Genomic DNA, 121,896 nt, shown 5'->3' with positions numbered 1-121,896 from the left:
GAGTCATACGAGACCCTGAAACAGCGCCACGGGAGCTGCAGACGGAACTGATTGATCCCCAATGTGACGCTGTCTTAGAACAGAAGTTCAACTCTCGCTCTCAAGTTTTACGCTTCATTAAGCGCAGACTAATTTCCAAAAATCTAGAAGATGGCACAGAGGCTGCTGCTGGTGTTTGGCACTGCTCTGAGAATTGCCACACCAAAACTGACACCAGTGATCAAGCAAACAACACTGGTCCCAGTAAAAGTAAATCTAAGTATGAACACGACAATGCCTTTTTTAATTTTTTATTTTTTTTTAATATTATATGTAAGCAACTGGTCCTGGCTTGGCCTGGCTGTCAAGTTTGCCCACGCCTGATCTAGAGGTTATACGTTTTGATGTTTTTCCATGCCTTCAACTTCCAATTGTGCTTGGCTTGCCAAGCCAAACATTGCTAAAATAAGGGACTAATACGGCTTTTGTCAATAAATTGTACCGTTTCTTGATCATCCCGGTAATTAAATGTATTTCTTCCGGTGACTGAGGCAGACATGCACTGCATATTTGATACCAAGGAAGAACAACGGAGCAGGATTGACAGGGAGTAGTTATATATTAAAAAACAACAACAACACAGGTTTTCCCCAAAACAGGCCGATTTCAGCGACGCTCTAAAAAGAGGGTGAAAAGTGTCTTCAACAGATTTCTTAATTACTGGAGTAGTTTGATGAAAGCGTATCAACTCTTAGTGATCCTTCAGGTGCAAGGTTTTTTTTCCATTTCCTATTTATTATTATAGGTTGTTTTTGGAGATTGAGTTTGTAAACGGCAAGATTCGTACATCACAGAGGAAACACCATGCTCCCGATTTGCTAAGATCACAAAGAGCAGGTGCTAAAGAGTGTTCGCTCGCCGATGAGCTGATGCAGTCTTCTGAAAGACCTTAGATCAAAAGATCACATTTTGAATATCACATCGTGTTTGCAGTAATATAACACAGTGATGTGCAATAATCTCACATTTGATTGCATTTAAACAAGCTGATATTTATAACATCGGATAATCTGATTGCGTAAAAACTCAGGTTTGGTGGGATCAACTGTTTTAGCCCCGAGTTTACGATGCCTACTTCCACTCTTATGAGGCAACATAATCTTGGTCAGGCAGCTCTATTCTGGGCAATTTGGAATTCATTCGGTTAACTTCTTAATGCAGACGATGATAGACGGTCACAGACCGACCGCGACTGGTGCTCCAACGCCTGCCCTTTTGAGAAAAGCACCCTTTGTGCTGGAGCCCTTTTTTCATTCATTTGTCAATATTTGGAAAAAAAATAAAAAATGACCCTCTGTCAACAATTGTGTTTTGATAGAGGCATCTGCTTACATGTTATAGTTTTAATACGGTTTGTGACCCTCCAGCACAAAACCGATCAGAAGTGGCACGGCCGTGTTTTGAGCTGGCATTACAAATGCTTCGCAATGATGTACAGATCATAACATTTGTTGCAGTCCCTTTAAATCGTCAGCGTTTCAGCTTTAGCCTAGCAACAAGGTTTCGCTTACCCCCACCCCCAAATGCGCAAATGCGAGCGTCACTCCATTCCTACGAAGCGTGTAGGTCACATTATCGCTCCCGGTTGTAAACCAACATCTCTGGTCATTAGGACGTCACCTTAAATAGTTTTATTCAGCATGTCACAAATGTTAAGTCACATCAGCATGGTTTTGAACACTTAATTTCAACATCTCCATTAAGAGTACCTTATAGACTCCAACAACAGATTTCCAAGAGATCCAAGAGTTGTGAAGCGGTAAATGATAGATGGACATTGATTATGATCCATGATGCATTCATCAAAAACATGAGGGCAGGGCAACAAAATTTAAAAAAATTACAAATAAAAAAAGACCAGTAAAGGTGCAGGCAACCCACGATGCATTTGTGGCTGAATTAGGCCTCAGGTCTCAGGTCCTCCTCCGGATCTCGTCGACAAGATCGGCTCTTGAAATATCAACCTGTGAGAAACGAGCAAAAAGAGCTCAGGGGCTTTAGACGGTAAAAAGCTTTGGTACAATCAAAATTCAAAAGGCATGGCTGCGGACCACATTTAATCACATCAAGAATCGTCCAAATCTTGATGATACTGTAATGTAGAATATACATTCCACCCGCACAAACTCATGTTCCAAAATAGTTTGCTGTGGTGTACAACTGTATTGCATCATGCTGAGATCTTTCTTAAATGTTGACGCTCTGGCGGGAATACGTTCACCAAAATATTAGAAACTTTTGTTTTACATAAATCCCTTCAAACCTTTTTCCACCACTGGACCTATAACCGGTATAACTCAGAAGAAAAATAAACAATCTTATAACTGGGGATGTGGCTGGGTTCAGTAATTTACCGATCACATTCAAACTCATATCAATTGAGAGTTTAGCACACATCCGCCACCATTTAAATGGCCCCATTATTTACAGTCTATTTTTACTACCCCTCTCTAAAAGATTTTATTTTTTCCCCATTTCGTTGTACAGGTTAAAGGTCACATCAATTGTGAAAAACTGTTTTGAAATATCTGAATACTTTCAGGTCGCACCGCACAGTTAGTTACCTCCTCTCTCGTGGCCACAACACGGAGCTTGACCACACCATCTCGTAGCTCCTGTTCACCAAGTATGGCCACAAGGGGGATCCCTGAATCCTCGCAGTGCTGCAGCTGACTGAGTAATTTGGGGTTCTTCTTGTACATCACTTCTGCCTTCAGACGTGAACAGAAATAACAACATAGGCCCTATTAGTACTCTAGCATATTGAATTGAGTAAAGTACTGATTATTAGGGGTGTAACAGTGCATGTATTCATATTAAAGTGTTTCGGTATGGAACATTCGATACTATGAGAGGCATACCAAATGTTCTGGACGTGTAACTGCCTCACCATCTACCCACATGCACAAGTTGCACATGCCATGAGTAGCAACAAGCTTTTGGGCAGTACAGTAGGACCGGGCTGGAACACTAATAGCGAAAATCTGCAAATAACTGACGCCCATTATAATTGCATTGAAAAATTAGAACTTTTAACCCCCCCAAAGAATTCTTGAATAAGTGGGGTTATACAGTGCCGTGTAAAAGTATTGGGCCCCCCCCCCCCCTCTTCGCAAATTCTTGCAGTTTCCCCATTTTGTTGAACAAATGTAAACAGACAAATATAACCCAAGTGAAGTTTGTTTACATGGTGATTTAATGCATTAAGGACAAAAACTATCCAAAGTTACCTGGTTCTGTGTGAAAAGGTAATTCCCCCCTTGTTAAATCATGAATTATTTGTGGCTAATCACAATTTTTGACGGATCACAACCAAGCCTGATTACCTCCAGACAATTCAATGTTCAATCAAGAAATCACACAAACAGAATCTGTCCCGACAAAATCATGTGGGACAAAAGATCGGACAAAAGCTGAAAATGACACGATCCAAAGCAATTCCAGAACAGTTGAGAAATAAAGTAATTGACATCTATCAATCTGGAAAGGGTTGCAAAAGCCATTTAAAGCAGCGAACCATGGGGAGAACCATAATCCTCACATGGTGAAAACATGGAACAGTGGTGAACCTTCCCAGGAGTGGCCAGCCTACCAAGATTACCCCAAGAGAACAGCAATGACACAACCAGGAGGCCACAAAGGAATCAAGACAACTTCAAAAAACTGCAGGCCTCCCTTGCCTCAGTTAATGTCAGTGTTTATGGCACAACAATAACGACGTGACTGGGCAAAAATGGCCAGTCTGGCATATATTACAATCGCTAACCAATTGCAAGAGACGATCCCCCCCAAGCTGAGAACAATAGTAGACTAGCCGACGACTTGAACACCTTCTACTGCAGACTTGAAAAGGACACTTTCACACCCCACACCACCGAACACCATCACACCTCTGACTTCTGCGTTGAACAGGACATCCACGAACAGGATGTGAGACCCATTTTCAAGCAACAAATGATTAACAAAGCGGCAGGCCCAGACCTTGTGTCCCCTTCCTGCCTCAAAGTCTGCACGGACCAGCTCGCATTAGATCTCTGGAAGTGTGCGAAGCACCATCCTGTGTCAAGCACTCCATCATCATCATCCCAGTCCCTACTGGGATGATGAATTACTACAGGCCTGTCGCCTTGACATCTGTGTTCATGAAGTCGTTTGAAAGCCTCGTGCTGGACCCCGTGCCGTTTGCCTACTGAGTAAACAGGTCTGCGGATGAAGCAGTCAACTGCACTTCATCCTAGAACACCTCGACAGCGCAGGGACCTATGCAAGGATCCTGTTCGTGGACTTCAGCTCTGCGTTCAACACCATCATCCGTCTCGCCTGCCATCTGCCAGTGGATTTCTTCCTGACGGGCAGGACACAGCAGCTGAGGCTGGGGGAGGCCACCTCATCCACACGCAGCATCAGCACGTTGTGTCCTCTTCTACACAAACGACTGCACCTCAACGCACCCGGCTGTCAAACTCCTGAAGTTTGCACATGACACCACAGTCATCGGCCTCATCAAAGACGGTGACGAGTCTGCATATCGACAGGAAGCGGAGCGGCTGGAGCTGCGGTGCGGTCGACACAAACTGGAGCTGAACACGCTCAAGACTGTTGAGATGATCGTGGACTTCAGGAGGCATCCTTCCCCACAGCTTCCCCTCACGCTGTCCAGCTGCCTTGTGTCAAATGTTGAGACCTTCAAGTTCCTGGGAATTACAGTCTCTCAGGACCTGAAGTGGGCAATCAACTCCATCCTCAAAAAGGCTCAGCAAAGGATCTACTTCCTGCGGCTTCTGAGGAAGCACGGCCTGCCACACGAGCTGTTGAGGCAGTTCTACACAGAGGTCATCGAATCAGTCCTGTGTTCATCCGTCACAGTCTGGTTTGCTGCTGCTACAAAAAAGCACAAACTCCGACTGCAACGGACAATCAAAACTGCTGAAAAGATCGTTGGTAAACCCTTACCCACCCTTGAGGACTTGCACGCTGCCAGAACTAAGACAAGAGTGTGCAAAATCTTCTTGGACCCTCCACATCCCGGTCACCAGCCCTTCCAGCTCCTTCCCTCAGGGAGACGCTAACGAACAATGCAACCAAAAACTAGGAGACATTCCAACAGCTTCTTCCCTCTTGCCATCAACTTCTTAAACAGCTAACTTACAATTCCATTGCAACATGCTGCCAATTTTTTGTCGAGTTTGTCGTCATATTTCTGTCGGACCAATTATACATTACCTGTGCATTCACTGTAGTTGTGTCGCCACGCTGCACTATTTCCATATCTGTTGTCGACCAATACTGGCCACTCACGCCAGAGTAGCAACTGCACCACTTGCACACTGTTTGAGGAGTATCTGCAACATTTGCACAATCGACATGATCCCAGATTATCGCACTACTAGTCACTTTAAACTGCATACATTCCTTGAAGTCTCGGCACCCTTTGCACTATGGTCACTGCACCGGACTATTGCTATGTTAGTCATTCGAACTGCTCTAATTGTTAGAGGACTCTGCATCTTTTTGCACAATTGTCCAAAACAATTAAATAAAATAAAATTATCCCAGCAGATTACCAGATTACTCGCAACATTTTATTGCTCAGTGACTGTTTTTCTCAATGTTTTTGTGTCACAAAAGTATTCTCTGTCAATTGACTCTTTGTTGTCCTCCTAGAGTGGCTCCATATACCGGAGACAAATTGTTTTTGGACATACTTGGCAAAAATAAAGATGATTCTGATTTTCTGGACTGATGAGACCAAGATGGAATTTTTTGGCCTTAATTCTAAACTGTATGCGTGGAGAAAACCAGGCCCTGCTCATCACCTGTCCAATACAGTCCCAACAGTGAAGCATGGTGGTGGCAGCATCATGCTGTGGGGGTGTTTTTCAGCCGCAGGTACAGGACAATTGGTTGCAATCAAAGGAAAGATGAATGCAGCCAAGTACAGGAATATCCTGGACAAAAACCTTCACCCGAGTGCTCAGGACGTCAGACTGGGCCGAAGGTTCACCTTCCAACAAGACTATGACCCTAAGCACACAGCTAAAATAAACGAAGGAGTAGTTTCAGAACAACTCTGACTGTGCTTGAATGGCCCAGCCAGAGCCCTGACTTAAACCCAATTGAGCATCTCTGGAGAGACCCAAAAATGGCTGTCCACCAACGTTCACCTTGCAACCTGACGGAACTGGAGGCGGATCTGCAAGGAGGAATGGCAGAGGATCCCCAAATCCAGGTGTAAAAACTTGTTGCATCATTCCCAAAAAGACTCATGGCTGTATTATCTCAAAAGGGTGCTTATACTAACTACTCAGCAAAGGGTCTGAATACTTATGGCTGTTATATTTCAGTTTTTCTTTTTTAATAAATCTGCAAACATTTAAACAATTCAGTTTTTTTCTGTCAATATGGGGTGCTGTGTGTACATTAATGAACAAAATGAACTTAAATAATTTTAGCAAATGGCTGCAATATAACAGCGAAAAATTTAAGGGGGTCTGAATACTTTTCGTACCCACCGTATGTTTCAGTGACACGGCACAAGCTTTTACGCAGTATGCAGTATTCCTACATATTGTGTGCCCCTCGCTCGAGTAGCGTTATAACACGCCGCACAGAAAGTCTTTGCCGTGTCTGTTGGCTTGTCATATAGGCAAAAGTACAGACGACAGTACTGTACTGTACTGTACAGTACCCGTCGAGAACCCACTATGAGCAGACAGGCTTCTTTAATGGTCGAAGTTCCACAAATGTCAGACCTCTGTTAAATGTAATAAGCATGTCACAGCGTAATAATCTAAATGCAATCATCATGTTACTTGACGCAGACAAAGCTTCCGATAAAGTTAACTGGGGTTTCCTGTTTGCAGGACTTCACAAATTTGGCTTTGGAGACTCATTTATACATTGGATCCCATTATACAACTCGCCGAAAGCGACAGTCGCCACAAATCGGATTACATCACAACGTTTTTTCTTCACAAAGAGGAACCAGACAAGGATATCCACGCTCACCAATGCTATTTGCAATATCCATCGAACCGCTTGCTACCGCTATACGTCAGAATGCTAATGTAAAAAAAAAGGCTCCAAAGAGTACAATAAGGCTAAAAAAAATTTGAAATCTTCACGCAGATGTAGCGTATATGGCTTAAATAAAAACTTAACTAATTTTGGGGGATAAGAATAAGCCGGAAGCGACGCCTTGCGTTACTTCCTGTTCCGCGTAATTTTTGCATTTTCCCATCTGTACGGATGTCAACTGAACCATGACTTCAAAACAATGGTAGATATCGAAGCGTGATTTTTGGCATAACGTCACGCCCCAACTGATTATCGATCGTATCAGTTCCCGTATAGTCTGTTATTTGAGTCTCTCGACTCAGGTAGTGACAAGGCTCCGGGTAGTTACATGTGTCTGTTTCGCTGTAGATATACTGTATAAAACTATAGGTGACAGTTTAAAGATGTATCAACAGCTCAAGTCAACAATTCTCGCAGATGAAATGGAGTAGAAAAGGCCAGAAAATCCTAACCTTGATTCCAGCATTCCAAAGTTCAGTGACAAGTTTGAGCCTCTCCTCCATCAAGTTCTTCTGCGCAGATGCCACCATCACCTGCACCTCAGTTGTGCGTATCTTCAACGCTAAAGCCTAAAGAAAACCACTCCTATGAAACTGACGGTATACCTAACTTAGACTTGAAGCCAACAAAAATAAATTACATGACAATGCATTTCGAAAAAAAAAAAAAAAAAAAAAAAAAAAGATAGCTCTGAAACTGACCTCATACATACCTCAGCTTTTTGCTCCATGAAAGAGAAGATTCTCTCAATGCCGATGCTGACGCCCACACATGGCACTTTCTTACCATTGGGGTCAAACATGCCAACCAATCCATCATAGCGTCCCCCTCCAGCAACACTGCCCACACTAACACATTCATCAGTAGGGGCGCTATTTTGAACTTGAGTGGAGGAGGACTCTGCACCTGCCTGACACAGCACTGCTTCATATATGACTCCTGTGTAATAGTCCAGACCCCGTGCAAGACTGAGGTCAAACACCACCTGGAAATGACAAGATGTCAACATTAGAGCAGCAACAAAGATAAATAAAAAGAAGAAGATGCACAACTGTGCGTACATAAACCAGAGTGACTGGTATTTTGTACCTTGTCTGTAACCTGAAAAAGTTGCAAGTAGCTGAAGAGCAGTTTTATGTCTGATAGACCTGCACAAGCTTGCTTACTCTGAGACATTTTCTGGTCCTGAAGGAGGCGCTCTGCCAAGTCCATCCCACCTATAAAAATAAGCAAAAACAGCTACCTCATAAAGGTGAAAGAACTTAAATTGTAACATGTACATTTTGTTCTTTGTATTTCAAACATCCCACCGAAACAGTGGGCAGCAACTACGTAGCGCGCAGGGATCAAATGCTGAATTTGTGTCAGCACCTTGGCCGAGAGAGTTTGCATGGTCTCCCAGTGCTTGCGCTGGCTTTTCGCCGGAGAGCCCAGCAAAAACGCAAGTTAGGTTAATTCGTTTAGCATTTGCAAGCGTGTCAACACATCCTCCACAAACACCAGGGGCCTGCTCGCCCATTGGGCGAGAGAAGCAAATGCTAACGGCGTCATGGCCTGTGAAAATGAATTATTACTGTTAACTAGCCACAATCTCCCCGAACATTACAAATTATTACTCTTAACTCTTAATTTCAGGTCAAAATGTTTCAACTTTAAGGAAAGGCGAATGAAATGAAGATAAACAATTCATGAAATAAATGAGAGGATCCATGAGAAATATTTGTAGCACTCCTGCCCGCAGCATTCAAGCGACAAATCCAGCTCCGGATGATTACAACTCAGATGGAAACAAACGCGCAAAGAGGCTTTGTAAAGTTTGCAAGGTTGTTGAAATGAAATACAGTCTATTTTGCAGGACTGAATCATCCTCAGTTCCACGCGATGCTCAGCAGTCAGGCTTCGTTTTGAGATCAAGAGATTTGTTTATTGTATTTGCTTGCTGTGCACATCTGCCTCACAGTTCTGGGGACCGGGGTTCAAATCCGGCCTTGCCTGTATGGAGTTTTGCATATTCCCCCCGTGCCTGCATGGGTTTCCCCCGGGCACTCCGGTTTCCTCCCACATCCCCAAAACATGCATGGTATGTTAATTGCAGACTCTAAATTGCCTTAAGGCGCGAATGTGAGTGCGAATGGTTGTTTGTTTATATGTGCCCTGCGATTGGCTGGCGACCAGTTCAAGATGTACCCCGCCTCTCGCTCAAAGACTGCCAGGATAGGCTCCAGCACGCCAACGCGACCCTCGTGAGGAGAAGCAGTACGGAAAATGGATGAAATGACACCACTAAGTCTTACCCTGCATACTGACGTATTTCCCAATCTGGTCAGCAGCCTCCTCTGACAAGCCTTTCTCATTCACCATCTCTCTCTTCACATCCTCCCATGGCATCTGATGGAGTAAACAAGCAAAGGAAGGGGGGAGTAAGAGTTTTCAAGGTTTTATTGTAAGGTTTAAGGTTTAAAGATTTGTAAAAATATTTCAGTTGGTGCTGTGCCAAGAAATAGTTTGTGGACGTTTTGGAATGTCATGGTTTTCTGAATACATTTCTAAGTCAAGGGTTACTGACAAAGAACGGTCCAAAATACTAACGCTGCATTTAAAAGAAAATGGACAAACACCCCAAAAAACATCAATAAGCTAGTGGAAAAAGTATGTGAAGTTTGATCACATAGTCTTAGTTTCACAGGCTCATTAAGACACATTTGGAGGCGTTGACGACAGCTACTTGGACTGATTAAAAAAAACAAAAACAAAAAAACTCAAATTTATGGAGTTTGCGGTGCACAAGAAGAACAGGCTTATGTGAGCCATGCCTTGCAAAAAATAAAATACAAATTAAAATAAAAAAGAGGTTTCAGAGGACCTACAATCAAGAATTGTTGGTTTACATAAAGCTGGTAAGTTACACAAATAGTCAACACTTTGGGACTGGTGCAACTCTCCCAAAAAGTGGGCACCCAGTCAAAACGACAGCGAGAGCACAACGAAGACACATCAGTCAAGGACCACACCACAAAGGAAGCCACCTCTTGCTTAAAAGAACATGGCTGCATGCCTGACGTTTGCAAAACATCGTCCTTACACTTCACAGCAGTTTTGGTTAAATGTTTTGTGGACTGATTGCTCAATGACTCGCCGTAGTGTACTTTGATGTATTTACGTCTCAAAAGTAGCTCTCGTCAAAAGGGCTGTCGATTGTCGTACAGGAGCGGCTCCAACTACCAGAGACAAATTCCTTGGCAAATAAAGATGATTCTGATGCTTCACATACTTTTTCCACAAGCACTATGAGTTTTTTGTGCTTGTTCTCAATAGAGGAAGATCTAATTTGTCAATACCCCTGACTTAGGTGGCGATCAGATCTCGTTTTATGGCAAATTTGTTAATTACACATCCTCATTCATCCAGGTCATTTTATTCTCAGGACACTGACTGAATCGCAACTGGACTGTTCTGGTCGTCTTAGCAGGCGTTTGGTCTCTCATCCGAGCAGGCGTCCCATGAAGTTGATGCAACAAGGCTTAGTTAGGACTCACTAGCCTGGATTTGGTGTGGGAGAACTCAACCGTGTATGCCCAAAGTTAGAGGCACATCCCCAAACCATGTATGGTGTCCTTCTTTTGGAATGCAAAAAAAGGAGTCGTTTGGTTGCCTGGTCTACAGGCCATGTCTGTTCACAAGGGGCATTAATATTCCAGTTGGAAAGTTTTAGTGAGGCTGCCTAAAAGTCAAGGTGGCCGAGCTATTTGTTGAAGGCAGAACTAGTTTCTATGGAATGGACGAAAGGATGGCATTGCAAAAAAATAAAAGGATTTTCAAAAAGATACAGGCTTGATCCATTTGCAGATGGAACTCAGGCAGTGGCATGGTAAACGTATAATGCTCCTTTGCCAAGTCAACGGGTGGTGTATAAAAAGCAAAAACAAATCTGCCTACCTTGTCCAGTTTGTCGACTGTTGAACAGATGGTGCGGAACATGTCATCTGGAACGCCGCACACGGCAAACATCCCATCAAGGATGCGCCTGTCGTTGACCTTGAACACAAAACAAGGATGACAGTTTCGTTCAATCGCTTTGCTCATTTTCAGATGGTAATTAAACGGTCCTCTTCGGTGATGCTACCTTGACGCGGAAGTCCCCAAGGTCCAGCTCACTGAGGATTTCGTGGACAATCCTCAAGCACTCAGCATCTGGAACCATGCTATCATACTGCCCGGCAATGTCAAAATCCTACAATGCAGAGAATTATTCATGAAATGCAGCAGTTATGATGTGACAACCACCCCAGAAATTCCAAGACCACTCAAGCAACTACAACAGTATAAATAGGGCTGCATGGTCCGCCAGCAAATACTAACTAAAGAACTATAGAAATTCAATACACAGCATGGCTGATGATGATGTCTCCAGCCGTTTCTAGAGCTAACTGTATCATGTTGTAAGCACTTATAAGCAAGTAACTTATTACCAGCCTGTTTATTTTGTATCCATTTTTCTAATTTTACCACACTCCAACATTCTTGGGCTTTTATGCTTTGTCACAACTGTTTTCGAACCATTGCGCTTCTGCACCCCCCAAAAAAAGTAAGAAATCAAGAAATAATTTTGAAAAATAAATTAAAAAGAATTTCAATGTTAAACATTTGCCTCATCTGTCAAGTGCTAGGAAACGTCCAATTGAGCAAAACAGTACAAGGTTAAGACCAGAAAGTCAAAATTCACACTTGAACAGGACCAACTGAAAAGGACTCACACATTGGTAAAACTCTCGATAGCGTCCACGGGTCATAGCAGGGTTATCTCGGCGGTAGACCTTAGCAATGTGATATCGCTTGATGTTGGTGATCTTGTTCATCGCCAGGTAGCGAGCAAATGGCACCTGAAAGTGACGCAATCAAGGCCAACACGTAGTTTTGTTGTGAAGAAAGATGTATGGCGAGTAGGGCTGCGCGCTATAGCAAAAGAATATCATCACAATAATGGCAGGTGCAATATGCCTACCGCAAAGACGTGTTACATATTGTATGAACACATTTAGAGAGTACTGCCTGCCGCAGTCTGAGGTCCTAAGCACTCTTGAGCAGGTTTTCATCCAGGATGGCGCTGCACATTGCTGCATTTATCTTTCCTCAATCCTGATTAGTGTCCCAGTTCCTGCCGCTGAAAAACCTCCTCCCAGCATGATCCTGCCACCACCATGCTTTACTATAGGGACGGTATTGGTCACGTGACAATACGCCTGGTACATACATTTGCGCCAAAGAGTGCAATCTTTGTCTCATCAGACCAGAGAATTTCCCTCCTCACGGTCTGAGAGTCCTTCAGGTCCCTTCTGGAAAACTCCAGGCAGGCCGCCATGTGCCTTTCACAGAGGAAGCGCTTCGGTCTGGCCGCTCTTCAATACAGGCCTGATTGGCGGAGTGCTGCAGAGATGGTAGTTAAGCTACTTTCGTGGTAATAGTAATAAAGTAACGCTCCTCCAGGAGTTGTAAACATTGAACGCAACGTCCAATTACGTAGCTTATCTCAAGTCCGCCGTCGACACCTGGGCCGGCCACGAAACGTGAGCCGCCGATTGGAAACATGCAGACAATATGGCAAAGGTAGGTACATCTCGGCAATTTCAATTTCGAATGCTTCTTCTCAAGTCCTCGCGGTCCACTTATAGGTTCGCGAGCGTACTGTGGGACCCTAAAAAAGAAGCTACCGAGAGGACACACGGCCAGGTATGCCCACGAAGCTGACACAACAATCACCGATTGACCTAAGCTGGTTAGCACGACTTCAAAGTTCAAAAAGTCAATCAGCAGTCAGCAAAAAAAAATAAGTGCATGTGTGCCATTAAGAAACAACGCTCAGGGTTAAGGGCTTTTGATGTACATGTTTGAAAATCAGGTTAGACAAATGACATTTTATAGAATTAGGTTAAGTCAAGGTTCTTTATCACATTTTGTCCGCAATGAATCGAATAAAGAATCGTATCCCTCCCATACTGAATCAAATCGTATCGAATCGTTCCGCTCGTAAAGAGATCGTTTATGAATCGAATCGCTCCGCGTCAATCTAGATATGTATCGAATTGGCCTCATGCAAGAAATTCCTAACCCCTACCAGCAGAAATTGTTTCTGTACCTATGTGGCAAACGCTGATGTATGGCATTTCTTAGTTTTTTTATTTTGAATACACTTGCAAACATTTCCAAAAAGACTTTTTTTTTTTTACATTGGACATGGGGTGTCGTGTGCAAAAAAAAAAAAAAACTTTTAGGGAAAAAAATGAATGTATTCCATTTTGGAACGAGGCTGTAACATCATAAATTGTGAAAAAAGCGAAGCGCTGTGAATACTTTCCGCATAGACTATAGCCTGACAAAAAACTATGTACCGTATCACTGAATAGTTGTGTATATTAAGGATACGGTGAGGTCATATCTGAGGGACAGCAGCTCTCCTCCTTGGTCTTTAAGGTCATAAATGAGCTTGGAGTCTTCTCCATACTTCCCTGTCAGGGTCTCCTGCATACGACCAAGGATAAAGTGTTAACATCTCAAACACAAATACATTTATTGACATTTGTGTAAGAGGGAATTTTTACTTTGAGTTCAAAAACTGGTGTGTCGATTGTTTCCGCTCCATGACGTTTGAAGCAACTGATGATGGTGTGAAAAACACTCTCTCTGATTGCCATCTGCTTTGGGCTGTAGTCTCTCGTCCCCTGAAACAAGGACAAGGATTTGCCAAGTTTAATCAATTCCATCAATTTTCATGTGGATAAGAAGAAGAATTGTTTCAAACTGCGGGATACACAGTGGAGTGGACCAAAACAGGACCATATATCTATATCTATATCTATATAGGTTCATGCAATAAGTTGACTGAAGCCATACTTTATTGATGATTACGATTACAGAGGAATCATTCTGCTGTGGAACTGAACAGTATGTACTATTTTTATCCCGTAACATCATTTACTGCAATAACTGTCCCCAAAAATGTTTCTGACATAATTTTTAAAATATGGAAATTGAGACAAACTGCTCTGGAAGTGAATTCATCGGTCGTCAGCTCGACTTTACTAATATTTGGCATGGTCATTTCTTTCGGTGTTTCGGCTTTCGACCGCCCCCGTTTTCGGGTTTTGGTCAAGAATTTAGATTTCGGTGCAACACAAGTTACTGCTGCCAAAATTATGAAGTAGAACATCATATATTTTTTTTAAACTTCATTAATTTGCTTAAAAGAATAAAACTTAACATGTTCACCCCCCCCCCCCCCCCCCCCAGATTTCCATGAAATCCTGGAGAGGTTTTAATGACTCATAAAAGATCAAGTCCGTTGCAGCACTGTGCACTTACCTTAGCTGTTTTGAGAACAAACTGATGTTTTCCATCATCTTCTCCCAATTGTGCCTTCAGCTTTAGAAGTTTGGCAATTTCTTTATCGACCTGTGAAGGACAAGCCAGTAATAGAATTTTGAACACATGGCATTGTCACAACCGTGCTTCACTTTACATAAGATGTGATGGCATTGCATCACAATAACAAGCGCACACATGTGCACTAAATGCATACAATTACGTACCTGTGCCACAGTGTTTCCCATAAACGAACATCGAGATTGGAGACGGTTTGCAAGTTGGAGGCCAACCATAGCAGAGCGAGTCCGGACAAATACGGCAAGCATGTTCATCCAGTAGCAGAGAGGACACAAACCGTATCAAAAATAACAACCGAAGTTTAATGAGAGCGCATCACCCAGTGGTATCGTGGTCGCCGGCCCAAAAGCCATTCGAAGCGATGAATGTCGAGGGAGCCGGCGGGTACAACGTAGTCCGTGGATGGTCACGTGTTTGGTGACGTCGCCAACAGGATACCAAAGGTCAGGCCGGAAGAACAGGAGAAAAGTGGTAAGCAACCCTATCACTTGGGGTGGCGGTGCATGACGACGCATCATCATCATCATCATCATCACCCCAGTTGAGGAGAACAGAACATAAGATGGACCAAGTCAATCAAAGCATCCGTCCACATACAGACAGTCCTGAGCTAAATGTAATCCAACGTCTGTACCATCGCACAGCAGCATTGGCGAGTACATTCGAGTACATTAGCACTTTGTCAACAGTCCCCAAGCTTCAGTCTCAACAGCAGTCAAACTAAGTCGCAAAAGGACTATTGGAGGCTGGTTAGTTTAACCACTTTAGGTTATGGGTGTATTTTATGATGATGATGATGATCTCCGTATTTGAATATGTGTATGCTGTATATAATGCCGCGTGACTCGGCTATTGCGTCAGCCTCGATTGAAGGCAACATTTGCATGCCCTCCTATTTTGGAGAAGACGACTCGCTACTGCGAGCACGTCTGACCTTTCCGCGCCAAGTGAGCCAAAAAAAAAGCCTCAACGAACGAACGCCGTTTTGTTTGGACTTCAGTCATGTACGTCGAAAAAAGCGACGAGCTTCCAGTTCCATTCCCTCCCACGTTGTCGTGGACTTTCCCACGAAAGGCCACTTAGACGTCGCATAACATCGCTTACCTGCTCTTTGCTTGCCTTCTCAGACTTCATCTTCCGAACCACGTTGCCTTGCAGTTTAATCGCTTCTTGGATCTGAGTTTTGCCTTCCATTGTTACTCAAATGTCTGAACGATACCACCGACACCGTGATGATGGACCACGGCAGACACAACTCTTCTTCTTCTACTACTACTACTACTACTACTACAACTCTTCTTCTTCTTCTTCTTCTTCTTCTTCTACTACTAATATATCGGTGGATTACATCTCTTTCGTGCATACCGCCACCTATCGTATGGAAGCGTGCAAACGGATTTAGGACCCCGGCCCTGAGAACTGTGAGGCAGATGTGCTAACCAGTCGTCCCCCGTGCCGCTCTAAAAAGCTAAAAGACATTTCGAAAATGTGTGATTCTTTATCCTTTAAATTGTTTTCATGAAGAAAAATAATTAACATATTCAAATCAATTCCTTCTTCCTTAAGGATTTTCTCAATTTCATTTTTTGCCTCCCTTTCACTCCTTGGTTGTCTGTGTTCTGTGGCTTTATTGCAATAAAATTGCACATGGTCTGCATTCTCGAAAACTTGCCAAACATAACCCATTGAGCTTCCCCATTATCTTAGTGCGCTCTTAAGACGTACGTGCGAGCAAACCTTAGTGTACTTACAACCACTTCTCTTCTACTTTGACCTCACCTGATTTAAGCCGCTTTCCCCAAATAATTTCGTAGCCGGGGATCGGATCGCCAAGGTCCCTGCTTCGGCCACCGCCCAGCTCGCACTGCACCCGACCCCTATGGCCCTTCCCACAGGTGGGGAGCCCATGGGAAGGGTGGCCCACGTTACCCTTTCGGGCTGTGCCCGGCCGGGCCCCATGGGTGCAGGCCCGGCCACCGGGCGCTCGCCTTCGAGCCCCACCTTCAGGGCCCCGGTGACCTGCGTCCAGGCAAGGGATACTGATCTCCATTTGTGTTATTCATCATAGGGTTTTTTTGGGAGCCATGCTTTGTCTGCCCTCATCCACGACCTGTTTACCATGGGTGATCGTACTAGGGGCCTGAAGCCCCAGACAACTTAGCTCCTAGGATCATTGGGACACACAAACCCCTCCAGGAAGTACATCCTCTGCTGGGGCTTTTTGAGGATGAAGTTGACGTTGATCTCCCACTTCAGGTCCTGAGAGAGTGGAATTCCCAGGAAGTTGAAGGTCTCGACGGTAGACAAAGGGCAGTTGGACAGTGTGAGGGGCAGCTGTGGCAAAGGATGCCTCCTGAAGCCCACGATCATCTCTACAGTCTGGAGCGTGTTCAGCACCAGGTCGTGTCGGCCGCACCACTTCCTGTCGATATGCAGACTCGTCACAGTCTTTGATGAGGCCGATGACTGCGGTGTCGTCTGCAAACTTCAGGTGTTTGACAGCCGGGTGCGTCGAGGTGCAGTCGTTCGTGTAGAGAGAGAAGAGCAGCGGAGAGAGAACATAACCTTGGGGTGCCCCAGTGCTGATGCTGCGTGTGGATGAGGTGGCCTCCCCCAGCCACACCTGCTGTGTCCTGCCCGTCAGGAAGCTGTAAATCCACTGGCAGATGGCAGGTGAGACGCTGAGCTGGAGAAGCTTGGATGAAAGGAGTTCAGGGATGATGGTGTTGAACGCTGAGCTGAAGTCCGCGAACAGGATCCTCGCCATCGAGGTTAAGTGCACTCCCATGTTGACTTCGTCATCCGCAGACCTGTTTGCTCGATAGGCAAACTGTAGGCTGTCGAGCAGCGGACCGGTGACGCTCTTGAAATGGTCCAGCACGAGGTGTTCAAACGACTTCATGACCACAGATGTCAGGGCGACAGGCCTGTAGTCATTCAGACCTGAGATTGCAGTTTTCTTGGGGACTGGGATGATGGTGGAGTGTTTGAAACAGGGTGGTACTTCACACAGTTCCAGCGATATATTGAAGATCTGTGTGAAGACTGGAGCGAGATGGTCCGTGCAGACTTTGAGGCAGGATGGGAACAAAAGGTCTGGGCCTGCCACTTTGTTGATGTTTTGTCATCTGCAGATGCGTCTCACCTCCTGTTCGTGGATGGTCAACGCATGAGGGGGAGTCAGAGGTATGATGGTGGTCGGTGGTGCAGCTGGGTGAGTGTGGGGTGTGAAAGTGTCCTTTTCAAATCCGCAGTAGGTGTTCAAGTCGTCGGCTCGTCCTTAATTCTTCTCAGCTCGGGGGGATGGTCGCTTGCAATTGGTTAGCGATTGTAATGCATGCCAGACTGATTTAGAGTCGTTAGCACTAAACTGTTTTTCTAACTTTACTGTATAATTTCTGTTTGCAATGTTAATTTCTTTAGTCAGCTGGTTTCTAGCGCAATTATACCGGGCTCTATCCCCACTTCGATTTGCGTCCTCTTCAGTTTGGCAGTGAGCCACGACTTGTTGTTGTTGAACATGACTTTGTTGGTCCACGCACCTCTTGACAGAAACTGATATAGGATGTGACAGTGTCCGTATATTCATCCAGGGTGCCAGTTGAATTTTCAAAGACACTCCAGTCTGTGCAGTCTAAACAACTTTGAAGTTCCATCTTTGCTTCGTTGGTCCACTTTTTCACTGTTTTCACTGTAGGCTTCGCGCATTTAAGTTTTTCCTGAATGTTGGTATTAAGTGAATTTAGCAGCGATCAGGCGAGCCCAGAGCTGTACAAGGTATAGCGCGGTATGCGTTATTTTGCGTAGTATAGCAGTGGTCTTTTTGTTTTTGTTTTTTAAACCAAGTTATGACGTTGCAAAATGACTGCCTCGGTATTTCTCGTGTTTTAATGGGGTCCTTCGCTCAATACATGCATTGGAGTGTGAGAAGTTTGTCGAGATATTTCAAGGTGCATCAGAGAAGGCAGACTCTCAACATTCCTGCCTGGTCAGGAGAAGAAACGCGAAGTGCCAGTGCGTTGTCAGCACAGCACAGCACAGCGCCGTCGCAAATGGGGGATGAATTTGACTCTGTGGATTCGTACTTCATCTTCATTTCCATCCAATTTGTCACTTGATTTGTACGCATGCATTTTTGACGCCATACTCGCTAGATAAGATGCATCGTTATGCTTCAAAATGGGGTTGTGAGGAGATTTAGGCAGTGAGAGAGTGAATTTGTTGGGAATATGTATAGGTAATATGATCAACCAATGAAACATTTCTTTCATCTGAGGGAAATCGTACCTACAATGTGGCCTGTGACAAAAGTGAGTTTAATACCCCTGCGTGTAAGTAAATAAAACGGTGGCAAAATCGGAGACTTTATTTTGAATCCAGTCAGATCCAAGGTTATTATACTGAACGGAAATTAAGTCTTTACCCTCAAGTAGTAATAATGATAATAATACATTTATTTATAAAGTGCTTTTGAAGGCTTTGCAAATAAAACAAAATAGTAGGATAAATAGAATTGGGAGAAATTTTTTTTTTTTTTTAAAAATGGCAGATTTACACATTGAAAGCAGTTCGGAAGAGGCGGGTTTTTAGTCCTACACATCATTTTAACACATATAATATTTAGGCATTTAATAAATATATATTAAATTCCTAAATATTATTCATTCATTCCTCGTACCGCTTCTCCTCACTGGGGTCGCGGGCGTACCGGAGCCTAACCCGGCTGACTCCGGCCGAGAGGCGGGGGGGGGTACACCCTGAACTGGTCACATAGAAACACATTCACACCTACGGGCAATTTTTGAGTCTTCAATTAACATACCATGCATGTTTTGGGGATGTGGGAGGAAACCCACGCAGGCACGGGGAGAACACGCAAACTTTATATTGAACAAATATAGATCAACTATTACTTCTATTAGTTTGAGACATCTTCACCTTCACATTTGTGCGCGTAAACACTTGTTCCCAGTTCTGTTCGACAACCTTCACGCGCTTTATTGTTATACTGTTATGTTGTGACTACTCGCTCTGTGTGCGGAATACTTGTTGCAGCTGGACATAGATAACCGTTTTGTTTTCTTTCTCCGTTTGATATAACAAAGGGGATTTTAGTTTGGGCTTCAGTAAGGGGTAGCAACTCGGAAGATTTGTACCTTTTCCTCTTTTTGCAAAGACTTAAAGAATAAAAACCCATAAAGACAAGCTTGCTTCCTCACTTCTTCTGCCAGAAAATGATTTGCCAAAACACCATACATAAATTATCCAATTCAATCTATTGGCAACGTTTGTTTGTTTGCAAGATAGAGTGCTGAGTTTGAATTTTGATGTTGGAGATGTGATTAATCTGTACTTTGAGTCAGGCTGCAACTGCGTCTCCACTCTGTCTGGGTGCAGTAGCGCCCGGCAGCCTTCACAGGCCACTCCAGATTCTAACCACACAGGGGTAACTAACTCCAACACGGGGCAGCGCCAATGACTGCCTGTCGGGGACGTGACAGTCACAGTAACGGGGTGGTGGGTATCCACAATGCTCATGGTGGGGCCCCTCTGGATGGCAGCTTGGAGTTGGGGCTCCCCTCTTGTGCTTCGTGGCTGCCCTCCAGAGTGCCCCCCGTTATCGTACCCCTGTTGGGCGCCCCTATCCAGCCTAATGTACACCCAGCATGGCTCACCAGCTCACCCTCTGGCTGGGACTGGGCTAACTACAGTGGAAAACCCTACGAGTTGGGAGGAGGGCGTCTCACTCTCCTGTGGGTGGGGGGCAGCGGTGGCGGGGTGCGCGGGGCAGCGGGCGGGGACAGTGGGTCCCTGCATTGTTCCTACGGGTGGCTGATTGGGATTGTTTGGTGGGGCCGGTGGAACGCCCTGGGTCCCTTGTGTGGGTGGTGTCCTGTTTGCTGGGCCTTTATCCCCTTTTCAGCTGGGTTGGGTGGTGTCTTCGGCTCCTGCTGTGCTGGCACAGCAATTACAGGACATGTCTCGCATGCCTGTATCTCGGAGAATAAAATCACAACTCATGTTTATTTTGCACGATATTTATTAATTGCAGAATTCAGTGTGACAAAAAAACAGGTGCATCCTGAAGTCCAAGGTGACCACCTGCAATGGGAAAACAAACTACGTTTTATTTTCTCATCCATTAATTACACACAAGTATGTGAACACTGGAATTACATGAATTTTTGAATACCCTAAATTGGTCAAAAAATGTCAATTCCAATGAAGTTGGGAAGTTGTGTTAAACATAAATAAAAACAGAATACAATGATTTGCAAATCATGTTCGACCTATATTTAATTGAATACACGACAAAGACAAGATATTTCATGTTCAAACTGATAAACTTAATTGTTTTTAGCAAATAATCATTCACTTGGAATTTTATTGCTGCAACATGTTGCAAAAAAGACTGAGAAAGTTGAGGAATGCTCATCAAACAGCTGATTGGAACATCCCACAGCTGAACAGGCTCATTGGGAACCGGTGGGGGCCATGATTGGGTAGAAAATTGCTCAGTCATTCACAAGCAAAGATGGGGCGAGGTTCACCTCTTTGTGAACAAGTGTGTGAGAAAATAGTCAAACAGTTTAAGGACAATGTTCCTCAACGTACAATTGCAAGGAATTTAGGGATTTCATCATTTACGGTCCAGAATATCATCAAAAGGTTCAGAGAATCTGGAGAAATCACTACATGTAAGCGGCAAGGCCGAAAACCAACATTGAATGCCCGTGACCTTCGATCCCTCAGACGGGACTGCATCAAAAACCGACATCAATGTGTAAAGGATATCACCACGTGGGCTCAGGAACACTTCAGAAAACCAATGTCAATAATACAGTTCGGCGCTACATCCGCAATTGCAACTTGAAACTCTACTATCCAAAGCAAAAGCCATTTATCAACAACACCCAGAAACGTCGCCGGCTTCTCTGGGCCCTAGCTCATCTAAGATGGACGGATGCAAAATGGAAAACTGTTCTGTGGTCCGACGAGTCCACATTTCAAATTGTTTTTGGAAATTGTGGACGTCGTGTCCTCCAGGTCAAAGAGGACAAGAACTATCCGGACTGTTATGGATGCAAAGTTCAAAAGCCAGCATCTATGAAGGTATGGCGCTGTGTTTAGTGTCGATGGCATGGGTCATTCCCAGATCTGTGACGGCACCATTAACGGTAGGAAAGGTAAATGCAGGTTTTGGAGAAACATATGCTGCCATCCAAGCAACGTCTTTTTCATGGACGCCCCTGCTTATTTCAGCAAGACAATGCCAAACCACATTCTGCACCTGTTACAACAGTGTGGCTTCGTATTAAAAGAGTGCGGGTACTAGACTGGCTTGCCTGCAGTCCAGACCTGTCTCCCACTGAAAATGTGTGGCGCATTAGGAAGCGTAAAATACGACAACGGAGACCCCGGACTGTTAAACAGCTGAAGCTGTACATCAAGCAAGAATGGGAAAGAATTCCACCTACAAAGCTTCAGCAATTAAGTGTCCTCAGTTCCCAAACATTTATTGATAATAAAGTTTATCAGTTTGAACATTAAATATCTTGTCTTTGTAGTGTATTCAATTAAATATAGGTTGAACATGATTTTCAAATCATTGTATTCTGTTTTTATTTATGTTTAACACAACGCCCCAACTTCATTGGAATTGGGGTTGTAAAATATAAACAGACAAGCATAGTCTACTATTAATAACAATTGTTTGGTTTTTATTGGACACACCTATTGCAGTATATACACAGTATATATTCACAGTGGATGGTGGACTCCTAGTATGTGAACTCCTAGGTTAATAACATCTCCAACAGCTACACTAATCAGTCAGTGAGCCTCGAGTCCCATCAATGTGATGAGAATGGAGGTGTTGATGGTGTTAAAACTGCCCTCTCCTTCCAGTTTTGAGTTTTCTAACATTGCCCAATGTGAAACATGCCTCGCACAAAACAAACTCTCAAAATACCAAAATTAAGAATTGTTGACTTGCATGTAACTGGAAAGAGTCAGTCTTACCATGGAGTCATTAACATCAAGTCTTTTAGAAACACTTGTGTGACCGTCATAAATGGAGAAAGTTCGGCACTGTTATTTCTCTCTCTCGGAGTGGCTATCCTGTAAAGATGACTGTTAAGAACTCTGCGCAACATTTTGCTGAAGAATTTAAGACCGTGTCTGCCAACACTTCCTTGGAATCGGGGTTGTAAATAATTTTTTGCTTTGCTTTTAATCTGAAACCCAAATGTCTTCAGAAGACAACAAAGACAAAGGAATTGACCTTGCCGTTCCAATACTTTTGGAGGGGACTGTACATACTGTACATATACATACATACACAAACACACGTAGTCTGAATAATTAGGTATACTTTACACCGATTTTATCGGGGTGATCGTATCGGCCGATATTTAGCATTTTATGCTGATCGGCTTTAAGTCATTATTCGCAAGCTCCGCAAAAGACATTTAGTCCGCGTCGCCGCGTGCACAGTATATTTGAATCCAAAAGCTAGTTTATTTTTAGCCTTGTCACATGTCTTTTGACGTGGTATTGGAAATATCTGACGGCCAGTAAAGTTATTTAAAAAAACATGTCGGCGGTGTGGAACAGAAAACACGTCTGAGACAGATCAAACTACGAGGCAAATTTGCTCTTTCACGATTGCGCTGTCAGACTACTGCAATAAAATTGTGTATTCCGATACCACCGCATCCCGTTTTTTCCCCCAATCATTGGGCTTTATCTTGTCAACTCAAATGCGACCGGATACGCTCGTTACCGTGGCGACGACGACAACAAGAGTGGAGCGCGCTCACTTTGTATTGTAAGGACAAAATGGGGCAAAACGCGTGTTGGTGGTCACCGGTGCTCAGGACAGGAGAGGATGTTCGTTTTAGCCTCGCTTGAGGCATTTTCCCGTACTTTTAATACAATACGGCTCACAAGCAGGCGATAAAACGTTATGTAGCCCAGCAAGCTACTGCGAGCACTGACGGTTGTACGTAAACATGCCGTCGTTCTGTCGAATCATGCTCTTAAGTTTCGGTGTGGGTGAAGTCAATAACTTAAAAATAAAGTAGTTTAACTTCAGTAAGTTAGCACCCATTATTTCTGTCATGTTGTAATGTTGGTTTGACCTGACTGATTAGAATACACGATCTGACGAGAGCAGTGATTTCCAACCTTTCTGGAGCCAAGGAACATCTTTTACAATTGAAAAACTGTATTTACTTTGAGCCATCTAATAGAAGACCAGTCATTTGTGTCTGTCACTATGCCTCACTGGCATAAATAGAGGAACAAAGACATACATTATTTATTGTAAATATCATTTTTTGAGCAATTAAGTACACAAGTATAGACAGTAAATGAACAGGTCATTTAAATAGACACATTCCTCCATCTCGTGATCGGTTATTGGTTCTTTTTTAAACTCGCTGATCGGCCCCAAAAATCCTGATCGTGTAAGGCCTAGTATACAGTGTTCGCAGTTCGGTATCCACGGATACACCTATTCTCAGATTTTTTAAAAATATATACGGAGCTTATTGGCAGCATTTTCCCGCTTATTCAGACTTTTTTCTGGAGAAAAAATAATAATTATGGCAATGATGATGACTGTCAATTATTCGCATATTTTTGCTTTTTGAGGTCTCTATCCCCCGCAAATAGCGGGGTCCACTGTATAACACATACACATGAATTTGAGCTACATACTGTACATCACATTTAGCATCTACTGTCTAACAAACTAAATAAAAATAAATACATAATTACCATAGTGCTGGGTTATTCTATGTCATTCCTTCGTTTGTTCTCAAGAACATCTGTGCTGTGCTGCTTGAAGAGCTGCATGAGGTGGATAGACAAGTGTATGAATTAGACCAGTGATTCTCGACCAGGGTGTCGTGGCACACTAAGCATGCCATGAGAAATCACACCAGGGGTACAGCAAGAAATTATCCTATCACTTCATAACTTTAATAACATAAGGTGGCTTGATTTTTCGGTGGAAGAGAAGACGGTAAAACACAAGAAGACGGTAAAATTTGGATACAAATCCTGCAACATTATCTGAATTCTACAAAACTATTCAGATTGGAGAGGTGTTGAGCGATGCCTAATAGATCACCTTTGGAAATATAGATTTAGTGAGAAAAATGGTGACGTTAAATATTTCAGCCGCTGTGTGTGTGTGTGTGTGTACAGTGGGGCAAAAAGGTACTAAAGTCAGCCACCAATTGTGCAAGTTCTCCCACTTAAAAAGATGAGAGGCCTGTAATTTCCATCATAGGTATACCTCACCTATGAGAGAAAAAAAATGCAGAAAATCACTCTCTCTTTTCGAAAGAATTTATGGTGGAAAATAAGTATTTGGTCACCTCCAAACCAGCAAGATTTCTGGCTCTCACAGACCCTGTAACTTCTTATTTAAGAGGCTCCTCTGTCCTTCACTCGTTACCTGTATTAATGGGACCCGTTTGAACTCGTTATCAGTATAAAAGACACACTCCAAAAGTCACACTCCAAACTCCACAATGGCCAAGACCAAAGAGCTGTCAAAGGACACCAAAAACAAAATGTGCCGACCTGCACCAGGCTGGGAAGACTGAATCTGCAAGGGGGAAGCAGCTTGGTGTGAAGAAATCAACTGTGGGAGCAATTAGTGGAAAATGGACGACATACAAGTCCACTGATAATCACGATCTGGGGCTCCACGCAAGATCTCGCCCCGTGGGGTCAAAATGATCACAAGGGGAGACCGAGTGAATGACCTGCAGAGAGCTGGGACCAAAGTAACAAAGGCTACCATCAGTAACACACTACGCCGCCAGGGACTCAAATCCCGCAGTGCCAGGCGTGTCCCCCTACTTAAACCAGTACATGTCCAGGCCCATCTGAAGTTTGCTAGAGAGCATTTTGATGATCCAGAACAGGATTGGGAGAATATCATATGGTCAGATAGAACTTTTTGCTAAAAACTGAACTTGTTGTGTTTGGAGGAGAACGAATGCTCAGTTGCATCCAAATCACGCTTTGGGGCTGTTTTTCTACAAAAGGGACCAGGACGACTGATCCGTGTGAAGGAAAGAATGAATGGGGCCATGTATCGTGAGATTTTGAGTAAAATCATCAGCAAGGGCATTGAAGATGAAACGTGGCTGGGTCTATCAGCATGACAATCATCCCAAACGTACGCATTCCATTGCACTGTACGATGTTTTGATTGTATTTTTATTTTTCATTCATTCATTTTCCGTTCCGCTTATGCTCACTAGGGTCGCGGGCGTGCTGGAGCCTATCCCAGCTATCTCCGGGGAGAGGCGGGGCACACCCTGAACGGGTCGCCAGCCCATCGCAGGGCACACATAAACAAACAACCATTCGCACTCACATTCATACCTACAGGCAATTTAGAGTCTTCAAATAACCTACCCTGCGTGTTTTTGGGTTGCGGGAGGAAACCCACGCAGGGACGGGTAGAACAGGCAAACTCCAACAAGCGGGCCGGGATTTGAACCCCGGTCCTCAGAACTGTGAGGCAGATGTGCTAACCAGTCAGTCACCGTGCCACCTCTTTTTATTTTTCTCTGTTTTTAATCTTGATAAGCAGTTATTTTTAATTAGTTGTAAAAGGCTGTTAATCATGTAAAGCACATTGAGTTACCTTGTGTATGAAATGGGATACATACATTTGCTTTGCTTGAAACCAATAAAGGTATGTACATCAATCACAGGAATCAAAAAGATTCACAAAGCTCTAACAAGACAAATTGCAATTGCAGGTTAATTATTCGTTGAATTTTCATGGAAACAGGCAACATCATCATTTACAATGCTCAGTAAATCATCATTTACCAGACTCCACAGGAAAATAGTTGAACCAAAGGCGAGACCCACTCGTAACCAGTTGGGCAAATTAGTGTCACGCTTGGCGCTCGTAAACACGGACCTGGACCCAACTGCAAACATATGAGTACAGGTTCAACCATTAATACATTAAGGACATTTCCACAGTGACACGGATAATTTCAAAATTGCAAAGTGTTCGATGGCACTTTGCCTTTTATCCACGCACAAACGTTTGTGTTCTTCGATAAATTAGCCATCGCAAAAGTGAGAATATAATGCTGTCACTGTGACATGAAGGAACAGAAACAATCGGTATGTTGTAAAACAATGGACCATATGTATAGCAAAACTAAGAATTTCTGGTGGAAAGGTCAAATGGCATAACAGTTTCCATTGTCAATAAGTTATGAGCTAGTGGGACGCCTACCGACTGAAAAATACCCTCTGTTGGTAAATGTGTGAAAACCGACAGTATGTGCAATAGAACGTTGCTAGGGCTGCACAATATATCATTTGAGCATTGTCATCGGAATGTACGTGCGCGCAATCGTCAGATCGCAGCGTCCTGCGCAATGTTGGTGTGTTGCTATGCGGTCCATCAACTGTAATATGAATAAGTGACCGACAGAGGGACCTGGTTGGACATGCTCAGAAGATGAGCACCGACTGATGTTCAAGTCAATAACCCATGAAACAACACACAAAGAGCAGCCCAGAGTATTATCCAGCCAACCATTTTCCATTTTCCCCCAGCTAACTGCGGGCAGGAGGCAGGGTACAGCCTGAACGGCTTGCCAGCCAATCGCAGGGCACATATAAACAACCATTCGCACCCACATTCACACCTACGGGCAATCAACCTACCACACATGTTTTTGGGATGTGGGAGGAAACCGGAGTACCTGGAGAAAACCCACGCAGGCACGGGGAGAACCTGCAAACTCCACACAGGCGAGGCCGGGATTTGAACCCCTGTCCTCAGAACTGTGAGGCAGATGTGCTAACCAGTCGCCCACCGTGCCGCCCTATTATATACTTAATTTTTGATATAACTATTGAGGACATAGGGAAAAACACTACACGCCTGCATTTACTGTCTCTCACTTTAGAACGAATGCATGTCGTAATAGATTACATTTGGAGGGTGGGGGGGGGGGGGGGGGGGGGGGCTTTATTGAAGGCACAAACTTCAGTCGTACACAACAACATGCTTTGCTTAAACTAAAGCACTCAAATATAAAAATACGAATGTATATGTTAAAACGTACACGAACAAATTGGAAAAACAAGTCAAATTCTGACAGTAAGACTGTTTTCCATTAAAACGGTATTATGCACTAAAAACGATACATTATGGGATACATTTGTGGGTAGCTTACCGTATTCATTATATACAGTAATATACCATAAATAGCAACCTGGGATGATATGAAAATCAACAACGGAGACATTGCGTAAATACCGTATTCGGGCTGCACAATTAATCACATTTTAATAATGAGCTTGATTTTGGCTGCCACAATTAAATGACCCTGAAACTCTACGATTTTTTTTATTTAAAATGTGGGCACTGCTGCATATGAAAAATACTTGATTTGTAGCAGTGCCCGCAACAAAGTCAGCCGGCCACCAGGGGGCCGGCACCGCGCTCCGTGGCTAACTTCAAAATAAAAGCCTAAATTGCATTGATGTCCAATGTAGTAATATATGATGCTTTTATTTTGAAGTTGGCCCTCTCAGCACGTTGGCGGAGAGGCGGCGTGTCACGGTCAGACACTATTAACAATCGCTGTCTGCGATTCTCTGGCGACCAGTTCAGGGTGTAACGCGCCTCTCGCCCAAAAATAGCTGGGATAGGCTCCAGCACACCCGCGACCCTAGTGAGCATAAGCGGTACAGAACATGGATGGATGGATGTAGCAGGTGCCTTGACTTCAACTTTTCAGCTGGCCTGACCACAGTAAAAAATCGATCGCGATTGTCAACTCAAACGCGACCGGATACACTTGTTACCACGGCAACAACAATCCATTGCGTCGTGTGTATTATAAGACCTAAATGGGGGGGGGGGGGGGGGGACGTGAGTTGGTGGCCACCGGTGCTCAGGAGAGGACTTTCATTTAATTAAGACTTGCTTGAGGTATGTTCACGTACTTTTACGATACGATTACGGCTTGCGAGCAGGCAACAAAACGTTATGGAGCCTAGCGAGCTCGTGCTAGCACTAACGGTCGTAAGTGAACATGCAAGCGTTCCGTCGAATCATGCTTGAAGGTTTTGGTGCGTGTGAAGTCATTTAATTACAATAAAGTAATAACATTGCAGTAAGTTAGCACTCATTATTTCTGTCATGTTGTAATGTTGGTTTGACCTGACTGATTAGGATACACAATCTGACATTGATGTGACGCTATTTAAAGATGAGCCAACTTATTATTATTTTTTTTTATATATTTGAACATGATTTTTTGCAAATTTTCACGGCATTTCTTTGACCACTAAAGAAACTGACCAGGCTCATTCATGAGTGTCATATATTGCCTCACTAGTCACTGTCAACCAACAAACATGTTTGCTTGACTTAAAGACATCTTGGAATGGCTCCAAACGTCCAATTAAGCCTGATAATGCTCAATAAGCATCTTTAAATGTGTGAATGCGTCAATTTGACATTTTAAAAAGCTTGTAATTGACGCAGACCGACGTTTACTACAAGAATGCTAAGCTAAGGTCAAACCTAAAAATGAGCACCAAATCCAGTACGACATAAAGTTCCCCGCATATAACTTGCTTACCTCTGTGGACAGGATAGGATCGAACAAATAGACTGCTCACAGTCATTTTGTGTTCAGAAAAGCTTTCTTTCCGAACAGAGCTGCAAACCACAACACTCTTCTGGCTCCTCGTCTTGTTTGGATTGAATTGAATGGTGGTTGCAAGCACCGTGCGGATGCATTACCGCCACCTGTCGAGTGGAGGGGAAATTTCACTTCTTGTTGTGTTTTGACTTTAACAGTGAAGCCGCTGTAATTGAGAATTCGTGTTTCATCAATGTAGCAGCCTTCTAGATAAGAAAGATTAATCGAGGGTTTTCGTCCCTTTTCCTCAATATTACACGTATAAAAAGAGAGGCGGTGCCCCTTTTCGAGACGAAAGTAGTTTGATGATAACGTTAAACGTAAAATTGATCCAAAACCAATACACGCTGCGCCTTGTGAAAAGACCTCGCATCAGAAGATCACAAAGCATCATTGTCAAAATTGCAGTTTGTATCACAAAGGGTGAAGTTTTTGGGACGCATCCTCACTCCTCATGGAAAAACCCTTCCTCTAGCCCAAGTGCAGACGAAAGAAAAAGGTATTATCCTTTTTTTTTTTTTTGGTAATGTGCTCTGAGTGTCGACATTTCATCCCGAATGATTCTGATTATGACTCTGCTTTGCGCTCTCTCACCCTGGACAGTTCACTCACTTCCTCATCACAGGTCAAATGCACATCTGAGGCTACCACTGCCTTTGAACACCTGAAGTGTGCTTTGTGTGTACCCCCCCCCCCCCCCCCCCCCCCCCCCCCCCCCACTCTTGGGTATTCCAGATTCATCAAAGCCCTTTGTCCAGTTTGCGGCCGAACGCCACGATAACATGACTTCCATGTACTTCGGCGTCATGGCGTCCGTCTCCGCCCAGTGGGATACTTCTCTCGTCAACTTGATCCAATAACGTGGGGTCTGCCTTTGCATGTTTCTCACAGTATAACTTCTATCTTGCAGGAGCAATGCTCTTCACACTTGTCTGCTTCACACTGGCTCCGATACAACACGGTGTCGTTGGGACGTTTGAGCGTTGCAAAACCCGTAACCCTGCCACTCTCATGCCCCTTCCTGATGAGGGGGAGCCACGTTTTTGCGTTTCTGGTCTGCAAATGTACGGCATACGCCAACATGTCTGACCCTGTCTCTCAAGGGAATGCAAGAGCAGATGCCGTAGCCAAGGCTGCATCGCGCCTACCTCCTCTTCCCTCTCCGCTACTCACTCACCCCCCGTCCTTTACTCACTGTCTACTCCCGCTGAGCACCCTTTGGGGCGATCATTGATGAGGGCGTGTGGATGGGCCCTGATGGTAAGTCTCGTCTCCCTGGGTGTCTGTTGTTTTGTTATGCTAAAATGACACACGGGTTAGACCATGTTTCCAAAGGGGGGATGGTTTCTGCAGTGCAAAATCAATGGTTTACGAAGGGGTTTTCCACTTCCAACTTCTGCAAATCCTGCTCCACGTCCACTCACCCAGCGGGCAGCACACCCACCACCTACACGACCATTCCAACATGTAATGAGGGATTTGATAGAATTAACACCCTGTGAGGGCAGGAAATACTGTCTAATTATGGTAGACATGTTGTCAAAATGTATTTCCATCAAAACATGCATCTGCATCTACAGTGGCAAAAGCACTATTGACTGAAATTACTCCCAGATACCACTCTCCGCCCCTGCATTGACTTCCGTGAACTCAACGACATCACCGTGAAAAATAATCCCCGCTGCCCCTCATTGTCCCTTCATTCGAATCCCTCTGTGATGCCCAGATATTCACCAAGTTGGACCTACGCAACACATACCATCTCATCCTCATTAGAGAGGGGGACGAATGGAAAACTGCTTTAATACCCCCCTTGGACACTTTGAATATCTTGTCATTCCCTTTGGTTTACCCAACGCCCCCGCAGTCATTCAAACCTTCATTACTGACGTCCTCCGTGATATGCTCCACCCCCCTGTTTGTTTTTGTCCGTTTAGATGATATCCTCATCTTCTCCCACTCTCCCGAGGAAAATCAACAACATGTCCGCCAGGTCCTCCAACGCCTACTTGAGAACCGCCTCTTTGTGAAACCGGAAAAGTGTGAATTCAATCTCTCCTCCCAACACATCCTGGGATACATCATTGCCAGAGAACAGTTACAACCAGACCCGGTAAAAATCCAAGCAGTCGTCATCTGGCCCATTCCCTCCACCCGCAAAGAGCTGCAACGTTTCATAGGCTTTGCAAACTTCTACCGTCGATTCATCCGTGATGACAGCAAAGTGGCCGACCTTCTCACCAGTCTCACCTCCACCAGTTCTCCATTCCATTGGACCCCTGTTGCATCCCAAGCATTTGAATGCCTTCAGGAGCTATTCACTAGTTCCCCAATCCTGAGACAGCCCGACCCCTCCCTCCAGTTTGTTGTGGATGTTGACGCCTCTGACACTGGAGATGGGGCCGACCTATCCCAGCAGGACCCCGAATCCCCAAAATGACATCCCTGTGCCTTCTTTTCCCGTCACCTTTCCCCATCCGAACAAAATTTCGATGTGGGAAATTGTGAGCTGCTGGCCATCGTCTGGGTCCTGGAAGAATGGAGGCATTGGCTGGAGGGGACCGTTTCTCCTTTTATTATATGGAGCGACCACAAGAATCTCGCCTATCTCCGTTCCGCCAAGCGTTTGAACCCCCGGCAAGCTCGTTGGGGCCCATTTCTCAGTCGTTTCAACTTCAGTCTCTCCTTCCGCCCTGGTTCCCATAACGGCAAGCCTGACGCTTGAATGGCGCTTATGTCAACCAGAAGCAAAGAAATACTTCAAGACACATGCGTTTGGGAGAAATTAGGTTGATCGGAAAGCCTTCGTGTCATAATATACGCTTAAAGACCACCCTTAGACTTGATTGGTTGAATGGGTTTGAATAGCCGGGCTCCGCCTCTTATCTCCAGTTGGTGTCACTTCCTTCTGCTGGCCACAAGGCTATAAATTAATGGCATCCTTGCGAGTTCCTCTGGTGTCGCAATGTCTGGAGTTGAGCCACCAAGGAAATTACAATGGCACACGCTTTTATGGCCCACCTCCTATCCTAGTTTAACCAGAGGACGTATTGTCCTGAAAACAGCGGGGGCCTGCTGGATCAGCAAACGGTCCCAAGAAAGCAATTCACCCTCTTTGATGTACATAGTTCAAAGAGATTATAAGTTTAAAACTGTCACTCGCTCACACGCACCATACTGAAATGTGAAAATGTCTAAATAAGATACGATTAAAAATACGCTACAGTAGCATAATCCAAGTGCCATCATATTCAAGTAATGTAATGTAATGTACCTTCAATAACCTTTGCATTACTCCAATACCAAATATGCTCATAAAGACAAACTATATGAAATCTAAAAACAAGTTCATATATTTATGTACATTTGTCTGGCCCTATTAATATTTAATCTGCACATTTTTGGAGAAAGCAGGACCACCCAGAATGCTGCAGATAGATGTCTAGCTATCTATCTAACCCCTAACCCTAACCCAGACAGACAGACAGACAGATACCTGCGTATTGCTCGAGTTTTGTGGTTTCCTATTGTCTGAACGGGTCTGGGGGGTGCGTGAGAGGCAAAAGACAGAATAATGGCTACCGCGCGAGTTCATGTTGTTTTAAAAGCGTGATTACGAGCAACATTAATCATTTTGTTTGCATTCTATCAACAAACTCTTTGTTGATAGCTCATCGCTTTAGCTGATTCACTCCACGTCACACACACATGCGCACAGACACACACAACTTCTCCCACCATCGTAATTTTGATACGTTGACAACAGGAAGCAATTGATTTATTTCTTTTTTTGTTCCCAGGGACAAGTTAGCAGCTGTTTAGCTGCACGCTTACACAACACTGCAAACACATTTTTTTTTTGGTGTGCCACATTCCATTACAGATACACACCAACCCAGGTCTTCTCACGAACATATAGTTGCCTCACGGAGTATGTGCACATGTACATACAGTATATTATGTTTAGTCACGCATAAACAACGCTCGCACAATATAGCAACACACACGCCGAGGCGAAGCTCGGATTGGGCCACGACTGCATGGCGTCACGATATGAAGCAGACACGCCACTATAAAAGAGTTCGGGCGCGGACTTTGGGGGTGTTTTTCACCCCGGAGCTGTTCGAGGTGGGCGCGGAAGACTTGCTGCAACGCGTTCCATTGCTCGTTTCTGGCATCACTAATTCCCATCACATAAATTCCAATCGCTGACTAATTACAAGCGACGATCCCCCCAAGCTGAGAACAATAGCACACTAGCCAACGACTTGAATACCTTCTATTGCAGATTTGAAAAGGACAGTTTCACTCCACACACCCACCCGGCCGCACCCGCGACCACAACCACACCTCTGACTTCTGCGTTAACCATCCATGAACAGGATGTGAGACGCATCTTCAAACAACAGAAGATTAACAAAGCAACAGGACCGGACCATGTGTCCCCATCCTGCCTCAAAGTCTGCGCGGACCAGCTCGCTCCAGTCTTCACTCAGATCTTTAACAGATCTTTGGAAATGTGCGAAGTTCCATCCTGCTTCAAACGCTCCACCATCATTCCAGTCCCCAAGAAACCTGCAATCTCTAGTCTGAATGACTACAGGCCTGTCGCTTTGACATCTGTGGTCATGAAGTCCTTTGAACGTCTCGTGCTGGACCACCTCAAGAGTGTCACAGGTCCCCTGCTGGACCCCCTGCAGTTTGCCTACCAAGCGAACAGGTCTGCGGATGATGCAGTCAACATGGGACTGCACTTCATCCTAGAACACCTCGACAGTGCAGGGACCTACGCGAGGATCCTGTTCGTGGACTTCAGCTCAGCGTTCAACACCATCATCCCTGAACTCCTTTCAACCAAGCTTCTCCAGCTCAGCGTCTCACCTGCCATCTGCCAGTGGATTTACAGCTTTCTGAGGGGCAGGACACAGCAGGTCAGGCTGGGGGAGGCCACCTCATCCACACGCAGCATCAGCACTGGGGCGCCCCAGGGTTGTGTCCTCTCTCCGCTGCTCTTCTCTCTCTACACGAACGACTGCACCTCAGCGAACCCGACTGTCAAGCTCCTGAAGTTTGCAGATGACACCACTGTCATCGGCCTCATCAAGGACGGTGACGAGTCTGCATATCGACAGGAAGCGGAGCGGCTGGAGCTGTGGTGCGGGCGACACAACCTGGAGCTGAACACGCTCAAGACGGTAGAGATGATCGTGGACTTCAGGAGGCATCCTTCGCCACAGCTGCCCCTCACGTTGTCCAGCTGCCTTGTGTCAACCGTCGAGACCTTCAAGTTCCTGGGAATTACAATCTCTCAGGACCTGAAGTGGGCGAACAACATCAACTCCGTCCTCAAAAAGGCCCAGCAGAGGATGTACTTCCTGCGGCTTCTGAGAAAGCACGGCCTGCCACCGGAGCTGATGAGACAGTTCTACACAGCGGTCATCGAATCGGTCCTGTGTTCTTCCATCACAGTCTGGTTTGGTGCTGCTACAAAAAAGGACAAACTCCGACTGCAACGGACAATCAAAACTGCTGAAAGGATTGTCGGTACCCCCCTACCCCCCATTGAGGACTTGCACGCTGCCAGAACTAAGACAAGGGCGTGCAAAATCCTCTCGGACCGTCTGCACCCCGGTCACCGGCTCTTCCAGCTCCTTCCCTCAGGTAGGCGCTACCGATCAACGCAAACTAGAACTAGTTGACATTCCAACAGCTTCTTCCCTCTTGCGATCAACTTCTTAAACACCTAACCTATAATTCCATTACAACAAGCTGGCAATTTTTTGACTTGAGTTCGTTGTCACATTTCTGTGGGGCCAATTATGTATTACTTGTGCACTCACTGTAGTTGTCTCGCCATGCTGCACTATTTGCATATACTGGCCACTCATGCCAGAGTAGCATCTGCTCCATTTGCACACTGATTGAGGAGTATCTGTAACATTTGCACAACCATCATTGTCCCAGATGATCGCACTACTCGTCACTTTAAACCGCATACACTCCTTGAAGTCTCAGCGCCCTTTGCACAATGGTCATTGCACCGGACTATTGCAATATTAGTCGTTTGAACTGCTCTAAGTGCTAGAGGACTCTGCATCTTTTTGCACAATTGTTTTTTGTCAATGTCTTTATGTCCCCAAAGTGTTCTGTAAATTGACTGTTTGCTGTACTAGAGCGGCTCCAACTACCGGAGACAAATTCCTTGTGTGTTTTGGACATACTTGGCAAATAAAGATGATTCTGATTCTGATTCTGATTCTGAAAACAACACAAACACATACCACAATCCACTCTTTCAATTCATTTATTAAATCCAGGGGTTACTACTTGTGCTGTCGGTGCACAAGCAATAGCATCCACGTTGGTTGATAGAGCGATTGATGTACGAATATTGGGTAAGAATGTACTCCAGTAGTTTTTGTGTTCTGCCCTTTATGCACACTTTTGTGTTCCCAATGCACAACGTTCCCATGGGATAATTAGTATTCTTATACAGGTAGAGTAGAAATGGGCAGTACAAAGCTAAGAGGCAGCTTTAATTCATTAAATTACGTGTTTACGAAGTTGAAGTTTTATTCTGTGACTAATTACCCTCTTTACTTGTAAGTCCACTTTATTGCCAAGATACAGCTTGGTTTGGGGTTAGTATAAAGGCAAAAATAAAAGAGGCAGGCATGACAACAGAACGGAATGAGATGAACACACAAGGAATACATTTACATTTGGATTGAGCCGAATAGGTAAAGAGCAGGCATCACAGGCCACCAAGGGAAATAATAGCAAGTTGGCATGAATAACAATACACTACCAGAAAAAGGAGTGGAAAGAGAAAGAGAGAGATCTGGAGGGAAGAACCACCCCCACCCTCACTGGAATTTATATGCACTTTTGGAACTGCATGCTCTCAAAGGCAGAGTGGCTGCGGCCTGAACTGGTTCCAGTGATTATTCCTGAAATACAGTCTGTTCCTCATACGGAGTGTGTATCTTTGGAGCTGAAAAGATGAATCGAAAGTCATCCACCGAAGACAGCGGAGCAGATGCAAATGAGCATCCAATGCTTTCCAATGAACCCATGGGTGAGAAAGAAAAAAAAGTGGAACTGGGGAAGAAAGTCACACTTCTATCTGGGATTTCGGTCATTGTTGGGACCATAATTGGAGCTGGGATCTTCATCTCTCCAAAAGGAATCCTTAAACACTCAGGCAGTGTTGGAATGTCTCTGATAGTGTGGATCGCTTGCGGTGTGCTTTCACTGTTCGGTGAGTTTGTTAAGGTCCTTAATCTTTTCCTTATTTCATGCTATCAACAATCCTTGCGATGAGTGTAACGGTTACCAAATGTGCTCCTCCACAAGTAGACATTGAAAACAAAAAAAGCTTCAGATCAAAACTACTGACAAGAAATTAGCATCTTAAGCCTGATCATTTTTCCTTTTTGTGTGTGTGCGCGTGTGTGTCCCACTCAAGCAAATCAAATGCTTCGTTTTTCATGCTTAAGCCGCTATATGTGGAACATCACATGACCAAACCCGGAAAGCAGGATAGCTGATGTTCTGTGTATGCTATGCTACGAGCATGACTGGTTTGATGCCATGATTATGTGAAGGAGAACTTGCTAAAATGTTGTTTTCATTATGGCTGGTGTCTTCGGACAAAAGTTAAATATACAGTAGGTACAGTATATCATTTAGTTATACAAATATGGTATATGTATACACGAAGAAAGTCTAAACATAGAATGTTTTCATCATCGGTGGCTCTGTTGTGACATTGTGTTAAAAAACGACATTGTAGACGTTTAAAGTTTCCACCCGAGCGATGCGAAAGTGATTTTACCCGTTTTGCCGAATGCGTAAGTAGGTTGCGCATGTACAGATACATTTGTTCTTCTCATTTCGGCAGAAAATCTGGATCAAAGTTGCAATTTTCTCATCACATGTACTATACTCATCATAACAAACTCAAATTCACTTGATCATCGCATGTTTTCGTCGTTATGAATAGCGAGTGAGGAAAAATACCCAGTGTCCAAGTACTAGTACAGGGAGCGGTGGTCGTCCCATTGTCCATGACAGTGACGCACTTATTTTTGAGACAAAATGCACCCATATTACTGTACGGTACAAAATTATTGTTTTGTATTTTTTTTAATGGACGAAAACACCCAGTTCAGTACAAAGTTATTATCAATAAAATATTTAAAAAATGCTTGAAAATGTTTGGAAGTTTCAATTTTTATCCAAATTTACCATGCCTGTTCTTGGTCATTGTGACATTGTTCATGTACTATACTCATCACAGACAGGTCGCTTTCATGAGCCGCGAGGATTTAGTGTGTTTCCTTGTTCCAAATGTGTTGCCAAAGGTGAACGGCTTGACAAAAAAAAAAACCAACTCCTGTTTTGTATACCTCAGAGCCATTCCGCTCGCTCTCTGTGGAGCGCTCTATGTACAATAGACAATAGATAGAACCATCGTCACATGGCCACCACGTCAGTGCCCCACATTCAACATGGCCGCCACGTAGACACGGCAGGAACGTCATTTAGAATTGGATCTCGTTCTACTGTATATCTGTGACCCCGAAATACGTCAGTCCCATTCTCTGGCTGCATTGCGCCACAGCGCCAGTAAACAACAGCAGCCAAATCTGGAACTAACAGACTTAGTCAACAGCATTTTAAGTGACAAATAGAAACTATTTTCGGAAACATTGTTCAGTCCCGACGGGCCGTTTTATCCCCTATCTGTTGTATCGAGGTCCGTTTTATTGAGGTTCCGCCGTGTTTGTGAGTGTCAATGATTGTTTGACTTCATCTGCCCTGCCATTGGCTGGCGACCAGTCCAGGTGTTTCCCACCTCTCTCACGAGCTGGGATAGGCTCCAGGGCCCTCGTTTATCCAAGAGTGCGTCGAATAGGTTCGATATTCGTTTGTACGACTGAAATTTAGAATGTGTGTATGTACAAAAAAAACAATCTGTTTAACAAACGTGCGTGCACCTGTTGCACACACACCACCTCACAGAAGTAAGTAATGTAGTGTAGAAAATGAATATCTCTACAAGACAGACAGGAACTTGTCTGAGAATTGGGACCCGGATTCAATCTGTGTGGAGTTTGCATGTTCTCCCGGTGCCTGCGTGGGTTTTCTCCGGGCACTCCGGTTTCCTCCCACATCCCCCAAAAAAACATGCATTAATTGGAGACTCTAAATTGCCCGTAGGCATTACTGTGAGTGCGAATCGTTGTTTGTTTCCAAGTGCCCTGCGATTGGCTGGCAACCAGTTCAGGGTGTACCCCGCCTCCTGCCCGATGACAGCTGGGATGGGCTCCAGCACGCCCGCGACCCTAGTGAGGAGAAGCGGCTCAGAAAATGGATGGATGGATATATATATATATATATATATATATATATATATATATATATATATTAAAACAAACTGTTTGGAACAATGAATGCAGGTGTAACCAACAAAGGGAGAATTTCACCGCTGCTGTTAATTCTATCGATCAGTGAAAAGAAAGAAATAAAAATCAATGGTTTAACATCAAACTCACTAGCAACAAAAGTGTCGCTGCCCACAGACAAGAATGAGGAGGACAGTGGCGGAGGACAAGCAATTATGCAATTATGGGTACCCATAATCAATTATGCAATTAAGCAATTATGGGTACCCATATTGCAAGCATTATTTGGGAGACGTCATTCTATACGCAGCCAGCCATCCTCAGGCACGGCTCCCATGGAGGGGCGCGTGCATGCACGCAGCTATTCAGTACAATGAATGAATGAATGAATCATACATTTCTTCAAGCGACGTACATGGCAGTGCATTTCTGCATTGATTGAATTAAATCCTTTCCTGTTCACGTGGTTGAATTTGTTGTGTGATTGTGCTTCAATTGAAATATGGATGCAATCTATGGCTCCAATTATATGTCTGGGAGACCTTTGTTTAATTTTGGCTTGTTGGTGATGGCTGTATGGCACTGGATGTAAATTGCAGCGAGGGAAATAATTGCACAACGGCATGATCCGGCTTAGTGTTGATTGCAAAATGCCACATATGTCTCCAATCTCCTGCTAAAATGTTCTGGTGCTGGATGTGCACTTGGATGGCTTTGGTGGTCATTGCACCGAAGTATTGTGGTATTTGTCATTTGAACTGCTCTAAGTGCTAGAGGACTCTGCATCTTTTGCACAATTGTCCAAAAATAAAAATAAAATAAATGTACCGGCATTACCAGATAACTAGCAACCCTTTATTGCTCAGTGACTGTTTTTTTGTCAATGTCTTTATGTCTCCAAAGTGTTCTCTGTCAATTGACCGTCTGTTGTCGTACTAGATCGGCTCCAACTACCGGAGACAAATTCCTTGTGTGTTTTTTGGACATACTCGGCAAATAAAGGTGATTCTGATTCTGATTCTGGTGTTCTATGTGTAGTTTCACTGCTCTACCACAAGGTTTTGTGTGTATGCATGGTCAGAGCGGTGTGTAAAGGTGTCCATGTCCCCATGAGTCCATGTTGATAAATCCCACACTTTGCATTGAAATATTTGAAGGCATGGTTTACGCACACTTCCGGGTGTAAGCATGCTTGATAAATGAGGCCCCAGGTCTCATAAATCCTGTTACCAAATTTCCCTTTTATACAGATTACACCATTTAATATTGTTCGGCTCCAGCATTCACCAGTGTCATAGAACATCTGCAATCTGCCTTTATTGATATTCAGGAAAATCTTCATCAGTTGCGCCTTGTCCGCAAGTCTGACAAGACTAAAATTATGTGTTTTCCAAAGTCAAGGATCACAGTTTGTCAGACTGCTATACTGAACAACAAAGTAATTCACAAACACATTTCTGTCTAAAAATACCAGGGACTTTATTTGGAGGAAAATTTATCTTTCAAACAGCATATTGAGTACCTTACAAAGAAACTGGGATTATTTTATAAAATATAAAAAAGGTTGTTTTTTTCTTTAGTGCGAGGAAAAGACTTCATCTTATACATGCATGCAAATCTCTCCTAACCCTGAAAATGGTGGATTCAGTCTATCATGCAGCATTAAGTGAGCATTTACTGATTCAGGTTTTCTTACTGTCGGTTGGCCTTCTCTGCAAAATCGTGTGAGATGGCATCCAAAAATCACGGGGGATGGGATCCAAATGGGATTGTGTGGACATCAAAATCCTCCCACCCCCGTTGACAAATGATTTTTTTTTTTTTTTTTTGGGGGGGGGCTTGGGATGGGATGAGAATCAGCACCTCGAAATCTGAGGCCAAGATCCTCAGTCAGAAAAGGGTGGATTGTCATCTTCAGGTCAGGAATGAGTGCAGGAGTTGAAGTATCTTGGGGTCTTGTTCATGAGTGAGGGAAGAATGGAGCGTGAGAAGACAGTTGGATCGGTGCAGCGTCTGCAGTGATGGGGACTCTATATTGGTCTGTCGTGATAAAGAAGGACCTGAGCCGAAAGACAAAGCTCTCGATTTACTGGTTGATCTACGTTCCACCCCTTACCTGCGGTCAAGAGCTGTGGGTCCTGACTGAAAGAACAAGATCATGGAAACAAACGGCCGAAATGAGTTTCCCCCGCAGAGACATGGTAAGAACCTCGGTCATCCAGGAGGGTCTCAGAGTCGAGCCGCTGCTCCTCCACATAGAGAGGCGCCAGATGAGGTGGCTAATTAGGATGCCACCTGGACACCTCCCTGGTAAGCTGTTCTGGGCACATTCCACTGGAAGGAGGCCCCATCGATGACCCAGGACACGCTGGAGAGACTATATCTATAGACTATATCTGGTCTGGGTCAGAAGACCCAGACCAGAAGATCTGGATGAAGGGACTGGAGAGAAGGAAGTCTGGGCTTTCCTGCTTAAGGTGCTGCCACCACGACTCGACACGGGATAAGCGGAAGAAAATGGATGGATGGTTGGCTCTTCTTAATGTACTGTAGATGTCATGTTTATGTGCTTGTCTGGTTTCTCCCTAAATACTTATAGGTCATTAAATCATGGGAGTGTCATGGAAAAAGTCATGTTTCAACTCTCAGCAGCTTCTGACATTCTCAAGAGTTTCTTATTCTTTTGCTCATACATTGTCCATTGTCATATATTATTCTCTTGAGCTGTGAAGGAGTTGTTAACTTTTTAACTATTTACATGAACTGTGGGCTAATTAGAGACAATCTAACATATGGGGGTGAAAGCGAAAACTCATAACAGGATTCATGGCTTGGGATAACATCTTTCAATAATTATCTTCTGCTTCAAAGCAATATTTTTCAGACACACACATCTGTGGCTTATTTTATTATTGTTTTCTTTATTTCAGTTTTTGTTCTTTGTTGGACAGCTTAAAATCGTTCTCTTGACTTTTTTGTGTATGTACCATCGTAGGAGTTGCTAGACCCCCCCCCCCCCCCCCAAAAAAAATTAATCCCAGCATCCCGAAAGTTTGAGATTTAAACTGTAGAGGATGTCATTTTTAAACTACTTGGAAAATTGCCATACAATACTTCGTTGTAACATAATATTCTAACAACAGAAATACAGCACCCCTCATCATAATTGCACAATTAATAGAATTTTAATCGTGATCGCGATTATGGAGACCACGATTAAATCAGCCTGATCGTCAGCGATTTTTTACATTTAAAATGTGGGCACTGCCGCATATGAAAAGTGCTTCATTTGTAGCACTGCCCACAACTTAGACAGCCAGCCCCCAGGGGGCGAACATATGGTTAAGGCTTCATTTAGGGCTGGTACTGCGCCCTGTGGCCAACTTCAAAATAAAAGCTTAAAATTGATGTCCAATGTAGTCATATATGAAGCTTTTTCTTTGAAGTTGGCTCTCTCCTCTCAGCATATTGGCAGAGAGGTACTATGTCACAGTAACACTATTATGGTTGGCCGAAGCGCTGTGCCCCTGCGAAAGCTTCCTCCGGGGCGCCCAAGAGGAAGAAGAAGATGATGACCATCAGCGAAAAAGTGAAACCTTTAGATTTGATCAAAGAGGGCAGACGTTATGCATCTGTGGTACGCCATTATGGCGTGAATGAATCTACAGTGCAGTGCATCAAGAAAGAGGTAGCAAACATCCGCAAAACTGCTTCAATAAGGAAGCAAAACGTGTGGTAACTCCGCGTAATAAGAGACGGGGTTATGGGAAATTTTGAAGCAAAAGAAAAAACAAAGACAACAACTACCCATCAGCATGTTTTTCTCCAAGGTAAAACCCCAGCTACACCATCAGCGCCTCCAGCAGAAGTCTCCGAGTGAACCGAAAGCCTCTACGAGTCAAGAGAGAGCCTCTCCTCCGCCACCGACGCAAGCCTCTTCGCCTCTCTCAGAAGGCAATGTTGATGAACGTTAATTACTGTATAAAGGTTTAGAATTAAAGATTTAAGTAAATACGTGTACTGTTGTAATCTTTGTCTCAAATATGTAAAGTATAAATACTGTTTACATATTTTAAACATTCTGGTACCGACATACACATCCACCAAAATTCCGAGTGGGGTTTTTATTCATCTGAATCCCAAATTAATTCTATTCAACTACTGAGGTGCTACTGTTTTGTCGTGTTTCACAATGGAAAACTGACCATCCCGAGCTGTGGTGAGGAGACCAAAGTACATGTGGCAAGCAAAATAGTATAGGTGCAGTGCAGTGGCATTTCTGACAAATCCAACTCACGCTCAAGGTGTCCTTGATGAGGCACAAAACAACTGTTGTATTCCTGCGTATGGCGATCTGCAGAGAGACACTTTCAAAATAAAAGCACCACTTTCAAAAGTGAGTGACTGCAGACAGTCTGGATGAGCTGTATCATGCCCAGGTCTGGTCTACTCTGTAAAAGATGAAAGTGAGGCATTAAACCTTTTTTTTTTAAAAGATGAATAAGTGGGAGTCTCATTAGTGTTTGTGCATGGCTATGATCACAAATGCACTGTGCGAAAAAGTTGTGTTGCTAATCTGTCATCCTTGTCTTTCCTAGGAGCCTTGTCCTATGCTGAACTGGGAACTTGTATCAAGAAGTCTGGTGGGCATTACACATACTTACTGGAGGCTTTTGGTCCACATGTGGCTTTTATTAAACTGTGGACCGATCTCACTGCTATCAGGTAATGTGCCATTAGGTTTACTATCCTTGTACTTCGGGGGGCTGTGGCTCAGTTGGTAGGGCGGGTCGTCCAGTGACTGAAGGGTCGCCGGTTCAAATCCAACTGTCAGCATGTCGAAGTGTCCGTGGGCAAGACAGCGAACCATAATTGCTTTCAGTGGGCCTGCCAGCGCCTTGCACGGGCAGGACTGCTGCCCATTGGTGTACGAATGTGTGTGTGAATGGGTGAACGTGAGGCTTTGTAAAGCGCTTTGGGCACTGTGATGGTGTCGATAAAGCGCTATATAAGTGCGGTCCATTTGCCATTTCACCATTTACTTAAATTGGATTGCGACAGCCTGAGACATTGAATCCTATGTGCCGCAGTCGGGCTGCACGATTATGGCCAAAATGTAACGATCATGATTATTTTGATCAGTATTTTGATCATGATTATTCATCACGATTATTCCTCATGTTTGGGAAAACATCTGTGTTTTTATGACAAAACGTTTCAACAAGTATGTAAAACAATTTGCATTGCAAAATGAAACTTCAAATAAGAATAAATGATAGATAAAAAAAAAAAATCAAGATTTTCAACTTTACAAAGGTCTAACTGAATAAATATGTTACAACAGAGTGCCATCACAAAGTGCAACTCACTGGAAGGAAATAGTTTATACCTCAAAGGCAAGAACATTAGACTGCAAGCACCGACGTGTCTCATTTGAAAATAGCCGTCAGTATAGTGAATTTGTCAAGGATGGGTACGGTTCCATTGTTCTGTTTGATCGTAGGTTAGACGTAGTTGCAAACTGCAAATAACTTGACAGTTGTGATTTCCGTCTTTATTTACTTCTGGCGTTTTTCACTGCGGTCAGGTCAGCCTCCAATGGAAAAGAGCTGTTAAGCTCTGATTATCATAAAAATTGTGCAGAAAATGAAAGGAGCATTCAACTTTCAGGGTTTGCTCTTGAGTATATAAGCTTTGATTTAGGATGCGGAGGCGTTCTCAGTTTGACCTGGGAGGGTGAGCCAATAACTGGGTGGTCAATAACTGTCACCCTTACGGGTCAAAGGTCGAGATCTTATAATGCGGCGCGGCGCGCCTTATGTGTGCGCCGAGTTTCAAAATCTGTAAATGTTGTTGCGTGACTTTGATGAGCGCTATGCTTGACTGACTGGGAGCATTTCCTGCAGACACGCTTATACAGAGGAAAGGTGCACGAGACTGAGAACAGCATTAGACAGAATTGAACAGAATACATTATAAGCATTCTAAAATCATTATAATACAATGGAATTTGTTGTAAAGACCTTGCCTGAGGGTTCACAACAGTTTTAGTTACTGCAGTCACCAGAACATGTGCATAGTGTTGTGCACCTTAATGCAGCCTTTTTACATTTACAGTGCCCAACGTAGCCCCTTTTGCAATCATAGTGCCCAGGTTCACAACAAGCTTGCGATGGATGCCTCGGAGAGAGTTGTCTAAAGTGTCTGCCATCCGGCATCGGTGTCAGTCCATCGCAAAGTCTGAGGGACTGGCCAAATGTGAAACCAAGGCAAGGTTCCAGATGTTATCGCCTGGTACATTGCTCTTTTGTTGTTGTGTTGTCTCAAAAGCATCTTGTGTAGGGGGGGGGGGGGGGGGGGGGATGTTTTCCAGTGATCTTAACTGTTGCGTGAAAATGTTTACTTGCTTTATTGACATCTGAGCATGCACTTGTTCTGTCATATATGAGCAGAACAAAACATTCTACCTGAAACAAGGAACAATCACTCAACTCGTGGTATCAGCAACATTTTGTGGAAAGCCTCTGTAACCTTTGGCTATACATACCATTTATCCCAGGCAGTCTTTTTACCACAACCACAAAATGAAGAGGTTGTATCACAGCGAGTAACCACATTGTGAATGGCTATATAACAGAAACCTCTACCAGCTCCAAACGCAATTCACATTTCCTCCAGACTAACTTTCTTAAAAACATCCAGTGACAAAAGATGACTAAATCAGAGTCAGCTGTTTGCACCATGCCCTCTTGGTTCCCTTTTTGACTGCTTCCGTCACATGAAGAAAGAGAAGAGTATCAGGTTCCCTATGATTGCATCCAGGAGAACAGAGGACAGTTTTACCGTGTTTGGCCTAAACTTCTTTATCAAGACGTAAAGGTACGGTGTATTAACCACCTGAGTAGGGAGATATTGAAATAGTTCACCTTTGTTTTCCTTCATAGACAAGAAATCTTTCCAGTCCTTGGCGTGCCTGTTTCAACTCGTCTCCGAGTTCTCTTTCCTCTCCTCTTTCTTGTTATGGCTTTCCGGCTATTTATTTGGTACACACCAAATAATGTTGATGCGTTTTGTGCTCGTCAACTATGGTGCTATGTATGGTATAACAACACTGTCAGCGTAGTTGTGAAAGGTTTTAGCAGTACCTGATTTCAGCATAAGCAACCGCTGCAGCACCATCGAATAATACAGCTTCGACATACAAAACAGTGGTTTTGGACAAGCCAGAATCCATTGAAATCAGACAGTGAACAAGAGCTGATTGTGCTCCGTTTCTTAATATTCCTCTTTGGATAAAGATGGTGGTGCTGGCTGGTTCTCATGGCTAAAAAACTGATCAAGACCACCCTCCCTTGTTTGACATGCTGTGTACAGATGAGAAAACAGCAGACAATCACTCCTCTGAGAATTGTGTCTGTTATGGGCATGACACATTTCATCAGGCGCTCCAGGTGCATGGTGTAAAATATAAGTCAGATTAGGCCACCAAACTATGCCTATTATTTAGATCAGATATCGTAGATGTGAGAACAATGCACGAAACTGAAAGCAAATTAAACAACAAACTATTTTAGTTCTAGTTTGAGCGATCCATAACATGGCATTGCTTGGTAAAATACCAAGGAGCTGTTCATTTTGTATTTTGATTGACCAAAATGTGGGATCTTTTCAACCGACCTTGAACTTTGACTTTAAGGGCTCGATTTTCCTGACAAATCTGGCATGGCGCATAGTGCATCTCCGCAAAGAGGCGGGTTTGATCGAATTGTGGTATTTTCGTAGACGCATCCAGCTGTTGTATTTAACAAAAGGGGCTGTCTGCGCTGGTGGGCGAAAACACTGCCAACTTCATTCGCCGCCAAACAAAGCGTTTCATTTCCTTTAAGTTAAACGCAGTAAGAGTGTCCCATGCATGGCGAAAGCACCGTGCCGTTGTAACTTGGCCGTGTGGCAAAAGACAAGGTCATGCAAGATACAGATAAGCTGGCGATTAAAATACAGGTAAAGTATGTCCACGCAATGAATCCGTCCCCACCCACGCACGATCGTACGTGCATGATCGTACGCGCTACCGAACAATTAAAACTAAAACTAGCAGACATTCCAACAGCTTCTTCCCTCTTGCTATCAACCTCTTAAACCGCTAACTTACAATTTGATTGCAACATGCCGCCAATTCTTTGTCTTGAGTTTGTTGTCACATTTCTGTCGGGCCAATTATACATTACTCGGGCACTCACTGTGGTAGTCTCGCCACGCTGCACTATTTGCAGATCTGTTGTTGACGAATACTGGCCGCTCATGCCAGAGTAGCATCTGCTCCATTTGCACATTGAACAATCAACATTGTCCCAGATGATCGCACTACTAGTCACTTTAAACTGCATACGTTCCTTGAAGTCTCGGCGCCCTTTGCACAATGGTCATTGCACCAATCTATTGCTATATTAGTCATTCAAACCGCTCTAATTGCGAGATGACTATGCATCTTTTTGCACAATTGTCCCCAAAAATTGTTTTTAAATGTACCGGCATTACCAGATTACGAGCAAGCTTTTATTGCTCAGTGTTTTTCTCAATGTCGTTATGTCTCAATGTCTATTCTCTGTCAATTGACTGTCTGTTATAGTACTAGAGTGGCTCCAACTACCGGAGACAAATTCCTTGTGTGTTTCTTGGACAGCGTTGGGCTGTAGTGCTACACCCTGAGAGGGAAGGACAGGACAAGACAAAATAGGACAAGGACAGGAGAAGAAGCATGCAGGACCAGGGTCGTGAACCCGGCTGCACAACCGAAGTGTGGTGGCATTAATTATGTAAATTCTAAAAGTGTACAGGACGAGAGTATAAGTGAGGGGATACACAAGCGCTTTGCATATTCATAAGTTATTTGTTGCAGTAAGGGGTGTGTGTCTGCGGATACATGCAAGTGAATTGACACTATTTTACATGCACAAAGACTGACAGAAGTGTGCTGTAATTGCTGTGGCCGCACCGCGGCGGCTGAGGACCCCACCCAATCAATCGAGGGGCGGGATCAGGCCCTGGGGTCCACCCGAGAGCAGCCCGGCGGATGGGACACGTCCCACACGTCTAATTTCATCCAACCTGGTCACTCCTAGAGCAAACCTCAACATCATCATTTCCGCGACCTCCAGCTCTACTTCCTGTGGCTCTACTTCCTGTGGAAGACCTCCAGCTCTACTTCCTGTTTTCCTTGGCTGAAGAGCAATTATGAATACACAAGAGAAAATGAGACATTCACTAAATAAAGAAAAACCAATTGGTTTGCTCTTTTAGATAATCAACAGTAACAGTATTTTTCATAAATTCACATTGTGCATATGGCAGGAAACCGCATTTTCTTGTCTACAAACATTTCTAGTGAGGCAATTTCAAACACAAATATAAATAGCTTTCAGATTAAACTTGGTATTTCTTGGGAATATCAAAAACATAAGGCATAAATAAAAAAAAAGAGGAACACAAGTTTGTCATCCTGTTATAAAGGTACAATTTTATCCAGCTGTGGTATATCAGTCGGAACACTAGTGGGTACTATGGAAAAATATTACGTCAAAAAGAGGCGAAGAAAATGATACAAAGAAGAATGGAGTTTCATGTGGAATCGATGCTCGCTGTGTGCTGATCGACTGGTAAATAAAGTGAATACAAAAAGAAATACAGTACAAGACTGATTCTTGAGAACACTACACTGACGAAACCAGACTGTAATGTACAGGACGCCCAGAGAGCGCATGGCCGGCCCGCCATGTAACTACAGTGCATCCGGAAAGTATTCACAGAGTTTCACTTTTTCCACTTTTTATGTTGCAGCCTCATCCCCAAATGGAATAAATTATTTTCCCCCCCTCAAAATTCGACACACAACATCCCATAAAGGCAACTTGAAATTGCTTTTTGAAATCTTTGCAAATGTATTAAAAATAATAAACTCAGACATCACATGTGCATGCTTAACAAATGTTAAATAAATGTAATTTTAAAAAGTGGACTTTTTTTTTTAGATTGTCATTATGGGGTGTTGTGTGTAGTATTCTGAGTGATTTTTTTTTTATTTATTCCATTTTGGAATGAGGCTGTAACATAACAAAATGTGAAAAAAGTGAAACGCTGTGAATACTTTCGGGATGCACTCTATTTACGTGATCGTTCGCAAAGGTAGCTGCTCATGCTATGACTGAAAACAATGTTCCGTGCCTCCATTGCCAACCGGAGCTGTGGCCGTAAGATGGTCGGCGCCTGTCGTGGTGGCAATCCCTGAACCCGTTGGTGGACACCAGCGTTAAGGGATGCCGTCAAGCTGAAGAAGGAATCCTATCTGGCCTTTTTGGCCTGTGGGACTCCTGAGGCAGCTGATGGGTACCGGCTTGCCAAGCAGAATGCAGCTTGGGTGGTTGATGAGGCAAAAACTCGGGTATTGGAGGAGTTCGGTGAGGCCATGGACAACGATTTCCGGATGGCTTCGAGAAAATTCTGGTTCACCATCTGGCTTCTCAGGAGGGGGAAGCAGTGCACCATCAACACTGTGTATAGTGGGGATGGGGTACTGCTGCCCTCAACTTGAGACATTGTGAGACCTGCTCAATTCCACCGACACGTGTTCCCAAGAGGAAGCAGAGTCTGGGTCTCTGAGGCGGGCTCTCCTATCTCTGGGGTTGAGGTCAACGAGGTGGTTAAAAAGCTTCTCGGTGGCAAGGCACCAGGGATGGATGAGATCCTTCCGGAGTCCCGCAAGGCTCTTGATGTTGTGGGGCTGTCCTTGTGGACAGTGCCTCTGGATTGGCCGACTGGGGTGGTGTTCCCCCTTTTTAAGAAGTGGGACCCCGGAGGGTGTGTTCCAACTACAGGGGGATTCCACTCCTTAACCTCCCTGGTAAGGTCTATTCAGGGGAGTTTGGAAGAAAGGTCCGTCGGGAAGTCGAATCTCAGATTCAGGAGGAGCAGTGGACCAGCTCTACAACCTTGGCAGGGTCCCTGAGTGTGCATGGGAGTTCGCCCAACCAGTCTACATGTGTTTTGTGGACTTGGAGAAGGCGTTCGACCATGTCCCTCGGGGAGTCCTGTGGTGGGTGCTTCGGGAATATGGGGTACCTAACCCCCTGACACGGGCTGTTGACGGCCTGTATGACCGGAGTCAGAGTTTGGTCCGCATTGCTGGCAGTAAGTCGGTGAGGCCTGTACTCCGCCAAGGCTGCCCTTTGTCACAGTTCTGTTCATAACTTTTATGGACATAATTTCTAGGCGCAGCCGAGGCGTAGACGGTGTCCGGTTTGGTGGCCTCAGTATTGCATCTCTGCTTTTTACAGATGATGTGGTTCTGTTGGTTTCATCAAGCCGTGATCTCCAACACTCACTGAAGCGGTTCGCAGCCAAGTGTGAAGCAACTGGGATGAAAATCAGCACCTCCAAATCTGAGACCATGGTCCTCAGTCGGAAAAGGGTGGAGTGCCCTCTCCAGGTCAGGGATGAGATCCTGCCCCAAGTGGAGGAGTTTAAGTATCTTGGGGTCATTGTTCACGAGTGAGGGAAGAATGGAATGGGAGATTGACACGTGGATCGGTGCAGCATCTGCAGTGATGCGGACTTAGTATCTGTCCGTTGTGGTGAAGAAGGAGCTAAGCTGAAAGGTGAAGCTCTCAATTTACCGGTCGATCTACATTCCTACCCTCACCTATGGTCACGAGCTGTGGGTCGTGACCGAAAGAACAAGACCCCGGATACCATCGGCCGAAATGAGTTTCCTCCGCAGGGTGTCTGGGCTTAGAGATAGGGTGAGAAGCTCGGTCATCCGGGAGGGACTCAGAGTAGAGCCGCTGCTCCTCCACATTGAGAGGACCCAAATGAGGTGGCTCGGGGATCTGATTAGGATGCCTCCTGGACGCCTCCTGGTGAGGTGTTCTGGGCATGTCCCATTGGGAGGAGACTCCGGGGATGACCCAGGACGTGCTGGAGAGACTACGTCTCCCGGCTGGCCTGGGAATGCCTCGGGATCCCCCCGGAAGAGGTGGATGAAGTGGCTGGGGAGAGGGAAGTCTGAGGGGGCTTCTCCTGGACCAGCAACACCTCATCAACACCTCACCAGCAAAACCTCATCATTGGCCAAGAAAGCTCACCAGCGTCTCTACTTCCTGCACAAGCTGAGAAGAGCCAGAGTCCCGACCCCTATCATCTGCTCGTTCTACAGATGGACCATAGAGAGCATCCTGACCAACTTCATCACTGTGTGGCACGGAGCCTGCATCGCATCCTGCCACAAGACTCTCCAACGCTTAGTGAGGGCAGCTGAGAAGAACCTCTCTTCCCTCCATGCAGGACATTTACAGCACCCGCCTCACCCGCAAAGCCCTCCGCATAGCGGGGGATTCCATCACACAGCCTCTTCAGTCTTCTGCCATCAGGGAGGAGACTGCGTTGTCTGCAGGTCAGGACTAGCCGACTCAAAGACAGTTTTATTCATCAGGCTGTCAGGAATCTGAACTCTATTCCTGCTCTTCCCCCTCTACCTCTTCTGTCCTCTGCCCACCTATAATCTGACGCCCCACATACATGTACATGCACACACTCACACACACAACTACACGCACACACACACAGATGCATAAATACATGCATACTTACATGTTACGAGACGTACATGTGACAAATCTCCTGTCTTCTTTATATGTCTGGGCAATGGGTCGGGTGTCAAGACAGAAGCCTGATCTTACAAAGAAAAAATCCACATGAAATCTCCCAAACGCATCTCAAAAAATGTTTTATGGTCCGATGACACCAAAGTTGAACTTTTTGCCATAAGTCCAAAAGTTATGTTAGGCGTGAACACATTTCTCATTCCCAAAAGAACAACATACCTACAGTGAAGAATCGTGGTTGCAGCATCATGCATTGGGGCTGCTTTTCTTCAGCTGGAACTGCGGCCTTCGTCAAGGTGAAGGGAATTAATGAACGGTTTCCAATGCCAGTCAGTGTTAGGACAAACCCTTCATGCTTCTGCTAGAAAGCAAAACAATGTCAGGAAAAGCCCACCACAACACCTGAACTTTTTTAGGTGTGTGGTGACTCCCGTTTAACACAAATTTGAGTGTGATTGGTTCATTCTGAACAGAGCCTCATCCCAAGTTATAAGAGGTACTGCGTACTTGTGGACCCCCATTATATAAATTTTGTATTTGTTTTTCCCCTCACAAACAGATTAAAAATTTTCTCAGTTGAGTTGTACAGCCTACAGGTCAAATTAACTCAAAAGTTGCAGGTGACATTGTGGGAAAAGATCCACCATTTAAATCTGTCCATCCGTCCAGCTTTTTGCTCTCATAAATTATTATTTTTTCATTACAAATAATGCAATTATTATAAGCTGTGTACCTGATTCAAATGGAATGAAAATGAAAAGCTGAAATGTTGATCTCGTTTCATATTCTTCTTCTGATGTCAAACCCAAATGTTTTCAGCCTGCAGCAAACATGAAAGGAATCAGCTTTAGTGTTCCAATGCTTTGGAGGGCAGTATATATTTACTGAAACTGATCCGTTGGTTTAGCGTGTTTAATAAGCTAAAGGTAAAGAATGTCAAAGAGGCTGTAGGATCCTTCAATCTTTCTGCATTTTCTTCCCTTGGTGGAAGAAGTCTGGACACCCCTGGTTTAGGCTTTCTGATAGAATTGGGAGACAATGACATGCTTAGCTGACAACTTAGCTGTGATTTTGTTAGGCCATATAATAAATGCCATTGAGAGCATCGAGGTGAGAAAAGCTCCATGTATTTCTTTGTATGCACAGCCAACCAAGGGCTGTATAAACACCCAGTTTGTGTTGGCCTCAGGCTACCAGGACTCAATAGAGACCATGGGAAACCAAAAGAGACAGAGGCCTCTGATGGAAACAAAGATAACTGGGATAAAGACCTGTTTTCACAGCTACTGCAGCTCCATTGTTGTTGTTGATGAATGGCTAAATGGATGTTCATATGTATGTATGTTGATGTACTTCTTCCCAGACATTTTCAAATATTTAAACTGAGGGTGGATGCAAATTATTTTTTTCTTACATTTCTATATTATTTATTTTGATCATTGTTTTAACTCTAGTTGCTTACATGTACACCTGTTTCAAAATAATATCAGTCCAACATGACTTACGAGATCAACCACTGTTTTTGGTAGAAATTATGTTACTACATGGCAAATACTTTAGCAGTGAGTGTACTAACAGACCAACAGACGCAACGTTCATTATATGCATGTTCCTACGTCTGTGTAAATGAAAAATTAATTGAATACGGCTGTATTCAGTAGAATAACAGTGTGGAGTTTAGTTCGTGAGGACCTGCAATTCATTCTGGGAAAAAAGGTGGGAATCACGTGGCCCTTATTTAAACTTGCAATCTACAACTATTTTTTTGTTTTAAAAAAGTACATTTCACTCGAGCCACTACTAGAGGAGATGCCATAATGCTGATTAAGCCTGTCAGCTACTCTAAGATCTTGCTGTATTTTTAAAAATTAGGTTTTGTTTTAATTTAGTGTCGACTGTATACATTCCCACGCTGGCCCAAGTAGTGGCGCACACACACCCATGCACCCCCAAAGTTGACCTCAAAATTCTGGAAAACCCTTCTACCTATGTATAATGCATTTTTACAATGCATGATTTTGCGTCTACCCATATAATCAAAACGTATTATCTGTACTTTGTTAGTTTTTCCCAAATAATTATTCTGAAGTCAAGTTGCGCTCATAGGTTTGATTACCCAGGCAGAATTTGTAAGATGGGTACAATTCTTTAAACAAAACATGAAGGGCCAGGCGAAACACATTTCATTTTATTTGAATGGGATTCAAATTAAACTGTCAAGCATTTCAGAAAAGCCTTATCATTAAACAAAACATAACCATGAAGAAATTAATGATGGTTGTTGTTCAGTCATCAGTCGTATTTAAAAAAAACTATTTCACAAATTCTGCCAGGGTAGAATTGTTGCTGTTGGGCGTTCGGCGGCGCCTTGCATGCATGTTTGAGAATTAAGCAAATAGTTCATTGCTGTGTTTGCGTCCTGTTCTCGATCTGTCCGAGCTTGGTCTTCTCGGAGAGAGAATCCCCAACCTTTTGGTCGCTATCTTCAAGAGAAGGAAAGGAGTCTTTTGAAGACGGGAATCAAGATTTGACGGAAAGCTGCTAATTAGATTAATGTCCAATTGACATACGCCAGGCGTCCTTTTAGTGGCTGTCTTACAGCATGGCGTCTTGGAAGAATGCAGTTTATCAAGTTGTGGAGGAGTCACTGTGGCATGTCCACTACATAGTAGTGTATCCAGATAAGCACAGTTCAATGAAGGTGTTGTGTCACTGTCTAAAAGAAATAACTGGATGAACCGAAATTTCCTTCAGTTAAAGCACAAAAAAAAAAAGATAATTGATTTTGGAAGTAAAAAAAAAAAAAAAAAAAAGACAAATGATGTTAGTAAATAATAAATCGATTTAAAAACTAAAGACCAATTCCCAAATCTTGGTGTACTGTTACAACCAGACTTTCAACAATCATATCAAATCAATTGCTAAAACAGCCTTCTACCAGCTGAAGAACATATCCAGAGTGAAGGCTTGCAGGTGTCAAGCAGACCAGGAGAAGATCATCAAAGCTTTTATCTCAAGTAGACTTGACTATTGTAATGGTCTTCTGACTGGACTCCCCCAAAAGAACATTAAACAGCAGCAGCCCATTCAGAACACTGCAGCTCGAGTTTTTACCAGATCAAAGAAATCAGAACATATCATTTCAATTCTAAAGTCTCTACACTGGCTCCCAGTCAGCTTTAGCATAGACTTTAAAGTTCTGCTACTAGTCAATAAATCACTAAATGGTTTAAGTTCTGAATACATCAAAGACATGCTAAAGGATATAAACCCAGTAGCATACTGTAGAGTCCAAAGCCAACAGGGTGAAGCAAATTTTAGCTGCTATGCTGCAACCAAATGGAATAAATTGCCACCAGAAGTGAAGTCAGCCCCAAGTGTGAATCCTTTTACGTCCAGATTAAAAACTCTTCGTTTTTCTCAGGTTTATGATTGAGAATTTTAAAACAATTCACTTTTAAATGATCTTTCTTGCACCATACGTTTTTTTCCTCTTTGTTTTGAAATGCTTAAAGAGTTTTTTATTTTTCTCTTTATTTTTAAATGCTTTTTAATCATGTAAAGGACAGAGTTAGCTTATGCATGATATGCGTGATATAAATACATTTGCTCTCTTTTGCGTTGTCTGTGCTCAACAGGCCTGCTGGGATGGCAGTAATCTGTCTGGCTTTTGGCCAGTACATACTGGAACCTTTGTTTATGCCATGTGATGTTCCACCTATTGCCATCAAATTGGCAGCAGCCATTGGCCTCAGTAAGTACTTTATTCATTGTTACAGCACTAGATGATTTTTTAATTAGAAGTCGACCAGCATCACAGGATTGATTGTCGTCCACTTTGGCTCTTCTGGTCATTGCTACTGTCTCTAAACCATACAACATGGCTGGTCTCACTGGCGTCCTGTAAACCTTTCCTTTTACTTTACCTTGTGCTCTGATGTTGCAGATCACCCATGACACTTTCCTCCATCTCCAACTCCATCCTGCTCTCACTCTATTCTTCACCTCTCTTCTACGTTGTACACTCCCCATTGCTCTGAACAGTTGATCACAAGTACTTGAACTCCTGAACTTTCTCTGTTTTTACTCCTTGTAACCTCACAGTTCCACCGGACTCCCTTTCTTTCACTCACATACTCTGTCTTGCAACTGACCTTCATACCTCCACCACTTTAGGTTCTCTTCTGGCTGGCCCCTACTCTCAGACCAAAATGTCATCTACAAACATCATAGTCCACAAAGACTTCTGTCTCATCTCATTTGTCATAACCATAATAAACAAGAAGGCGCTCTGAGCTAATTCTTGATGAAGAATCCACCGTGAAGTCTTCTGTCATTCCAAAAGCATACCTCACCACTGCCTTAGTGTTCACGTACATGTCTTGGACTAGTCTAACATACTTCTCTGCTGTGCCAAATTTCCTCATTACAGTACAACAGCTCCTCCATCAGCACCATTTCCTACACTTTTTTTAGGCCTGTCCTGTTGGCCATGGTCATGCAGAATGGTGGATTTGTATGCCTTTTGTGCTGGAACAGTTTTGCTGTGCAGCAGGGGAGTTTGAAATACCCCCTCCGCTAATTTTTTAAAAATATTTTCTGATGTTTATTGAAAATGCAGCAAGACTTTTCTGGTTTGAGGGGACAGACAGGGGGACAAAATGGACAAGGAGAATAGGGCTGTGAACCACAGTAGACCAATAGTTAGTCTAGATATTTGACCACAAGTAACGTTACAAGAGCCTCTTAATATAACCTGTGTTATTATTAGTGGTCCCAGCACAAGCAGTCAAAGCCTATAGCATGTCTATAGAACTTAGCTAATTGTGAGATGAATATAACCTACTGTAATAGTTGTATAATATATCATTAATATCCTGTGGTGATTGAGGAAATTACTCATTTGAATCTTGTCTAGTTGTAATTAGTGTTTTTTCTTTGTTACATTGAAGTTGGTTTGCAAGAAATTTTCCTGATTTATTATTGTGCTCAAAAATTAGTGTATCTTAGCTGTTTTAGTAGGAACTCTGTTCTTTTTACGAATAGAGTGGGTATGGAAAGTATTCAGACCCCCTTAAAATTTTCACTCTTTGTTATCGTGCAGCCATTTTCTAAAATCATTTAAGTTATTTTTTTCACTCATTAATGTACATGCAGCACCCCATATTGACAGAAAAAAAACGCAATTGTTTAATTTTTTGGGAGATTCATTAAAAAAGAAAAACTTAAATATCACACAGCCAAAAGTATTCAGACCCTTTGCTGTGACAATCATATATTTAACTTGGGTGCTGTCCATTTCTTCTGATCACCCTTGAGATGGTTCTACACCTTCATTGGAGTCCAGCTGTGTTTGATTATACTGATTGGACTTGATTAGGAAATCCACACACCTGTCTATATAAGACCTTACAGCTCACAGTGCATGTCAGAGCAAATGAGAGTCATGAGGTCAAAGGAACTGCCTGAAGACCTCAGAGACAGAATTGTGGTAAGGCACAGATCTGGCCAAGTATACAAAAAAAGTTCTGCTGCACTTAATGTTCCTAAGAGCACAGCAGCCTCCATAATCCTTAAATGGAAGAGGTTTGGGACAACCAGAACCCTTCCTAGAGCTGGCTGTCCGGCCAAACTGAGCAATTGGGGGAGAAGAGCCTTGGTGAGAGAAGTAAAGAAGAACCCAAAGATCACTGTGGCTGAATTCCAGCGATGCAGTTGGGAGTTGGGAAAAAATTTATCGAAAGTCAATCATCACTGCAGCCGTCCACCAGTCGGGGCTTTATGGCAGAGTGGCCTGACGGAAGCCTCTCCTCAGTGCAAGACGCATGAAAGCCTGCATGGAGTTTGCTAAAAAACTCCTGAAGGGCTCCAAGATGGTGAGAAATAAGATTATCTGGTCTGATGAGACCAAGATAGAACTTTTTGGTCTTAATTCTAAGCGGTATTTGTGGAGAAAACCAGGCACTGCTCATCACCTGTCCAATACAGTCCCAACAGGGAAGCATGGTGGTGGGGCAGAATCATGCTGTGGGGGTGTTTTTCAGCTGCAGGGACAGGACGACTGGTTGCAATCAAAGAAATGATAAATACGGCCAAGTACAGGGATATCCTGGACGAAAACCTTCTCCAGAGTGCTCAGGACCTCAGAATGGGTCGAAGGTTCACCTACCAACAAGACAATGACCCTAAGCACAGTTAAACCAACGAAGGAGTGGCTTCAGAACAATTGACTCTTCTTGAATGGCCCAGCCAGAGCCCTGACTTAAACCCAATTGAGCATCTCTGGAGAGACCTGAAAATGGCTTTCCACCGTTCACCATCCAACCTGACAGAACTGGAGAGGATCTGCAAGGAGGAATGGGGGTGGATCCCCAAATCCAGGTGTGAAAAACTTGTTGCATCATTCCTAAAAAGACCCATGGCTGTATTGGCTCAAAAGGGTGCTTCTACTAAATACTGAGCAAAGGATCTGAATACGTATGGCTGTGTGATATTTCAGTTTTTCTCTTTTAATAAATCTGCAGAAATTTCAACAATTCGTTTTTTTTTGCTGTCAATATGGCTTGCTGTGTGTACATTAATGAGGAAGAAATGAACTTACATGATTTTAGCAAATGGCTGCAATCTAACAAAGAGTGAAAAATTTAAGGGTGTCTGAATACTTTCCATACCCACTGTATGCTATGAAGTTGTTCTTTAGCATTATAAAATGCTTTCCTCAGTAGGGCTGTCAGCTTTATTGCACATTATTCTTTAAGTTGTTTGATTTTCATCTCCAATTCGCTTTCTAATGTTTGTTCTTGATTTATCTTGTAGGAAGCGTATGAAATGATTTTGCCTCGAATTACAGCTTTCCCTGTTTCCCAAAGGATGGAGATATAGTGTAGGAATCATTCATTATCTAGAAAATCTTTCCATTCCTTCCTTACAAATGTATCGAACTTTGGATCTTTCAATAGAGACGTATTAAAGCACCAGGTTGGAGAAGGTATCATGTTTGATTCACGTTTGAGACAGAGAGAAATTGGAGCGTGATCGCTGATTATTATTGAATGTGTTCTGGACGTACTGTTTTGAGCAGCCGAGTTATTTGTAAGAAAGCAGTCATTTCTAGAGAAGGACCGGTGTACTGAAGAAAATAAATTGTAGTCCGTTTTTGTACAGTTTATTTATTCGCCATATCCGAGTCCAAAATCATGCATATATTCATCTAATATTCGGGAAGAATGTGATTGTTTGTTTTATTTCAGCGGTCTATGGTTGGATAAAACGCTATATTAAAGTCGCAAACTATAATCATTGTTGAGTTAGCTGACAAATTGGTCAGATGTGGGAAAAAAAGTATGTGCATAAAAGCTGGATCGTCAGTATCAGGGGCCTATACTATACATTAATGTGTATGATTTGTTAAGGATAGTTGTATGAACAAATATTTATCTGCCTTCTGGGTCAATTATTGTGGCATTTAGTGCAAAAAGTAGTCTATTATGAATTAGTATTGAGACTCCTGTTTGGTGTTATAGCTAGCTGAAAATGTCTGACTGAAATTTAAATCAGAAAGGTAAACTTCCTTTTTCTATGTCAATGAAGGTTTGTGTATGGATGTCACAGTGCTCAACCAACATTACAGTCCAGATCTGGAGTCGCTTTTTCTGAACTGTAACCCATTCCACTCACCCCAGGAATTTTCTTCCTTTGTTCTTCCTGGTGTTTACGTTCCACCTCAGGCTTCCGTGAATGCTGCTCAGATAAATTAACTGGAGCAAAAGCACCCAGATTGTCTTTCACCGCCGCTGTTTCCCTTGCAGCTTTCAGTTCTTCTGATCCCAGTTTAATCGACTTAATACCGTCATATAGGTGCAAACCTAAATCTGCAAAGCCTGTGGTGAGAACAGTGAAAAAGTTGACCCAGTAAGTTGACCCTTATAGGACTATAAGGACTGCACAGAGCGTGCGTGCTGACAAAGACATTCCGCACATTTAATAACAGGCTATGGTTCATTTCTAAACTTCACCAACTCCATCGGGCTAAGAAGGATGCATATAGTAGTGAGGACAGAGAACTATATAAGAAGGAAAAAAAGAAAACAGCTTGCAAAAGATATTAACATCATCACGAAAGCTAGACAGATGCGTGACCAGAAAAATTTCACAGCCTACACCAACTCATTCCAAGCACTCAAGACCTCTTCACTTCTGCACTTTTGACAGCCACCATCACACCTCCTACTCCCCCTCCTGCTACCAGACCTGCTTTCACCATCCAAGAGCAGGATGTGAGTCATCACTTTAAGCAACAAAAGATGAAAAAAAGCTCATGGCCCAGATGTCATCTCCCTCCTACCTATGTATGGCTCATCAACTTCATTTCTCTGAAATTGCTGAGACTCTGTACATCACCCATGTTCTTAAGGCACCCGCACACTTGTTCTCCACTTCTCAGGCATGTTCTCACTTTCTAAGATCCTGTTCAACAGTCTTGTCCACTGTAATTCCCCTTGGCACATCTACAGATATACCTCCACTGGTTCGTCAACAGGACCAACATCAACAGGACCATTCATCCTCATCAGTGCTTCCCTTACCTCATCCCTTCTAATCTGGTCGACCTGCGGTTTCAGTTTCCACCTTCTCTGGCCTCTTTTCACTTTCATTTTCCTCATTCATCACCACTTCAAAGTACTCCTTCAGCACCCTTTCCTCACTTATAAGTACATTTCCATCTCTGTCTTTAATCACCGTAAAAAGAAGTGAATTTCTTTGCATCTGTCCTTGCAAGTTCCCATCCATAACATCTGCCCTTCACCTCTGTTCCTTTCACCAACATGCTTTAGGTCTCCTCCAATCACCACTTTCCCTCGAGGAATACTCTCTATAACCTACAAGTACAACTCAATTTTCCTCCAACACACTAAGGCCTGCCACACACTGTGCGATGCAGTCAAACCCGATTGGACCAGGCCCTCGCATAAAAATAAGAGTTGCCAACGCGACCCCGCACAATGTATAGATAGACGCATAGTGCACGACAGCTCAGTCGTGTTCGGCCATGTCGCTGCAGGTCTAAGTGCCCAGTTCCAATCATTTATATTTCATGTGACACATATCTGATATCACTGAGTTTATATTCACTGAATTCATGAAATAACCTGCATGCCCAGATGCCCACTGAACTCCATGACAGTTCCGATCTCACCAGTGATCATGAAGTTAACTTCCTACTCCATTCACAAATGTGGGAGAATAGACAAACACAAAAACTTGAAAACACTTCAAATGCTCGAAAAGTTTGTGAATATAATGTGAGGGGTACTTCCAGAAAACAGTCGTGGGTAGCTCCAATCAGCCTTGCTGTGTGCCACTTTGCACTGAATAAAGTCGGTAAAGTTTGCAATGTACGGCCATGAGCTCCTATTTTTTTCATATTTCAAATTCAATGACGTTTCAAGGTACCTCGCATTTCCCAGCGATGTTTGTGGTGTGACTTTTTTTGTTTGGGCACAAGAGATAGATAACTTTTTTCGGTGACTGCACTCAGACAAAGATGTTCAACAAAGAATGAGGCAAAAGTGTCATCATTTCTACTTCAGCCTTCACATGCTAGTATCTCTCAATGAGATGAACACAGTATAATGTGTGAATTTTTGTTTTTAAATAAAAAGCACAATCAAGTAAAACATTTTGTCAGAATTATTCATGAACTTACATACAATATTCATTGGCATTTATTTATTTAAACATTTACATACATTTGGCACTGTGTATCAGAATTCTTAAATGGATGAAATATTTATTATTACAGGAGCTTAAACCTTTTAACCTTATGCCTACAATTTATGTGCATTGTGCTTTCTGTCTGAGGTTGACTGAAGTTGATATTTGGCAGCATCGTCAGCATGTGTGTTGTGACAATGAACTTATGATGACAACTACTCACTGGCCGAATTTGTATGACAATGCGTACATCGGAACACAACAATATATATGGTATTGTTTGCTCTGCATGGGTGTCCTATTCTCCTGTTTACTCTGCGAAGCTATGAATACACGGCTGTCCTATTTATTAGGACCTCAAAGCGTTGCGTGGAAAGAGCCTATATCACTCAGAAACAACTCACTCTGTGGCAAAGTGGCACACATGGTCATTTGAACATCCCAGCACCATTTTCTGGAACTTAAAAAGTATCCAACAGATTATGTTAACTAATTTTTGTGGCAGTTCAAGGTCAGGTTTTTGTGTTTGTCGATTCTCCCGCAATTGCGAAGGAGCAGTAAGTTAACCGAGTCGAGGTCAGCAGCGCCCCATCCCCACTATACACAGTGTTGGTGGTGCACTGGTTTCCCGTCCTGAGACGCCGGATGGTGGAGTCAGAATTTCCTTGAAGCTGTCCGGAAGTCTTTCTCCATGGCCTCACCGAACTCCTCCCATACCCGAGTTTTTGCCTCATCAACCACCATAGCTGCATTCCGCTTGGCCAGCCGGTACCCATCAGCTTCCCCCACCATCGTAGCCAACTCACCACGAGGTAGTGATCAGTTGACAGCTCTGCGCCGCTCTTCACCAGAGTGTCCAAGACTTCCAGCCGCAAGTCTGATGATATGACCACAAAGTCGATCATCGAACTGTGACCTAGAGTGCCCTGGTGCCAAGTGCACGTGTGGAGACCCTTATGCTTGAACATGGTGTAAGTTATGGACAATCCATGGTGAGCACATAAGTCCAATAACAGAACACCACTCAGGTTCTGAACTCTAAAATTGCTCTCAATCACGCCCTTCCAGGTCTCCCTGTCATTGCCCACGTGAGCATTGAAGTCCCCCAGCAGAATGATGGAGTCCCCAGTGGGAGGACTCCAAAAAGGGTGGGTACGCCGAACTGCTCTTTGGTGCATAGGCACAAACAACAGTCAGAACCCATCCCCCCACCCGAAGGCGGAGGAAGGTTACCCTCTCGTCCACAATGGGGGGAACCCCAGTGGACAGGCGCAGAGCCGGGGGACAATAAGTATACCCACACCTGCTCGGCGCCTCTCACCGTGGGCAACATAGTGGAAGAGAGTCCAACCCCCCTCAAGAGGACTGGTACCAGAGCCCAAGCCATGTGTGGAGGTGAGCCCGACTGTATGTAGTCAGAAATTCTCGACCTCACACACCAGCTCAGGCTCCTTGCCTACCAGAGAGGTGACGTTCCACATCACTAGAGCCAGTTTCTGTAGCCGGGGATTGGATCGCCAAGGTCCCCGCCTTCGGCCACCGCCCAGCTGTGCTTGTGGGAGGAGCCAGATGAGGTGGCTGGGCATCTGATTCGGATGCCTCCCGGACGCCTCCCTGGTGAGGGGTTCCGGGCGCGTTCCACCGGGAGGAGACCCCGGGGACGACCCAGGACACGCTGGAGTACTCTATAAGGCAGGACGCACCCCGATGCAAGATGATTGGCTGCTTCATCGCTGGACGAAAACGATGGGTGCGTTAGGAAATAAACTCTAGCTCTGCTCTGCTGCACTCGGGACCATTTGGAAACTCAAAACATTGTTTGATTATGTGGAACACTCTCAAGAGTAGAGTTAGGGTGTCAGATTGAATTTACGAACGCACCCGATGTGTCCTGCCTTGTCAACTGCTCGAGTGGGAGTCAGCGCAAGGCCGCAAACATGCGCACCGCCATCTTGGCTAGCATTTGTGCTACTGTACACTTCGTCTCAATAGTAAATAAGGTTTTTCCAGAACTGAACAGGACACTTGCAGACCGAACCGAAACAGTCGAACTGAACCGTTGTGACGGTTTCCGAAAAAAGTTTGATCCTTAATCTTAAACTTTACACCGCAGTTCCAGCCTTCTTTCTTTCACACAGGCGCCACCCCGCCTCCGATATGGCTCTGATACCACCTCAGAATTCCTGGGTCAGGAAAAAGCCAGCTTTCACTGGAAGTGTGAATGTGGCCACAGATAAAGTGCAATAAGTGATTTACAATTTTTTTACTTCACTTAAAGTATTTCAAATGTCTCAATGCGATTAAAATTTTGCATGTAAATTTTCCTGAAGTTTTAAACAGTACATGAAACACCCAAAATCAATACCAGTGAAGCTTGTTGTCAAAGAATGTACCAAAACAGTGGCAGTTAAATCAATCATCTAACGATACTTTGAAAGGATTTGCGATTCACAGCTTATTTTTGTGTGACATGACTCTCTCTATCTCTGTAGCCTCGGTAATGTACACAAATAGTATGAGTGTGAGGTGGACAGCACGGATTCAAATCTTCTTCACCCTCTGCAAGCTGGTGGTCATCACCACCATCATAGTTCCTGGAGTATACCAGTTCTTCAAAGGTAGGACAAGTTTCATCTCATCCCTAACACTCTTATTATGAACATCTTGTCTAGTTGTAATTGTCTCTGTTACTACCAGACTAGATTGGCACAGGTTTTTTTCCAACACCAGCATGGGTTTAACAACACTAGCTACTCAGATATCGTGATACATGTCGGCTCCAATGATACATGGATGAGGCAATCAGAGATTAGAAAAAGGACTATAGCCAGGATTTGTAATTTCACCATAAAGATCTGTCGGCATCAAGTAATTGTCTCTGGCCCCTTGCCTGCGAGAGGCAACGATGAGCGGTTTAGCAGACTAAATCATGCCTAATTAAGACTACAGGATTTTAGCTATTGCGGGCGTTTCCTAGATCAGGCCCGACTTCTTGTGGTGTGACATAAACAACAACCAACGATTTGGCCCTATGTTAGCCCTACGACGCCAAAATGAAATGTCTAGCATTTTTGGAATATCTTCCGTGTAGTGTGACATGAACGTTTTGTTGCCTGATTGCAAGCCTAATCATATTAAAAGTACGTGAATATACCTAAAGCAATCCTTGAATGCATCCCGAGCACCCTGTTACACCGCACATTTTTTTTTTCTCTTTTTGTACTTTTATTCCCCCAGCATTGCCGCAGCAATCTATTGTTTGACAACAATTTGTTGTCGCCATGGTAATGGTTCTAGCCAGTTGCGGTCAAAGGTGACACGTTTTCTGGTCACGCATCTGCGACAATGTTTGAGTTGAGGAGATAAAGTTCAGTGATTGTCAGAGACGGGTACGGTGGTACCAGAATACATGTTGTGCAGTGTTGCCACTGTCTGACTGAGATACGGCAAGATTTTATGGAAGTAGTCTGACATAGTGCAATTGTGAAAGACCAAATTTGTCTTGTAGTCTGATCCAGGCATTCACCGGTGGCTGGCTAGCTTCTGTAGCGCAGCTAGTACGACAACAGACAGTCAATTGACAGAGAACACTCTGTGGCCTCCTTGCGCCGTAGACCGCCGTCTCTGTTCCGGTGAGTAACTCGGGGAAAAAACTGAGCGGATTTGCGAAAGTTGGTGAAAGAAAGTCCGGAGTAGTCTCCTTGATGGTTAGCAAGTCTCCCCTTGTCTAAGTGAGTTGTGTAATGTCTCCAAAGACGAACAAAAAACACAAAAACAAAAACAATACTAGAAAGCGTAATCTGTAACTAGAAATGTAATCAGGTGGCCAGTGGTTGTGCTAAAGTTTTGGCTAATGCTATTACTAGCTTGGCTCACAGTTCAACAGGTATAAATAAGTACTGTAAATGGTGTAAATAAGTACTGTAAATGAATGGAAAATTCCAAGCCGGCTCCTTTCTTGCTCAGTCCCGGTACTGATAACATGTCATGTCATTCAGCTCAGAGTGCCCACAGACTGCAACAATCACCTCCTTCATTTTCCTCTACTTAACAACTGTACCAGACTCTGTGTGTGACGTAGTGCATTCTTGATGCTGATTGGCTGTCACCACGCGAACGTGGCTTATAGTTCAAACTCTCCTAGCTTTGAGAGAACTGGCGAAAGAGGTTAAACGGGTCATATGTGCCACCCGGCACAGATTTGCATCTGTTCTGTCATGGTCTGTGTTTTGGTTTGGGTTGTGTTTAGTTTTGTTCCATGTTTTCCTGTGTTCCATGTTTGTCGTGTGCTCATTAAGTTGTTGTGTCCACCTGTTCTCGTCTACTTTGTGTCGACCAATCAGCTCTCTCCAGCCACTCGTGTCTTGTCCAGGTGTTCCTCGTTGTCTCGTCTATCTGTTTGTATTTAGTTCCCTGGTTTCTTTGAGTTCTTGTCGGTTCATTGTCGTTGTCACATGTCTTTGCCATGTCATAGTCGTCTTTATCATTGCGGTATGTCATTGTCAGGTGTCATTTTCCCTTTCTATTCCATGTCTTACTCACAGGTCATAGTTTGTTTCCAGTTTTAGATATTCAAGTGTTACTTTGGTTTGGCATCTGTTGTGGGACTTCGTTCAGTTTTTCCCTTTTTGAAGATTCAATATTATTATTTTGAGACTCCCGCACTCCTGCCTTGCCTCCCTGCTTCCCTGCAATTGGGTCCACCATGTTCTTGCCTTGCGTTACTCGCCCTCGCCCTCGCCCTAACCACGTACGTGACATGTTCATGTGAACTGCATTGACTTTCTATGTAATCATGCCGCATGAAACGGCTAAAACGAGTCAGGTGTGAATGCAGCATAAGGACACTACCATTACCCAAAGTGAGTCGGCAAAAAGTCTCTGGCATTATATTTGACCTAACTCTCTTCTTTCAAAAGGAAATTAAGAATATTACCAAAACTGCATTTTTTTCTCCCCCATCTTCGCAATATCGCTAAGATATGGCCCATCCGATCTACTAGTGACGCAGAGATCATAGTCTACGTATTTGTTATGTGTCGCTTCGACTATTGTAACGTGCTGGTTTCTGGTCTTTTCATGTATAGTGCTAAAAGCCTGCAGTTAGTAGAAAATGCTGCAGCTAGTCTTTTGATGAGGATGAGAAAGTTTGATCATATTTCCCCCATTCTGGCCAACTTGCATTGGCTCCCGGTCTACTTGAGATGCGATTTTAAGGTCTTGTTACTTAAATCTTACATGGGTTAGCACCCTCTTATCTCTGTGACTTAGTTGTACCGTATGTTCCATCCTGAAACATACACTCGCAAAACACTGGTCTTTTGGTGGCTCAGAGAACCAGAAAGAAGTCCGCAGGCTCTCGAGCATTTTCTGTTCAGGCTCCAGTACTCTGGAATGCCCTACCTGCGGATATTAGAGTTGCTATCTCAGTAGAAATGTTTAAATCTCGACTTAAGACTCATTTCTACTCTTTGGCATTTCGTTAAAATATGTTTGACTGCCGTTTGTCTTATCTCCTCACCCCTTGTCTCCTGCTTGGAGACAAGGCTAGGTGACTAGCTGAACCACCGAATGCATCTACCCTGCAATGCCTTTTCTCTTTAAATGGACTCTTATGCCATCTTAATGAATATTATATAGCATCTCGTAATGAACATTGTACAGAACCAGACTATATGATAAATGTTGCCCACTCAACATCCATTGCACCGGGTCATCCTGGAAGGGGGATCACTCCCCCAGAACCACCCTCATCTGCGGTCCCTTCTGAAGGTTTCTTTTTTCCACAAATGGGGTTTTGAATTTTTCGAATGTCGTCAGTCATTGCCAACTGTGGGCCTGTGAAGGTCTTTGGGACTGTTTTGTGATTAAGGGCTATACAAATAAACTTGACTTGACTGATATCAATATATATTCAAGAGATGAGCACTTCACAACACTAATGTCATCGTTACTGGGCAGCTCCAGTCGACAAGCGGATGCGCAAAAGTGTTGGAAGTGCGGTTTTACAAATCCGATTGACTTGACAGAACACCGTCACCAGCTGTTGGAGGCTCGGAGCACAGAAGCAGTAAACTGAATCAAAACATGCAATATGATGTTTCACCTTCCCAGGGCGCTGGACTTACTACAGCCTCTGGAGTGCGGCTGAGGAAACACACTTGTCTTTACCGGAATGCGCGCTCGGCCAGATATGAGAGGGAATGCCCACACTTCAGAGTTACTCCACCCAGAGTGCCTAAATAACAGAATGGTATGGTATCAGTTTATTGTCAGTCCTCAATATACTTATGTGGAACATACAGAGGGCCGACTAAAAAAAAAACATAAACATGAGGACATAGAAAATACTGTACATTCATACATGCTCTTTGTTGTATGAAGCGGTTATAGATGAAAAAGGAGGTCTGGAGCCTCCATTCCCCAGTTGATCATAGATGTGATCACAGTGAACATGATGTCATTCCCGTTCGTTAAACATAAGCAACTGGAGTGTCCAATGTCTCCATTCTCTACTCCCATCTAGCTCTGCATCACTCATCTCTTCCGGGCCACTTTGCTGACGCTCCTTGCTCAACTCAGCTCCTTCCCCTCCTTAGAAACCGACTTAACCACATGGGATAATATGCCCTTTAAATGGCTTCTTATGTGGGTGTAGTGGTTCCTATACTGAAAGGCTGCTGCTTTGTGCTCTCAGGCATTTGAAAAGCACAAGCTTGTTCTCTACATGGTAATTGTTGAGAGGCACAAGAACACCATATATAGTGGGCGGCCTTCTGTAACCTCTCGTCAAAGCAGATAATTATAGTCCTAAGTGTCTGTTGTAGTTTTTAGTTTTTCTTTTCATGTTGTTTTGTGTGTGTGTGTGTTTGTGTGCAGGGGAGACACACAACTTTAAGAAAGCCTTTCAACTGGACAACATACAGGTGTCAACTTTACCTTTGGCTTTCTACTCTGGAATGTATGCATACGCTGGATGGTAGGTATGATAATAACATGCTGTGTTGACATGCACTTATTCACAGATGTGTGTGCTCCTCCCCCACACACACACATTCAGATAAATGCAACACACATAAGGTTTTTTTTTTTTTGTATCATATTGTATTTAACCAAACATACATACAGGTACATGGATGTGAAAGAAAAATATTGATTTAAATTGTAGACCATATCCCAACTCTGCATTTGTACCATAAGCGACATATACAGTGTCATGAAAAAGTATTGGCACCTATCACAAATATGTATTTTTATTTTAGTTGAAGACAGGTAACTCACTTCCTGCATTTTTATAGTGCTTAAACCTGATTGGTGTTTCTACATTTAAGCAATCATGTGGTCACGCACCTGATGGCTGTGTTTAACCAATTGCCTCATTGGTGTGGTAATTTGACAGTCAGTGCCAGCAATTCAATCATATTTAAGTCCCAACTTTTCCAACATATATTTTGGCCCACTCTTTCTTGAATTGTTTTAATTCAGCAACAATTGAGAGTTTTCGAGCATGAAGGGCCTTTTTAATGTCCTGCCAGAGCATTTCAGTCGCATTCAAGTCCCAATTTTGACTAGGCCACTCCAAAACCCTAATTATTATGTTTTTAAGCAATTCATACGTTGACTAGCTGGTGTGTTTTGGATCGTTATCCTGCTGCAGAACCCAAGTGTGCTTCAGCATGAGGTCACAAACTGATGGCCCAAAATTCTCCCTCAAGATTTTCTGGTAAAGACCAGAATTCCTTGTTCCTTCAATCACAGCAGGTCATCCAGGTCTTCAACTAAAAAAGCAGGCCGAGTCCATCATACTACCACTACCATGTGTGGCTGTTCTTTTTCTGAAATATTGTGTTATAATTACTCCACATGTAATGAGACACACACCTACCGAAAAGTTCAACTTTCATCTCATTACTCCATAGAATATTATCCCAAAAAGTCTTTTTGTAGCAACAAAAACCCCAAAGTAGTCTGTTTTATTAACAACATGGTGTCTTCTTCTTATTCCTCCTCTTCTTTCCCTTTCGGCTTGTCCCGTCAGGGGTCGCCACAGTGTGTCATCCTTTTCCATGCAAGCCTATCTCCTGCATCATCCTCTCTCACATCAACTGCCCTCATGTCGTCCCTCACGACATCCATCACACTTCTCTTTGGTCTTCCTCTAGCTCTCTTGCCTGGCAGCTTCCTTCTTATCATCCTTCTACCAACATACTCAGTATCTCTCCTCTGGACGTGTCTAAAGCATTGAAGTCTGCTCTCTCTAACTTTGTCTCCAAAACATCTAACCTTGGCCGTCCCTCTGATGAGCTCATTTCTAATCCTATCCAACCTGGTCACTCCTAGAGAGAACCTCAACATCTTCATGTCTGCCACCTGGGATTCTGCTTCCTGTTGTCTCTTCAGTCCCACTGTCTCTAATCCATACATCATGGCTGGCCTCACCACTGTCGTATAAACTTTGCCCTTCATCCTATCAGACACTCCAGATAGTCACATAACACACCTGACACCTCCACCCATTCCAACCTGCTTGGACTCCTTTCGTCACTTCCTCAGCACACTCACCATTGCTCTGGACTATTGGTTCCAAGTATTTGAAGTCCTCCACCCTCGCTATCTCTTCTCTATTGTCCCAGATGATCGCACTACTCGTCACTTTAAACCGCATACACTCCTTGAAGTCTCAGCGCCCTTTGCACAATGGTCATTGCACCGGACTATTGCAATATTAGTCGTTCGAACTGCTCTAAGTGCTAGAGGACTCTGCATCTTTTTGCACAATTGTTTTTTGTCAATGTCTTTATGTCCCCAAAGTGTTCTGTAAATTGACTGTTTGTTGTACTAGAGCGGCTCCAACTACCGGAGACAAATTCCTTGTGTGTTTTGGACATACTTGGCAAATAAAGATGATTCTGATTCTGATTCCCTGTAGCCTCACTCTTCCCCCTCTACCTCTCTCATTGATGCACATATGTTCTTTCTTACTTTGGCAAATCTTCATTCCTCTTCTTTCCACTGCATGCCTCCAGCTTTCTAACTGTTCCCTCACCCCACTTTCACTACATATTACAATGTATTCTGCAAATATCATGGTCCACGGGGATTCCAGTTTAACCTCATCTGTCAGCCTCTCCATCACCACTGCAAACAGGAAGGGGCTCAGGGCTGATGCCTGATGCAGTCCCACCTCCACCATAAAGTCCTCTGTCACACCTAGAGCACACCTCACCACTGTTATGCTGCCCTCATACATGTCCTGTACTATTCTAACATACTTCTCTGCCACTACAGATTTCTGCATGCAATTCTCTGTCATAGGCTTTCTCTAGATCTACAAAGACACAATGGAGCTCCTTCTGACCTTCTCTGTACTTTTCCATCAACATCCTCAAGGCATATAATGCATCTGTGGTACTCATTGTAGGCATGAAACTATACTGTTGCTCGCAAATACTCATTTCTGAGTCTAGGCTTCACTACCCCTTCCCATAACTTAATTGTGTGGCTCATCAACTTTATTACTCTCTGGTTCCCACAGTTCTGCACATCACCCTTGCTCAGAAATGTGCACCAGCACACTTCCTTCACTTCATACCTCCACAGGTATGTCATCAGGACCAAATCCCTTTCCATTTTTCATCATCATTAGTGCCTTTCTAAATTCCCCCTTACTAATCATTGCTACTTCCTGGTCCACCACACTTGCCTCTTCTACTCTTCCTTCTCTCTCATTTGACTCATCAACTCCTCAAAGTATTCTTTCCATCTATCCAGCACACTACTGGCACCTGTCAACACATTTCCATCTCTATCCTTAATCACCCTAACCATCCTTCCCATCTCTATCCCGCTGTCTGGCCAACCTGTATATATCGTTTTCTCCTTCTTTAGTATCCAGTCTGCCATACATATCATCATATGCCTCTTGTTTGGCCTTTGCCACCTCTACCGTTGCCCTACATCACATCTCCATGTATTCCTTTCTCCTCTCCTCAGTCCTCTCAGTGTCCCACTTCTTCTTCCATGTGGAAGAAAGCATTCACTACAGCAATTTCCATTCTTTTTGCAAAGTCTACCACCATCTGTCCCTCCAAGTTCCTTTCCTGGATGCCAAACCTACCCATCACTACTTCATCGCCCCTGTTTCCTTCACCAACATGTCCCTTACTGTCTGCACCAATCATATCTCTCTGTGTCTGGGATGCTTAGAAGAACTTAATCTAGCTCCTTCCAGAATTTCTCTTTCACCTCTAGGTCACATCCTACCTGTGGGACATAGCCACGAATCACATTATACATAACACCCTCAATTTCCAGTTTCAGCCTCATCACTCGATCTGATACTCTTTTCACCTCCAAGACATTCTAAACTAACTCTTCCTTTAAAATAACGCCTACACCATTTCTCTTCCCATCTTCACCATGGTAAAATAATTTAAAGCAGCTTCTAAATGTATAGCCTTATTGCCTTTCCACCTGCTCTCCTGGACACACAATATATCATAATCATCATGTCAACCAACTCCTGAGCTTTTCTGTCGTAGGCCCAAATCCAATTCCCCACATTCAGTTCTAGGCTCTGAGCTTTCCTCTTCTCTTTGTGCGTAAGAACCCGCTTTCCACCTCTCCTGACCCACCATAGCTTAATTTCCACGGGCGCCCTGTAGGTAAACGCCGCCGGTGGCGGACGTTGTTAACCCGGGCCACGACCGATCTGGTATGGAAGATATGGTGTGTGAAATCTAAAAAGAAACCATGGAGATCACTAATGAGCACCCAATGTGAAATCTGTCATTATACACACAGGGAACCTGGATGTTGTCAAGCAGCAATAAGAGGTACTGAAACGAGATTTCATTGATCTCCTAACTAAAGTGAAATATTTGGATGCTGAGTTTTTCATAAATGGACCTCGCCCAATGGCACAATCTGGAGAGGAACATTTCAGCAGGCTTTTACAGCTAAATAAGTGGCGTAAATAAGTGTGCACTGTGCTACCGTAAGCTTCACTGACAATTTCTGCATTTTTTGGTTGAGTACAGGCATCTTTACAATGCAGAGGGTTTCTGTCTCAATAAACAAGGGGTTAAGTTATTGGGTGCCAGCATTTTTGACTGTGTACGTCATTCAGCGGCATGAAAAGAAAACATTGGCTTTGTTGACGCAGCTGAAGGACAAAAGATGCAGAAGGAGTCTCCAGGTGTGCATAAACAATCAGAGGAACAAGAGAGACAAGAGGCACAGATGGCATCACCAGCAAAGAGCATTAAACAGCTGCAGCTCATTCAGCTCGGATCCTGACCAGAACAAAGAGGTCAAAACATCTATCTATCCATCCATTCATTTTCTGAGCCGCTTCTCCTCACGCGGGTCGCAGGTGTGCTGGAGCCTATACCAGCTATCATCGGGCAGGAGGCAGGGTACACCCTGAACTGGTTGTCAGCCAATCGCAGGGCACATACAAACAAACAAACAACCATTAGCACTCACAGTCACACCTACGGGCAATTTAGAGTCGTCAATCAACCTAGCACGCGTGTTTTTGGGATGTGGGAGGAAACCTGAGTGCCCGGAGAAAACCCACGCAGGCACGGGGAGAACATGCAAACTCTGCACAGGTGGGACCGGGGATTGAACCCAGGTCCTCAGAACTGTGAGGCTGACGCTCTAATCTCTACACTGGTTCCCTGTCGTATTTAGAATATATTTTAAAGTTCTGCTACTGGTCTATGAATCATTAAATGGTTTAGGTCCTTAATACAAGAAAGAAATGGTAATGGGATATAAACCCAGTAGGACTCTGAGATCTACAGACTCAAGTCAAATAGTGGCGCACCGGAGTCCAATGCAAACGGTGAAGCGGCATTTAGTTATTATGCTGCACACGAATGGAATAGGTTGCCAGCAGAAGTGATGTCAGCCCCAAGTGTGAATGTTTTTAAGTCCAGGTTAAAACAAATCTTGTTTTCTCATGCTTTTTAGAGCATTTTCAGTTTTAGATGATCTTTCTTGCACTGTACGCTGTTTTTATTGTTTTTAAGCAGTTTTTGTTTGTTTGTATTTCTTTGTTTTTAAATGCTTTTAACCATGTAAGGCAGATTGTGTATGAAAAATACATTTTCTTTGCTTTGCTTTGCTTTGCTTTACTGTGTGAGTTAGAAGAAGTGACTTTATCGGACAGTGCCGTAGTACTGACGGCTCGCCAGACCGAGCACAAGTTTTGCAGCCCAGTTAACTTTTACGTCCAAGCTGTTTTTGTTGCAACGTGTTGCTAACAGAAATGGCTAAGACGGCCACTGACTAGCTAACACCTTCAAAGAACTAGCTAGCACCTTCAAAGAACCTGCACATCTGTCTTTTGGGGACAATTCTGAGAAACGGACAACTGCCTAGAGTCTTATAATGCTGCTTTCTCTCCTCTCCCATCTTGTCCTAATGGTCAGCTGTTGCATGTCCTGCCCCCCCTATTCTCCATGTCCGTTCTGCCGCCATAAAACCCTTTTCTGTCCGGCTGCAATTTGTTTGTTTGTTGAATTTCTTTTTACAATTTTACTTTATATGCCATCTTGCAGATACTGTACATTGTTAATCTGGGGGTCATGTGTTTTCCAGGTTCTACCTCAATTTTGTTACAGAGGAAATTGATAATCCTGAAAGGTGAGTTTTACCTATCCCTTTTTAAATGTACAGACCCCTTCGAAAAAATGTGAATATCATGGAAAAGTTTATTTATTTCCAGAATTCCATTCAGAAAGTTAAACTTTCATTGATTATTGATTCAGGGCCCACAATTTATTTGTTTATTTTTTACATAATTTGGGCTTCCAGCTCGTGAAACCCATAAAATCGGCAATTTAAAAAAATTGAATTCTCGAAGAAATCAGCCCAAATTTTGCAGGCCATAAATGTTTTAAATTGAGTGTCACACACTAATCATCTACTAAACTTGAAGCACCTGCACAGGTTTCCCCAGGTGTCATTAAATTGCTTCAATTTGGTGTAATTGTCTCAGTAGGGCTCAATATTGGGAAGACTGCAGACTTGACAACTGGCTAAAGGACCATCATTGATACCCTCCATAGGATGGGTAAGCCACAAAAGTTCATAGGTAAAGAGGCTGGCTGTTCAGCAAAAGGACTCAGGGTGCTGAAACAGCAGCCCTGACACAAATAAATACTTGCTCTGATTCTATAATCTATAAAGGTTTAACTATTTGAATGGAATTATGGAAATAAATAAACGTTGCCATGATATTCTAATATTTGGAAAGAGTCTGTATATACTTGCTTATAAACTAGGAGCACAAACATGTGTCATTGGCAAAATGTCACGGTTGTATCAAACGGTTTTGGACTGGACCCAAAAGCAGACGGAGGCGGGGGAAGCAGTTAGTTTATTTGGGAAAGGCGCAAGGTCAGGAATTTCAAGGCGTGATGGTGGTCCGTAGGAGCCGGGGCACAGATCATGACACAAAATCAATGACTAAATGGCATGACTGTAACCTAAATTTCTGCTGGGTTCAAGAGAAGAAAATATGATGAATATCATATTTTCTTTGTACACTTCTTCAATATACATTGTCATAAAACCAGCAACAGCGCGACAAAAAAGCTTCTTCTAATATGTTACTTGACACTTACCAAATGAATTCTGGTAAGATACTGATATAACCTTTTGTACATGAGTATAACAGCAAATTCTTATGTTCCAGGACAGTGCCCCTGGCTATCTGTAGCTCCATGGCAATTGTGACAACCTGCTATGTGCTGGTTAATGTGGCATACTACACAGTGATGTCAGTTGAGGAGCTCCTGGCCTCAGACGCAGTGGCTGTGGTAAACATTTAAAACACAAGCTAAAATCCATTCCGTACAATTGCATTTCATTTCATAGATACTTTGTGGTACCCAACTCCTGAAAATGATTACAATAATAAAATAGATGCATTATTTACTGGAAATTGTAAACATAATTCACAGTGTTAAAATAATTCCACGATCCGCACTAATATTAAATAGGCTCATCTTTGGCCCTTGTGTCTCTCCATACATTTTTGTGGAAAACAGTTAGTTATTCTTGTTCACTAACAAACAAACAAACAGTGATTAAGGTTCTACTAAGGTGATTCAAACCGTGGTGGCCTTGGCCGAAATTTCCCCGACCTCACCTGTCCCCCGTTAGCCACTCCACTGGGAACACTTGGGCTTTGGCCTGTTCAGATCTGCCATTACATTATATGGCAGAGGTACAGCGGAACCACCAGAGTGTCCCATAATTTGAAGTTTAACCAATATTACAAGTCTAACAGTCCAACAGTGAACATGCGTGATGTCTGTGAGACTTCAGCAAAATGACTTTACTTCACAACTTATAGCTATAGTAAAAGCACATACTGTATATAAACCAATGGATAATGCCTGGCAGGAAACATTGTAACGGTCTACAATGTACTGTATGTAAAACGATGTAATTCTAGTTTCTATCACACTCACACATGTTCATTAAGAAAATGCGTCAAACCATGCTATGACTTATCACACAACACCTTACTCCCTAAATTTCAATATGGTTTCCTTATTTGCAGACATTTTCAAAGAAGTTGATGGGGGATTTTTCGTTAGCGGTGCCCATATTTGTGGCCATGTCGTGCTATGGCTCCATGAATGGCTCCCTCTTGGTCCTGTCAAGGTACAGTTTCTTCTTATTTGGACAGCATTGTTGCCTCTGTGCAGCATAGTATCAACTGATTAAAAAAAGTTTACAAACCTCAGTAAATTACACTTTTTGTGATGTAAAAATGAAACATTTCAGAACTTTACACAGTCAGTGTGAACAAATTATCTTACAAATAGGGTTGCCACCTGTCCCGTAAAATACGGAATCGTCCCGTATTTGGCCATTAAATGTCACGTCCAGCTTTGCTCTGTATATTCATTTATGTCCAATACAAATGTTTGTCACAGTCACACACGAGCAAAATAAAACACAGGAAATACTTAGGGCAGCAAAATTGTCTTGGCGGGAAACACAGGATCCCCGCTCCGGTCTTGTGTGTATCTGGCAGCTGCTGTCACGGTTGCCGGTGGCGTTTCTGGGTGTTGTTGAACTTGTTTCCTGACAAACTCAATCATTGGCATTTGAAAGTTCGGATCCAACTTGGCCTTCTGTCTGGTAACTGCCAGGGATGGCGGGCCCGGGACCCATCTTTCCTGTTCCATGGCAAGAGGTGGCATGCTCCCAGCAGGAGTGGGTTGTGGAGGCAGGGAGTAGGGGGGAGCAGCACCGGTAATTCCTTTCCACTCTTCCCACCTCCCATTTTCCAATACCCGTGACAAGCGCTTCTTTTTCCCCCCACAATATTCGAACGTCTTCGAAACTGTTGAGGACCTAAACCCTAATCTCTGGACTTCAACCAGGAGAGCTTTAACCTAGACTTTAATTAGACTCTAACCTAGAATTTAACTAGACTCTTTAACCTAGACTTTAGCTGACCCTACCAATGGAATGTGGGGTGAGAAATTACCAATACCACTTAATCTTTACGGTAATTCTGTTCTGGTCCGTTTGGAATCGCGAGGTGATGGCCAATCCAGGAGGGCAGCCGGGCACTCCCCCCTCCTAATGCTTGGGTAAGGGCAGGACCAATGTGCTTGTCCCGGATGATCAGTCACTGGTCCGGAGAGCCTCTGGATTGTCATCAATCCTGCCTGGAATCCCACTTCTGACACCAACTGTTTTTGGCAAATCCTAACCTAACCACAGAATAAGTAAGGAAGCAATCTTGTCTTTGTGGGTTTTTATTACAAAAAAGAAAGAAAAGTCTTTGCAAAGGGAGGAAAAGGTACAAGTCTTGTTGTGAGTTGTGACTCCTTACTGAAGCCCAGACCCCCCAAAAAAAAACCTTTGTTATATCAACTGAGAGAAAGCAAATTAATTATCTTTGACCAGCTGCACTCAACTTATCTTTATCAAAAACCAGCTAGTAGTCACAAGATAGCTGGGAACAGTTAGTACACACAGTATGGCCGAAAAAGAGCTAGTAGTCACAATGTAAGAGATTTTGCACTTATAGTGGTGATCGATGGTGGGGGACCCAGTTCGTCCGACCTCTGGCTCACTCCCTCAGCCCCATAGACAGAGTGATGCTTAACTGGTAATACACAGAAACACCACAACTTGCACCCAACACTCGCTCCTTTGTGCAATGAAGACGCGCTTGGCACTGATAACACTGCTTTGCTTAAGCTAGTTATTTAATTGACAGTCATCACCAGACATTCATTTACACAGTTATGGAGTTAATGTATGCAACTATGAACAGTAGGCCAGGGATGGTGTGACTTGGCCAGGGGCCTAAGGGAAGGTGATCGAGGAATCACCTGGAATGGAGGATGGTTATTTGTAATTTTTCAAGGTTTCAGGTTTTTGAGAAACTATCCCGCTGGTCGACATTTGGTCTGCGAAAAATAATTGAAATGCATTCATTGATGATTGAAAATTTGAAATAAAATACAAAAAAAGTTTTCTTATTTTTGGTACTAGATAAATCTAAATTCTGGTTAAACTCATGGTTAATTCCATTGATATAAATAAATGATGAACACAGTTGTGAAAAGCAAAATATTAACTATTTACTGTGAGGGGCGAGATGATCAGTTTTGTGAAAATGCGCAATTCGCAGCACTGCGTTCAAAACCACAGCTTGTTTGCACTCAGTGTTAACAGTTTTGTTTGAAACAATGTTTGTTTCAAATGCTGTCAAATGATCAAAGCAAATTTATTTACATAGGACCTTTTCTTCATTAAAAATGGAACACCAAGTGCTTGACAACAATTAAGATGATGAGAGGTATTTGGGACTGAAAGGATAAGACGATCTGACTGACAGGACGTGTTCAAACTTTTGGACGAAACGACTTGGTGTGAGTGACTGTCTGCTGATTACTGATGTGTTGGTCTGTGTATATACAGGAATGTGTGTGGTGATTGGGAGATGAATGCTGGAATTATGGCCAAGTGTTTGATGAAAGTGCATTGTTTGACTGATTACAAGATCTGTTGTTCTCTTTGGATACTGTATGTATCTGTGTGCGTGTTATTACTCATGTAATATGCTGTGAGCAGTCGTTGCAGGGGAATGTTGTTGGAAAATGTTTATTTACATTGTTGTTTTTGAAGTGGTTTGTGATTGTTTTTTGTTGGTTTTGTTTTGTTGGTTTTGTTTTTGGTTTTGCCTTGTTTTGTGCTCCGTACAAAGCTAGTGGATTATTTTATTTTTGTGCTTAGCAGCACAAGTCGCATCACATGTATTATTATTATGTTTGACACATAATTGATTACCACAAAATCTGAATTTATAGATTCACTTAGAGACAATTCCACAGGCTGCAAACAGAGCACCAATATTAGCATTATTATAGTGATACATATGATTGGTTCAGGAGTTCGTCCAGGTCCCTAAGCACCAGCGTCTTTACAGGGCCATTCAGGTGGACAGCCATGGTGCCGAACCCAATGGTAATGCAGGGGCCAGGCAATTCAGTAATTATGCATAAGAGACCTTGTCATTAGCATACTTTGGACAAAAAAAATTGCTGAGGTAGACTTTATCCAACGGAAGAAAGCTTTGGTTAGTGCTGGGGTCCTTCGATTGCCAGACTACTCAAAACCCTTCACTCGTTATTTACATGACCTCATGTTGACACAGACACGGGCTTTGGGGGGACAGGTACCAAGCTTGACCTTTTATTCCACCCAAAATGTTATAATGTGCTAAGAGCACTTTTTATGTGCAGTATTTACATTTAATAATTTTTTGATAATCAGTCTCAAAGATGATGATAATATACCAAAATATTATGTTGGTATAGTGCTGATAATGGATCATAGTTTTGACCATATTGACGCTATAATGATAACGTATATAATGAAATAATGATCAATGCGCTTACAAAATACAGTCGAGATATGATAGATATGTTAAAGTAAGAATTGAAGTAAGTGGTAGTAGCAAAAGTGAACGAAATTATTTTCAGAATTTTCTTCCAATTCTTGGAATGCTTTCTGACAGGTTCCAATTTGACCTCAGAACACATGGTACCTAGCGCCCGCAAAAATGCTTTGAAGTCAATTAAACTCAAGTATATATGAGGATGCGTGTGTGCCCTATCCCTTTTTGAGATTGTCTTTGCAGGCACTCCATTGGACTGGATCCATTCAGGTCTACCGAAGCCAGACCTGCCGATGGATACACGAATCGTTCAGGGATTGCACATGATCGACTAATAAATTTCAGGAAACAAGTCCAATCAGCGCTGCCAAGGGCGGCCGACAGATCCCTCCCTGCATGTCATCAAACCCGGCGACTCCGTGCTGATTAAGAACTTCTGGTGGAAAATGTGGAGAGATCAGTGCTGGGTGGGGCCTTTCCAAGTCCTCCTTGTTACCCACACTGCAGTGAAACTTGCTGAAAGAGCTACGAGGATTCACACGTCACACTGCAAGACGGTCCCAACTCCTCCTCTCCCTTCACCTTCTACATCGGATTCAGCCTGATAAGGCTAAAAAAATCACCTCTAAGAAAGAGGATTCACTGTTTGCATACACTTTTAGCTACAATCAGTGCTTGTAACTGTTTGCACGTCGATAGATCATAGAGGAGCAGAAGATAGTTCATAAAAGCCGAGCAACGACCAATCATCTGTCGTCTGAACTGACGTGCGCGCACACACGCACACACAGACGCGCTTGCGTAACTCGGCAGAAGAACAGAAGAAAGACGATGACGTCCCCAGTAAACTGCAGGGGTTTGAAGCCCTTCCTTGGTGGTTTGACATTATTTGCCATAATTATTATGATTAAAATGTGTATTGATGCTCCCACTTTGACAGTTGACACAATTTTGAACCTCACAAAATGTAACGCTTCTGACGAGCTACTGTGGTTTCATGAACTAGCCACCACTTCTACTAATTTCACTTCCTGTGGTATGAATGTTTGGTTTTTCGACACCCTTCATGCAGCACGCTCTCAAAACCATTTCACAGGCTCTGAACCAAACCATACATGCAGAAACAGGTTCCTCTCTCCCTTATGTTTGTGTGACCACTATGCGACCACAAGATTACATTTGTCGTAAATTGACTGACAATTGACTGACAATTATTTGGTCCAGGAGTGAAATTCCACTGCGTCGCAATGAATGACACCCTACGGTGGCTGTATCGCTTTGTACTTATGATCTGTGTTGCGTTTCTTGTACTATATTTCATGTCCTGTTGTCTGATCCCTTTGGTGAAATCTTTAGTCTCTCGCATGGTTGGCACTGCATTTGCCCACGAGTCACAGGTGACTTCTGATGACCCACTGACAACGTCCCCCGCTACTGACCGGCATTTTCCTGACCTTTCCTCTCAATGACACATATTCCTCAGTCTAACTTCATTGCATGACTGATTTACAAACCCGCTCATGAAGGATTAGGGGTTAGGGGGTTAGGGGTTAGGTTACCCTAACCACTGTTATACTGTGATATTGTTTTGATTGCCCCATGCTATTTTAGCAATTTTTGGCTACTTATTTTGGTTACTTAGTGATAAGTAATGTTTAGTAATTTTCATTTCATATGTGAATGATTTTGCGTTCCGTCACTGGCGAGCAGATTACCTTCCAAGATGTCGCCTAACCGTGTGGTCACCTCGGTTGCGTGCTCTCTAGTATTATCTGTTTTTCGTTCGTCTTTGGAAACATGACGCAACTCACTTACACAAGGGAAGACTTAAGGATTCTACCTCAGACTTTCTTTAACAAACTTTCCCAAATCCGCTAATTTTTTTTCTCCGAGTTACTCACCGGTGGTGCGGCCGTGGCGTATGGCGCATGGAGGCGAAGGCGACGAAGGGGGAAGCGAGCCGGCATCCAAGTGATGCTCCGTAAGAGATTATTTCGAATGCCGCTCCCGTTGATCCACCTCGCGAATCTACGCTCCCTCCCAACAAAATGGGCCAGCTTTCTCTTCTGACAAAGACCAGTCAAGACTTCGGCCGTTCCGCTGCCCTGTGCTTTACGGGGACATGGCTTTGTGAACATGTCTCCGATGGCACCGTAATGCTTCCGGGCCTCCAACTTCACCTGCACAGGTTTCCCCAGGTGTCATTAAATTACTTCAGTTTGGTGTAATTGTCTAAGTAGGGTTCAATATTGGGAAGACTGCAGACTTGACAGCTGGCCAGAGGACCATCATTGATACCCTCCATAGGATGGTTAAGCCACAAAAGTTCATAGGTAAGGAGGCTGGCTGTTCACAGAGTGCTGCGTCCAAGCATGTCAATGGAAAGTCTAGTGGAAGGACAAAATTTGGCAGGAGAAGATGCACCAGCAAAAGAAATGACCGTGGACTTCAGCAGATTATCAAACAGAGAAGATTCAAGAATCTAGCAGAGATTCAGAAAGAGTGGAACGCTTCAAAAACCATCCGGAGATGGGCTACAACTGTCGGGTTCCTCGGGTCAAGCCACTTCTGAGCCTGAGCTAACTTAGGAAGCGTCTCAACTGGGCCAAGGAGAAGAAGGACTGGACTGTTGGCCAGAGGTCCAAGGTCCTCTTTTCTGATGAAAGTAAAGTGTGGCTTTCATTCGGGAATCAAGGTCCAAGGGTTTGGAGGAAGACAGGTGAAGAACAGAACCCAAGCTGCTTGAGGTCCAGTGTGAAATATCTACAGTCAGTCAGGATTTGGGGTGCAATGACCTGTGCAGGTGTTGTTAAACTCTGCTTTCTTAAATCCAAGGTCACCGCAACATCCACCCATCCATCCATTTTCTGAGCCGCTTCTCCTCCTTTGATGCCCATGCCATTGCAGTGCTTGACTGGCCAGCCAATTTGCTGGATCTAAACCCCATTGAGAATCTATGGGGTATTATCAAGAGGAAAATGAGGGGCACCAGACCCAAAAACAAAGAAGAACTGACAGCAAGCATCAAGGAACTCGGGGCTTCCATAACTCCCAGGCACTGCCACAGGCTGATTGCATCATCGAGTACTGCACATCGAGGCAGTGATTAAAGCAAAGGGATTCCCAACCAAATCTTGAAGATTAACGTGTTGTTTTGAAAGTACCATATTTTGATCGATTTAATGTGAACCTAATTTCTTTCTTTTTTTAAACGTAAATGTTGATTTCTTCACAGTATTTAATTTTTTGAATTCCTGATTTTGTGGGTTTTATGAGCCGGAAGCCCATGTTATGTAAAAATAAACAAATAAATATTTGAAATTAAATTTAAATTGTGGGCACTGAATCTACAATCTATAAAAGTTTACCTTTTTGAATGGAATTATGGAAATAAATCAACTTTCCATGATATTCTAATATTTGGGAAAGGGTCTGTATATGTTACCATTATTGCTCAAATTATATGAAAATGACACATATCCCTTGTTGTGTTATATGTATTTATGTAAAGCATAAAATGTCATTGTTTTGACAAGGGCGGCCCGCCTATCGCCCGCAGTCGGCTGGGATTGGCTCGAGCATACCCACGACCCTCGTGAGGATACGTGGGTGTAGGAAGAGGATGGACGGATGTTTTAATCAGCTGCTACTTGTGTAGATGATTAATTAGAAAATAAAAGTGTTAAACAGAATTATAAGCAGTCATTAAAATTACATATCTCCACAAATTAACATTACATCACCATTTGATCAACATTCAGGAAAAAACACTTCTACAGCGTGCATCCATTTTCTACATTATTCAAATCTGCTGACACGACCTTATATCAGGAACTCATGTTTGCCATTCTTCGTTGGGACTCGCAAATCATTACCAGGGTAAATTATTGTGCAATCTTCCCTTCACCGTGCAGGAAATGGTCATGTTGCGAACATGTTGAGCACTCGTTTGGCGCCGTTTGCTTTTTTTTGGGGGGGGGGGGGGGGGGAAATAAATCACTCGAGTTGCTGGAGAAGTCACTAAATACTGTACAGCGACAATGTCTTGTTGCTTGGTTGGTAACACGGAAGACAAGTTATTGCTCATGTTCACATCAAATATAAGTATAACTTTCAAAATATTTTGACTTCATAAAGTTTCCAAGGGACAGTCAACGGGCAGGATGAGGCCCCCAGGCCGTACTTTGCCCAGGTCTGAATTCAAATTGCTGATGTCATCGAGGGCACTGATCTGTTGCCGTAGGCGGCTTTGCCTCTTTCTCGAGCCAAGAACACTTGATTAGCGGCTACCAACGTCAAATCAGATGTGCGGTATGTTTTTTTTTTTAAAAAAGCGTTGATTATAAAGGTATACCTTTACTTATTGACTCAGCACAGTGCTACCATTCATTGAACAAAACTATTTCCAATTGAACTTTTAACTATTTAAGCTTTTAACCTTTTTCGACTAAACAATTTTAAAGTCAAACAACACAATCACTGTATAAGAAAAAGAAAAGCAACTCTAGACAAGATAAATTGCCTGTAGTTCTTCAGCTTTGAGGAGCTGATCTGGCATTGGAGAACATTCTCTCAGAAAGGGACTGACGTTGCTCCAATGCACCGTCTCCAGCATCGGCAGCAACAGTCGCATAGACACACTAGAATCTTCGTTAATATCAGGTTCAAATGCTTGGCTTTATTTCTTCCCATTACATGGAAGGGTGCCTTATTTGGGGAGCCAGCTCGATAAGGGATTTTTTTCTTGCAGATTTTACACTCTGCCTTTAGATTGTCAGTACAGTTGAAATGTGTCCAGATTTGACAGCTTTTCCTGCTGTCACTCATTTTCTTAGCTATTCCTTACTAAGCTGATTTTGTGTTGGCTCTCCTTGTGGCCCCTTTCCCTCTTTTTCTTGCATCTCCCCTGTGTGATTTGTATGGAACTGCCACCACTCCCCCTTCTGCTAAGTGCAAGGACAGGCTTGTAGAAAGAATGTGACAAATAAGGGGAAGAAAAGAAATGTGGCTTCTAAATCACCTCAAAGAGCTGGTTTTAAGAGCCATTTCATCTGTGACACCAGGCCGCAATGGATGCTGAGTAGGCAACATCTATCACATCACACGATGCAGTGCAATGTAGTTAAAACAGCATTAGAATCCATTGAATGAAATGAAGCGCCGCATGTCGAGGCCTCGAGGAAAGTTGGTCTCCTCGGGATCTGTCCTGGTCAGTCGACGTAGAACAGCAACACCTCCAGGGAGGCGGTGCTACTCAAATCTTGTCCGGCAATCTTTTAATTCTGTTTTGTGTGTGTGAATTTGCTGCAAACAGTTGGGTTTCTGGTACCCCATACTCCGCCTTCCACAGGACTCCCCAGGGGACACGGTTGAATACATTTTTCAAGTCCAAAAAGCACATGTTGTGGGTTTATTGCTGGTCCGCTGTTCCACGGCCAGGACGAAAACCAGATTGGTGCTCCTGAATCTAAGGTTTTACGTCCCGACAGACCATCCTCTCCAGAACAATAGACCTTATCAGGGAGGCTGAAGAGTGTGATCCCCCTGTAGTTGGAACACACCCTCAAGTCCCCCTCTTAAAAGAGGGGACAACCACCACAGCTTGCCAATGCAGAGGCAGTGTCCCGATGTCCATGCGAGTTATGGTGTGCACTGCTGAAGATTTTTCAGTTGTGCTTATTTTAAAGACTTTACACTGTCGCAAGACTATGTATATTCCAGCTCATCCAAAAGGATTTATAATTTGTATATTTGCAGTTTCCTCAACCAATAAAGAAACACCAAAGTGTTCAGTTTATTAAAAACATTCAAACTCAAGCAACCTAATTTTAGAGAACAGAGATGTACAGTATAAACAGACAAGGAGCGAAGAGAGCAGAGAGGTCATCTGAAAAAAAAATCCCAATGTTAAATGTCGGGAGTAAAAATCTTCCTCTGAGATATAGCCGAGTAGACAGCACAAAGAGGAAATATATTTGAAAAATAATCTGCTCATTTGCATCCGATTCTGATCAACTGAAAATAATTATAAATATTTTACAATGCTAGGAAATGCATATGATTTGTCAATAAATTGACAAGAAATAAATTGATTCTTTTACTGACAAAGCAAGTCTTGTAGACTACATCGAAGTCACCAAATAGAATAGGAAGACCTTGGAGAACAATAGAGCGAAGGACATCATGATTATAGCATCGTAGACAAAATACATACTTTGCAAAAAAAATATTAAAAAAAAAAAAATCATCACGGTTAAAAACGCTGTAATAGTGCGAATGGATTAGCATGACGAAAGAGTGGAAAAATACTAAAGGATAATGTTCATGGAGCTGAACAGAATGCCAACTGACAGGCACACACAACGACAGTGCAACACGATGATATTCTCCACGAAAGAACGTCACGGGTAAATAATTCAAAACGCATTGACATGAAGCGAAACCAACACCAAAGAGTTAAAAAGGGTGGAAAAGTATAAACAAATTCGAACATTAGCAAAACTGTTCTGTTATTGGTCCACTCCTCAGGAGAGTGTAATTTGTGAAAGTTAATACGGATTAATTCCCTACAGAGAGCAAGACAGGTTTTTGTGTGTAATGTATTAATGCAGACACAGGCTTGATAACAGCTTGCAATTCAAACGAAACAGTTTCCACTTTTAACGTACGGGCTAGGTAATCAATCAACTTTGAATTGTGATTTCACTTTTGGCTTCTCACAATTATAAAAACAAGTAGTGCTTGTTGCGTGCAGGTGCAGCTCGAGCTCGGAGCTCAAATGGCTGACAGGCAGCATTCGAGAGTTCAACAGCAAAAGGAAAGAAAACTTATATCACTGATAATTTAGGTATCGTTTTCTTTTGCAGTTGAACTCAGAAATGCAGGAGCGATGTGTCCTGAATTTTCATCGGAGTCCATGGTACGATCCTCTAATAAAGATGACAATGCTTTAACGTCCATAAAATCCCAAAATATTGGGCCGATCGATCTGATATTTTCACAGGCCGAAGTGGGTAGTATTAGAGATGTCAATATACATTTTGGTGACAAGTGATCACAGTTTTGTGACATTCAGCAATGTTAAGCTTTTTCTATATTGTGAGCGTACATGGAAAAGAAAACGCTTAATGTCCATAAAATCTAAATGTTGGTACAACTGTTCTGATATTTTCAGAGGTTGAAGTAGGCATATATATTGATATCCACATAAATTTGGCGAGTGATTGATTGCAGTTTTGTGATATTAAGATTCCTGAAGCTTTTTCTCTACAGTGAGCGTATAGAGGAGTCTGCAAAAGGTCGCCGCTGAAATCTAACATGTTCAGTTGAGATAGGGGTCTAATCCCTCGCCATATCGTGGTTTTATGTATTGCGGATTCAGTGCATCATGGATTTTAATGAAAGGCCAGTGTAATGCAATTACTCACCTGTACATCTCTGAAACAGTCAGCTTTATAGGAATTGATTTAAATGTGGCAGCAATGACTCACAGAAAGTCAGTTGGGCTCTTGTTCATAAAATAAACCTTACTGAGTAACTAACCCATTTAAAATACAAGCCAGAGTCAGTTTTCTTAAATTCACAAATATCAACCGACGAATGGCTAATGTACACACTCATAGCAATATTGACAGGAACGAATGCAAGAACACCTTTTAGCTTGATTTTCTACAACTACTACTGAATTCTGGGTACCCATAATACTTTTTGCTGACTGCATTCCCAGAACCGTGAGTGTGAGGAACGGTGCAAATGGTCAACCCAGGAAATTTAAGTCATGCCCAATAGGTATGTGCTTATGTTATATGTACAGATGGTCACTTCAAGTGGACAAATACAAATACTTGCGTCATCTGTATTGTGCAATTTCGCAAATTGGCACTGAAATGCATGTATGAAACATACATTTAAGTACTAACGTCATAAAGAATTGGTCACTACTTTGTGGATTTCATTTACTTTCTGGCACATTACGCCCATTTGACAACAGTATGAACAATTTTGGCATTATCAAAACAAAACTTGGGAGAGTAAGGAAGTCAGTTGATTGATATATATGTGTGTTTTGCAGAACGTTCCTGGTGGCATCACGTGAAGGACAACTACCTGAGGTTTACTCCATGATTCACATTCGCAGAAACACTCCAATAGCTGCCGTCCTCATACTGGTCAGTTGGCTACAATCAAGGAACAATCGAGAGCGTATGCTGATAGAAACATACTACTTAATCCTGAATTAGGGCGTTCTATAGGTCAAGTTCCCCAATCCGCACATGCTGCCAGATCTCATCCTATCTCGGAAGCTAAGCAATGTCAGTCCTGCTTAGTATGTGGATGGGAGACCGCCTAGGAATACCAGGTGCTGGGCTTGGGCAGCAGGTCAATCACCTGCTCCCGTACAAAAACTACAGATTACAGAAACCGGAATTGCAGCCCAATGCAGCCCCATGGCATTGAGAGTGTTAACTAATTAATATTTCAATTATTTCTAGTTTCTTCAATCAGTGGTGCTTTGAGATATGAGTGACTTGACTTAAACGGTTTTCAAGATACAAGCCGTCGTTCGGTCTATTTTTTGCTTTGACTTGTGAGTAATAATTTGAGACGGGGCCAAGATAGGTGTGAACTTAACTCCCAGTTGAGGTTTACTCTTAAACTAAACATAAAACAAACAGAATTACAAATTGTGTATTTAAAACAACCACATAGGTTTGCCTCAGAAAAGTGCGTTTAGCTTAATGCTAACAAGCAATGCAGCACCCCATAGATGGGCTAATGAAGAGCAACAATGTCGGAGTGTTTTAAACTTGTTCGCAAAAAATCTTTGCGCACAAACCGTGGAGCAACACATTATAATACAACATTACTCACAGGCATATCTTTTTTATTCTCTGCAAAGAACGCCGAATATAACTGCGGCTGACTGAAGAACTGTGACTGTCTCAATGTACGGTATGTCCATAATGCACTGCCCCCATGTGGCCAAAGTGCACACACCAGAATGAGCGGCACAATGTCCATTGTCTTGAAGCAGAAAATGTGGCAAATACATTATTATAGAGGACTATGTTTCCATGTGGCCATAGAATGAATAAAATTTGTATCGAGAGACACCACTGTATTTGTTATTGTCATCTTTTACCTTACGCAAAGTTCAACACATCAGAAATATGTTTTTGTGGCCACAGTTCAAATTTGAAATATTACCGATTTACTAATGGTTTGCACGTGCAATAATAGGCACAAACTTGATTGCTCACGCAAGGAGATGTGAAGCCGATCGACTAACCAGGCGTACCCAGGATTGCGTCTGCCAAATGCACTAAATTGCCGTGCAGTTCATTTTGCGTGTTCTGGGAGGAGAATATGCAAAAGATTAATTTAGCACAAACACTGTCAAACCTGAGACAAATGGTGATGGTAGATTATTTTTGGGCTTTAAATATTGCGCAAACAGCTCAGCTGTTCATAACCATGACGAGGAAGCGACAGGGAGAACAGATTTTTTTCAGTTCGTGTAAAACATTTCTGAAATGCCACAAACAAACGTTTTTTTTTGTACGACATATTGTCTACCAATGCAATTTTGGAGCTCCTGAATGATCTAAGGTATGACTTAGAGCCAGTCACAAGAAGGAGTCTTGCCGTATCACCGATGACAAAACGTTTTCTGGATTTTCTTCCATCTGGGTCATTTCACTGAACTGTAACAACCCGTGCTGGCCTCTGCCGAAGCAGTTTTCCGGGTGCGTTATTGCATGTTAAAAAAAAGCAGTGTTATGCAGAGTAGGCAGATACATCCAATTGCCGTGCACTTGGGGTGAGTTAAATCAAACCAAACATGGCCTTTATGTGGTTGCTGGCCCCCCAAAATTTGGGGAACGATAGATTTATTCTCTGCAACTCAATATGTTTGTTTGCCTCTTCGCTAATACTTCCAAATCCATTACTTCAAACTTCACTTTGTACCTTCAGTGCTCTCTCAAATATTACATGGTCAAAACCATCATATCAACCTAAAGGAAAAAAAAGTTGGGTTTAAAATACATGGGTCTCCAACATTTTTACATTTGCGACCGACAGCGTGCAATCTATGTGTGAGTGAGTGAGTGAGTGAACATGCAATTTACTCCCAGTATTTGGGATTTTAGTAAAAGATAGTAATCTTAGTAGATCAGGCATAACATAGCCACCAACGGCGACCCACCAACCCAATCTGTAAAACTGAAAACACAGCTTTCTACTCTTATTAAATCAGGCCCTTAATATAGAAGAATCCTACAATTCTTGAAAACTTCTGTGTGCAGTATCCAATGACCATGCTCCAGCTGTTTCTGGGAGACATCTACAGTCTGTTAAACTTCATGAGCTTTCTGCGGTGGTTATCTATTGGTGTGGTAGTCCTTGGTTTAATCTACCTTCGATACACCCGGCCAGACCTCCCACGTACCTTTAAGGTCAGTATTGACACACTTTTAGCTTTTCAGTCACATTTTATTCAAGCAATAGTTTTGTTCAGAGAAGCACTTGCTTGGTCTAAGGGTACCAACATAACCGATACCTCCCAGTACCACTTAAGGGCACCTCTGCTTTGGGACGACAGACCCAAGTGGACCAAATACAGGAAACGGGTGCAGGAATCCAGGCAGACGAAACTACCTGAAAATCGTTGTTTGGAAAAAATTAATTAAAAACACTGAAGAACTGAAACACAAGGAGCACAAGAAATAAACATACCACATATGACGGTGGCGGGCCATAAATTTGGTACCTGGTCCTTCACATAATCGACCTCTTAATACCACCACTATCATATCAGAATTCGAGAAACCATCCATCCATTTTCTGAGCCGCTTCTCCTCACGTGGGTCGCGGGCGTGCTGGAGCCTATCCCAGCTGTCATCGGGCAGGAGGCGGGGGACACCCTGAACTGGTTGCCAGCCAATCGCAGGGCACATACAAGCAAACAACCGTTCGCACTCACATTCACACCTATGGGCAATTTAGAGTCTTCAATAAACCTACCATGCCTGTTTTTGGGATGTGGGAAGAAACTGGAGTACCTAGGCGCGGGGAGAACATGCAAACTCCACACAGGAGTCCTCAGAACTGTGAGGCAGATCCTCTAACCAGTCACCCACCGTCACGAGGCTTCTGAATGGGAACCTAGAATTTGGTGCTTTCCCCCTGATGAACATTCACAATCACAACAAAACACAGGTGAAACCGATAATGAGGTAATTGCCATAAACACAGGAGGACTGAGGAAAAAAAACAAAAAATTAATTGAACTGATATTGTTGCATTCTCAACCTAACTGTGATTGATTCACTCCTGCTTTCTACCCAGGTACCGATCTTCATCCCAGTGGTTTTCAGCCTTACTTGTTTCTTCATGGTCTTCCTCTCGCTGTATTCAGACCCACTCAACACAGGCATTGGATTTGCCATTTCTCTGACAGGGATCCCAGCCTACTACATCTTTGTACACTTCCACCGTAGGCCCAAGTGGTTGCAAAGGGCTTTAGGTAAGTCTCAACCACTGGTTACGTAAAAGGGATCATGAGAGTAATGGGAATTATCATGCAGGTTATTGATTTTATATACAAAATTAAGTCTTAAGTGCAACCCCAATTCCAATGAAGTTGGGATGTTGTGTTAAACATAAATAAAAACAGAATACAATGATTTGCTAATCATGTTCAACCTATATTTCATTGAATACATTACAAAGACAAGATATTTCATGTTCAAACTGATAAACTTGATTGTTTTGAGCAAATAATCATTCACTTGGAATTTTATGGCTGCAACACGTTCCAAAAAAGCTGGGACAATTGAGGAATGCTCATCAAACACCTGTTTGGAACATCCCGCAGGTGAACAGGCTCATTGGGAACAGGTGGGGGCCATGATTGCTTCCCTGAATTGCTCAGTCATTCGCAAGCAAAGATGGGGCGAGGTTCACCTCTTTGTGAACAAGTGCGTGAGAAACTAGTCCAACAGTTTAAGGACAATGTTCCTCAACGTACAATTGTAAGGAATTTAGGGATTTCATCATCTACGGTCCATAATAGAATCAAAAGGTTCAGAGCATCTGGAGAAATCACTGCATGGAAGCGGCAAGGCCGAAAACCAATGTTGAATGCCCGTGACCTTCGATCCCTCAGACGGCACCGCAACAAAACCCGACATCAATGTGTAAAGGATATCACCACGTGGGCTCAGGAACACTTCAGAAAACCAATGTCAGTAAATACAGTTCAGTGCTACATCCGTAAGTGCAACTTGAAACTCTACTATGCAAAGCAAAAGCCATTTATCAACAACACCCAGAAACGGCGCCGGCTTCTCTGGGCCCGAGCTCATCTAAGATGGACTGATGCAAAGTGGAAAAGTGTTCTGACGTCCGACGAGTCCACATTTCAAATTGCTGCCATCCAAGCAAGGTCTTTTTCATGGATGCCCCTGCTTATTTAAGCAAGACAATGCCAAACCACATTCTGCACGTGTTACAACAGTGTGGCTTCGTAGTAAAAGAGTGCGGGTACTAGACTGGCCTGCCCGCAGTCCAGACTTGTCTCCTATTGAAAATGTGTGGTGCATTACGAAGTGTAAAATACGACAACGGAGACCCCGGACTGTTGAACGGCTGAAGCTAAACATCAAGCTCGAATGGGGAAAGAAATCCACCAACAAAGCTTCAACAACCAATGTCCTCAGTTCCCAAACGTTTATTGAATGTTGTTAAAAGAAAAGGTGATGTAACACAGTGGTACACATGACCCTGTCACAGCTTTTTGGGAACATGTTGCAGCCATTAAATTCTAAGTTCATGATTATTTGCTAAAAACAATCAGTTTGAACATTAAAATATCTTAGTGTAGTGTATTCAATTAAATATAGGTTGAACATGATTTGCAAATCACTGTATTCTGTTTTTATTTATGTTTAACACAACGTCCCAACTTCATTGGAATTGGGCTTGTACAAAAAAAAGATAACAGAATGAACTTAAATGATTTTAGCAAAGCCAAAAACAAGTGATTAGCTATGGGTCAACGTCAAGCTCTGGAAGTAATTGCGGAGTAGTCGACTCATCGACTAGTCTGTTCAACCCCCATATTACTATGACTATCTCATTAATGACTGCACCCATCCATGACTCATTCTAAATTGAAATATTTTTCAAGGACCACAACATAATGTTCTTTGTCCATTCCCCTTTTATTTTGTAAGAAGATAAAAGAATGACCTTCGAATATTGTTTTGCTTGCGAATAGCAATTGACATTAACATTATGGTACTTTTTTTTCTGTGTCTAGATTCTATCAATAGAAGCTTACAGATTCTCCTAGAAGTGGTCCCTACTGAGCAATAATTGCAACCACATCCTACAATGTCTTTGGAAAATAATAGCTACTCTATACATTGTCAAACAGTAAGTTCAAACAACTGCTTTGTACAACCAGGATCCAAACTTCAATTAGTTCATACTACTTATGAGCTTCTGTGTGTGTTACCTCAGTAATCGTCTGTCGTGCTATTTTCAACAACCTTTATTAAACAATATTGTTGTGTGTCCGTTTCCTAACCACAGATCTGTGGTATTTTGTATCAACTGTAGTGTGCATGGAAATGTAATATAATCTAATCCAGTATTTTTCTGTGTAGGAGTATTTTTGTTTGGTAGTGATAAAATGAACGGTTTTCAACAATTTTCTGCCAAAATAAATAAAAACATAACTGTGTTCAGAGTATCAATTCACAACACGTGAATTTAAACAATTCACTTTCTAAACCCTATGTGAAATAACATTAAACCACAATACATTGACGAAAGCTAACTTACCAAAAACAGGAGAAAATATATATATCGAGCTTGAAACGCATATAGAGCGTTTCAAGCTCGATATGTTCATACCATGACAAAACAGAAAATGGCAGCTTACCCTTACTGCTTCGTGCTCTATGTACAAGTTGTTAATAAAAACTCTCAAGGAAAAACACAAAATGGGAGGAAATACTCTAATACTAACTTAACAAACGACCAAAACGATCTGCCTAACGAGGCTCCACAGTAGGAACAAACACACGACCTGTGACAACCGGATTTGAACTGGCGTCTCCTCTTGGCGGCCAATTAGCAGATGCCAGACGGTTGGACTCCTGGAAGAAACCAATGAGCTGGACCAGAACCAGGGAGGCAATTAGCCAATCGCCTGCAGAAAGGTCAATGTCTTTCTGTCTCCAAAGTGTTCTCTGTCAATTGACTGTCTGTTGTCGTACTAGAGCGGCTCCAACTACCTGAGACAAATTCCTTGTGTGTTTTTTTTTTTTTTTTTTTTTGGGATTGCTAATAGTACGAGTATCGCTTGAGCATGTTTATTTGAGAGATCTATAGCTTTTAAATCACCCAATAGACAAAGATGAGGAGAAATTGGAATCCTACAGTTCAAAACTGCGGTCTACCTAGTGACCAGAAGCTTTGTACAGATGTACAATGTCAAAGATTCTGAAGGTGTCTGTGGAGTGTTTTCAGTACAATGAGTGCATATGTTTGAATTTGAATAGCCCATTTTATGCATATTATATTGCATAATGTGCGATCTATGGAGTACTTTAAACTGGATTAGCTGTAAATCACAGTTTTTTGGTCATTGAGAATGTATTTCTGCAGAAATACACACGCCCAGTATTGATTATCAGTAGACACTGATGATTTATTTGGTCCACAGGATTCCTTGAGTTAGCCATTATAGGGAGTATAGTTGAGCTTGACCATTTGATTGCATATTCTGATAATGGCGAAAATGTCATAATGAGGTTAAAAACTATCTGAAGTGATGACTTGGTAACTTGTGAAGTCTATCATCTGTGTCATGACCTGACCTGTGAGGGCTGGCTTGTATTTGTGTTGCTTTGCCTCCCTCTGCTGGTGCTTTAGCGTAAATAATGATTTTCCTCTCACATTCCAGCCTTTGTTCTGATAGGTGGTTTTAATCACATGACACCTCCAGTTCACAGCGCACACACACTGTCTGCTAACAGACACACTGGCGTCTTCGTACTGAGAGTCATCTTGCAGCTCGAGTCTCTCACAATTGTGCCTTAGAAAAGCATCCCAGATAGCAAAATCTAGCTGGCAGGGATGTGCTTGAAAATCCGGGCCGAACCCGCAATACCTACCCAAGCCAGTGTGTTTTTGAACAACGGGCCGCGTGCGACACAGACTCATTTTCCGGATCTTGGCCAACTTTGGGCCAGAACTGGCCCAGAGCGAAGCAAAACAAATGTATTCATATAGCGCATTTCGTACACAAGGTAACTCAATTTGCTTTACGTGACGAAAAGCAAAGCAAGAACAAAAAAAGTTTCCAAAAAGGCCCAAATACTGCCCACATGCGTTACCCAGAAATTCGATCCTGATCATCTCTGGACCACATCTGGTTCTGGTTCTGTACCGAAACTCTTTTAGTCTTTAAATAAATAAATACTGTATATAGGTGTCATATTTTACATATCAGGTAAATATATTCAAACAATGAGAATACTTCATTGAAGTTTAATTAAAGTGACATTTATTTACAACAGCGTCATTGCATTGCACAGATTAGCATGATAAATGCTAAAACCCATAAACAGCATATTTGAAGAATATTTTATTGCAATAGTAACAAAAGGTTTAACATTTTAATTTGTAAACATGAAAATTCAAGTGGGCGGCACGGTGGCCGACTGGTTAGAGCGTCTACCTCACAGTTCTGAGGACCGGGGTTCAATCGTGGCAGCTCAATGTTTAAAGGGCCAAGGAAGATGATACAGTGGGTCTCTCTGTCGAAGACAGGCGCTTCCTCAAGCTTATGAGTAAAGAGATGTTCATGGACTGCACCCACATTTGGTTGGCACCACTCCCATTCCGTTGTCCTCGGCAGCGGCTCCCAGACAACCGAGAGCAGGCTCTCAGTCACCTTGCTTCCCTTTGACACACCCTTGCAAGAAAGCCTGAAATGAAGACTAATTTCCTGAACTTCATCCAAAAAATCCTTGGGCAAGACACTGGACCCGAATTTGCTCCCAGTGGGCCTGGCAGCACCTTGCATGGCAGCAGTCTTCCATTGGTGTATGTACCGTAATTTCTCGTGTATAATGCGCACCAAGAGGGTAGCCTCCCTCCGCCTTCGGGTGGGCGGACGGGTCCTAACCGTTGTTTGTGCCTTTGCACCAAACAGCAGTTCAGAGTACCCACCCTTTTGGGAGTCCCTGTAAGGGGTGCTGGAGAGCGCTCCCGCTGGGGACTCCATCGTTCTGCTGGGAGACTTCAATGCTCACGTGGGCAATGACAGTGAGACTTGGAAGGGCGTGATTGGGAGGAACGGGCCCCCCGATCAGAACCCGAGCTGTGTTCTGTTATTGGACTTCTGTGCTCATCACGGATTGTCCAAAACGAACACCATGTTCAAGCATAAGGGTGTCCATACGTGCACTTGGCACCAGGACACTCTAGGTCGCAGTTCGATGATCGACTTTGTGATCGTGTCATCTGACTTGCATGTCTTGGACACTCGGGTGAAGAGAGGGGCGGGCTGTCAACTGATCACCACCTGGTAGTGAGTTGGCTCCGATGGTGGGGGAAGATGCCAGTCCGACCTGGCAGGCCCAAACGTATTGTGAGGGTCTGCTGGGAACGTCTGACAGAATCCCCTGTCAGAAGGAGTTTCAACTCCCACCTCTGACAAAACTTTGCTCATGTTCCGGAGGAGGTGGGGGACATTGAGTCCGAGTGGACCATGTTCCGCGCCTCCAATGCTGAGACAGCCGACCGGAGCTGTTGCCGTGAGGTGGTCGGTGCCTTTCGTGGCAGCAATCCCCGAACCTAAGGGATGCCGTCAAGCTGAAGAAGGAGTCCTATCGGGCCTTTTTGACCTGTGGGACTCCTGAGACAGCTGATGGGTACCGGCTGGCCTAGCAGAATGCAGCTATGATGTTCGCTAAGGCAAGGGCCTGGTTTACACCCCTCTGCGACATTGCGCGGACATCGGGGACAGTGCCTCTGGATTGGCAGACTGGGGTGGTGGTCCCCTTTTTTAAGAAGGGGGACCGGAGGGTGTGTTCCAACTACAGGGGGATCACACTCCTCAGCCTCCCTGGAAAGGTCTATTGAGGGGTGCTGGAAAGGAGGGTCCATCGGGAAGTCGAATCTCAGATTCAGGAGGAGCAGTGTGGTTTTCGTCCTGCCTGTGGAACAATGGACCAGCTCTACAGGCAGGGTCCTCGAGGGTGCATGGCAGTTATCCCAACCAGTCTACATGTGTTTTGTGGACTTGGGGAAGGCATTCGACCGTGTCGCTCGGGGAGTCCTGTGGGGGGTGTTTTGGGGGTATGGGGTACCAAACCCACTGATACGTGCTGTTCGGTCCATGTACGACTGGTGTCACAGCTTGGTCCGCATTGCCGGCAGTCAGTCAGACTCGTTACCGGCGAGGGTTGGACTCTGCCAAGGCTGCCCCGATTCTGTTCATAACCTTTATGGACAGAATTTCTTGGCGCAGCCGAGGCGTAGAGGGGTTCGGTGGCCTCAGAATTGCCTCTTTGCTTTTTGCAGATGATGTGGTTCTGTTGGCTTCATCAAGCCGTGATCTCCAATTCTCACTGGAGCGGTTTGGAGCCGAGTGTGAAGCAGCTGGGATGAGAATCACCACCTCCAAATCAGAGACCTTGGTCCTCAGTCGAAAAAGGGCGGCGTGCCCTCTCCGGGTCGAGATGAGATCCTCCCCAAGTGGAGGAGTATCTTGGGGTCTTGTTCACAAGTGAGGGAAGAATGGAACGGGAGATCGACAGGCAGATCGGTGCAGCCTCTGCAGTGATGGAGACTTTGTATCGATCCGTTGTGGTAAAGAAGGAGGTAAGCCGAAAGGCGAAACTCTCGATTTACTGGTCGATCTACGTTCCTACCCTCACCTATGGTCACGAGCTGTGGGTCGTGACCAAAAGAACGAGATCCTGGATACAAGCAGACACAATAAGTTTCCTCCGCAGGGTGTACGGGCTCTCCCTTAGAGATAGGCTGAGAAGCTCAGTCTTCCGGGAGGGGCTCAGAGTAGAGCCGCTGCTCCTCCACATCGAGAGGAGCCAGATGAGGTGACTGGGGTATCTGATTTGGATGCCTCCCGGACGCCTCCCCGGTGAGGTGTTCCGGGCACCTTCCAACGGGAGGAAACCCTGGGAACGACCCAGGACACGCTGGAGAGACTACATCTATCGGCTGGCCTGGGAACGCTTCGGGATTCCCTCAGAAGAGCTGGAGGAAGTGGCTGGGGAGAGGGAAATCTGGGCGTCCCTGCTAAAGCTACTGCCCCCGCGACCCGACCTCAGATAAGCGGTAGAAAATGGATGGATGGAGGGTTATGTTTTGTTTAATGATACTTTTCTGAAATGCTCGACCGTTTAATTTGAATCCCATTCAAATAAAATTAAATGTGTTTCGCCTGGTCCTTCATGTTTTCTTTAAAGAATTGTCCCAGCTTACAAATTTTGCCTGGGTAATGAAACATATGAGCACAACTGTGTTTTTTCTAATTTAATAAATAAAATTAGGGCTGTGAATTTCAAAATAAGAGCAAGTCAATTTAAAAATTGACTTGCTGATATGTTTTGATCATATGGGTAGCAGCAAAATTATGCATTGTAGAAATGCATTATACATAGGTTGAAGGGTTTTCCAGAATATTGAGGTCAATTTTGGATGTACGTATTATAGATGGGTGCACATTAGACATGAGAAATTACGGAATGTGTGTGTGAGTGGGTGAATGTGAGGCTTTGTAAAGCTCTTTGGACACTGTCATGGTTTCAATAAAGCGCTATATAAGTGCAGTCCATTCATCATTTATCATTTACTTGAGATGTTCCCAACATCTGCTGAAATTTTCATGTCAATAGCACCTTTGGAAATATATGCAGTGAGAAAAATGGTGACGTGTTAAATACTTATTTGACCCGCTGTATTAGGATATCAACTCACACATTCTTACAGGTGTTTACACACTATTAAAGCATTCCACCACACCACTCATCAGTAACACTGCCTTGCTCATTTCCCACATCGTGTCCTACCCTTTGCTGTCCTCTCTCATCTTGTCTTATGAGTTAGTTGTCCCATGTCCTCGCCGGGTGTCGCCCCCGTCCACAAATAAGAACACGATTTGACTTTTGCAACATGACTTGTGGTCAAATATCGAGACAATCTTTCTGCTGTGGTTGACAAGCCTATTCCCCATGTCAGTTCTGTCGCTCTGTCTGTCCCCTAATAAAATTTATTGTCCGGCTGCATTTTCAATAAACATCAGAATGATTAACAATTTTAAAATCTAAGCAGAGGGAGTATTTCAAACTCCACCGTTGCACAGCAAAACCGTTCCAGCACAAAAAGCACACAGATCCACCATTCTGCACGGCCACGCAGCTGAACAGGACAGGTTGAAAAAAATATATAATAAAAATCAAGTGCAAATACTCAGACAGAGACATAAATGTTCATGGAAGATTTCAAGATATGCAATCAGTTCTTACAGATTGCGCGGCGTTCTTTTAGCTCATCTTAAACACTCTTGTGTTTCCATTAACTGGAATACCTTCTGAGTGGTCTGCTGGGGACAGAGTGTAGCTGAATCCTGCAGGCGCTCACTCTACTTTGACTCTATATTCTTTGTTACAGCTACAATTACGAAATAATGATATCCTCGGATATGAAAAATGTGCAGAGGCAGAAATCTTTATTGCAACGCAAAATGTAGTCATGTCAACAGTATATGGCCTGCGGTATAGCCTTCTATTCTGCACTACTATGGAGCCTACTAAAGGGGGAGAAAGAAGAGTTCACAGCATGAATGAAGGGTAGTAACTTTAAATTAAACATTGGTATTCATCTGTTGTAAAAATGTGCTATTCTGTGAAAAAAGTCAAAACAAATAAAAGAAAACTACAGGCTGAAGACAACAACATTTTGCCCTCACAGCACGGGCAGCTAAGTAAGTAATGTCTCAAAACAACAACAGAAACACCAATTCTTTCAACAAATCTCAGTAATAATCCTGTGTGCATGAAGTCCCATTCCACTGCCTTTAGGCTGTTGTCACCAAGGCAAAAATACACTGTGACCTGGCTTCAGGATCCTTTGTACCGTGAAAAAAAACACATTTAGCGGTGAGGTGATGACTCTCACTTGCAATGTTTGTTGTCTTAAATAGCCCTGGGGTTTCACGTTCCTTCTGCCATTTGAATAGAAGCGAAGGCACTCCTAAGCTTGCATGCGGTACAGCACGGATGTGGACACTTTCAGACATCTCCCCTTCAGGTCCGGCTCTCAAATGTGTCTCCATATGTCCGCACTGTGACATTGTTACTCTTGATTTTAATCATATGTTTACAACAGGGCACATGCAGGCAAGATTGTAATATAAGGCATATATTAACTAACCATGAAGTAATGGCCACTTGCACAATCTTCTCAGATTCAGTACAAGGGCCGTACAAAAAAAGTCTCGGGTAAATTGTGCTTGTCAAAGTAGTTTTAATGAAGCATACTTTTTAGTTTTACTCACGTATTTATGTTCAGAAGAAACTATTTTTACTCCGTTACAATAATCTACATGCCGTTCGTGACTTTCATTTATCAATAATTGCATGCAGGATCTATTTTTAGACTTTCGTTTTCGACTTTCGCATCGGTCGCCATTGCTCCAATGCACTGTGATTACCACAGTGATGTTTGACTCAAGTTCGACAATCAAACGACACAAGGATGTCCGCACACAAAGTCTTCTATTGGGCTTCGAGGGCCAATCAGAGTGAGTTGTGACAGCCGCGTGCGACTCGTGTTTACAGTATATACTCCAAAAAACAACAGCTTTAACATGCAACATAGTTTTGTCACTGACCAAATTTGGATGTTTCAGCCCACTTCTAAGTTGACAAAACAGAAACCTGGGCTTCCAGTCATCAGAGAACCCCTGTGTGCGCAGGTTTCAAGATACCGACCCAAAAAGTTTGAAAATCCGCTTTCTGCCTCATAAATATATATTATATATATTATATTCTTCTTCTTTTCCTTTGGGCTTGTCCCTTTAGGAGTCGCCACAGCGCGTCATCCTTTTCCATGTAAGCCTATCTCCTGCATCCTCCTCTCCAACACCAACTGCCATCATGTCTTCCCTCACGACATCCATCAACCTCTCGCTCTCTTGCCTGGCAGCTCCATCCTCATCATCCTTCTACCAATATACTCACTATTTCTCCTCTGGACGTGTCCAAACCATCCAAGTCTGCTCTCTCGAACTTTGTCTCCAAAACATCGAACCTTGGCTGTCCCTCTGATGAGCTCATTTCTAATTTTGTCCAACCTGGTCACTCCAAGAGCGAACCTCAACATCTTCATTTCCGCCTCCTCCTGCTCTAGCTAAGAATGATGCTGCTCATTGTGGTGCATCCATTTGATGACGTAATTGTAATTGGTTAGCTAAATAATAGTGTTTAATGTTGGGAGCATTTAGGCCTCCCTCCTGCTTACTTTTCTGAAGAGTGGATAGACTACTTCTATTTTTCTTATTTTTTGAATACAAATTTATTACAACAGAATCTAAGGTTTGAAACCATTTAAATGTGGTCTTAAATGGAATCATTGAAAATAAAGAATTTATTTGAGGTAAGGTTTTCATTTTTATTGTGGTTATTCTTCCCAGTAGTGATATAGTCAAGTTACTCCAGCATCTTAAATCAGCTGGGATTTTTTCCCCAGAAGTGGTGTGTAATTTAGATTGGTCAGCTCTGTGAATTTGGCGAAATATTAATAACTCAATACTTAATGTTTCTTTTAGGAATAGGGTAATCTGGGATTTGTTCTGCAGGAGTCCATGAGTTTGCTGTTATTGGGAGTATTGTTGATTTTGTCTAGCTGATAGAGTAGTCTGATATTTGTGAAAATGTTTTAATGAGATTGAAGACTGCCTGAAGAGAATGGGTTCCTGCCTGAAGAGAATGGGTTCCTGTAAGTAAAGAAGAATATCATCGGCATACAGATTGATTTTGTGTTCTGTCACAAGTGAGCAGATACCTTACAGTCCGACACGTGCTAATACCGATTCCGTTAACCGTGCTTTTCAACTATTAAACTTTTAGTCGGGAGAAACCATTACCGACGCGAAGTTTTGAGCGAAGACGAAGTTATAGTAAAAGCGTCGACTGTTAACTTCCCCGTTCGACTGAACGTGCGCGCGAACTAAGCATTGACCGGCCCCCAGGCGTTCTTTCAGCCGTCGCTGGAGTTTAATGACCTGGGTTTGTCGCTGCATGCCACGCCAATCCTAGACGCTTCCCGGACCACCGTGCTGCCAATTCACAGCCACACAAGAAGTGACATTCACATTCCCAGATCTACTCGGCTTGGCCTCTTGATCTGCGGCAAACCACTCATCAGCAAAAAGAATCGTAAAGCCAGATTAGATTTTGCAAAGAAGTACAGCAATGAGCTACAAAAATCTTTGAATTTTGGAGTTTTATGGACTGATGAGCCCAAGATTAACCTCTACCAAAGTGGTGGAATGGACAAAGTATGGAGAAAGAAAGGATCTGCTTCTGATCCAAAACACACAAGCTCATCTGTGAAGCATGGTGGAGGTAATGTCATGGCTTGGGCTCGCATGGCTGCTTCGGGAACAGGCTCACCAGTGCCTCTTGAGGATGTAACTCATGATGGTAGCAGCATCAATTAATTCCTTGTGTGTTTTGGACATACTTGGCAAATAAAGATGATTCTGATTCTGATTCTGATTCTGATTCAATGTTATTAACTTTCATTTAATCTAATAATGTCTGTTCCAATACTTTTGCTCACTTGAAAAATGGGTGGCTTCAAACAAAAGGTGCGCTGTCCTGAGCTGTTTAACACTTCGAAATGTACAACCCCAATTCCAATGAAGTTGGGACGTTGTGTTCAACATAAATAAAAACAGAATACAATCATTTACAAATCATGTACAAACTATTTTTAATTGAACACACTACAAGGACGAGATATTTCATGTTCAAACTGATCAACTTGATTGTTTTTAGCAAATAATCATTCACTTAGAATGTTAAGGCTGCTACACGTTCCAAAAAAGCTGGGACAGGTGGCAAATAAGAAGTTGAGGTGCTCACTACACACCTGTTTGGGACATCCCACAGGTGAACAGGCTAATTGGGGAGAGGTGGGTGCCATGATTGGCTGGAAAAGGAGCTTCCCTGAATTTCTCAGTCGTTCACAAGCAAAGATGGGTGATGTTCACCTCTTTGTGAACAAGTATGTGAGAAAATAGTCGAACGGTTGAAGGACAATGTTCCTCAACGTACAATTGCAAGGAATTTAGGGATTTCATCCTCTACGGTCCCTAACATCATCAAAAGGTTCAGAGAATCTGGAGAGATCACTGCATGGAAGCGGCGAGGCCGAAAACCAACATTAAACGGTCCCTCTTTCACAGGTGATTTTGTTCATATATGTGCAACCAATCTCAAAGAATAAAATAATCCCTGCACCCAGTGGCACTATATACTTTTTTCTTACCAATTTGGTCACCTTGACTTTCTCTTCTGGGCATCTGCTCCGCAGTTAAGACACAGGGGTTTTGAGTCCAGATTTTCCTCTCCTGTGTTCTCCAGGTATTCTGCGGGTACTCCATCTTCCTCCTACATGCCAAATACATGCCTGTTAGGTTAGTTGAAGACTAACTTGACCACAGGTGCGAAGGTTATTATGAACGGTTGTTTGTCGATACAAATGTGCCCACTGATTGACTGGCCGTCAGTCCAGGGTGTACCCCACCTCTTGCCTGAAGTCAGCTGGGTTCAGCTCCAGCTCACCCGCAAACCTTATGAAGGCAAGCGATATAGAAAATGGAGAGAGGGACTTTTTTTTTTTTTGTTTTTTTTTGCAATATCTTTTCTTTTTTTAGCTGCTCAAAGTGAAATAAGATGAAATGGCAAATAATGACAATGACAAGCTTCGGGGGAGGATACACGAAATGAGGACAAAGAGAGGGGGTGGAGGGAGAACAAATGAAAGAGAATTAAAACAGATTGAGTGTGTCTGCTTCGGGTGTTTCTAGTCACTCCGAATTACGTGTAAATGGTTTCTCACTTTGAGTCAAAACACCCAGCCACGACATGATACCCATGATGCATTTCCACTGGCGGGCCACTCCGCTGCGCCCAGGTTAGCCCATTTCTCTCATCTCTCTTCTGCTCTTATTCTTCTCCAGTCATCTCTCTGTATCATTGGGTGAAGGATTTTGTAAACTTTGCTCTCCTTTAGTCTTTCCATCATTCTGTGGTGGGTGATTGCACTATCAGAGTTAGCTGCAGTCGTTTCCAACCTTCCCTTTTCCATCTCCGACTAGAAATATTCCAGCCACCATCTTTCAACTCTTTTAGTGCTGAGCTGCCCTAGTTTCCATCTTGCGCCAAGCTTTTCACAATTTGTTCCCCTTTTACATCATACTTCTGCTTTCATGATTCCTAGCATTTTTCTCATGTTTTCTATTTACTATTAACCGGCTCCTCTCTTGTGATTACCACCCCATCTGATAAAGCACACTTTATTTTTTCCCCCCAGGATGCGCATTGTAAGAATAAACCGTATTGCATTGTGGTCACTTGAGACAATAAATATTAAGTGAAAAAATACTGGGCATGTAGCCCATTGATGTTCTCAAAAGAGTTGTGTCACCCTCATTTGCAAATTGACGGAGCAGTTGGGGGGGAAAAGAAGCGAGCTAGCCTACGCCTGGCTTGTGAAGTCTGGTAAACTGGTAAACTCCTCCCGCCGCAAGTCACCCACAGCTTTTCTTTTTACACTCAACATTACCAATGCTGCTGCATCGGTCACGGGAAGAAAACCGAGTTTTCCCCCCGAATGACGTCTACTGATTGTATAGAGGATCTCTTTCAAGGTTTGCATCAAGTGCATTTATAGTCATTGAAATCTGAACTATATTATATTAGTAGTATCATACTAAAAGCACCTACTTGTAGTGGAACTCGAGCAAGTATACGGCATCCTTATGACAGTTAAATAAAAAGTGTGTTTATATTCAGTCAAATATTATATTTTTACATTTGTTGAAATGAGGGAGTGTATTCATTTTAATAACACATTTCTATGGGATAAATATATTGCATCAAAGTCTAAGCATAATTTCTACTTTTCGAGATAGCTAAACGAACAAATAGCCAGTGGTACCTTTAAAATTAATATCAACTAATGCTGAGGATGACTGACTAAGATATTACTTTCACCACTATTATTTGCCCAATCCGAGCCCCTACATGTAATTCCTACCTTTGCAGGGAGGGCGGGGATTTCTTTCTTCCTCCGTTTCTGTAGTGTTATTTTCTAACGGGTGACTAAAATTTTGTTTTTGTTGTGACAATTATTATGATATTTTAGCCCCCCCCCCCCTTTTTTTTTTTTTTTTTTTGTGCAAATCTTTCAGTTTGCTATTCAATCATTCTCCGGCATTCCTCTTCCTCTCTGCATTCATCAGGTCATTTTTGTGCACTGCTTTAATGTACAGTGGGTACGGAAAGTATTCAGACCCCCTTAAATTTTTTCACTCGTTGTATTGCAGCCATTTGTTAAATTAATTTAAGTTCCCCCCCCCCCCTCATTAATATACACACAACACCCCATATTGACAGGGGAAAAAATTGAATTGTTGAAATTTTTGTCGATTAAAAAGGAAAATCTGAAATATCACACAGACCCTTTGCTGTGCCACTCATATTTAAGTCGGGTGCTGTCCATTTCTTCTGATCATCATTGAGATGGTTCTCCACCTTCATTGGAGTCCAGCTGTGTTTGATGATACTGATTGGACTTGATCAGGAAAGCCACACACCTGTCTATAGAAGACCTTGCAGCTCACCGTGCATGTCAGAGCAAATGACAATCACGAGGTCAAAGGAACTGCCTGAAGAGCTCAGAGACAGAATTGTGGCAAGGCACAGATCTGGCCAAGGTTACAAAAAAAATTCTGCTGCACTGAAGGTTCCGAAGAGCACAGTGGCCTCCATCATCCTGAAATGGAAGACGTTTGGGACGGCCAGAACCCTTGCAGGAGCTGAGCAATCGGGGGAGAAGAACCTTGGTGAGCGAGGTAAAGAAGAACCCAAAGATCACTGTGGCTCTTAAAATAAAAATTCTCTTCACCGTAATTCTTTGTTTGGAGGACAACAAGTGTCTGTCTGTGTTTGCACACACAAACACTGCATGTTTCTTTCAGTCACATACCGGTGCAAAAAATACCCCGAAAAAGTTCCATTGTTTAATATAAAACAAAGCTATTGCTGCTCCATTTGGCAAGGTCTTTGTACCTTTGTATTATTTTGTCACTGTGAAATTTAATATATCAGAAACTGATCTCTCTCGATCAGCTGAAAATCACGTGCTCGACCCTGATTTTCGATCACGTGATCAGATCGGGACAGCCCTAATTCCGTCCGTTGTCTTCACGTCTCTGTGGGTCATCTGAGTGTTCGATTAGATACACAATTGTCTTAGGCAGTGTAATAAATACAAACAATAAGGGTCTTTTACCAGCTGTTGTCTCTAAATCACATTGCTGAAAGAAAGTGATGTTGGCCTTACCCAACTGTTTCTTGTCTTCCAGCCACACAAAACAAAGATGTCTGCAAACCAATATAGGCCAGATGATTACCGCCCTTCTGGGCACAAATGCAGCAGCAGTAGACAGATGAATGAGGGTCAGAAGAGCTAGTTGAGCCTTCTCATCTCCTGCCCCAAATAATTAAAAAAACCTTGGAACATACGCCCTTTCGTGCATATGTTTGCATACTAATTAGGTCAAACGTCTGCCTTCTTGGAAGACATTGCAGGCAACTGTCTGTCTCTTTGTTTCTCCTTCCCTTGTTTATTTCCCTTTGACATGAGTGTTCTTGGGAGTGTTGTCAGCCTTACCCTGCATATAGAAGAAATTAGGTACAAACCAAGATTCTCAACCGCTCAGCCCCCAAACATATTTGTCATACAGCGCCTTCCAATTTGTTTTATCAGAGATACGGAAAAATGAGTTTGAAACAGCCGGCACGGCGGACGACTGGTTAGCACATCGGGGGACCGACGAAACCCGGTCCCCAGCACATTCTGGGGACCGGGTTTCAAATCCCGGCCCCGCCTGTGTGCAGTTTGCATGTTCTCCCCGTGCCTAGGTGGGTTTTCGCCGGGCACTCCGGTTTCCTCCCACATCCCAACAACATGCGTGGTAGGTTGATTGAAGACTCTAAATTGCCCGTAGGTGTGAATGTGAGTGCCAATGGTTGTTTGTTTGTATGTGCCCTGCGATTGGCTGACGACCGGTTCAGGGTGTACCCCGCCTCTCGCGCGAAGATAGCTGGGATAGGCTCCAGCAGATTCGCGACCCTAGTGAGGAGAAGCGGTGAAGAAAATGGATTGATGGATGGATGAGTTTGAAACAACATATTGTTTTCTTAGAAAACACACAACCTACTCAAAATGCAAATTAGGGTGTTGTCAAACTTAAGTCAACTAAATAACGAAGTCATTTGGTGATCTTTGGGGTCACTGCCTGGATATATACTGCAGATGTTAATGACTGATTTGGATTTAGTCCCTATATCCTATTGGTTGACCAGCGACAGTGCAACCCCATTTGAAAGGTCCCTGAGGCCCAATTTAGAATTTGACTAAAACTTAAAGTTCAAAAATATGCCTCCACAGTCACAGTTTTGGAGTTGCGCTCTTGCGTAACGTTACGCGGGACGCCAGGAAATCTTGGAAGGAATTAGCCCCCAAAACATGGAATGAGCACGTCAAACGCCTCTAAAATCTTCCATAACATAAATTCGGGAAAAAGCAATTGATGACGAATGTACATGACCCATTCGACTGCCCACACGAATAATGCTTTATTTGTGTGTCTATTTAAGTTGAGTTTTTAGGCCAAGTGATATCATCATAAAACCCACCCAGGCACACAGGCGGGGGCCGGGATTTGAGCCCCGGTCCCCAGAACTGGGAGACCGATGTGCTAACCAGTCGTCCACCGTGCCAGCCACTTGGTGTATGTTTGTCTGATATGATAGTATGATATATATATAGTGTTTGATCTTAAAATTGTAAGTGGGAACTGAAAAAATATAAATAGAGAAGGGGGCCAATACTTTTTCACGGCACTGTAATAGACATATTTAGTTTACTTTTATTATTAAAGTATTTTATGTCATTTTAGTGAGTTACTATGCTTTTAGATGGAAAATATGGTATTTAGATTTCAGCATTTTACTGAATTTAGCCTATTTCCCTTTTTTGTTTTTGTCACCTGGAGTTAATTTGTCGCAATTGTTGTCATTGTTTTAATAACAAACAGTTCAGTAAATTGTCAATGCATTTTAAAATTAAATTCCGAAATTGACAGTCAAGTAGCAACCAAATTTCTGCAGGTCACAATTAGAAATCTATTTGAAATGTCATGCCTACGTATAGTGGAAAAGGATTTTTTTTTTCTTAATGATAATTGCCATTTTATTGAAATAACATTTGAAAAGGAATTTCCCAGCAGTGATAATTTGAACGATAGCATTGCAAAATACTGCCACTAAAATCTGCAGTTTATAGTGAGGCTTACTCTCCCTTTTCTTGACATTTCTCGAAAAACAATCCCTTAATTTAGACCAAGTTTTGTGCCTTGAAGCTGCCAAAATATGACTAATAATACCTCCAATGATAAGAGACCGGAGACTGTTTAATTATAGTGTTCAAATTCTGTCAAAAATAATCACTTTAAAAGCTTGCTAAGCCAATAATAAACCAATTAACATTCTGAGTCATCTCTGAGTGACTCACCTCGGTCTGGTACAGATAGGCGGGCTCACCTTCTTCGGTGGATTTCATCTCTTTTGTTTTTTTTGGTATTTGGTATTATCAATTGTGTAAAAACAAAATTCAAACATATTTCAATGATTTAAAAGGGTGGTTTAAGGTCTTAATTGTTAGGTCTCCTGCCCCTGCTCCTTGAGCACCGCCCCGCATGTTGTGTGTGCCGTGTGCGTGTGTGCGTGCGTGCATGTGCACGTGTCACATGACTCTGACACAGACCTCTGAGTCATATGTCATTAGATGCCTGAACGACTTTTCTGCTGAAGGCCTCAGAAAAGGATGAGAAATGCCCTTCATGATGACAGGTCTCCATCTTGTAACTCCTTGACCAAAGGCAACAAAACAAAGCTTTATGAGCTGGGGATGAGGGGGAATAACAGTATTGTGGTAGTGCTTGGAACGAGAGGGGCTGCTGAAATGGAACAAGCACATCTCTCTCGTCGCACCAACGAACACTTGGGGAGTGGAAGGCGAACACAAACGGGTTACTGATGTTTTATCTTAAGTCCTAGTTTTACCCAATATCAGTTCATCATTCAGCATTTTGCTGACAAAACTTGGTGTTATAACAAATATTAGGGAGCAAAACTATTAAAATAGTTACTAGTTAACTAGAAGGGCGAAAATTGTCAATGGGTTTCTGCAATAATGTTTTTTGTTACAGGAAAATTTGCTTTTTTTTTTATAGAAACCATTTAGGTTTACCAAAATCCCATTAGTGATTCCCGTGAGTAGTGCCTCCTGTCAAAGACGTTTCTCTGCACATCAACTGATCAAAACACACACACAAGAATAAGTTTGACAGACAACAGCTTGAGCAGTTTAGGAATAGTAAAGAGTCTAGAATCTAGTCTTGAGTCTAGAATGGGAAAGAATATCTTGATATGGAGAAATTAGTCGCACAATTTGCCATTAAGGATTTAAACAGGTGCCCTGCGGTTGGCTGGCGACTAGTTCAGGGTGTACACCGCCTCCCGCCCGAAGATAACTGGGATGGGCTCCAGCAGCCCGCAACCCGAGTGAGGATAAGCGGTAAAGAAAATGGATTGATGGATGGTTAGAAGATTTGACTTTCCGTGGAGTCACAGGCTCAAAAGCAAAGGCCCTGATTGGCGGAAGAGATCTGCGTATCGCAGATCGATTGCTATTCCGACAGTCCCCACATGTCTGTCACAGCTAATTTGAAATTGAATTTGTCGAACTAAATCTGAAATGGTGAGGGACCATCTGAAATAGGTGAGGGACACGACAAAGCACAGCTCCAAAACCCCCTATGATGACAAACAATTCAGGAAGACGTTTTCTCTTGCCCGGACGCGGGTAACCGGGGCGCCCCTCTGGAGCCAGGACTGGAGGTGGGGCTCAAAGGCGAGCTCCCGGTGGCCGGGCCTGCACCCATGGGGCCCGGCCGGGCACACCCAGAAAGGGTAACGTGTGTCCCCCTTCCCATGGGCTCACCACCTGTGGGAGGGGCCATAGGGGTCGGCTGCAGTGCGAGCTGGGCGGTGGCCAAAGGCAGGAACCTTGGCGATCCGATCGCCGGCTACAGAAGCTGGCTCTAGGGACGTGGAATGTCACCTGTGAGAATGAGAAGTTCCGAAAAGATATAGTCGGGCTCGCCTCGACACATAGCTTGGGCTCTGGTACCAGTCCTCTCGAGAGGGGTTGGACTCTCTTCCACTCTGGAGTTGCCCACGGTGAGAGGTGCCGAGCAGGTGTGGGTATACTTATTGCCCCCCGGCTTGGCGCCTGTATATTGGGGTTCACCCCGGTGGACGAGAGGGTAGCCTCCCTCCACCTTTGGGTGGGGAGACGGTTCCTGACTGTTGTTTGCACCTATGCACCAAAACAGCAGTTCAGAGTACACACCCTTTTTGGAGTCTTTGGAAGGGGTGCTGGAAAGCGCTCCCGCTGGGGACGCCATCGTTCTGCTGGGGGACTTCAATGGTCACGTGTGCAATGACAGTGAGACCTGTAAGGGAGTGATTGGGAGGAACGTTTTTTTTTTTTGCAAAATCTTTCTACCCCCCCAATCAGAACCCGAGTGGTGTTCTGTTATTGGACTTCTGTGCTCATCATGGATTGTCCATAACGAACACCATGTTCAAGCATAAGGGTGTCCACATGTGCATTTGGCACCAGGAAACCCTAAGTCGCAGTTTGATGATCAACTTTTTGGTCGTGTCATCGGACTTGCGGCCGTCTGTCTTGGACACTCGGGTGAAGCGGCGCTGTCAACTGATCACCACCTGGTGGTGAGTTGGTTCCGATAGTGGGGAAAGATGCCGGTCCGACCTGGCAGGCCCAAACGTATCGTGAGGGTCTGCTGGGAACGTGTGGCAGAATCCCCTGTCAGAAGGTGTTTCAACTCCCATCTCCGACAGAACTTCACCCACATCTCGGGGGAGGCGGGGGACATTGACATTGGGACCATGTTCTGCGTCTCTATTGCCGAGGCGGCTGACCGGAGCTGTGGCCGTAAGGTAGTGTCGTGGCAGCAATCCCTGAAGCCGTTGGTGGACACCAACAGTGAGGGATCCCGTCAAGCTGAAGAAGGAGTCCTATCGGGCCTTTTTGGCCTGTGGGAATCCTGAGCCAGCTGATGGTTACCGGCTGGCCCAGCGGAATGCAGCTTTGGTGGTTGATGAGGCAAAAACCCGGGTATGGGAGGAGTTCGGTGAGGCCATGGAGAAAGACTTCCGGATGGCTTTGAGGAAATTCTGGTCCACCATCCGGCGTCTCAGGAGGTGAAAACCACCAACACTGTGTATAGTGGGGATGGGGCGCTGCTGACCTCAACTTGGGATGTTGTGAGTCGGAAGGGAGAATACTTCGAAGACCTCCTCAACTCCACTCCAAGGAGTAAAGGATCTCTACAGGTTGGCCAGACAGAGATAGAGATGGGAAGGATCTGTAGCAGGTTAAGGTAATTAACGATGGAGATGGAAATGTGTTGACTGGTGTCAGTCGTGTGCTGGATAGATGGAAAAATACTTTGAGAATTTGATGAATGAGGAAAATGAGAGAGGAGGGAGAGTAGAAGAGCCCAGTGTAGTGGACCAGGAAGCGGCAATGATTAGTAAGGGGGAAGTTAGAAAGCCATTAAGCAGGTGAGGAGAAGCGGCAAAGAAAATGGATGGATGGATAAATAAACTTGCTTTGCTTTGCTTTCAACAGAAGAATGCAACGGACCCACTGTCTCTAATCCGTACATCATGGCTGACCTCACCACTGTCTAATCAGAATCAGAATCAGAATCAGAATCATCTTTATTTGCCAAGTATGTCCAAAACACACAAGGAATTTGTCTCCGGTAGTTGGAGCCGCTCTAGTACAACAAACAGTCAATTTACAGAACACTTTGGGGACATAAAGACATTGACAAAAAACAATTGTGCAAAAAGATGCAGAGTCCTCTAGCACTTAGAGCAGTTCGAACGACTAATATTGCAATAGTCCGGTGCAATGACCATTGTGCAAAGGGCGCTGAGACTTCAAGGAGTGTATGCGGTTTAAAGTGACGAGTATTGCGATCATCTGGGACAATGTCGGTTGTGCAAATGTTACAGATACTCCTCAATCAGTGTGCAAATGGAGCAGATGCTACTCTGGCATGAGTGGCCAGTATATGCAAATAGTGCAGCATGGCGAGACAACTACAGTGAGTGCACAAGTTATACATAATACATAATTGGCCCCACAGAAATGTGACAACGAACTCAAGTCAAAAAATTGCCAGCTTGTTGTAATGGAATTATAGGTTAGGTGTTTAAGAAGTTGATCGCAAGAGGGAAGAAGCTGTTGGAATGTCTACTAGTTCTAGTTTGCGTTGATCGGTAGCGCCTACCTGAGGGAAGGAGCTGGAAGAGCTGGTGACCGGGGTGCAGACGGTCCGAGAGGATTTTGCACGCCCTTGTCTTAGTTCTGGCAGCGTGCAAGTCCTCAATGGTGGGTAGGGGGGTACCGACAATCCTTTCAGCAGTTTTGATTGTCCGTTGCAGTCGGAGTTTGTCCTTTTTTGTAGCAGCACCAAACCAGACTGTGATGGAAGAACACAGGACCGATTCGATGACCGCTGTGTAGAACTGTCTCAGCAGCTCCGGTGGCAGGCCGTGCTTTCTCAGAAGCCGCAGGAAGTACATCCTCTGCTGGGCCTTTTTGAGGACGGAGTTGATGTTGTTCGCCCACTTCAGGTCCTGAGAGATTGTAATTCCCAGGAACTTGAAGGTCTCGACGGTTGACACAAGGCAGCTGGACAACGTGAGGGGCAGCTGTGGCGAAGGATGCCTCCTGAAGTCCACGATCATCTCTACCGTCTTGAGCGTGTTCAGCTCCAGGTTGTGTCGCCCGCACCACAGCTCCAGCCGCTCCGCTTCCTGTCGATATGCAGACTCGTCACCGTCCTTGATGAGGCCGATGACAGTGGTGTCATCTGCAAACTTCAGGAGCTTGACAGTCGGGTTCGCTGAGGTGCAGTCGTTCGTGTAGAGAGAGAAGAGCAGCGGAGAGAGGACACAACCTTGGGGCGCCCCAGTGCTGATGCTGCGTGTGGATGAGGTGGCCTCCCCCAGCCTGACCTGCTGTGTCCTGCCCGTCAGAAAGCTGTAAATCCACTGGCAGATGGCAGGTGAGACGCTGAGCTGGAGAAGCTTGGTTGAAAGGAGTTCAGGGATGATGGTGTTGAACGCTGAGCTGAAGTCCACGAACAGGATCCTCGCATAGGTCCCTGCACTGTCGAGGTGTTCTAGGATGAAGTGCAGTCCCATGTTGACTGCATCATCCGCAGACCTGTTCGCTTGGTAGGCAAACTGCAGGGGGTCCAGCAGGGGACCTGTGACACTCTTGAGGTGGTCCAGCACGAGACGTTCAAAGGACTTCATGACCACAGATGTCAAAGCGACAGGCCTGTAGTCATTCAGACTAGAGATTGCAGGTTTCTTGGGGACTGGAATGATGGTGGAGCGTTTGAAGCAGGATGGAACTTCGCACATTTCCAAAGATCTGTTAAAGATCTGAGTGAAGACTGGAGCGAGCTGGTCCGCGCAGACTTTGAGGCAGGATGGGGACACATGGTCCGGTCCTGTTGCTTTGTTAATCTTCTGTTGTTTGAAGATGCGTCTCACATCCTGTTCATGGATGGTTAACGCAGAAGTCAGAGGTGTGGTTGTGGTCGCGGGTGCGGCCGGGTGGGTGTGTGGAGTGAAACTGTCCTTTTCAAATCTGCAATAGAAGGTATTCAAGTCGTTGGCTAGTGTGCTATTGTTCTCAGCTTGGGGGGATCGTCGCTTGTAATTAGTCAGCGATTGGAATGCATGCCAGACTGATTTCGAGTCGTTCGCGCTAAACTGTTTTTCCAACTTTGCTGCATAGATCCTCTTTGCAATGTTAATTTCTTTAGTAAGCTGGTTTCTAGCTCGATTATACAGGGCCCTGTCCCCGCTCTGATATGCATCTTCCTTAGCTTGGCGAAGCTGCTTAAGTTTAGCAGTGAACCACGGCTTGTTGTTGTTGAATGTCCGAAATGATTTTGTTGGTACACAAACCTCTTCACAGAAACTGATATAGGATGTGACAGTGTCCGTATATTCATCCAGGCTGCCAGCTGAATTTTCAAAGACACTCCAGTCTGTGCAGTCTAAACAGCTTTGAAGTTCCATCTTTGCTTCATTGGTCCACTTTTTGACTGTTTTCACTGTAGGCTTCGCACATTTAAGTTCTTGCTTGTACGTCGGTATTAAGTGAATTAAGCAGTGATCAGACGAGCCCAGGGCTGCACGAGGTATAGCACGGTATGCGTTTTTTACCGTAGTGTAGCAGTGGTCTAAAGTATTATTTTCCCTGGTAGGACAGTCGATGTGCTGCTTGTATTTAGGGAGTTTGTGGTTGAGTTTAGCTTTGTTAAAGTCCCCGAGAATAATGAGGGGTGAGTCAGGGTGTTTTTTTTCAATTTCGTTGACTTGTTCGGCGAGCGTTAGCAATGCGGCGTTCGTGTTAGCTTGCGGTGTGATATAGACTCCAGCCAGTATAAACGATGCAAACTCACGTGGCGCGTAAAATGGTTTACAGTTCAGAAACAGCGACTCCAAATGCGGGCTGCAGTGTGTGCTGAGCACCGTGACGTCCGTACACCATTTTTCGTTTATATGGAGGCATATCCCGCCGCCCTTCGTTTTTCCCGATGATTCCATGTCGCGGTCCGCTCGATGAATGTTGAAGCCGGGAAGCGTGACGGCGCCATCGGGTACAGCGTCGCAAAGCCAGGTCTCCGTGAAGCACATGGCCGCGGAACGTCCGAAGTCTTTACTGGTCTTTAACAGAAGATGAAGCTCGTCCATTTTGTTGGGTAGGGAGCGTACATTCGCGAGGTGGATCGACGGGAACGCCAATCTGTGTCCTCTCTTGCGGAGTTTCACCTGAATTCCGGCTCGTTTTCCTCTGTGGCGCCGCTTCCGCATCCATGCGCCGAAAACCGCGGACGCCGCTCCGGTGAGTAACTCGGGGAAAAAACTGAGCGGATTTTCGAAAGTTGGTGACAGAAAGTCCGGAGTAGCCTCCTTGATGGTTAGCAGGTCTCCCCTTGTGTAAGTGAGTCGTGTAAGGTCTCCAAAGACGGACGAAAAACACAAAAACAAAGACAATACTAGAGAGTGCGTTACCGAGGCGGCCACACTGGTAGGCGCCATCTTACATGATAGATAAACTTGCCCTTCCTCCTAGCAGAGACTCTTCTGTCACATAACACACCTGACACCTTCCTCCACCCGTTCCAACCGGCTTGGACCCGTTTCTTCACTTCCTGACCACACTCACCATTGCTCTGGACGGTTGACCCCAAGTATTTAAAGTCCTCCACCCTAGCTATTTCTTCTCCCTGTAGCCTCACTCTTCCCCCACCACCCCTCTCATTCATCCACATATATTCTGTCTTACTTTGGCTAATCTTCATTCCTCTGCTTTGTCCACTGTTCTGCTGCCCTCGTACATGTCCTGTATTATTCTGACATACTTCTCTGCCACTCCAGACTTCCACATGCAGTACCACAGTTCCTCTCTGGGTACTCTGTCATAGGCTTTCTCTAGATCTACAAAGACACAATGTAGCTCCTTCTGACCTTCTCTGTACTTTTCCATCAACATCCTCAAGCCAAATAATGCATCTGTGGTACTCTTTCTAGGCATGAAACCATTCTGTTGCTTGCAAATACTCACTTCTATCCTGGGTCTAGCCTCCACTACTCTTTCCGATAACTTCATTCATAAAGTTCATTCATCAACTTTATTCCTCTATATTTCCCACAGCTCTGAACATCGCCCTTGTTCTTAAAAATGGGTACCAGCCCACTTTTCCTCCATTCCTCGGGCATCTTCTCACGCGCTAGAGTTCTATTGAACAAGCTGGTCAAAAACTCCACAACCACCTCTCCGAGATGCTTCCATACCTCCACAGGAATGTCATCAGGACACACTGCCTTTCCATTTTTCATCCTCTTTAATGCCTTTCTAACTTCCTCCTTACTAATCATTGCCACTTCCTGGTCCACCAAACGTGCCTCTTCTAATCTCCCTTCTCTCTCATTTTCCTCATTCATCAACTCCTTGAAGTATTCTTTCCATCTCGCGAGCACACTACTGGCACCAGTCAACATATTTCCATCTCTATCCTTCATCACCCTAACCTGCTGCACAGCCTTCTCATCTCTATCCCTCTGTTTAGCCAGCCTGTATCGATCCTTTTCTCCTTCTTCAGTGTCCAACCTGGCATACATGTCATCGTATGCCTCTTGTTTGGCCTTTGCCACCTCTACCTTTCCCCTATGTCGCATCTCAATGTATTCCTTTCGCCTCTCCTCAGTCCTCTCAGTGTCCCACTTCTTCTTAGCTAACCTTTTTCCTTGTATGATTTCCTGTACTGTGAGGTTCCACCACCAAGTCTCCTTCTCTGCTTTCCTGCCAGAAGATACACCAAGTACTCTCCTGCCTGCCTTTCTGACCATCTTGGCTGCAGTGCTACAGTCTTCTCGAAGCTCCTGTCCACCGAGAGCCTGTCTCACCTCTTCCTGAAAAGCTGCACAACACTCCTCCTGTCTCATCTATCACCACATGGTTCTCTGCTCTGCCTTTGTCTTCCTAATCTTCCTCCCCACCAGAGTCATCTTACACACCACCATCCTATGCTGTCTAGCCACACTCTCCCCTACCACTACCTTACAGTCGGTAACCTCCTTCAGATTACATCGTCTGCACAAGATGTAATCCACCTGCGTGCTTCTATCTCCGCTCTTGTCGGCCACTCATCACCTCCAAGACATTCTTAGCTTACTCTTCCTTTTAAAATCACCCACACGTCTCTTTCACAGAAAAAAAAACAGAAACGTTACATTGTGTAATATTAGATGAAGCTATTACTGTTCCAATTTCAAGTTTCAGCCTCATCGCTCGATTTGTGATACTCTTTTCACCTCCAAGACGTTCTTAGCCAACTCTTCTTTTAAAATAACACCGACTCCATTTCTCTTCCCATCTACACCATGGTCAAATAAATTCAACCCTGCCCCTAAACTTCTAGCCTTACTGCCTTTCCACCTGTCTCCTGGACATGTGACTGGTTTACAGTTCTTTGTCCACTTTAATTTATTTAATTTTGCAACAGAGAGAAAAATCATCGATAAACAACCATAAAAAAAATGGCAAAAAAATCTGCTGATATTTGAATATCATTATGTTATGTTATAACAATAATAAGAAGAATAATGATTATTATTGCGGCACGGTGGCCGACTGGTTGGAGTTTGCATGTTCTCCCCGTGTCTGTGTGGGTTTTTTTCCGGGCACTCCGGTTTCCTCCCACATCCCAAAAACATGCATTAATTGGAGAGACTAAATTGTCCGTAGGTGTGAATGTGAGTGTGAACGGTTGTTTGTTTGTATGTGCCCTGCGATTGGCTGGCAACCAGTTTAGGGTGTACCCCGGCTCCTGCCCGATGACAGCTGGGATAGGCCCGATGACAGCTGGGATAGGCTCCAGGACGCCCGCGACCCTAGCTCAGAAAATGGATGGATGGATGATTATTATTAGGATTAGGATTATCATTATTATCTTGTTTTAATGAGTTAAAAAAAACTGCAAAAAATGTGTCCAATTTTTGCCGGTTTGAAATCGGCCAGGCCTTAGTCTTTTATAATAAAACTCATTCATAGTTTCATCATCCATGTGCTGAACTACTGTGGTCTGGCCAATCACGTCTGCCCCTTCACTTAGTCACACACGCATACTGCATGCGAAGTGACCTTTGACCCCCAATACATGCTTTGACCCCTGGCGGATGGGCTACAAAAACACATCTGTTGGCCTCCTCTCAGCCACCGTCTGCCACTTTCACTTGAGAACACATGGTCTAATATGAACTCCCTCCCCCACGACCCATGCACACAAACACACATGCTGTCCCAGTGAGTTCATGGCAGTGACAAAATGCCCGCAGGCTCTGACCTTATGTTGCTTTGTGTCACAATGCTACAGCAAGTGGTGTATGTATGCGAGTGTGTAATGCATTTAAAGGAACGAGAGCAGAAAATGAAATCTCCCAATAAATGTTCCCTTCAATAATAGTATTTAGTATTTATTAGTTTGCCCGAAGCGCCGTATGTGTATGCATATCTGGAGTGTAACTTGATTAAGAGGTTCTGTACATTCTTGATTATTCAATCCTTTTTGCAAGTTATCAGTAAAAAAAATCCAATCTTATACTACTTTTGGTCTACCTTTTCTTCAGGCGCTGAAACGATAACGCCACGTTTTGGACTCGCCCTTACCAGCTGAGCAGGGACGCTAAGGACGCTACAAATTCAGAAGACACTTTCAAGTTCCACCAATAAAATGTGTTTGTAGTTTAGGGCTCTAAAAATACAATAAATCTAGACCATGACTTTAAGGTTTTTACAGAAATTCATGATACCTGCTGTTTTGTAAGTTTGTGTGTGGGTGTTGTCATGGTTGTTGCATGAACAGAAGGGGGCGCATGTACACACAGCCAGGACAGCACATAAATCAAAGTTGAACGTGCTGTTTGATGCGAATGGCGTCAAGCTTTTGAGAGAGGAGCAGAAACAAGCAGCAAACGCTAAGTTTTTGGAATAAGAATGCTCCTCCTTAAATAAGATCATACAATTCTGCTAAGACTACAGTTCCGTTTTCTCACACTCGAAACACAATATTCCAGAAGCACAAATAAAGAGAAACATTAGACATTAACACAAAATTTAAGACAAAAATACAGTGCAATATTATGATTATATTGATCATAATTCCTGTGCAGTATAATATGTATCGTATGTATGATACTGAAAGAGAAGGTCTTCTCTTGAGACACCATAGTTGTCATTTGAAACAAGTGTGGTCTGCATTAAGAACTCTGAGGTATTCCAACTTCAGTTTGGTGTCAGGGAACATAGAGTATTTCTGCTTAACTGCTTCTTTATGTAACCGGAACAGTGAAAATGGCTTATGAGTTCGTAGGATGGGAGAGACATGCTATGGCTGACTTGACTATTCAGATGCTAATACAACAAAGAGGTAGAGTGAAAAGATGTAACGCAAGTGGCTTTGAAAAAGATGACCTCCAGATGGTGCGCAAGAGTGCTAACTGTCGGTAACAAACGACGATTGCTGGTATTTTGACCACAACAAAAATCATTCACTCCCATTTGGGTCGCTCTTATTTTGCACTTACTATTTAATATGTGGAAATAAGTACAGTATAAGGTCTTGGCATTGGACAGGAGGGACATGGGTTCAATTCATGAGGGATTTCTGTCAAAATTAAAGATATATATAACTTGTTCAACTGCATTTCTAAATTTAATACAGTACAGTACAGTATGTAGTTAAAGCGCTACAGTGGTACCTTGACTAACAAGTTCTATTCATTCCATGAACTAGCTTGTACACCCAAAAAAAAAAAAAAAAAACATTTCGTAAGGAATAAAAATAGCACAGAATTGTAAAATTATGAGAAACATAATAACAGATAATAAAAGAGAATATAACGCAATCAACTGCTTTTATAAACTTCAGAAGCCGGTGTCAGTCAGGTTTACCATGCAGTTAGTTCAGTGTAAGCATCTGCTCCATAATGCTTGCAAGTGTTTTCATTTTGTATTCGTGTGTTTGTCCCGTTTAATAAAGAGGTGGAAGTGCATCAACGGTTCTGGCTCTCCCTTTTCCCCCCACTTCATTCGATTTCTTCATGGCTTAAAATGTATTGTACAATAGATGCATGAGTTTACGTTAAAACCATCTTTGGTTTGGGAGAGTTTTACTATGGCTTAGGGAAAAGGAAGCCGCACCACAAACTAGAAAAAACAACAACCATGCCATATTCTCAGCAGCTAGCCAACTTCGTTTCCAAGACTCTGGAAGCCATCAAGAAGCAAATCAACCCCCTGGAGTGGTGTCGTTTAAATATGACATTCCCCTTTTAAATACCATATTTTCCCCTACACCCCCAGACAGTGAGGGATCAGTGTGGGTAAGATGAGCTGTCTTAAGGGATCCACAGTCAACACATGCAGGATTTTCTTGCTCCCTGCTTTCTTTATCGACAAGTGCCAGGGGGGAGACACTTGGCATGTTTCCGGGCCTAAAGATAGAAAGCTAAAAGCTAGCTGTGACTACACAGAATGTTCTTCGTACGATTCCAAACTAACACTTGACTCACTATAGTCCCCAAACGCTTTGGCAGTTCAGTGATTTTTTTTGTTCTGGAAAGCTATTGCAATTTGAGAGTTTCAGAGGAACCAGGGCTGTTCCCTGTGCAGCCCTCCCTCTTTTCTTTTTCTGACCTTCCTTTCTTATTTCATTTTATGAACCTCAAGAATCCCTTGCGTTAAGAGTGTTTTGCTGTGTGTAGCATAAAAGAGCAGCTGTAAATGCGCTCTCCAGTGTGGAGAACATGAACAGACAAACAAAGGTTGGACGGTTGAAAATTGAGGGATTGAAGAGGGAGACAGAAATAGAGGGCAAGTCGAGAAAAATCTGAGACTAATCAAACCGTGGCCAGTTTCCCAGAATGATTCGAAACACACAGCCATTCTGAGGTCAAGTGTTATGAAGTTTGCAAACATTCATGAAGCATACTGTGTGTCCCTCGCATGTCGATGTATGGATATATGTGTCACTGACAAATCGTCCCTCGTTCATTCTCAGGTACTGTATTTGAATAACAATTTGATTGTTTCTCATAGAACTAGCCTTCCACAAATAGCAGTACAAACGAAGAGCAGATGTTGAAAAATTGGATTACCAGAATTGTTCACACGTCAAATCTAGCACAAGCTATGTTAATATCTTTGGGATAGTGCGCAGATAAACGATGTAAAAAAATGAAAAAGTCCCCTGTTTGACTGTTCTCATTTTAAAAACAAGTCTTTTGACTTGTGAGTATCCAGTACGATCATGATCGGCAGTCTGGTGTCTGAAGAGATTCACACAGAGCATATAAAGGATCTCTTTGTTTTGTCGGAAAACGTTGGTGATTGGATGTCGAAGGTATTATATTTCAAGTGGTTCGGAGGGCTCCATTCTAGTTACGGGACACCAGGAAGGTGGAGTAGAAGGGAGTTAGAGGTGAAAATGCGGGAGAGAGAGCAAGAAAGAGAGAGAGTGCGTGTCCAACAAAGTTTCTTCTGGTCAGCTCAAACATGCAAGGATATTATTTGTGCATATGTATATACGAGAGATAAACACACTAACTAATATTGATTAACTATGAGGATGATGAAGATGTTAGCTGTTAAAATCCACATGAACCTGTTATTTATTGTTATTTATAGTGTATATACTGTATGTATTTATTGTATATATAATATGTATTGATATGGAACATATATGCATTGATATCTTATGAAGAGGTGGAACAGGTGATCGACAGGGAGATTGGTGCAGCGTCTGCGGTGATGCGGACTTTGTATCGGTCCGTTGTGGTGAAGAAGGAGCGAAGCCGAAAGGCGAAGCTCTCAATTTACCAGTCGATCTACATCCCGACCCTCACCTATGGTCACGAGCTGTGGGTCCTGACCGAAAGAACAAGCGTTAAGAGCGGCCGAAATGAGTTTCCTCTGCAGGGTGTCAGGGCTCTCCCTTAGAGATAGGGTGAGAAGCTCGGTCATCCGGGAGGGGCTCAGAGTAGAGCTGCTGCTCCTCCGCATTGAGAGGAGCCAGATGAGCTGGCTTGGCCATCTGCTTAGTATGCCTCTCGGATGCCTCCTTGGTGAGGTGTTCCCGGCATGTCCCACTGGGAGGAGACCCCGGGGATGACCCAGGACACGCTGGAGGGACCTGGGAACGCCTCAGAAGCCCCAGGGAAGCGCTGGATGAAGTGGCTGGGGAGAGGGAAGTCTGGGCTTCCCTGCTAAAGCTACTGCCCCCGAGACCCGACCTTGGATAAGCGGACGAAAATGGCTGGATGGATGGATGATTGCATGATTAGTCGAGTACTTTATTGTGTCATTTCGAGAGGTGGATAGTGACGCGCTACATTTACGCCGTTATATTTACTCAAGTAACATTTTGGATAAATTGTACTTGTCCAAGTAGTTTGAATGCACCATCTTTTGTTACTGTTACTTGAATATTTATGTTAAGAAGAATCAATACTTGCTGCTCGCTACTTTTATTTATACATTTTTGTATGAGCGATCTAATTTTATATTTTATCTTCCGACATCTGCATTTCAAACGGTCCGCCATCATCCCAGTCCCCCAGAAACCTGCAAGCTCGGGTCTGAATGACTACGGGCCTGTCGCCCTGACATCTGTGGTCATGAAGTCCTTTGAACGCCTCGTGCTGGACCACCTCAAGAGCGTCACAGGTCCCTTTCACTTTGCCTACCGAGCAAACAGGTCTGCAGATTATGCAGTCAACATGAGACTGGGGAGGACACAGCAGGTG

General features: G+C 43.6%; 3 protein-coding genes across 7 annotated transcripts; 1 reads left to right on the top strand and 2 right to left on the bottom strand.

Moving 5' to 3' along the window:
* Positions 1 to 1,655: 1,655 nt before the first annotated feature.
* hars (histidyl-tRNA synthetase) lies at positions 1,656 to 15,841 on the bottom strand. 4 transcript variants are annotated; one of them, XM_061686350.1, is made up of 14 exons: positions 15,658 to 15,749; positions 14,700 to 15,040; positions 14,473 to 14,562; positions 13,713 to 13,832; positions 13,537 to 13,632; positions 11,871 to 11,996; positions 11,240 to 11,347; positions 11,053 to 11,151; positions 9,411 to 9,504; positions 8,206 to 8,333; positions 7,829 to 8,101; positions 7,569 to 7,685; positions 2,604 to 2,750; positions 1,656 to 2,003 (listed from the first exon to the last, which is right to left on the bottom strand). In XM_061686350.1, exons 2-14 carry the CDS (start codon positions 14,805 to 14,807, stop codon positions 1,953 to 1,955), a joined length of 1,557 nt encoding a protein of 518 aa, XP_061542334.1. In that variant the 5' UTR covers positions 14,808 to 15,040; positions 15,658 to 15,749; the 3' UTR covers positions 1,656 to 1,952. The 4 variants fall into 4 exon arrangements, 3 of the variants coding, with proteins under 3 accessions (XP_061542334.1, XP_061542335.1, XP_061542333.1); XM_061686351.1 differs by lacking the exon at positions 14,700 to 15,040 and having other exon boundaries at positions 15,658 to 15,841; XM_061686349.1 differs by lacking the exon at positions 15,658 to 15,749 and having other exon boundaries at positions 14,700 to 15,651.
* Positions 15,842 to 20,575: 4,734 nt separating this feature from the next.
* ndufc1 (NADH:ubiquinone oxidoreductase subunit C1) lies at positions 20,576 to 29,318 on the bottom strand. The gene is made up of 4 exons (XM_061685790.1): positions 29,208 to 29,318; positions 26,419 to 26,522; positions 24,337 to 24,408; positions 20,576 to 20,655 (listed from the first exon to the last, which is right to left on the bottom strand). Exons 1-3 carry the CDS (start codon positions 29,251 to 29,253, stop codon positions 24,349 to 24,351), a joined length of 210 nt encoding a protein of 69 aa, XP_061541774.1. The 5' UTR covers positions 29,254 to 29,318; the 3' UTR covers positions 20,576 to 20,655; positions 24,337 to 24,348.
* Positions 29,319 to 36,179: 6,861 nt separating this feature from the next.
* On the top strand, positions 36,180 to 92,741 carry slc7a11 (solute carrier family 7 member 11). Of its 2 annotated transcripts, XM_061685651.1 has the most exons (12): positions 36,180 to 36,531; positions 43,279 to 43,405; positions 54,975 to 55,090; positions 63,543 to 63,668; positions 67,930 to 68,029; positions 73,660 to 73,704; positions 74,759 to 74,882; positions 75,632 to 75,735; positions 87,069 to 87,165; positions 89,305 to 89,454; positions 90,347 to 90,524; positions 92,322 to 92,741. In XM_061685651.1, exons 1-12 carry the CDS (start codon positions 36,273 to 36,275, stop codon positions 92,375 to 92,377), a joined length of 1,482 nt encoding a protein of 493 aa, XP_061541635.1. In that variant the 5' UTR covers positions 36,180 to 36,272; the 3' UTR covers positions 92,378 to 92,741. The 2 variants fall into 2 exon arrangements, with proteins under 2 accessions (XP_061541635.1, XP_061541636.1); XM_061685652.1 differs by lacking the exon at positions 63,543 to 63,668.
* The last annotated feature ends 29,155 nt before the right edge of the window (positions 92,742 to 121,896 follow it).

The sequence above is a fragment of the Phycodurus eques genome, chromosome 9 (genome assembly GCF_024500275.1).
Source record: "Phycodurus eques isolate BA_2022a chromosome 9, UOR_Pequ_1.1, whole genome shotgun sequence".
NCBI lineage: Eukaryota > Metazoa > Chordata > Actinopteri > Syngnathiformes > Syngnathidae > Phycodurus > Phycodurus eques.
Note: the sequence above shows the minus strand (reverse complement) of the source record. Positions and strands in the feature narration are given on the sequence as shown.

Excerpts from the sequence above, each read along its gene's own strand:
- hars (XM_061686350.1), bottom strand. The coding sequence starts at position 14,807 with ATGAACATGCTTGCCGTATTTGTCCGGACTCGCTCTGCTATGGTTGGC. Across the intron at positions 14,563-14,699 it reads TGGGAAACACTGTGGCACAG|GTCGATAAAGAAATTGCCAA; the intron begins GTACGTAATTGT and ends TGTCCTTCACAG. Across the intron at positions 2,751-7,568 it reads TTTGGAATGCTGGAATCAAG|GCAGAAGTGATGTACAAGAA; the intron begins GTTAGGATTTTC and ends TCACGTCTGAAG.
- ndufc1 (XM_061685790.1), bottom strand. The coding sequence starts at position 29,253 with ATGACTGTGAGCAGTCTATTTGTTCGATCCTATCCTGTCCACAGAG. Across the intron at positions 26,523-29,207 it reads ATCCTATCCTGTCCACAGAG|TTGGGTCCAGGTCCGTGTTT; the intron begins GTAAGCAAGTTA and ends ATATGTTTGCAG. Across the intron at positions 24,409-26,418 it reads CTATTTTCCTGTGGAGTCTG|CTCTTCAAGCAGCACAGCAC; the intron begins GTAAATGATGAT and ends CACCTCATGCAG.
- slc7a11 (XM_061685651.1), top strand. The coding sequence starts at position 36,273 with ATGAATCGAAAGTCATCCACCGAAGACAGCGGAGCAGATGCAAATGAG. Across the intron at positions 74,883-75,631 it reads CCTCAGACGCAGTGGCTGTG|ACATTTTCAAAGAAGTTGAT; the intron begins GTAAACATTTAA and ends CCTTATTTGCAG. Across the intron at positions 87,166-89,304 it reads TAGCTGCCGTCCTCATACTG|TATCCAATGACCATGCTCCA; the intron begins GTCAGTTGGCTA and ends TTCTGTGTGCAG.